The 144,179-nt window shown below is 47.3% G+C and overlaps 1 long non-coding RNA gene across 1 annotated transcript; it reads right to left on the bottom strand.

Annotated features, from left to right (window-relative positions):
• Nucleotides 1-10,580: 10,580 nt before the first annotated feature.
• LOC134988317 (uncharacterized) lies at nt 10,581-88,394 on the bottom strand. Its single transcript, XR_010193809.1, has 4 exons — nt 88,343-88,394; nt 47,779-47,887; nt 37,222-37,330; nt 10,581-12,923 (listed from the first exon to the last, which is right to left on the bottom strand). It is a non-coding gene; the product is annotated as an uncharacterized LOC134988317 (long non-coding RNA).
• Nucleotides 88,395-144,179: the final 55,785 nt, after the last annotated feature.

Genomic DNA, 144,179 nt, shown 5'->3' on the forward strand with positions numbered 1-144,179 from the left:
TCGGTACCACCCCGACCGGGGAGATGACCATGTCATCCACCGGGGGTGACCTAAACGGCCCCTCCATCCTGCCCAACCTGACCTCCTTATCCACTTTCTCCCGCAGCACAGTCGGCAAAGCTCGGGCAGACTGGAGGTTCCTCTGCGCGCGCACGGACACTTCGCTCGCAACAGGCAAGCGAAAACCAAACTTAAAACCGTCTAACAAAAATTTTGCATCCCTTTTATTTGGATACAGATCAAACCACTTGCCCATCGTTTCCAGCTTAACTGGTGTTGGGGCTCTGCCGAGCGGTCCCGCTCGCGGCCTGCTTCGGGTACGCTTGTTTTCCCCGATTTCCCTGTCGACCCCCTTTGAAACAAGAGGAAACTGGGTGGGCTCCTCCACACTGCTGGCAGGAGTGACGAAAACGACACTGCTTGCCAAAGGAACATGCTCCGCTGTTAAAAGCGAAGCATTTCCCTCGTGGGGCAGACCGCCCGCCCACGGCCAATCCGCCTGTCCTGGCAAATCCCCCGTCCGCGCCCGCCCCCTGGGCTGATGACCCTGCGCGACGCCCACCTGCTCCCTGTTTCTGGGGTTCTTCCTCCTGCTGTGATGCCCGGGTCACTTTGAGCCAGACCTCCACGTCCTTGAACCCAAAATCCATGACCCGTAGCCCGTCCTGTTTCTCCCGAAACTCTTGGTCATACCGGCGCCATTCCGAGCCCGAGGATGTGCGCTGCATGTCGTGCACAAGATGCAGGTACCGGATAATATTCATGTGCTCTTCCGGCCTATCCTCCAAATAGTATGCCGCAAAGACCCAGAAACCGGCCAGCCAATTATCAAAAGACCGGAAAACCTCTGTCCCCATGCCCTTCTTAGCGGCCGCTGCTTTGTAATCCTTCTTCATGGCCTTAGTCAAAACGAATAAGTCCACGAAGTCACCCCTACGTATCTTCTTGCGGCAGCTGTCTCGCAGCCCCCGCATAACTGCGGTGTACTCGCAGCGCACTACCCCAGGCAGGTCGCGCCGCTTTTTTGCCCTACGCTCCTCCTCACTAACTCGCTTGCGCCGCTTACGCCTCTTCTGCTGTTTTGCTGCCCGCTTGGCAAATTTTGCCGCCTTCTTCCTTGCCCTAGAAGTGCTGTCTACGTCGGACGCTTGCGACGACAAAGAAGAGGAAGAGGAGGAAGACGAAGAGCTATGCGAACTCGAGCTCGTGGGGGAAATTGATATAGACTGTACCAACTCACCGGATGCCATCGACCTCTCCGACCTGGAATCCTCATCCTCCTCAGCCCAATCAGCGTCCTCCACGAAATCTGCCAAATCCCCTTCTTCTCGGCCCTCTGTGGAAGACAAAGCAGAAGAGGGCCCGGCCCATGCTTGCGGCGCACGCCGGGCCCCCCGTGTGGAATGCGCAGTGAGCGCGCGCCCCTGCTGTTCCCGGTCCGCACCTAGCTCCAGCTCCGCAGCGGCGGCCCCCAGCTCTCGGCAGGCTCGTGCCACCCGCTGCGCCGCTGAGGCCCTCCGCTTGCCAGACCCCTTGCCTCTCGCAGACTGGCCGAAATCCGCCATCGCCCTAGGGGAAGCCACTGCAGCTAACGGCCCCAAAGCCTCTACTACCGTGGCCAGAGCCGACGCAAGGGCCCCGGGAGGATCCCGCGTGCCGCGACCCCCGTCAACGGCGCCCGAAGTACCACCGGTCCTTGGTTGGGCGCGAGCCCGCGCCCGCCGACCGGCCGATGTGCCCCGGGGACCCGCTCTCCACTTCTGATCCTTCGTCCTCTTTCCCCGACGAAGCAGAAGAATCCCCCGGTCCTGGGGAGGACCCGCTGTCGTGCGCAGCGGCCCGTGCCGCGGCCCTGCGGCCGCTGACCCATTCCCTGTCTCCCCTCCACCCGCGGGACCCGCTGCGTCCCGCCTCTGTAGGGCTGGTGTGTGGAGTCAAAGAGACCCGCGGTGCTCCCGCATGCGTTCCCCCGCGCGTCGCACGACCTCCGGTGTGCGCACGCGCATGCTGCTCCCGGTCACCCCGTGCAGTTCCTGCCGTGGCCCTATCCCCTGGCTCCAACTCTCTGCGCCCAGCGCTGCCTACCAGAGGCACACGCTGCACCCCCCTTGCATGCCCCCTCCCCCTGCCTGACTCCGGCATCCGGGGAGTCAGAAGGGGTGTTTGGTGCGTTGGCGGCGCCGCTGCGCGCACACGTGCGCGGCCGGCGCTGCCCGGAGCGAGCGTGGGCGCGCGCGCACCCCGTGCGCGCGTCCCACCTCTTGCCGCCATCGGGCTCCCGGATTGCGTCTCCTCCTCGGCCGCTGCGCGAGGCTCCTGCACAGGCCCCGCGCGGCGACCGCCAGCTCCCCTTCCCGTCCTCTCCCCCCGCCCGGCACTAACATTCGGCCGTGGCAAGGGAGGAGGGCTAGGACCTGAAACCGCCGAGCGCCCCCCGCGGCGCGCACGCGCGCGCCCGCGGGCGCCCGACACGATCCCGGACTCGGCGGCTCGCCCGGCCGGTGTGACCGACTCGGCTCCCGGCGGCGAGCCCGACCGGGCCCTGCTTATGATGCCCGCGTCCCTGTTTGCTGAGGCCCCGAGGGACGGAGCCCCGTCCCCCATGCTGCCCACTGCATCCTCAGGGCCCGCTCGACCGTCTGACCCACGGTACCGAGCCGGGGCCCGTAGAACGCGCTGGGGGCGGGCAGCCATAGCAGCAGGTAATAAGAAGGTGGAGAGGAGTATTACAAGAAGGTGGGGGTAACTTTGTTATTCTGCTTGCAGTGAATGAAAAACAAAATTGTCTGCAATGCAGCACTCACCTAAAAGCAAATCCACCAAGAGAACTAAGATGGCCTCACCTTCCCTATATATATCAAACCCTCCCCCTAAAGAAGGCTGTACTTTCCTAACAGCTAGGTCCACCCCTCCCCAGATGTTTAACTCTTTCCTTTCCTATGCAGTCAATTCTCTCTCCAACTGCTAACAAAAATCCTGCTGCGATCAACTTGGAATTACCCCCAAGAAGTGAGAAATGAGACAAAACTAGTAATGCAGTTCATAGAAGGAGCAAATATGGAAATGGTAAAAACACAGTTGAAGTTGGTGCGCAGGCAGCTGTCCCAAGAAAATTTCCTGAGCATGAAGTAAGCTGATATTCAGGTGATAGGACAATGGCAAGATCAAGCAACGTCTTTCTTGAAAATACCTGGTTGGTGTAAAGCTCACAGAAGGTCACAAGTGATTCACTTAGACACCCCAGGAAATTGGCAGGGGTATTACAACAGCACCCAGCATATTACATATAACACATATACACACATAAAACTACACACACCATAATAATAGAATTCTGCAAATCCTTGAGGAATCATTACTTTCGGTGGGGCCCTATCCCCTACTCATGTCATTCCAGGAACTCCACATAATTTCACCTGTTGAAGTGCAGTTATTAATGAAAAGCTGACCAAAAAAGTCGAAAAAAGAAAAAAATTAAAAACAGAAAGAAGAAAGAAAAAAAAAGATAATCCAATTTAGTCAATTATGTTCCTTAGTAAATTCAGATCTATGCCAGGCTCCATAGCAGCTTGTAACTTTGATAAATAAACTCAATAATCCACAAGGACGACTAGAAAGTAATCATACTTGGAGCGACAAGGTAATCGCAAACAAATTAACTTTTTACTTGTCACGGGGACATGATTTGAAATCATATCTGGCGCATACATTCAGGAGCTTATTATGGGGAAATTGGAAAGTAAGATTTGATAGAGTGTCTTAAGCTAACAACATCAGATAACGGGCTGAGGATATAAAATGCTGAAATAAAACAAATTGAGGCTGTGCCACGGCGCGCCTCTCTGCAAGCGAAGTCAGGGTTTTAAATAATCTCATTCTGCTTCAAGGGAAATAGTACTAAACCTTTCATGACCTCTATTGTATATACTGTGTGACTGTATTGCTAATGAACATGTCCCTTACGCCCGTACGTCACACACAACGCAGGAAACCACATGACTGCAATTATGACCAGGTGTGACCATCAGATATCGTGTGTCCCTGCTACAATGTCTGACTAAGAGGGGGATTCAATTAGTGTGATTTAAAATTAAATAAACCAGGGTCGCACTGGCCCACAGGGGTACAGGGAAACCCCCTGGTTGGCCCCTCTGCCTGATGGCCCACCCTGTCCTCTAGGGATTACTTGAATTATACATTATACATAGGTTACATAATACCGCACAGGACTATGGTGTATTCTTTACAGTGCATTAATCTGGTCATTTATCATGCATGAAATATATTTATGAAGGAGCCCAGACCATACACTCTCTAATGGCTAGCTGAGCATATGTGTTGGCTGGCCACACCCCTAAGCATGGGCCCCTAACATGGCATTCCCCCAGTGGGCCCTTTATGCCCCAGCCCAACCCTAGTTATATTGGTCTTACATAATATGGAATGGAATCGGGATTCGGGCGCTAGGACACCTAGGAGGTCATTCTGACCTGATCGCACGCTAGAATTTTTCGCTGCGCTGCGATCAGGTCACTATTGCGCATGCACCGCAATGTGCAGGCACGTTGTACGGGTACAAAGCGGATTGTTGCTGAGCAATATATTTTATGAAGAATCCATTTGCGCAGCGGATTGCAAGGAGATTGACAGGAAGAGGACGTTTGTGGGTGGCAACTGACCGTTTTCTGGGAGTGTTTGGAAAAACGCAGGCGTGTCCAAGCGTTTGCAGGTCGGGTGTCTGATGTTAATTACGGACAAGAACAGGCTGAAGTGATCGCAGCGGCTGAGTAAGTTCTGAGCTACTCAGAAACTGCACAAAACTTTTTTGTACCGCTCGGCTGCACATGCGATCGCACACTTGCAAAGCGAAAATACACTCCCCTGTGGGCGGCGACTATCTGATCACAGCGCTGCAGAAAATCGATAGCGAGTGATCAACTCGGAATGACCCCCCTAGTTCATTAGTATACTACCCCTAATCCCTAACCCACCATTCCCGCAGCCTGACCCTAACCCCCGCTCCCCCCCCCCCCCCCCCGCCCTCCAGCTGTGTGTGGAGTCCCGGCAGTTGTTCAATCGGGATTCTGCCTTTCAGGGTTTCGGTGCTGTCATTTGGATCCATGTCGGGATCCAGGAATCAGTATTCCGAGCAGTGACGGTATTCCGACCACCAGGATCCCGAACGTCAAGATCCTGGAATCATATCACAATACACTATTCCAACAAAATGAAACATTGAGATGAGCAGATGTGATACATGTAATAGGGACGTCTAATGTCCCCTCACATTCATCACCTATTTATTTGGGCTGAGACGCATTTTAGGAGAGAAATGATAAAGCTGAATTTCTGGAGGGATTCCTAAAGTTATAATAGGTCATCTACAAAAACACAAAATAACATGCACCACACAACGCACAGTGTCGCTCTGCTGTCATCAATAGTCACCGCCGCCGAGGGGGTGGGGGTGGGGTGTCACGAGCAGGGGCGTCACTAAGCTCTGTGACACCTGGTGCAGGGTAAATACCACCATGCATGCTGAAGGGGAACACTGACAAAAAGAGATATGGCCTCTCAGGAAGGGACGAGACCCCGTTTTCATCACTCAGGGGGTCCAGGAGATTCTGGGTTGCTCTCGGAGTGTGGCTGCACTGCCGGTTCCTACACTGTTACAGGAGCTGAGTGCTGCATGCAATGTTACAGGGCAGCACCCGGCTCTTGTCACTGAGGAGGAGCTGGCATTTTGGGGTCACCCATTGGACAGTGACACCCTGGGTTTGTTGGAGGGGCTTGGCAGGGGCCCCAGTCTCCTCTGTCTGTGCGGGGAGGGGTGTGATCATACTGAACGCCACCCACACCCCAGATTTGGGAGTGCTTTATGTGCTCCTTCTACCATTGCTCCATGGTCCTGTTATAATGCTGACATGCCCATTACAGGCGCTTTCGGCGGTGTACAAGGGTCAGCACGGACACTCTGACCGATCTGTGTGTTCCGCCATCTTTCTATCCTAGTCTGCATTTACTTGTTCACCAAATGATGCTACAGAGGCTCTTCTCTGCGATCGGACCATGTGGGCTAGTTTTTCCACACACATCAATAAGGCTTAGGGGCCCATGACCTTTTAGCGGTTCACTGGTTGTCCTTCCGTGGACCACTTTTGGTAGGTACTAACCACTGTATACCGGGAGAACCCCACAAAACCTGTTGTTTTGGAGATCTTCTGACTCAGTCTAGCCATCACAATATGGCCATTGCCAAGGTCGCTCAGATCCTCACGCTTACCCATATTTCCTGCTTCCAACAGGTAAAATTCAAGAACTGAACGTTCCCTTGCTGCTAATATACCCCCCTTGACAGATGACACTGTAACGAGATAATCACTGTTATTCACTTCGCCTGTCAATGGTTCTAATGTTATGGCTGATGGGTGTATATCTCCCTCACAATGGTCCCAACTTCCACACTAAGCAAAACAAATTACAGCTGTAACCAATTTTCCATTAGCATGTAAGCTCTCATGAAGAAGCCATCTCTACCCTTTGTTTTCATGTGTGCATTTATTTTGTCGGCCTTGTATGTCCATATTTTATGTATACCCTGTGTTCCCCACCATGTGGCGCTGTGGAGCATTTTGGTGTCTTCCACATCAACAATACGATAGACTAATTACAACTTAGTTGAATCACATAGTGACACACGTACATATTTTTGGAGCCCAAAATTAAATTTCCAAAATCATTTTCTCTCTCTCTCACTGTTGCGCCTCTTTTTTCTCTCTCCGACACTGTTTCTATCTCTCTCCCTGATGACACTGTGTCTCGCTCTCTCTCTCTCCGTCACTCTCTTTCTGACGCACTCCATCTCTCTCCCTGACACTGTCTCTCTCTTTCCCTGACATTCTCTCCCTCTCTCTCACCCTGACACTATCTCTCTCTCTCTCTCTCCCTCTCTCTGACACTGTCTCTCTATCCCCCTGACGCTGTCTCTTTCCCTCTCTCCCTGACACTGTGTCTTCCTGACACTGTCTATCTCTCCCCCTGACACGTCTCTCTCTCCCCCTGATACTCTCTCTCTCTCTCTCTCTCTCTCTCTCTCTCTCTCTGTATCTCCCTCTTTCTCTCCCTGACACTGTCTTACTCTCTCTTGCTCCCCTCTTTCTCTCTCCCTCCCAGACACTCTCTATCTCTCTCCCATTTCCTTTTGTTCCCCTCACTCTCTTGCCCCTTCCCCTTCTCTCTTTCTGACATCCTCGCTCTCTCCAATACTCTCCCTCTCGCTGACACTGTCTCACTCTCTCCCTCTCTCCCCCTGACACCATCCCTCTCTCCCTGATAATTTCTCTTTCGTTCTCTCTCCATCTGTTTCTTCTTCTTTCTCTCCCTGACACGCTCTTACTCTCTCTTGCTCCGATCTGAAAACACTCTCTCTCACTCCCTCTCGCTCCCCGCTCTCTTGCTCCTCCCCTTCTCTCTCTCTGACACCCACGCTCTCTCCAACACCCTCTCTCTCCCTGATGCTCTCTCTCTTTCCCCTCTCATCCCTTTCTCTTTTTCTCCCAGACACCCTCTCTCTCTTTCTCTCATTCCCTCTTTTTCCATGAACCCCCCCTCTCTCTCCCAGATCCCCCCTCTCTCTCCTTGCTCCTCTCTGTCTCTCTCTCCCCCTTACACCCTTTTTGTCTCTTACTCACATTGTAATGACAACGGGGGGGCTTTCAAGATTTTGCTATGGGGCCCACAAAGTTCTGGTTCGGGCCCCGGCTACAGTGGTATGAGAGAACACAGTGCTAAATATTGTAGCATTAGCAGTGCACGGTTTGGGCACTCTCTGACAAATGTGTTTTTAAAGCCGAGTACAAATTATACATAATGTATGAGAAATGAGTGACAGCTCTTTCAAATAGTCACAAAGGGATAATGAGCCCTGATTGTCTCAGCGTACAGTCTTGACAATGGTGTCAGTATGACAACGCCACATATACTGGTTCCAGGGAAACAATATGTTATTAAAATGTACAACGTCTGCAAATACAGGACGATTAAAGAAAAAGAGGATAATAATTATGCTGCAGATGGTAAGTGGAGCTGGCTCAATGTAGAAGATAAATATCAGGGACCAAAATATATTTACTGTTTCTTCCTAGTATGCAATAATGACCAATAATGCAAACTTTATAATCATGGGCATGTGTTATCACAGACAGCCACTAGATGTCACTCTGCAGCTTAGCCACATGTAGATCTGAAGTGAATTATGGGGGTCATTCCGAGTTGATCGCTAGCTGCATTCGTTCGCTGTGCAGCGATGAGGCAAAAAAATGGCACTTCTGCCCATGCGTATGCGGCGCAATGCGCACGCGTGGCGTACTATTACAACGAACAAAGTAGTTTTACACAGGGTCTAGCGATGCTTTTCAGTCGCACAGGCAGCCGCAGAGTGATTGACAGGAAGAGGGCGTTTCTGGGTGTCAACTGACCGATTTCAGGGAGTGTTAGGAAAAACGCAGGCGTGGCTGGCGAACGCCGGGCGTGTTTGTGACGTCAAATCAGGAACTGAATGGTCTGAAGTGATCGCAAGCGCTGAGTAGGTTTGAAGCTACTCTGAAACTGCACAAAAATATTTTGTAGCCGCACTGCGATCCCTTCGTTCGCACTTCTGCTAAGCTAAAATACACTCCCAGTGGGCGGCGGCATAGCTGCTAAAAACTGCTAGCGAGCGATCAACTCGGAATGATCCCCTATGTGCAGTTGACCCCTTTCTAACATCACAAAAGTTCTGATTATAAAAAAGGAAAAAACTTTCATCAATTGCAAATTAATCTGGTTTTTTTTTACCCTAAATTTTAGCAGCCTATGTAGTGTTTTTGGGGGTTTTGGCCCTCATTCCGAGTTGCTCGCTCTGTATTTTTCATCGCATCGCAGTGAAATTCCGCTTAGTACGCATGCGCAATATTCGCACTGCGACTGCGCCAAGTAATTTTACAATGGAGATAGTATTTTTACTCACGGCTTTTTCATCGCTCCGGCGATCGTAATGTGATTGACAGGAAATGGGTGTTACTGGGCGGAAACAGGCCGTTTTATGGGCGTGCGGGAAAAAACGCTACCGTTTCCGGAAAAAACGCAGGAGTGGCCGGGGAAACGGGGGAGTGTCTGGGCGAACGCTGGGTGTGTTTGTGACGTCAAAACAGGAACGACAAGCACTGAACTGATCGCACAGGCAGAGTAAGTCTGAAGCTACTCTGAAACTGCTAAGTAGTTAGTAATCGCAATATTGCGAATACATCGGTCGCAATTTTAAGAAGCTAAGATTCACTCCCAGTAGGCGGCGGCTTAGCGTGTGTAACTCTGCTAAAATCGCCTTGCGAGCGATCAACTCGGAATGAGGGCCTTTGTGTGGTTTTTATTGACTAGACCACAGGTTCTCAAACTATGTCCTCAGGACCCCACACAGTGTGTGTTTTGCAGGTAACCTAGAAGGTGCACCGGTGTATTAATTACTCACTGACACATTTTAAAAGGCCTACAGGTAATGCTAATTATTTCACTTGTGATTCTGTGAGGAGACCTGCAAAACATGCACTGTGTGGGGTCCTGAGGACCGAGTTTGAGAACCTATGGACTAGACCACAGGTTCTCAAACTTGGTCCTCTGGACCTCACACAGTGCATGTTTTGCAGGTAACCCAGCAGGTGCACAGGTGTATTAATTACTCACAGACACATTTTAAAAGGTCAGCAGGTGGAGTTAATTATTTAAATTGCAATTCTGTGAGGAGACCTGCAAAACATGCACTGTGTGGGGTCCTGAGGACCGAGTTTGAGAACCTATGGACTAGACATAAGGCCATAATGACCATTCATACTGTAGGTGTGTGTTGTCATTTTTGTAGCATGATGATTTTATTCTTTTCATGAGAATGGTAAGAACTCTTGTACTTGAATGTGAATACCTCTAGGACTAGGGATAGACATAGAGGCGATCATTCACTAATTAGCAAATGTATCAATTATCGGTTGTAAATGTATTATAGCGATACACTGCGATTTATGCGTCACGTGCAGGAAACATCTGCAGTATCTCCTGCGCTAGACATTTGTACAGTAAATAACCATTTTACCTAAATAAGGAGGAAACTGCTTTCTGTCTTTTCATACTGGATCATGTGTTTTCTTGGATCTGCGGCTCTTTAAATTTAGAATTATTTAGTTTAGGCAACAGAAAAAATCTAAACACACAACTTGTTCCTGTAGAAGTCCTGAAGTGTAAGATATTCCTCCTGTAATCTGCACGCCACACTTGTCATTCCTCCGTGTAACATTTATTTCTTAGACATTCCACAGTAACTGAGCGATAAGGGTATTTTGTTCCTTCCACACAAGTCTCCCGTATCACTGAGACTTCCTCACATTCTCTGCGTCCGAGGTTCCCGACCTGTGGGATACGTACCCCAAAAGGTGTCACAGATAGACGTAAGGAGAACTTACATCTGTTAAATACAACTACAAAAAAAAACAGTACATTAATAAATAACATAAAGGCCAGAACATATCACAAGAGGTGTCGTTAAACAAACACATTTATATATAAGGAGTGTTTTGGATCCTGGATTGATTTTTAACAAATTAAGTAAGGAATACGTAGCATAAATATACTGTAGTATTTGGTATAAACATCTGATGGTGTATATGTTGAAAGGTTAATAATCCATATTGATTCCTCTCTTAGGGGCCTATTCATCATCACTTAGACACGCAGAAACAACCGTTTTCAGAGTTTGCTTGCGGGAATCACCTTCAAATGGCGCCGGTTCCTGGAGTTGTGCTCCTTCTTCTTCGAAGGTGGTCCAGGGTTCCACTGCGCAGTCACCAGGCGACACCATGTAAAGCAACACTGGTTATATGTCCTGGGGGGCTTATTTATCATAGAATATTGCCTGTATTTTTAGGGGGTACCAACATATCTGTAGTACAGTATTACCCAGATGTATTAACGGGGTACACTGCTTGGATCCCATATTTTAAATCACAAAAGCAGGCACCATAGGGGGACGTCCGTGGAGGCTGTTAAAATGTCAATTTACCAAGCACATTCCAGAGATTGGCCCTAGTATGTGATGCCATCTGGAGATGACGTTAGCCTTGTAGCCTATGGGGTATAGATCACCAACACTAGAGAGAGATCAATAGGACTGGTAATCAGGGGCGTATCGGGATGGAAAACCAGCCTGGGGTGTTTATAGAAGCAGCCCTAATGGGGACGTGGTCTGATGAGGGAGTGGGGTCTGTTGAGGGGGGCAGGATCTTTCCTAATAGTGCCAGATTGGACGCAGTTGAAGCCTTCCTGGAAAAACTCAGGCGTGTCCAAGCATTTGCAGGGCGGGTGTCTGACGTCAATTCCGGACCCGGACAGCCCGATGTGATCGCAGCGGCTGAGTAAGTCCTGGGCTGCGCAGAGACTGCACAAAATCTGTTTGTAGAGCTCTGCTACACATGCGATCGCACACTTGCACAGCTAAAATACACTCTCCCCATAGGCGGCGACTATCCAATCGCAGCAGTGCAAAAAATGCTGCCCAGCGATCAGGTCTGAATTACCCCCCTAGGGCAGCACAAGAGGTATAACATACTATGTAGCCATGGCAGCATCACTGGATGGCAGAGTCGCTGTAGTGCAGAGATGGAATAACAGAATGTATGGAGACAATGTAGTATACTGAGTGTGATGGGCTGCCTGTCATGTGGGTGGTGGGGTCACATGACAACACACAAAACAGGCCCGACAGACACACCAGCCTACCAGGAATCTTCCTGGTGATCCGCATGGCCAATCTGCCCCTGTGATCACTTGTACCCATGGCACAAGCTTCTATTGGAGCCTCTGTCCCTGGATGAGATTTTGTTACATTCCAGTAAACCTTGATGGTCAATGGTTTTTAACTGTTGTGGGAAACCACTTATGGTTGCTCAAGACTGTGGCCGAGCATTTGCATACCCTGCCATCGATGTGCAGCCTTGAACCCATCAATGGTAAAACCATAGACCATCAACAGCAAACCATCGATGGTCAATGGTCTTCTCTACTTCTATCCCCAGTATTGGGCCCCATTGGAGTTCTTGACGGCCCTGCTCGGATAGAGTAAATGTTTAGGTCAGAAGTTCTGTGCTCGAACGGGAAATAATTATTATGTTTTGTGCAGTGAATGGTGACAGAGATTAATCTACTAAAATGGGTTTGTAACATCTTGGGATTTATTTTATTATTTTGTCGCACCATTAGCCCTAAATTTCCCAGTAGCCTATAGCACCCAGCGTTCCAGCAGTACAGAGACCCCTCCCCTGTAATCCAGGTGACACTACAGCGCAGGGGCAGCATGGCTCACAGTGACACAGTGTATGCACAGATCAATCCATCAGGCTTCATGGTACAAAGTTGGTGCCATCATGATCAGAATTCACAAGGCTGCAGGGAAGGCCGGCATGTTATGGCTGAAATTAACTGGGGCCCATTTATCAACGAGTGATAAACCTCGTTGTGAACGACAAAACTGCTTGCGTATGATAAATGGTTTTCCAGCCAATCAGCTCCCAACTGTCATGTGTTTGAAAAAACACCATTTATCATACGCAACGAGTTTTATCCTTCACAATGAGTTTTATCACTCGTTGATAAATGGTCTCCAAGATCAAAGTTACTGACTTTCTGGCTGCCCCCTCAGGTTGTTACAGCTGTGGGAGGTACGGGGGCATGACTCGGCAAAGGGGGGGATGGGTGGGTGTTTGACGCAGCAAGGAAGGTGGAGGTGGAGGTGTGTCAGTGCGATTGCGTCATCGTGGTTAGCGCTGGCAGACTAAAAGCATCAGCCAACTGTGTGCAGCATCGACACTGCGTCTGACTCTGGGCCGAAGTGCAGTAATAGTTATCTGGAAGACATAATATAATTATTAGCATCTGTGCCTTACTGTATATAGATGTTAGTCCTCTCCCTGTTGCACCCCCTATGCTATAAGGCGGGAATAGACACGTTTTACACTCTAACAAAGTTGAAGTATTTTTATATGGTGCTTACTTATAAATAGTATAACTAGCAGACGATACCCATAGCCCCCGTCCCCTGTACACACAACTCTGCCCTCCTATAGACATAACATCCTTCCAATCTGCATCACAGCCCTTCTCTATCCCCTGCTATCTCCACCTCACTACACTATTAACCCTCTATGTTCCCTCTCACTCCTTAAATTCTCACACCCCTGCCAACATCAGCATTGCCCAGTCAGTCACCCACATCCCCTCCTCTCCTTATATTCCACCCGTTCATCATTATCACAATCCTGTCTCACTCATCACGATCATCATCTTGCCCCATCATCTTCCATCACACAGCACAGACACTGCAAGCTGTGAGTCTGTTCCAGATCTGTATGGTAATCCAATGGTGGGTGCACTGTATGTGCAGAGATGATCTCATCTCCTGGCACCGCCTCCACCCCCGCCCACCGAAAGGGGCAAATGTCAGCTCGTACCCGGGAAGGACCCGTTTCCAATTCCTGGGTGGGACCCGGAATTGCGATGTAAAAGCGGTATACTGTAAGTGACCTAGAAAGAGATGGAGCTATGTGTGATCTCGATGCAACATCAAGGAGAGGAGCAATAAAGAAAGAACCAGGCGCCTGACGCTCTGCACATTGAAATTGGTGTTCCGATCATGCTTCTGCCGAACTTGACTCCGCCCCAGTTATGCAACAGAACCGGACTTAACTGCTCTGCAGAGGAACCTAATTGAGGCAGAGATTCTAACGTAATGTGGCGCAGGGGAGACTGCGTTTACACCACTTACAGTATACCCCTTATCCCCAACAGTTTTCCTTTTCACTTGAAGCACCTGCAGTTTCCTGTAAGCGTCTGCTTCCCTATGACGATCAACAAGTTGCAGGGGTGAACGCTCAGGGCTGTAGGCGTGGATCTCAGGACCAGCTGCTTCTCCCATGGGCAGCTTTACGTGCCTGCTCATGAGTTAGTAGCCCCAAGCATCTATATGCAAATATAGGAGGTGATTCAGAGCTGATCACTGCTGTGTATTTTCGCACAGCGGGTGATCGGGATGCAGTCAGTTTACCTCCAATCAAAATCCCGACGTTCAAAATCCCGATACCAATTGACCGATGATCAAAATCCCGACAAAGTCAAAATCCCGACATGGACAAAATACCGACATTTCAAGTACCGACAAGGTCAAAATACCGACATGTAAAATGCCGACAGGTCAAAATACCGACATGAGTTTTTCATGATTTTTTTTCATTGAAACTGACTTGTTCATACTTTACCATCCCAGTGGACCTGGAGGGGGAATATAATAGTGTGCCGAGCGTAGCGAGGCACCGTGCCCGAAGCATGGCGAGCGCAGCAAGCCATGCGAGGGGACGCGGTACACTTTATATGGTGTCTATGTTGATTTATGTCGACATACACACAAAAAACAAGAAACCGGGTGTCGGTATTTTGACCTGTCGGCATTTTACATGTCGGTATTTTGACCTTCTCTGTATTTTAAATGTCAGTATTTTGTCCATGTCGGTATTTTGACCATGTCGGGATTTTGACCATCGGTCAATTGGTGTCGGGATTTTGAACGTCGGGATTTTGATTGGAGGTATTTCATACTGATCCCGGGTGATCAGGTAGTAATTGCGCATGCATATGTATCGCAATGTGCACGCGCATCTGACAAGAGCAAAGGGCATCGCTGGTCAGCGATGGGATGGTGCGAAAAATCCGATCGCACAGGCGTTCGCAAGGTTATTGACAGGAGGAAGCTGTTTGTGGGTGGTAACTGACCATTTATTGGGAGTGCCCGGAAAAACGCAGGCGTGTCCAAATGTTTTCCGGGAAGGGTGTCTGACGTCAGCTCCGGCCCCGATCATCCTCTTCTAATTGCACTGTAGGAGTAAGTCCTGGGCTGCGCAGAGACTGGACAAAGTGGATTTTAGCAGCTCGGTATACACATAGGATCACACACTTCCACGGCGAATTTACACCCTCCCTGGAGGCGGCGACTATCTGAACGCTGGACAGCAAAGTTTGCAGCCCAGCAATCAGGTCTGAATCACCTTGGTTATTTACAAATAAATTTTGCGATCAATGTGTACAATATAAAATATACATCACAATATTAAATGGCACTACTGTCTTTGTAAAATTAGTTCCGCTGATCAATAACAGACATCCACGCAAACGATGCCGCGGGCAAACTCTACAAACATTATGGCTGGCATCATCTACTTATTTTAAACCTTAGTTATATTTTCTCCTTTTCTCTACATAATGTCAGTTACTATTATATTAATAAAGCGTTATTAGAATATGATCTCACGAATGTCAAAGTATGACAATATTATTATTTAGAATTAATCTGCTGTATTAATCACAATGCGGAGCGTCTGCGACGTCTGTCAAGATCGAAGACGCGGCACAAACCATGAATCAACCTGTCAGATTATTCTAAACAATAATATGTCAGACTTTGAAGTTCATCAAATCATGTAAATTGAATCAACATTTGTAGAGAATGTTTCTTTTGAATTACCAACTGCCACATTGTTCCTTGGCAGCAGCCAGGTACCCGGCACGTAACCATGCAGCAGAACATCATACCGGATTGTTCTGCCTATATCGGAGTGATAGCTCTGATGGTAGCGGTCCGTCCATGTGGTCTGCACAATGCCCCGTACAGCTCTCCAGAAGAGCGCACCTGAACAGCGGAACAATGCCGCCAAAGGAGATGAATACCCCCGGGTGTAGTTCTTTCCCAGCAAGTCCTGAGTAAATCCATCCCTCAGAACAATGTATTGAGGATCAGGTTAGATGATCTGGGAAGAGAAGTGGCATCAAGTGTAATATAAATAAGACATTATGCCAAATATTTCTGGCACTGCTATGGTACAGGGCAGATGGCCAAGTAGATATAAAGTGAAGAGGCTGGCATGGCAGAATCAGATGAATCCCTTGCAGCACTCCAGAACGTGCTGGGCAGCCAGTATTCAGGAGCGTACCTAATGGACCAACATCCCTAAAGCTGCCAGATTTTTCCACCCTACTGATCTGTACAGTACACCGATCAGAGCTGGACTGATTAATCTATTCTGCTGATCTGTATAAGACTGATGCTGCCCGCTCTCTACTGATATGTACAGTACACTGACACAGAGCTGGACTAATTCACCCATTCTGCTGATCTGTATAAGACTGATGCTGGCCGCTCTCTACTGATCTGTACAGTACACTGACACAGAGCTGGACTAATTCACCCATTCTGCTGATCTGTATAAGACTGATGCTGGCCGCTCTCTACTGATCTGTACAGTACACTGACACAGAGCTGGACTGATTCACCCATTCTGCTGATCTGTATAAGACTGATGCTGGCCGCTCTCTACTGATCTGTACAGTACACTGACACAGAGCTGGACTGATTCACCCATTCTGCTGATCTGTATAAGACTGATGCTGCCCGCTCTCTACTGATCTGTACAGTACACTGACACAGAGCTGGACTGATTCACTCATTCTGCTGATCTGTATAAGACTGATGCTGCCCGCTCTCTACTGATCTGTACAGTACACTGACACAGAGCTGGACTGATTCACCCATTCTGCTGATCTGTATAAGACTGATGCTGCCTGCTCTCTACTGATCTGTACAATACACTGACACAGAGCTGGACTGATTCACTCATTCTGCTGATCTGTATAAGACTGATGCTGCCCGCTCTCTACTGATCTGTACAGTACACTGACACAGAGCTGGACTGATTCACCCATTCTGCTGATCTGTATAAGACTGATGCTGCCCGCTCTCTACTGATCTGTACAGTACACCGACACAGAGCTGGACTGATTGATTCACTCATTCTGCTGATCTGTATAAGACTGATGCTGCCCGCTCTCTACTGATATGTACAGTACACAGACACAGAGCTGGACTGATTCACTCATTCTGCTGATCTGTATAAGACTGGTGCTGCCCGCTCTCTACTGATCTGTACAGTACACCGACACAGAGCTGGACTGATTCACTCATTCTGCTGATCTGTATAAGACTGATGCTGCCCGCTCTCTACTGATCTGTACAGTACACCGACACAGAGCTGGACTGATTCACCCATTCTGCTGATCTGTATAAGACTGATGCTGCCCGCTCTCTACTGATCTGTACAGTACACAGACACAGAACTGGACTGATTCACCCATTCTGCTGATCTGTATAAGACTGATGCTGGCCGCTCTTTACTGATCTGTACAGTACACTGACACAGTGCTGGACTGATTCATCTATTCTGCTTATCTGTATAAGACTGATGCTGGCCGCTCTGTACTGATCTGTACAGTACACCGACACAGAGCTGGACTGATTCACCCATTCTGCTGATCTGTATAAGATTGATGCTGGCCGCTCTGTACTGATCTGTACAGTACACCGACACAGAACTGGACTGATTCACCCATTCTGCTGATCTGTATAAGACTGATGCTGGCCGCTCTCTACTGATCTGTACAGTACACCGACACAGAACTGGACTGATTCACCCATTCTGCTGATCTGTATAAGACTGATGCTGCCCGCTCTCTACTGATCTGTACAGTACACTGACACAGAGCTGGACTGATTCACCCATTCTGCTGATCTGTATAAGACTGATGCTGCCCGCTCTCTACTGATCTGAACAGTACACCGACACAGAGCTGGACTGATTCACTCATTCTGCTGATCTGTATAAGACTGATGCTGCCCGCTCTCTACTGATCTGTACAGTACACAGACACAGAGCTGGACTGATTCACTCATTCTGCTGATCTGTATAAGACTGATGCTGCCCGCTCTCTACTGATCTGTACAGTACACCGACACAGAGCTGGACTGATTCACTCATTCTGCTGATCTGTATAAGACTGATGCTGCCCGCTCTCTATGGATCTGTACAGTACACAGACACAGAGCTGGACTGATTCACTCATTCTGCTGATCTGTATAAGACTGATGCTGCCTGCTCTCTACTGATCTGTACAGTACACCGACACAGAGCTGGACTGATTCACTCATTCTGCTTATCTGTATAAGACTGATGCTGCCTGCTCTTTACTGATCTGTACAGTACACCGACACAGAGCTGGACTGATTCACTCATTCTGCTGATCTGTATAAGACTGATGCTTCCCGCTCTCTACTGATCTGTACAGTACACCGACACAGAGCTGGACTGATTCACTCATTCTGCTGATCTGTATAAGACTGATGCTTCCCGCTCTCTACTGATCTGTACAGTACACCGACACAGAGCTGGACTGATTCACTCATTCTGCTGATCTGTATAAGACTGATGCTGCCCGCTCTCTACTGATCTGTACAGTACACAGACACAGAGCTGGACTGAATCACCCAGTTTGCTGATCTGTATAAGACTGATGCTGCCCGCTCTCTACTAATCTGTACAGTACACAGACACAGAACTGGACTGATTCACCCATTCTGCTGATCTGTATAAGACTGATGCTGGCCGCTCTCTACTGATCTGTACAGTACACTGACACAGAGCTGGACTGATTCATCTATTCTGCTGATCTGTATAAGACTGATGCTGGCCGCTCTGTACTGATCTGTACAGTACACCGACACAGAGCTGGACTGATTCACCCATTCTGCTGATCTGTATAAGATTGATGCTGGCCGCTCTCTACTGATTTGTACAGTATACCGACACAGAACTGAACTGATTCACCCATTCTGCTGGTCTGTATAAGACTGATGCTGCCCGCTCTCTACTGATCTGTACAGTACACTGACACAGAGCTGGACTGATTCACCCATTCTTCTGATCTGTATAAGACTGATGCTGCCCGCTCTCTACTGGTCTGTACAGTACACAGACACAGAGCTGGACTGATTCACCCATTCTGCTGATCTGTATAAGACTGATGCTGCCCGCTCTCTACTAATCTGTACAGTACACCGACACAGAGCTGGACTGATTCACTCATTCTGCTGATCTGTATAAGACTGATGCTGCCCGCTCTCTTCTGATCTGTACAGTACACTGACACAGAGCTGGACTGATTCACTCATTCTGCTGATCTGTATAAGACTGATGCTGCCCGCTCTCTACTGATCTGTACAGTACACCGACACAGAGCTGGACTGATTCACTCATTCTGCTGATCTGTATAAGACTGATGCTGCCCGCTCTCTACTGATCTGTACAGTACACAGACACAGAGCTGGACTGATTCACTCATTCTGCTGATCTGTATAAGACTGATGCTGCCCGCTCTCTACTGATCTGTACAGTACACCGACACAGAGCTGGACTTATTCACTCATTCTGCTGATCTGTATAAGACTGATGCTGCCTGCTCTCTACTGATCTGTACAATACACTGACACAGAGCTGGACTGATTCACCCATTCTGCTGATCTGTATAAGACTGCTGCTGCCCGCTCTCTACTGATCTGTACAGTACACAGACACAGAGCTGGACTGATACACCCATTCTTCTGATCTGTATAAAACTGATGCTGCCCGCTCTCTACTGATCTATACAGTACACAGACACAGAGCTGGACTGATTCACCCATTCTTCTGATCTGTATAAAACTGATGCTGCCCGCTCTCTACTGATCTGTACAGTACACCAACACAGAGCTGGACTGATTCACTCATTCTGCTTATCTGTATAAGACTGATGCTGCCTGCTCTCTACTGATCTGTACAGTACACCGATCAGAGCTGGACTGATTCACTCATTCTGCTGATCTGTATAAGACTGATGCTGCCTGCTCTTTACTGATCTGTACAGTACACCGACACAGAGCTGGACTGATTCACTCATTCTGCTGATCTGTATAAGACTGATGCTGCCTGCTCTCTACTGATCTGTACAGTACACAGACACAGAGCTGGACTGATTCACCCATTCTGCTGATCTGTATAAGACTGCTGCTGCCCGCTCGCTACTGATCTGTACAGTACACAGACACAGAGCTGGACTGATTCATCTATTCTGCTGATCTGTATAAGACTGATGCTGCCTGCTCTTTACTGATCTGTACAGTACACCGACACAGAGCTGGACTGATTCACTCATTCTGCTGATCTGTATAAGACTGATGCTGCCTGCTCTTTACTGATCTGTACAGTACACAGACACAGAGCTGGACTGATTCATCTATTCTGCTGATCTGTATAAGACTGATGCTGCCTGCTCTTTACTGATCTGTACAATACACCGACACAGAGCTGGACTGATTCACTCATTCTGCTGATCTGTATAAGACTGCTGCTGCCCGCTCTCTACTGATCTGTACAGTACACAGACACAGAGCTGGACTGATTCATCTATTCTGCTGATCTGTATAAGACTGATGCTGCCTGCTCTTTACTGATCTGTACAATACACCGACACAGAGCTGGACTGATTCACTCATTCTGCTGATCTGTATAAGACTGATGCTGCCCGCTCTCTACTGATCTGTACAATACACCGACACAGAGCTGGACTGATTCACTCATTCTGCTGATCTGTATAAGACTGATGCTGCCCGCTCTCTACTGATCTGTACAGTACACAGATACGGAGCTGGACTGATTCACTCATTCTGCTGATCTGTATAAGACTGATGCTGCCCGCTCTCTACTGATCTGTACAGTACACTGACACAGAGCTGGACTGATTCATCTATTCTGCTGATCTGTATAAGACTGATGCTGGCCGCTCTGTACTGATCTGTACAGTACACCGACACAGAGCTGGACTGATTCACCCATTCTGCTGATCTGTATAAGATTGATGCTGGCCTCTCTGTACTGATCTGTACAGTACACCGACACAGAACTGGACTGATTCACCCATTCTGCTGATCTGTATAAGACTGATGCTGGCCGCTCTCTACTGATTTGTACAGTATACCGACACAGAACTGAACTGATTCACCCATTCTGCTGGTCTGTATAAGACTGATGCTGCCCGCTCTCTACTGATCTGTACAGTACACTGACACAGAGCTGGACTGATTCACCCATTCTTCTGATCTGTATAAGACTGATGCTGCCCGCTCTCTACTGGTCTGTACAGTACACAGACACAGAGCTGGACTGATTCACCCATTCTGCTGATCTGTATAAGACTGATGCTGCCCGCTCTCTACTAATCTGTACAGTACACCGACACAGAGCTGGACTGATTCACTCATTCTGCTGATCTGTATAAGACTGATGCTGCCCGCTCTCTTCTGATCTGTACAGTACACTGACACAGAGCTGGACTGATTCACTCATTCTGCTGATCTGTATAAGACTGATGCTGCCCGCTCTCTACTGATCTGTACAGTACACCGACACAGAGCTGGACTGATTCACTCATTCTGCTGATCTGTATAAGACTGATGCTGCCCGCTCTCTACTGATCTGTACAGTACACAGACACAGAGCTGGACTGATTCACTCATTCTGCTGATCTGTATAAGACTGATGCTGCCTGCTCTCTACTGATCTGTACAGTACACCGACACAGAGCTGGACTTATTCACTCATTCTGCTGATCTGTATAAGACTGATGCTGCCTGCTCTCTACTGATCTGTACAATACACTGACACAGAGCTGGACTGATTCACCCATTCTGCTGATCTGTATAAGACTGCTGCTGCCCGCTCTCTACTGATCTGTACAGTACACAGACACAGAGCTGGACTGATACACCCATTCTTCTGATCTGTATAAAACTGATGCTGCCCGCTCTCTACAGTACACAGACACAGAGCTGGACTGATTCACCCATTCTTCTGATCTGTATAAAACTGATGCTGCCCGCTCTCTACTGATCTGTACAGTACACCAACACAGAGCTGAACTGATTCACTCATTCTGCTTATCTGTATAAGACTGATGCTGCCTGCTCTCTACTGATCTGTACAGTACACCGATCAGAGCTGGACTGATTCACTCATTCTGCTGATCTGTATAAGACTGATGCTGCCTGCTCTTTACTGATCTGTACAGTACACCGACACAGAGCTGGACTGATTCACTCATTCTGCTGATCTGTATAAGACTGATGCTGCCTGCTCTTTACTGATCTGTACAATACACTGACACAGAGCTGGACTGATTCACTCATTCTGCTTATCTGTATAAGACTGATGCTGCCTGCTCTCTACTGATCTGTACAGTACACAGACACAGAGCTGGACTGATTCACCCATTCTGCTGATCTGTATAAGACTGCTGCTGCCCGCTCTCTACTGATCTGTACAGTACACAGACACAGAGCTGGACTGATTCATCTATTCTGCTGATCTGTATAAGACTGATGCTGCCTGCTCTTTACTGATCTGTACAGTACACCGACACAGAGCTGGACTGATTCACTCATTCTGCTGATCTGTATAAGACTGATGCTGCCTGCTCTTTACTGATCTGTACAGTACACAGACACAGAGCTGGACTGATTCATCTATTCTGCTGATCTGTATAAGACTGATGCTGCCTGCTCTTTACTGATCTGTACAATACACCGACACAGAGCAGGACTGATTCACTCATTCTGCTGATCTGTATAAGACTGCTGCTGCCCGCTCTCTACTGATCTGTACAGTACACAGACACAGAGCTGGACTGATTCATCTATTCTGCTGATCTGTATAAGACTGATGCTGCCTGCTCTTTACTGATCTGTACAATACACCGACACAGAGCTGGACTAATTCACTCATTCTGCTGATCTGTATAAGACTGATGCTGCCCGCTCTCTACTGATCTGTACAATACACCGACACAGAGCTGGACTGATTCACTCATTCTGCTGATCTGTATAAGACTGATGCTGCCCGCTCTCTACTGATCTGTACAGTACACAGACACGGAGCTGGACTGATTCACTCATTCTGCTGATCTGTATAAGACTGATGTTGCCCGCTCTCTACTGATCTGTACAGTACACCGACACAGAGCTGGACTGATTCACTCATTCTGCTGATCTGTATAAGACTGATGCTGCCCGCTCTCTATGAATCTGTACAGTACACCGACACAGAGCTGGACTGATTCACTCATTCTGCTTATCTGTATAAGACTGATGCTGCCTGCTCTTTACTGATCTGTACAGTACACCGACACAGAGCTGGACTGATTCACTCATTCTGCTGATCTGTATAAGACTGATGCTTCCCGCTCTCTACTGATCTGTACAGTACACTGACACAGAGCTGGACTGATTCACTCATTCTGCTGATCTGTATAAGACTGATGCTGCCCGCTCTCTACTGATCTGTACAGTACACCGACACAGAGCTGGACTGATTCACCCATTCTGCTGATCTGTATAAGACTGATGCTGCCCGCTCTCTACTAATCTGTACAGTACACAGACACAGAACTGGACTGATTCACCCATTCTGCTGATCTGTATAAGACTGATGCTGGCCGATCTCTACTGATCTGTACAGTACACTGACACAGAGCTGGACTGATTCATCTATTCTGCTGATCTGTATAAGACTGATGCTGGCCGCTCTGTACTGATCTGTACAGTACACTGACACAGAGCTGGACTGATTCACCCATTCTGCTGATCTGTATAAGATTGATGCTGGCCTCTCTGTACTGATCTGTACAGTACACCGACACAGAACTGGACTGATTCACCCATTCTGCTGATCTGTATAAGACTGATGCTGGCCGCTCTCTACTGATTTGTACAGTATACCGACACAGAACTGAACTGATTCACCCATTCTGCTGGTCTGTATAAGACTGATGCTGCCCGCTCTCTACTGATCTGTACAGTACACTGACACAGAGCTGGACTGATTCACCCATTCTTCTGATCTGTATAAGACTGAAGCTGCCCGCTCTCTATGGATCTGTACAGTACACCGACACAGAGCTGGACTAATTCACTCATTCTGCTGATCTGTATAAGACTGATGCTGCCCGCTCTCTACTGATCTGTACAGTAAACAAACACAGAGCTGGACTTATTCACTCATTCTGCTGATCTGTATAAGACTGATGCTGCCTGCTCTCTACTGATCTGTACAATACACTGACACAGAGCTGGACTGATTCACCCATTCTGCTGATCTGTATAAGACTGCTGCTGCCCGCTCTCTACTGATCTATACAGTACACAGACACAGAGCTGGACTGATACACCCATTCTTCTGATCTGTATAAAACTGATGCTGCCCGCTCTCTACTGATCTGTACAGTACACCGACACAGAGCTGGACTGATTCACTCATTCTGCTTATCTGTATAAGACTGATGCTGCCTGCTCTTTACTGATCTGTACAATAAACTGACACAGAGCTGGACTGATTCACTCATTCTGCTAATCTGTATAAGACTGATGCTGCCCGATCTCTACTGATCTGTACAGTACACCGACACAGAGCTGGACTGATTCACTCATTCTGCTTATCTGTATAAGACTGATGCTGCCTGCCCTCTACTGATCTGTACAGTACACCGATCAGAGCTGGACTGATTCACTCATTCTGCTGATCTGTATAAGACTGATGCTGCCTGCTCTTTACTGATCTGTACAGTACACCGACACAGAGCTGGACTGATTCACTCATTCTGCTGATCTGTATAAGACTTATGCTGCCTGCTCTTTACTGATCTGTACAATACACTGACACAGAGCTGGACTGATTCACTCATTCTGCTTATCTGTAAAAGACTGATGCTGCCTGCTCTCTACTGATCTGTACAGTACACAGACACAGAGCTGGACTGATACACTCATTCTGCTGATCTGTATAAGACTGATGCTGCCGCTCTCTACTGATCTGTACAGTACACAGACACGGAGCTGGACTGATTCACTCATTCTGCTGATCTGTATAAGACTGATGCTGCCCGCTCTCTACTGATCTGTACAGTACACCGACACAGAGCTGGACTGATTCACTCATTCTGCTGATCTGTATAAGACTGATGCTGCCCGCTCTCTATGAATCTGTACAGTACACCGACACAGAGCTGGACTGATTCACTCATTCTGTTGATCTGTATAAGACAGATGCTGCCTGCTCTCTACTGATCTGTACAGTACACCGACACAGAGCTGGACTGATTCACTCATTCTGCTTATCTGTATAAGACTGATGCTGCCTGCTCTTTACTGATCTGTACAGTACACCGACACCGAGCTGGACTGATTCACTCATTCTGCTGATCTGTATAAGACTGATGCTTCCCGCTCTCTACTGATCTGTACAGTACACCGACACAGAGCTGGACTGATTCACTCATTCTGCTGATCTGTATAAGACTGATGCTGCCCGCTCTCTACTGATCTGTACAGTACACCGACACAGAGCTGGACTGATTCACTCATTCTGCTGATCTGTATAAGACTGATGCTGCCTGCTCTCTACTGATCTGTACAATACACTGACACAGAGCTGAACTGATTCACCCATTCTGCTGATCTGTATAAGACTGCTGCTGCCCGCTCTCTACTGACCTGTACAGTACACCGACACAGAGCTGGACTGATTCACTCATTCTGCTGATCTGTATAAGACTGATGCTGCCCGCTCTCTACTGATCTGTACAGCACACCGACACAGAGCTGGACTGATTCACTCATTCTGCTGATCTGTATAAGACTGATGCTGCCCGCTCTCTACTGATCTGTACAGTACACCGACACAGAGCTGGACTGATTCACCCATTCTGCTGATCTGTATAAGACTGATGCTGCCCGCTCTCTACTAATCTGTACAGTACACAGACACAGAACTGGACAGATTCACCCATTCTGCTGATCTGTATAAGACTGATGCTGGCCGCTCTCTACTGATCTGTACAGTACACTGACACAGAGCTGGACTGATTCATCTATTCTGCTGATCTGTATAAGACTGATGCTGGCCGCTCTGTACTGATCTGTACAGTACACTGACACAGAGCTGGACTGATTCACCCATTCTGCTAATCTGTATAAGATTGATGCTGGCCTCTCTGTACTGATCTGTACAGTACACCGACACAGAACTGGACTGATTCACCCATTCTGCTGATCTGTATAAGACTGATGCTGGCCGCTCTCTACTGATTTGTACAGTATACCGACACAGAACTGAACTGATTCACCCATTCTGCTGGTCTGTATAAGACTGATGCTGCCCGCTCTCTACTGATCTGTACAGTACACTGACACAGAGCTGGACTGATTCACCCATTCTGCTGATCTGTATAAGACTGACGCTGCCCGCTCTCTACTGGTCTGTACAGTACACCGACACAGAGCTGGACTGATTCACCCATTCTGCTGATCTGTATAAGACTGATGCTGCCCGCTCTCTACTAATCTGTACAGTACACAGACACAGAGCTGGACTGATTCACTCATTCTGCTGATCTGTATAAGACTGATAATGCCCGCTCTCTTCTGATCTGTACAGTACACTGACACAGCTGGACTGATTCACTAATTCTGCTGATCTGTATAAGACTGATGCTGCCCGCTCTCTACTGATCTGTACAGTACACAGACACAGAGCTGGACTGATTCACTCATTCTGCTGATCTGTATAAGACTGATGCTGCCCGCTCTCTACTGATCTGTACAGCACACCGACACAGAGCTGGACTGATTCACTCATTCTGCTGATCTGTATAAGACTGATGCTGCCTGCTCTCTACTGATCTGTACAATACACTGACACAGAGCTGGACTGATTCACCCATTCTGCTGATCTGTATAAGACTGCTGCTGCCCGCTCTCTACTGATCTGTACAGTACACCGACACAGAGCTGGACTGATTCACTCATTCTGCTGATCTGTATAAGACTGATGCTGCCCGCTCTCTACTGATCTGTACAGCACACCGACACAGAGCTGGACTGATTCACTCATTCTGCTGATCTGTATAAGACTGATGCTGCCTGCTCTCTACTGATCTGTACAATACACTGACACAGAGCTGGACTGATTCACCCATTCTGCTGATCTGTATAAGACTGCTGCTGCCTGCTCTCTACTGATCTGTACAGTACACAGACACAGAGCTGGACTGATTCACCCATTCTTCTGATCTGTATAAAACTGATGCTGCCCGCTCTCTACTGATCTGTACAGTACACAGACACAGAGCTGGACTGATTCACTCATTCTGCTTATCTGTATAAGACTGATGCTGCCTGCTCTCTACTGATCTGTACAGTACACCGATCAGAGCTGGACTGATTCACTCATTCTGCTGATCTGTATAAGACTGATGCTGCCTGCTCTTTACTGATCTGTACAGTACACCGACACAGAGCTGGACTGATTCACTCATTCTGCTGATCTGTATAAGACTGATGCTGCCTGCTCTTTACTGATCTGTACAATACACTGACACAGAGCTGGACTGATTCACTCATTCTGCTTATCTGTATAAGACTGATGCTGCCTGCTCTCTACTGATCTGTACAGTACACAGACACAGAGCTGGACTGATTCACCCATTCTGCTGATCTGTATAAGACTGCTGCTGCCCGCTCTCTACTGATCTGTACAGTACACAGACACAGAGCTGGACTGATTCACACATTCTGCTGATCTGTATAAGACTGCTGCTGCCCGCTCTCTACTGATCTGTACAGTACACAGACACAGAGCTGGACTGATTCATCTATTCTGCTGATCTGTATAAGACTGATGCTGCCTGCTCTTTACTGATCTGTACAGTACACCGACACAGAGCTGGACTGATTCACTCATTCTGCTGATCTGTATAAGACTGATGCTGCCTGCTCTTTACTGATCTGTACAATACACTGACACAGAGCTGGACTGATTCACTCATTCTGCTGATCTGTATAAGACTGCTGCTGCCCGCTCTCTACTGATCTGTACAGTACACAGACACAGAGCTGGACTGATTCATCTATTCTGCTGATCTGTATGAGACTGATGCTGCCTGCTCTTTACTGATCTGTACAGTACACCGACACAGAGCTGGACTGATTCACTCATTCTGCTGATCTGTATAAGACTGATGCTGCCGCTCTCTACTGATCTGTACAGTACACAGACACGGAGCTGGACTGATTCACTCATTCTGCTGATCTGTATAAGACTGATGCTGCCCGCTCTCTACTGATCTGTACAGTACACCGACACAGAGCTGGACTGATTCACTCATTCTGCTGATCTGTATAAGACTGATGCTGCCCGCTCTCTATGAATCTGTACAGTACACCGACACAGAGCTGGACTGATTCACTCATTCTGCTGATCTGTATAAGACTGATGCTGCCTGCTCTCTACTGATCTGTACAGTACACCGACACAGAGCTGGACTGATTCACTCATTCTGCTTATCTGTATAAGACTGATGCTGCCTGCTCTTTACTGATCTGTACAGTACACCGACACAGAGCTGGACTGATTCACTCATTCTGCTGATCTGTATAAGACTGATGCCTCCCGCTCTCTACTGATCTGTACAGTACACCGACACAGAGCTGGACTGATTCACTCATTCTGCTGATCTGTATAAGACTGATGCTGCCGCTCTCTGCTGATCTGTACAGTACACCGACACAGAGCTGGACTGATTCACCCATTCTGCTGATCTGTATAAGACTGATGCTGCCCGCTCTCTACTAATCTGTACAGTACACCGACACAGAGCTGGACTGATTCACTCATTCTGCTGATCTGTATAAGACTGATGCTGCCCGCTCTCTTCTGATCTGTACAGTACACTGACACAGCTGGACTGATTCACTCATTCTGCTGATCTGTATAAGACTGATGCTGCCCGCTCTCTACTGATCTGTACAGTACACCGACACAGAGCTGGACTGATTCACTGATTCTGCTGATCTGTATAAGACTGATGCTGCCCGCTCTCTACTGATCTGTACAGTACACAGACACAGAGCTGGACTGATTCACTCATTCTGCTGATCTGTATAAGACTGATGCTGCCCGCTCTCTACTGATCTGTACAGCACACCGACACAGAGCTGGACTGATTCACCCATTCTGCTGATCTGTATAAGACTGATGCTGCCCGCTCTCTACTGATCTGTACAGTACACCGACACAGAGCTGGACTTATTCACTCATTCTGCTGATCTGTATAAGACTGATGCTGCCTGCTCTCTACTGATCTGTACAATACACTGACACAGAGCTGGACTGATTCACCCATTCTGCTGATCTGTATAAGACTGATGCTGCCTGCTCTCTACTGATCTGTACAGTACACAGACACAGAGCTGGACTGATTCACCCATTCTTCTGATCTGTATAAAACTGATGCTGCCCGCTCTCTACTGATCTGTACAGTACACCGACACAGAGCTGGACTGATTCACTCATTCTGCTTATCTGTATAAGACTGATGCTGCCTGCTCTCTACTGATCTGTACAGTACACTGATCAGAGCTGGACTGATTCACTCATTCTGCTGATCTGTATAAGACTGATGCTGCCTGCTCTTTACTGATCTGTACAGTACACCGACACAGAGCTGGACTGATTCACTCATTCTGCTGTTCTGTATAAGACTGATGCTGCCTGCTCTTTACTGATCTGTACAATACACTGACACAGAGCTGGACTGATTCACTCATTCTGCTTATCTGTATAAGACTGATGCTGCCTGCTCTCTACTGATCTGTACAGTACACAGACACAGAGCTGGACTGATTCACCCATTCTGCTGATCTGTATAAGACTGCTGCTGCCCGCTCTCTACTGATCTGTACAGTACACAGACACAGAGCTGGACTGATTCATCTATTCTGCTGATCTGTATAAGACTGATGCTGCCTGCTCTTTACTGATCTGTACAGTACACAGACACAGAGCTGGACTGATTCACCCATTCTGCTGATCTGTATAAGACTGCTGCTGCCCGCTCTCTACTGATCTGTACAGTACACAGACACAGAGCTGGACTGATTCATCTATTCTGCTGATCTGTATAAGACTGATGCTGCCTGCTCTTTACTGATCTGTACAGTACACCGACACAGAGCTGGACTGATTCACTCATTCTGCTGATCTGTATAAGACTGATGCTGCCTGCTCTCTACTGATCTGTACAATACACTGACACAGAGCTGAACTGATTCACCCATTCTGCTGATCTGTATAAGACTGCTGCTGCCCGCTCTCTACTGATCTGTACAGTACACCGACACAGAGCTGGACTGATTCACTCATTCTGCTGATCTGTATAAGACTGATGCTGCCCGCTCTCTACTGAGCTGTACAGCACACCGACACAGAGCTGGACTGATTCACTCATTCTGCTGATCTGTATAAGACTGATGCTGCCCGCTCTCTACTGATCTGTACAGTACACCGACACAGAGCTGGACTGATTCACCCATTCTGCTGATCTGTATAAGACTGATGCTGCCCGCTCTCTACTAATCTGTACAGTACACAGACACAGAACTGGACAGATTCACCCATTCTGCTGATCTGTATAAGACTGATGCTGGCCGCTCTCTACTGATCTGTACAGTACACTGACACAGAGCTGGACTGATTCATCTATTCTGCTGATCTGTATAAGACTGATGCTGGCCGCTCTGTACTGATCTGTACAGTACACTGACACAGAGCTGGACTGATTCACCCATTCTGCTAATCTGTATAAGATTGATGCTGGCCTCTCTGTACTGATCTGTACAGTACACCGACACAGAACTGGACTGATTCACCCATTCTGCTGATCTGTATAAGACTGATGCTGGCCGCTCTCTACTGATTTGTACAGTATACCGACACAGAACTGAACTGATTCACCCATTCTGCTGGTCTGTATAAGACTGATGCTGCCCGCTCTCTACTGATCTGTACAGTACACTGACACAGAGCTGGACTGATTCACCCATTCTGCTGATCTGTATAAGACTGACGCTGCCCGCTCTCTACTGGTCTGTACAGTACACCGACACAGAGCTGGACTGATTCACCCATTCTGCTGATCTGTATAAGACTGATGCTGCCCGCTCTCTACTAATCTGTACAGTACACAGACACAGAGCTGGACTGATTCACTCATTCTGCTGATCTGTATAAGACTGATAATGCCCGCTCTCTTCTGATCTGTACAGTACACTGACACAGCTGGACTGATTCACTAATTCTGCTGATCTGTATAAGACTGATGCTGCCCGCTCTCTACTGATCTGTACAGTACACAGACACAGAGCTGGACTGATTCACTCATTCTGCTGATCTGTATAAGACTGATGCTGCCCGCTCTCTACTGATCTGTACAGCACACCGACACAGAGCTGGACTGATTCACTCATTCTGCTGATCTGTATAAGACTGATGCTGCCTGCTCTCTACTGATCTGTACAATACACTGACACAGAGCTGGACTGATTCACCCATTCTGCTGATCTGTATAAGACTGCTGCTGCCCGCTCTCTACTGATCTGTACAGTACACCGACACAGAGCTGGACTGATTCACTCATTCTGCTGATCTGTATAAGACTGATGCTGCCCGCTCTCTACTGATCTGTACAGCACACCGACACAGAGCTGGACTGATTCACTCATTCTGCTGATCTGTATAAGACTGATGCTGCCTGCTCTCTACTGATCTGTACAATACACTGACACAGAGCTGGACTGATTCACCCATTCTGCTGATCTGTATAAGACTGCTGCTGCCTGCTCTCTACTGATCTGTACAGTACACAGACACAGAGCTGGACTGATTCACCCATTCTTCTGATCTGTATAAAACTGATGCTGCCCGCTCTCTACTGATCTGTACAGTACACAGACACAGAGCTGGACTGATTCACTCATTCTGCTTATCTGTATAAGACTGATGCTGCCTGCTCTCTACTGATCTGTACAGTACACCGATCAGAGCTGGACTGATTCACTCATTCTGCTGATCTGTATAAGACTGATGCTGCCTGCTCTCTACTGATCTGTACAGTACACAGACACAGAGCTGGACTGATTCACCCATTCTGCTGATCTGTATAAGACTGCTGCTGCCCGCTCTCTACTGATCTGTACAGTACACAGACACAGAGCTGGACTGATTCACACATTCTGCTGATCTGTATAAGACTGCTGCTGCCCGCTCTCTACTGATCTGTACAGTACACAGACACAGAGCTGGACTGATTCATCTATTCTGCTGATCTGTATAAGACTGATGCTGCCTGCTCTTTACTGATCTGTACAGTACACCGACACAGAGCTGGACTGATTCACTCATTCTGCTGATCTGTATAAGACTGATGCTGCCTGCTCTTTACTGATCTGTACAATACACTGACACAGAGCTGGACTGATTCACTCATTCTGCTTATCTGTATAAGACTGATGCTGCCTGCTCTCTACTGATCTGTACAGTACACAGACACAGAGCTGGACTGATTCACCCATTCTGCTGATCTGTATAAGACTGCTGCTGCCCGCTCTCTACTGATCTGTACAGTACACAGACACAGAGCTGGACTGATTCACACATTCTGCTGATCTGTATAAGACTGCTGCTGCCCGCTCTCTACTGATCTGTACAGTACACAGACACAGAGCTGGACTGATTCATCTATTCTGCTGATCTGTATAAGACTGATGCTGCCTGCTCTTTACTGATCTGTACAGTACACCGACACAGAGCTGGACTGATTCACTCATTCTGCTGATCTGTATAAGACTGATGCTGCCTGCTCTTTACTGATCTGTACAATACACTGACACAGAGCTGGACTGATTCACTCATTCTGCTGATCTGTATAAGACTGCTGCTGCCCGCTCTCTACTGATCTGTACAGTACACAGACACAGAGCTGGACTGATTCATCTATTCTGCTGATCTGTATGAGACTGATGCTGCCTGCTCTTTACTGATCTGTACAGTACACCGACACAGAGCTGGACTGATTCACTCATTCTGCTGATCTGTATAAGACTGATGCTGCCGCTCTCTACTGATCTGTACAGTACACAGACACGGAGCTGGACTGATTCACTCATTCTGCTGATCTGTATAAGACTGATGCTGCCCGCTCTCTACTGATCTGTACAGTACACCGACACAAAGCTGGACTGATTCACTCATTCTGCTGATCTGTATAAGACTGATGCTGCCCGCTCTCTATGAATCTGTACAGTACACCGACACAGAGCTGGACTGATTCACTCATTCTGCTGATCTGTATAAGACTGATGCTGCCTGCTCTCTACTGATCTGTACAGTACACCGACACAGAGCTGGACTGATTCACTCATTCTGCTTATCTGTATAAGACTGATGCTGCCTGCTCTTTACTGATCTGTACAGTACACCGACACAGAGCTGGACTGATTCACTCATTCTGCTGATCTGTATAAGACTGATGCCTCCCGCTCTCTACTGATCTGTACAGTACACCGACACAGAGCTGGACTGATTCACTCATTCTGCTGATCTGTATAAGACTGATGCTGCCGCTCTCTGCTGATCTGTACAGTACACCGACACAGAGCTGGACTGATTCACCCATTCTGCTGATCTGTATAAGACTGATGCTGCCCGCTCTCTACTAATCTGTACAGTACACCGACACAGAGCTGGACTGATTCACTCATTCTGCTGATCTGTATAAGACTGATGCTGCCCGCTCTCTTCTGATCTGTACAGTACACTGACACAGCTGGACTGATTCACTCATTCTGCTGATCTGTATAAGACTGATGCTGCCCGCTCTCTACTGATCTGTACAGTACACCGACACAGAGCTGGACTGATTCACTGATTCTGCTGATCTGTATAAGACTGATGCTGCCCGCTCTCTACTGATCTGTACAGTACACAGACACAGAGCTGGACTGATTCACTCATTCTGCTGATCTGTATAAGACTGATGCTGCCCGCTCTCTACTGATCTGTACAGCACACCGACACAGAGCTGGACTGATTCACCCATTCTGCTGATCTGTATAAGACTGATGCTGCCCGCTCTCTACTGATCTGTACAGTACACCGACACAGAGCTGGACTTATTCACTCATTCTGCTGATCTGTATAAGACTGATGCTGCCTGCTCTCTACTGATCTGTACAATACACTGACACAGAGCTGGACTGATTCACCCATTCTGCTGATCTGTATAAGACTGATGCTGCCTGCTCTCTACTGATCTGTACAGTACACAGACACAGAGCTGGACTGATTCACCCATTCTTCTGATCTGTATAAAACTGATGCTGCCCGCTCTCTACTGATCTGTACAGTACACCGACACAGAGCTGGACTGATTCACTCATTCTGCTTATCTGTATAAGACTGATGCTGCCTGCTCTCTACTGATCTGTACAGTACACTGATCAGAGCTGGACTGATTCACTCATTCTGCTGATCTGTATAAGACTGATGCTGCCTGCTCTTTACTGATCTGTACAGTACACCGACACAGAGCTGGACTGATTCACTCATTCTGCTGATCTGTATAAGACTGATGCTGCCTGCTCTTTACTGATCTGTACAATACACTGACACAGAGCTGGACTGATTCACTCATTCTGCTTATCTGTATAAGACTGATGCTGCCTGCTCTCTACTGATCTGTACAGTACACAGACACAGAGCTGGACTGATTCACCCATTCTGCTGATCTGTATAAGACTGCTGCTGCCCGCTCTCTACTGATCTGTACAGTACACAGACACAGAGCTGGACTGATTCATCTATTCTGCTGATCTGTATAAGACTGATGCTGCCTGCTCTTTACTGATCTGTACAGTACACAGACACAGAGCTGGACTGATTCACCCATTCTGCTGATCTGTATAAGACTGCTGCTGCCCGCTCTCTACTGATCTGTACAGTACACAGACACAGAGCTGGACTGATTCATCTATTCTGCTGATCTGTATAAGACTGATGCTGCCTGCTCTTTACTGATCTGTACAGTACACCGACACAGAGCTGGACTGATTCACTCATTCTGCTGATCTGTATAAGACTGATGCTGCCTGCTCTTTACTGATCTGTACAATACACTGACACAGAGCTGGACTGATTCACTCATTCTGCTTATCTGTATAAGACTGATGCTGCCTGCTCTCTACTGATCTGTACAGTACACTGACACAGAGATAGGGACTGATGCTACCTCCTCCCTGCTGATCTGTACAGTACACTCACACAGTGGGGGGTGGGGGTAATTCAGAGTTGATCGCAGCAGCAAATTTGTTAGCAGTTGGGCAAAACCATGTGCACTGCATGGGGGGGGGTGTCACATATACCATTTGCAGAGAGAGTTAGATTTGGGTGGGTTACTTTGCTTCTGTGCAGGGTAAATACTGGCTGCTTTATTTTTACACTGCAATTTAGATTTCAGTTTGAACACACCTCACCCAAATCTAACTCTCTCTGCACATGTTACATCTGCCCCACCTGCAGTGCACATGGGGGGTAATTCCAAGCTGATCGCAGCAGGATTTTTGTTAGCAATTGGGCAAAACCATGTGCACTGTAGGGGAGGCAGATATAACATGTGCAGAGAGAGTTAGATTTGGGTGGGGTGTGTTCAATCTGCAATCTAATTTGCAGTGTAAAAATAAAGCAGCCAGTATTTACCCTGCACAGAAATAAAATAACCCACCCAAATCTAACTCTTTCTGCACATGTTATATCTGCCACACCTGCAGTGCACATGGTTTTGCCCAATTGCTATCAAAAATCCTGCTGATGGTTTTTCCCAACTGCTAACAAATTTGCTGCTGCGATCAACTCTGAATTAGGCTCAGAGAGAGGGACTGATGCTTCCCTCTCTCTCTGTACAGCAGAGCCGGCCTTAGGCATAGGCAAACTAGGCAATTGCCTAGGGCATTTGATATGCCTAGGGGCATCAGCAGCTTCTGCTGATTAAAATGATATGCAGCATGCCTATATTTTGTATGTAGCATTTCATATGCAGATACAGCCACAGTCTCACACAGTATATAGGCATGCTGTATATCAGTTTAATCAGCAGAAGCTGCTTGTGCATCCTAGCCACATAGCAATGCAAATAAGATGCATTTTCATTAAAAAAAAAGGTGCCCGACGTTAGCATTGATGCAAGATTTGTGAGGACACATCTGTATCCAAGCAGAGGCAGAGGTCACAGTGTTAGTGGCAGTGTGAGTGCTGTGTGCATGTGAGTGGGTTGGTTGTGCAGTAGTGTTTGGAATATGTGTAAGGAGCATTATGTGTGTCATGTAAAAATGCATTAATAATTTGCAACATATGTGTAAAGGGCACTATGTGTATCATTACGTGTATAAGGGCATTAATAATGTGCGGCATATGTGTAACAGGGTACTCCTGTATGTGTGTCATTATGTGTATAGGGGCACTAATAATGTGCAGCAAATGTGTAGGGGGCACTATGTGTGTCATTATGTGTATAAGGGCATTAATAATGTGTGGCATATGTGTAAGGGACATTATGTGTAAAAGGGCATTAATAAAGGTTGTCATAATGTGTAAGGCGCATTATGTTTAGAAGGACATTAATGTGTCTCATATGTGTAAGGGGCAATACTGTGTGGAATTGTGTATAAATGCATTACTAATGTGTGGCATTATGTGTATAAGGTGGCACTACTGTGTTGTCTAATGTGAATAAAGAGCAATAAGGTGTGATGTAATGTGAATAAGGGGCTCTACTGTCAGGAGTAACGTTTATAAGGTAAAGTGATACTACTGTGGGATGTAATATGAATTAAGGACACTATCGCAAGATAAAATGTGAATAAAGTTGCAGTACTGTGTGGCGTAATTGGATTTGGGGTTACTATTGTGTGGCCATGCCCCTTCTCAGCAAGAAGATTCCCCTTTTTGGGCTGTGCGTCAAATGTGCGAGCTGTTCCTATTTAAAATATAGTACAAGGACTGCTATGGGTGAGGGGTGATGGTGCTGGGAAAGAGGTGCAAGGTCAGAGGCAGAACCAGCGGTGGTGCTAGGGGGCACCAGCCAAAATCTTGCCTAGGGCATCATATTGGTTAGGGCCGGCTCTGCTGTACAGTACACAGTGTCTTGTACAGATAAGTAGGAAGTAAGGAGCACTTTGTGATCTGATTTTACAGCTTCCAACAGTAGTCTAGTGTGATCTGAGAGATATACAACTCATTTGTTTTGTGACAAATAGAGCACGCCTGGGCCTGCAGGCCTCCCCATCTGTCTTCCTACCTCATGCGTGGCAACATTCGGTAGTTCTTTGACCTTTGTGGGGTGAGTCAGCTGACTGCTGTGGTCCTGTGTACCTCACAGATACGTTGTGATCACATTTGTCAGTATTCTACACAAAAGAGAAACAAGCAGTGAGATACAACTCATTTATTTATTACAGGGGTTCTCAAACTCGGTCCTCAGGACCCCACACAGTGCATGTTTTGCAGGTAACCCAGCAAGTGCACAGGTGTATTAATTACTCACAGACACATTTTAAAAGATCCACAGGTGGAGCTAATTATTTAATTTGTGATTCTGTGAGGAGACCTGCAAAACATGTACTGTGTGGGGTACTGAGGACCGAGTTTGAGAACCTGTGATTTATTAGATACCTATTGTATACAAATTATATTATTACTTTTCATGTAAATGTTGCTTAGGCAAAAATTTTTCTAGGCTGATGAATAATATGTGCCAAAGGCTGACAAAGATAATGGAAAGTTTAGTTCTCGTTAATTTTATATAGTTTATCTTATACCCTTTTCAGACAGAAAGTAAAATTACCAGGTTAAGAAGTTCTGCCTGGTAATTTGCTGCTAAACATGGGTGATTTTTCTGTGTGAAAGTGTCAACCCAGGTTGAAATTCCCGGGACTTCGACCCAGGAGTTTACCAAGGTTGGAGACTTAGGAATTTCAACCCGGGCTGACCCTTTCACACAGGCAAAATACCCACGTTGATTCGCAAATTACCGTGTAGAAATTTGCTTCCCTGTGTGAAAGTGGGGTCAGGCAGGGACCGGCAAACGACTCAGCACTGAAATGCGGGGTAAAAGCCGGGATTTTCAGACTTTTCTGTCTGAAAAGGGTATAAGTTTTTTTTTTATTTTTTTATTTAATGGGTGATATTCAATTGTTTAGAGCTCCGGCAGCCAGTAGATGGAACCCAAAGGAGCTATACAATTGTTACTCTGTTCGGGTGCAATCTGCTGCAGGCGCCGGCTTTTCAGCTCGCACCCCCTGGGAATCTGAGCGCTTAGGTGGGACTTTTTGCATCGCGCCCATTAGTTTGGTCGGGTTTAGCCACTTACACTTATGGGTGTGCTATGCACGATAAAAAAAGAATAACTGAATTTCGCACCGCGAAGACAGGAGATTAGGTGAGACATAACAATTCAGTGTTGACTTATGAGTCATTTTCTAAAATATATGCTCATTAAAATGTATTTGATGTTGTTTTCCTCCCTTTACAAAAATTATCAGAAATATATGTAATAATATCTTTAGGATTGGATACATGGATCTCACAGATACGAAGCAAGCACTGACGTAAGTCCAAGTGAGATGAGCAACGGAGTGCATTTCCAGAAGGTCAGCTGCTGGACGCGTAAGCCTGGATCTCATGGCAGTACTAAAAACAAGCAGAAAAGGAGATTTATGGTAAGACTTACCATTGTTAAATCTCTTTCTGCGAGGTAAACTGGATTCCGCAGGGAATAACATCGGGGTGTAGAGTTGGATCTTGATCCGAGGCACCAACAGGCTAAAGCTTTGACTGTTCCCAGGATGCACTGCACCGCCTCCTCTATAGCCCCGCCTCCAGGCACTGGGACTCAGTTTTGTTAACCAGTCCAATGCAGTAGCAGGTAAGAGAGAAGGTAGATGTTATTCACATAGACCCACATTCTCTCGACAGAAGGGACTAGCGGCTAATGCCATACAAACCCAAAGAAGCTAAGTGCGTCAGGGTGGGCGCCCTGTGGAATCCAGTGTACCTCGCAGAAAGAAATTTAACAATGGTAAGTCTTACCATAAATCTCCTTTTCTGCAGAGGGGTACACTGGTTTTCCACAGGGAATAACATCGGGGATATCCTATAGCAGTTCCTCAAGGGAGGGGATGCACTGTAGCGGGCACAAGAACCCGGCGTCCAAAGGAAGCATCCTGGGAGGCGGAAGTATCAAAGGCATAGAACCTGATGAACGTGTTCACTGAGGACTACATAGCCGCCTTGCACAATTGTTCTGCAGACGCGCCACGGCGGGCCGCCCAAGAAGGTCCAACAGACCGAGTAGAATGGGCCTTTTGATAGCAGCAGGAGCTGGAAGACCAGCCTGTACATAAGCTTGTGCAATCACCATTCTGATCCATCTGCCCAAAGTTTGCTTATTCGCAGGCCAGCCACGTTTGTGAAAACCGAAAAGGACAAAAAGAGAATCTGACCTCCTGATGGAGGCAGTCCTCTCCACATATATATGGAGAGCCCATACTACATCCAAAGACTGCTCTTTGTAGGACAAACCAGGAGAGATAAAGGCCGGAACCACAATCTCTTGGTTAAGGTGGAACGATGACACCACCTTAGGCAGATAACCAGGGCGAGTTCTAAGAACTGCATGGTCACGGTGAAAAATCAGAAAGGGTGAACGTCAGGACAAAGCGCCTAAGTCCGACACCCTCCTAGCAGAGGCAATAGCCAGCAGAAACACAACCTTAAGGGTAAAACATTTAAGGTCCGCAGACTCCAGAGGTTCAAATGGAGACTCTTGTAGGGCATTCAGAACAACAAACAGATCCCATGGAGCCACAGGAGGGACATAGGGAGGTTGAATCCGTAAAACACCCTGAGTGAAAGTATGAACATCAGGCAAAGATTTTTTTTCTCTGAAACCATACCGACAAGGCAGATATATGAACCTTGAGGGAGGCCAGATGATGGCCCAAGTCCAGGCCTTGTTTCAGAAAAGCCAAGAGTTTGGCAGTGCTGAACTTGTATGCATCATAATTCTTAGCAGCACACCAGGTGAAGTAAGAATTCCAGACCCTATAATAAATCCGAGCCGAAGCTGGTTTACGGGCTTTCAACATAGTTTGAATGACCACCTCAGATAATTCCTTGGCCCTCAGGAGTGAAGCTTCAAGAGCCACGCGGTCAAAGCCAGTCGAGCCAGATCCTGGTAGACACAAGGGCCCTGAACGAGGAGGTCTGGGCATTGCAGAAGTAGATGAGGACGCTCTATCGAGAGACCCTGCAGGTCTGAGAACCAATGCCGTCTGGGCCACACTGCAGCGATTAGAAGTAGTATTCCTCCTTCTTGCTTGAACTTCTGAATTACCCTGGGCAGGAGTGACACTGGAGAAAAGACGTATGGCAGCCGAAAGTTCCATGGAATTGCCAGTGCATCCACGAACGCTGCTTGAGGATCCCTTGTCCTTGCTCCGAAGACTGGAACCTTGTTATTGTGTCGAGACGCCATCAGGTCTACATCTGGTAGGCCACACTTTTCCACTAGGAGTTGAAAGATTTACGGATGAAGACTCCACTCTCCGGCGTGTATGTCCTGACGACTGAGGAAGTCCGCTTCCCAGTTGAGGACCACTGGAATGAACACTACCGATATGGCTGGCAGATGGCGTTCCGCCCATTGAAGAATTTTTGACACTTCCATCATTGCCATGCGGCTTCGAGTGCCGTCTTGATGATTTATGTACGCCACCGTGGTGGCGTTGTCCGACTGTACTTGAACAGGCCTGTTCTGTACCAGAGGCAGGGCAAGTTTCAGAGCATTGAACACCACCCACAATTCCAGAATATTTATCAGGAGGAGAGATTCCTCCCTGGTCCACCGACCCTGTAGAGAGTGTTGCTCCAACACCGAACCCCAACCCCACAGACTGACATCCGTCGTTAGGAGGACACAGTTGGAGATCCGGAAGGGACGACCCCTGCTCAATTGTTGGTCCTGTAGCCACCAGGTCAGTGACAGACGAACCTCCGGAGTCAAGGAGATCATGCGAGATTTTATCCTGTGAGGCAGGCCGTCCCACTTGGAAAGGATTAACCTCTGCAGAGGGCGGGAATGAAATTGAGCGTACTCTACCATGTTGAAAGCCGACACCATGAGGCCTAGTACTTGCATCGCCGAGTGTAGTGACACTCTTGGTCGAGAAAGGAAGTATCTTATCCTGTCCTGAAGCTTTAGGACCTTCTCTGGAGACAAGAACAAATGTTGGTTGTGTGTGTCCAGTAATACCCCCATTTGCACCATGCTCTGAGCAGGGACCAGCGAGGATTTCTTCCAATTAATGAGCCACCCGTGGGCTTGTAGGAATTGGACCGTCAGTTCCAGATGGCGCATGAGAACCTCTGGGGAGTTCACCAGGATCAGCAAGTCATCCAGATACGGCAGGATCCTGATACCTTGACGACGGAGAATGGCCGTCATGACTGCCATAACCTTGGAGAAGATCTGAGGAGCTGTAGTCAGTCCAAAGGGCAAGGCTTGGAATTGATAATGTAGGTTGCCAATAGCAAACCGCAGATACTGCGGATGCGACATGGCAATAGGTATATGTAGGTAAGCATCCTGTATGTCCAGAGATACCATATAATCCTTGGGCTCCAAAGCCAGAACAATTGAGCAAAGTTTTTCCATACGGAATTTGGATACCGTCACAAATTTGTTCAAAGATTTGAGGTTGAGAATGGGCTGGGAGGATCCATTCGGCTTCAGAACTAGGAACAGCGTTGAATAGTACCCCCTGCCTCTCTGAGACCGATGCACCTGCACAATCACTCCTGTGTCCAGAAGGGATTGTACAACCAAATGTAGAGTTTTTGCTTTTAACGGATCCGAAGGGATAACCGTCGAGTAAAACTGGCGAGGGGGACGTTTCTTGAAAGAGATGGTGTATCCGTGAGAGACGACTTCCCGCACCCAGGCGTCTGAAGTGGTCTTTAACCATACCTGGGTGAACTGTAGAAGTCGGCCTCCCACCCTGGGGTCCCCCAGGGGGAGGCCCACCCCATAATGCAGCAGGCTTGTCTGATTTGGAAGCAGGCTGACGGGTGGCCCAAGAACGTTTAGGTTTGGGCTTAGAGGTTTTGGAAGTGTGTGCTTGTCTCGAGTACATCTGACCCTTTGCTTTACCTGGAGGTCAAAAGGAACAAAAGTAGGTACTCTTAGCCTTCGGAGCCGAAGGATTAGTACTTGGGAGACACGCAGTCTTGGCAGACGCCAAGTCAGTCACAATCTTGTTTAGAACTTCCCCAAATAGTATATCTCCCTTAAAAGGGAGCACCTCCAAGGTCTTCTTAGAGTCCAAGTCCACTGACCAGGAGCGTAACCACAGAATCCGGCGAGCCAGGACGGACGTAGTAGACGCTTTGGCCGCCATAACACCTGCATCAGAGGCCGCCTCCTGAATGTAATGGGAGGCTGTGGTAATATATAATAGACATTGTCTGGCATTGTCACAAAAATTCAGAGGTAGCTCTGCCTCAACTGCTTGAACCCAGGCTTCAATACCTATTGCAGCCCAAGAGGCTGCCATAGTGGGTCTATGTACAGCACCTGCAAGAGTGTAAATAGACTTCAAGCAGCCCTCCACACGCTTATCCATCGGTTCCTTCAGAGAGGTGATGGTGGTAACAGGAAGAGTAGATGACACCACAAAACAGGCTACATGCGAGTCCACTGGTGGCGGCATTTCCCACTTGGTACTTAACTCTGCAGAGATAGGATAATGAGCTAGCATCTTTTTAGACAGGGAAAACTACTTTCCGGGAGACTCCCAGGATTCCTGACGTATGTCAATTAAATGGTCAGAATGTGGTAAGACTAATTTAGTAACCTTCTGACGTTTGAACTTATCAGGTTTCTTAGACGTATCAGGAGGGTCAATCTCATCATCAATCTGAAGTATCAGCTTGATAACCTCCACTATGTCAGGAGCATCAACCTGTGTTGCAGATTCCTCATCAGAAGCAACTGCATCAGTGTCTGATGAATCAGTATATACCCCATCTTCGTCGGATGAAGTATCCGAAACATGAGTGGATTGTGAGGAAGAAATGGCCGGCTTAGATGACACTTTGGTCCCAGTAGGGCGAGGGTTAGGCTTTTGTTTAACCAACGACTGATTTAATTGCTGTAACTGAGTTGACAGAGTATCCACCCATGGCGGATTAACTACAGGGACAAAATGTGGCTGTAATGGCACAGTAGGTCCCACAGGGGGGCGTAAGTTGTGTTACAAGCGTAGTCAGCATATTTGAAAAAGCAGCCCAAGGTGGGACTTGGTGTGCCACCGGTGCTGCAGGCTGACTGGGGGATGCAGAACACCCAGAACCTGAACCCTGGCCTCAGCTGAAATATTTTCCTCAGGTAAAACCGCGGCGTCAGCACTGCATAATGCAGGAGCATCTGCGGATTTCCCGCCCTGTGCAGCAGACATAATTGGGAATGTAGCCTTAGGGCGTGACAGTACAATATAGCCAGACAAGTACAATACCTGACAAAGAAAAACCCTGTGTTATGTGACCGTAAATACAGGGCACAAACAGAGGATTTAAGTGGTATGAGGTGACTGAAACACACATAGAAAAATATAAAACAGTATATCCTGTGGAACACTATATAGGATATGAGACCCTGATGCACTTAGCCCCCCCCAGGGTACAGAATATAGTGATAGCAATATGTGTGAGATACACGGAATAGAGACCACACAGCAGCTATAGGCACACACAGTCACATGTACAATGCAGAAATTATCACATGTAACAATAAAACTGCACTGCACTAGTAATACTATATATATATATATATATATATATATATATGGGATGCGGTCAAGATCCCGCCGGACGGAATCCTGGCAGTCGAAATACAGACACCGGAATCCCGACATATTCTCACTCCGTGGGTGTCCACGACACCCATAGAGGGAGAATAAATTAGTGTGCCGTGCGTAGCGAGGCACCGTGCCCGCAGCTTGGTGAGCGCAGCGAGCCCGCAAGGGGCTGCGTTCCGCTCACCACCCCTGTCGGGATTGTGCTGGTCGGGATTCTGGTGTCGGAATTTCGACCGCCGGGATCCCGCCCAGCGGGATTACGTACTGATCCCATATATATATATATATATATATATATACAGATATAACCAGTGCCAGATTAACAATGGGGCGGGTGGAGCTCCAGGCCTCCACATAAAAATAGGCCCATCATCATGGCAGTACAGTATGATGATCACTGGCCACCAGCTGGCCACATGGTCTGCCGTGAAGCATAACTATTAAGATTGTATTTCTATTTTTCTCACAAAAGTATGCAATTTTTCATATTTTACAGACATTGGAGCTGATAGTGTAGGGGGTGTGCATATGCCCATATGGCTCTGGCCACACCCACACAGTACTGATTACACCTCCCATTTCTCACTATAGGTCCTTGAATATTTTCAGCTCCAGGCCCATGTGGCCGTTAATCTGGCCTTGGATATAACAATGCACAGTAAAGACTGGATGTATATCACAGAATACTTGTACTAAATATCCCTGTAGTAATGCACTTGTTCTTAACTAACGCTGTCTAAATGACATGTAGAATACTTAAGTGACTGTAAATGCACAGCGCTGATGAAACAGGCGGCTTTACAGAGGAGACCGTGCCCAGCAGTCCCAGGATCAGACGCTGACAGGGAGTGAGGGAGAGAGAGATGCAGCTCCAGGGCGGGAACACCAGCAGTAGATGGCGCCCGGAGCTGTGGGAGGGGCTACGGCAGACAGCGTCCCATTTATTACACATTACGGCAGACAGCGTCCCATTTTTACACATTACGGCAGACAGCGTCCCCTTATTACACATTACGGCAGACAGCGTCCCATTTTTTGCACATTACGGCAGACAGCGTCCCATTTATTACACATTACGGCAGACAGCGTCCCATTTTTTGCACATTACGGCAGACAGCGTCCCATTTTTTGCACATTTACGGCAGACAGCATCCCATTTTTACACATTACGGCAGACAGCGTCCCCTTATTACACATTACGGCAGACAGCGTCCCATTTTTTGCACATTACCGCAGACAGCGTCCCATTTTTTGCACATTACGGCAGACAGCGTCCCATTTATTACACATTACGGCAGACAGCGTCCCATTTTTACACATTACGGCAGACAGCGTCCCCTTATTACACATTACGGCAGACAGCGTCCCATTTTTTGCACATTACGGCAGACAGCGTCCCATTTTTTGCACATTACGGCAAACAGCATCCCATTTATTACACATTACGACAGACAGCGTCCCATTTTTACACATTACGGCAGACAGCGTCCCCTTATTACACATTACGGCAGACAGCGTCCCATTTTTTGCACATTACGGCAGACAGCATCCCATTTATTACACATTACGGCAGACAGCGTTCCATTTTTTGCACATTACGGCAGACAGCGTCCCATTTATTACACATTACGGCAGACAGTGTCCCGTTTTTACACATTACGGCAGACAGCGTCCCATTTATTACACATTACGACAGACAGCGTCCCATTTTTACACATTACGGCAGACAGCGTCCCCTTATTACACATTACGGCAGACAGTGTCCCATTTTTTGCACATTACGGCAGACAGCATCCCATTTATTACACATTACGGCAGACAGCGTCCCATTTATTACACATTACGGCAGACAGCGTCCCATTTTTTGCACATTACGGCAGACAGCGTCCCATTTATTACACATTACGGCAGTCAGCGTCCCATTTATTACACATTACGGCAGACAGCATCCCATTTTTTACACATTATGGCAAACAGCGTCCCCCTTTTTTACACAATACGGCAGACTAGATAGATAGTCTACTTATACTCATTCTGCTGATCTGTATAAGACTGATGCTGCCCGCTCTCTACTGATCTGTACAGTACACCGACACAGAGCTGGACTGATTCACTCATTCTGCTGATCTGTTTAAGACTGATGCTGCCCGCTCTCTACTGATCTGTACAATACACTGACACAGAGCTGGACTGATTCCCCCATTCTGCTGATCTGTATAAGACTGCTGCTGCCCACTCTCTACTGATCTGTACAGTACACCGACACAGAGCTGGACTGATTCACTCATTCTGCTGATCTGTATAAGACTGATGCTGCCTGCTCTCTACTGATGTGTACAGTACACTGACAAAGAGCTGGACTGATTCACTCATTCTGCTGATCTGTATAAGACTGATGCTTCCTGCTCTCTACTGATCTGCACAGTACACCGACACAGAGCTGGACTGATTCACTCATTCTGCTGATCTGTATAAGACTGATGCTTCCCGCTCTCTACTGATCTGTACAGTACACCGACACAGAGCTGGACTGATTCACTCATTCTGCTGATCTGTATAAGACTGATGCTGCCCGCTCTCTACTGATCTGTACAGTACACTGACACAGAGCTGGACTGATTCACTCATTCTGCTGATCTGTTTAAGACTGATGCTGCCAGCTCTCTACTGATCTGTACAGTACACTGACAAAGAGCTGGACTGATTCACTCATTCTGCTGATCTGTATAAGACTGATGCTGCCCGCTCTCTACTGATCTGTACAGTACACCGACACAGAGCTGGACTGATTCACTCATTCTGCTTATCTGTATATGACTGATGCTGCTAGCTCTCTACTGATCTGTACAGTACACCGACACAGAGCTGGACTGATTCACTCATTCTGCTGATCTGTATAAGACTGATGCTGCCCGCTCTCTACTGATCTGTACAATACACTGACACAGAGCTGGACTGATTCCCCCATTCTGCTGATCTGTATAAGACTGCTGCTGCCCACTCTCTACTGATCTGTACAGTACACCGACACAGAGCTGGACTGATTCACTCATTCTGCTGATCTGTATAAGACTGATGCTGACCGCTCTCTACTGATCTGTACAGTACACCGACACAGAGCTGGACTGATTCACTCATTCTGCTGATCTGTATAAGACTGATGCTGCCCGCTCTCTACTGATCTGTACAGTACACTGACACAGAGCTGGACTGATTCCCCCATTCTGCTGATCTGTATAAGACTGCTGCTGCCCACTCTCTACTGATCTGTACAGTACACCGACACAGAGCTGGACTGATTTACTCATTCTGCTGATCTGTATAAGACTGGTGCTGCCCGCTCTCTACTGATCTGTACAGTACACTGACACAGAGATAGGGACTGATGCTACCTCCTCCCTGCTGATCTGTACAGTACACCCACACAGAGGGGGGTAATTTAGAGTTGATCGCAGCAGCAAATTTGTTATCAGTTGGGCAAAACCATGTGCACTGCATGGGGGGGTGGGGTCACATATACCATTTGCAGAGAGAGTAAGATTTGGGTGGGTTACTTTGTTTCTGTGCAGGGTAAATACTGGCTGCTTTATTTTTACACTGCAATTTAGATTTCAGTTTGAACACACCCCACCCAAATCTAACTCTCTCTGCACATGTTACATCTGCCCCACCTGCAGTGCACATGGTTTTTCCCAACTGCTAACAAATTTGCTGCTGCGATCAACTCTGAATTAGGCTCAGAGAGAGGGACTGATGCTTCCCGCTCTCTCTGTACAGTACACAGTGTCTTGTACAGATAAGTAGGAAGTAAGGAGCACTTTGTGATCTGATTTTACAGCTTCCAACAGTAGTCTAGTGTGATCTGAGAGATACACAACTCATTTGTTTTGTGACAACTAGAGCACGCCTGGGCCTGCAGGCCTCCCCATCTGTCTTCCTACCTCATGCGTGGCAACATTCGGTAGTTCTTTGACCTTTGTGGGGTGAGTCAGCTGACTGCTGTGGTCCTGTGTATCTCACAGATACGTTGTGATCACATTTGTCAGTATTCTACACAAAAGAGAAACAAGCAGTGAGATACAACTCATTTATTTATTACAGGGGTTCTCAAACTCGGTCCTCAGGACCCCACACAGTGCATGTTTTGCAGGTAACCCAGCAAGTGCACAGGTGTATTAATTACTCACAGACACATTTTAAAAGATCCACAGGTGGAGCTAATTATTTCATTTGTGATTCTGTGAGGAGACCTGCAAAACATGCACTGTGTGGGGTCCTGAGGACCGAGTTTGAGAACCTGTGATTTATTAGATACCTATTGTATACAAATTATATTATTACTTTTCATGTATAAGTTGCTTAGGCAATTTTTTTCTAGGCTGATAAATAATATGTGCCAAAGGCTGACAAAGATAATGGAAAGTTTAGTTCTCGTTAATTTTATATCGTTTATCTTATACCCTTTTCAGACAGAAAGTAAAATTACCAGGTTAAGAAGTTCTGCCTGGTAATTTGCTGCTAAACATGGGTGATTTTTCTGTGTGAAAGTGTCAACCCAGGTTGAAATTCCCGGGACTTCGACCCAGGAATTTACCAAGGTTGGAGACTTAGGAATTTCAACCCGGGCTGACCCTTTCACACAGGCAAAATACCCGCGTTGATTCGCAAATTACCGTGTAGAAATTTGCTTCCCTGTGTGAAAGTGGGGTCAGGCAGGGACCGGCAAACGACTCAGCACTGAAATGCGGGGTAAAAGCCGGGATTTTCAGACATTTCTGTCTGAAAAGGGTATAAGTTTTTTTTTTTGTTTTTTTTTATTTAATGGGTGATATTCAATTGTTTAGAGCTCCGGCAGCCAGTAGCTGGAACCCAAAGGAGCTATGCAATTGTTACTCTGTTCGGGTGCAATCTGCTGCAGGCGCCGGCTTTTCAGCTCGCACCCCCTGGGAATCTGAGCGCTCAAGTGGGACTTTTCGCATCACGCCCATTAGTTTGGTCGGGTTTAGCCACTTACACTTATGGGTGTGCTATGCACGATAAAAAAAGAATAACTGAATTTCGCACCGCGAAGACAGGAGATTGGTTGAGACATAACAATTCAGTGTTGACTTATGAGTCATTTTCTAAAATATATGCTCATTAAAATGTATTTGATGTTGTTTTCCTCCCTTTACAAAAATTATTAGAAATATATGTAATAATATCTTTAGGATTGGATACATGGATCTCACAGATACGAAGCGAGCACTGACGTAAGTCCAAGTGAGATGAGCAACGGAGTGCATTTCCAGAAGGTCAGCTGCTGGACAGGTACGCGTAAGCCTGGATCTCATGGCAGTACTAAAAACAAGCAGAAAAGGAGATTTATGGTAAGACTTACCATTGTTAAATCTCTTTCTGCGAGGTACACTGGATGCCGCAGGGAATAACATCGGGTGTAGAGTTGGATCTTGATCCGAGGCACCAACAGGCTAAAGCTTTGACTGTTCCCAGGATGCACTGCACCGCCTCCTCTATAGCCCCGCCTCCAGGCACTGGGGCTCAGTTTTGTTGACCAGTCCAATGCAGTAGCAGGTAAGAGAGAAGGTAGATGTTATTGACATAGACCCACATTCTCTCGACAGAAGGGACTAGCGGCTAATGCCATACAAACCCAAAAAAGCTAAGTGCGTCAGGGTGGGTGCCCTGTGGAATCCAGTGTACCTTGCAGAAAGAGATTTAACAATGGTAAGTCTTACCATAAATCTCCTTTTCTGCAGAGGGGTACACTGGTATTCCACAGGGAATAACATCAGGGATATCCTAAAGCAGTTTCTCAAGGGAGGGGATGCACTGTAGCGGGCACAAGAACCCGGCGTCCAAAAAAAGCATCCTGGGAGGTGGAAGTATCAAAGGCATAGAACCTGATGAACGTGTTCACTGAGGACTACATAGCCGCCTTGCACAATTGTTCTGCAGACGCGCCACGGCAGGCCGCCCAAGAAGGTCCAACAGACCGAGTAGAATGGGCCTTGATAGCAGCAGGAGCTGGAATACCAGCCTGTACATAAGCTTGTGCAATCACCATTCTAATCCATCTGCCCAAAGTTTGCTTATTTGCAGGCCAGCCACGTTTGTGAAAACCAAAAAGGACAAAAAGAGAATCTGACCTCTTGATGGAGGCAGTCCTCTCCACATATATATGGAGAGCCCATACTACATCCAAAGACTGCTCTTTGTAGGACAAACCAGGAGAGATAAAGGCCGTAACCACAATCTCTTGGTTAAGGTGGAATGATGACACCACCTTAGGTAGATAACCAGGGCGAGTTCGAAGAACTGCATGGTCACGGTGAAAAATCAGAAAGGGTGAACGTCAGGACAAAGCGCCTAAGTCCGACACCCTCCTAGCGGAGGCAATAGCCAGCAGAAACACGACCTTAAGGGTAAAACATTTAAGGTCCGCAGACTCCAGAGGTTCAAATGGAGACTCTTGTAGGGCATTCAGAACAACAGACAGATCCCATGGAGCCACAGGAGGGACATAGGGAGGTTGAATCCGTAAAACACCCTGAGTGAAAGTATGAACATCAGGCAGAGAGTTTTTTTCTCTGAAACCATACCGACATGGCAGATATATGAACCTTGAGGGAGGCCAGATGAAGGCCCAAGTCCAGGCCTTGTTGCAGAAAAGCCAAGAGTTTGGCAGTGCTGAACTTGTATGCATCATAATTCTTAGCAGCACACCAGGTGAAGTAAGAATTCCAGACCCTATAATAAATCCGAGCCGAAGCTGGTTTACGGGCTTTCAACATAGTTTGAATGACCACCTCAGAGAATCCCTTGGCCTTCAGGAGTGAAGCTTCAAGAGCCACGCGGTCAAAGCCATTCGAGCCAGGTCCTGGTAGACACAAGGGCCCTGAACGAGGAGGTCTGGGCGTTGCAGAAGTAGACGAGGATGCTCTATCGAGAGACCCTGCAGGTCTGAGAACCAATGCCGTCTGGGCCACGCTGCAGCGATTAGAAGTAGTATTCCTCCTTCTTGCTTGAGCTTCTGAATTACCCTGGGCAGGAGGTACACTGGAGAAAAGACGTATGGCAGCCGAAAGTTCCATGGAATTGCCAGTGCATCCACGAACGCTGCTTGAGGATCCCTTGTCCTTGCTCCGAAGACTGGAACCTTGTGATTGTGTTGAGACGCCATCAGGTCTACGTCTGGTATGCCCCACTTGTCCACTAGGAGTTGAAAGATTTACGGATGAAGACTCCACTCTCCGGCGTGTATGTCCTGATGACTGAGGAAGTCCGCTTCCCAGTTGAGGACCACTGGAATGAACACTGCCGATATGGCTGGCAGATGGCGTTCCGCCCATTGAAGAATTTTTGACACTTCCATCATTGCCATGCGGCTTCGAGTGCCGTCTTGATGATTTATGTACGCCACCGTGGTGGCGTTGTCCGACTGTACTTGAACAGGCCTGTTCTGTACCAGAGGCAGTGCAAGTTTCAGAGCATTGAACACAACCCACAATTCCAGAATATTTATCAGGAGGAGAGATTCCTCCCTGGTCCACCGACCCTGTAGAGAGTGTTGCTCCAACACCGCACCCCAACCCCACAGACTGACATCCGTCGTTAGGAGGACACAGTTGGAGATCCGGAAGGGACGACCCCTGCTCAATTGTTGGTCCTGTAGCCACCAGGTCAGTGACAGACGAACCTCCGGAGTCAAGGAGATCATGCGAGATTTTATCCTGTGAGGCAGGCCGTCCCACTTGGAAAGGATTAACCTCTGCAGAGGGCGGGAATGAAATTGAGCGTACTCTACCATATTGAAAGCCGACACCATGAGGCCTAGTACTTGCATCGCCGAGTGTAGTGACACTCTTGGTCGAGAAAGGAAGTATCTTATCTTGTCCTGAAGCTTCAGGACCTTCTCTGGAGACAAGAACAAATGTTGGTTGTGTGTGTCCAGTAATACCCCCATTTGCACCATGCTCTGAGCAGGGACCAGCGAGGATTTCTTCCAATTAATGAGCCACCCGTGGGCTTGTAGGAATTGGACCGTCCGTTCCAGATGACGCATGAGAACCTCTGGGGAGTTCGCCAGGATCAGCAAGTCATCCAGATACGGTAGGATCCTGATACCTTGATGACGAAGAATGGCCGTCATGACTGCCATAACCTTGGAGAAGATCTGAGGAGCTGTAGTCAGTCCAAAGGGCAAGGCTTGGAATAGATAATGTAGGTTGCCAACAGCAAACCGCAGATACTGCTGATGCGACACGGCAATAGGTATGTGTGGGTAAGCATCCTGTATATTCAGAGATACCATATAATCCTTGGGCTCTAAAGCCAGAACAATTGAGCGAAGTTTTTCCATACGGAATTTGGATACCGTCACAAATTTGTTAAAAGATTTGAGATTGAGAATGGGCCGGGAGGATCCATTCGGCTTCAGAACTAGGAACAGTGTTGAACAGTACCCCCTGCCTCTCTGAGACCGATGCACCTGCACAATCACTCCTGTGTCCAGAAGGGATTGTACAACCAAATGTAGAGTTTTTGCTTTTAACGGATCCAAAGGGATAACCGTCGAGTAAAACTGGCGAGGGGGACGTTTCTTGAAAGAGATGGCGTATTCGTGAGAGATGATTTCCCGTACCCAGGCATCTGAAGTGGTCTTTAACCATACCTGGGTGAACTGTAGAAGTCGGCCTCCCACCCTGGGGGAGGCCCACCCCATCATGCAGCAGGCTTGTCTGATTTGGAAGCAAGCTGACGGGCGGCCCAAGAACGTTTAGGTTTGGGCTTAGAGGTTTTGGAAGTGCGAGCTTGTCTCGGGTATGCCTGACCCTTTGCTTTACCTGGAGGTCAAAAGGAACAAAAGTAGGTACTCTTAGCCTTCGGAGCCGAAGGATTAGTACTTGGGAGACACGCAGTCTTGGCAGATGCCAAGTCAGTCACAATCTTGTTTAGAACTTCCCCAAATAGTATATCTCCCTTAAAAGGGAGGAACCTCCAAGGTCTTCTTAGAGTCCAAGTCCACTGACCAGGAGCGTAACCACAGAATCCGGCGAGCCAGGATGGATGTAGTAGACGCTTTGGCTGCCATAACACCTGCATCAGAGGCCACCTCCTGAATGTAATGGGAGGCTGTGGTAATATATAATAGACATTGTCTGGCATTGTCACAAAAATTCAGAGGTAGCTCTGCCTCAACTGCTTGAACCCGGAGGCTGCCATAGTGGGTCTATGTACAGCACCTGCAAGAGTGTAAATAGACTTCAAGCAGCCCTCCACACGCTTATCCATTGGTTCCTTCAGAGAGGTGACGGTGGTGACAGGCAGAGTAGATGACACCACAAAACAGGCTACATGCGAGTAGAGATGAGCGGGTTCGGTTTCTCTGAATCCGAACCCGCCAGAACTTCATGTTTTTTTTCACGGGTCCGAGCGACTCAGATCTTCCCGCCTTGCTCGGTTAACCCGAGCGCGCCCGAACGTCATCATGACGCTGTCGGATTCTCGCGAGGCTCGGATTCTATCGCGAGACTCGGATTCTATATAAGGAGCCGCGCGTCGCCGCCATTTTCACACGTGCATTGAGATTGATAGGGAGAGGACGTGGCTGGCGTCCTCTCCGTTTAGAATTAGAATAGATTAGAGAGACACTTGATTTACTAATTTTGGGGAGCATTAGGAGTACTCAGTAGTGTACAGTGCAGAGTTTTGCTGATAGTGACCAGTGACCACCACTTTTATTTATAATCCGTTCTCTGCCTGAAAAAAGCGATACACAGCACACAGTGACTCAGTCACATACCATATCTGTGTGCACTGCTCAGGCTCAGGCCAGTGTGCTGCATCATCTATTATCTATATATAATATTATATATATCTGTCTGACTGCTCAGCTCACACAGCTTATAATTGTGGGGGAGACTGGGGAGCACTACTGCAGTGCCAGTTATAGGTTATAGCAGGAGCCAGGAGTACATAATATAATCCGTTCTCTGCCTGAAAAAAGCGATACACAGCACACAGTGACTCAGTCACATACCATATCTGTGTGCACTGCTCAGGCTCAGGCCAGTGTGCTGCATCATCTATTATCTATATATAATATTATATATATCTGTCTGACTGCTCAGCTCACACAGCTTATAATTGTGGGGGAGACTGGGGAGCACTACTGCAGTGCCAGTTATAGGTTATAGCAGGAGCCAGGAGTACATAATATATTATATAGTGAGTGACCACCAGACACACAGTGCAGTTTATTTAATATATCCGTTCTCTGCCTGAAAAAAGCGATACACACAGTGACTCAGTCAGTCACATACCATATCTGTGTGCACTGCTCAGGCTCAGGCCAGTGTGCTGCATCATCTATATATATTATATATCTGTCTGACTGCTCAGCTCACACAGCTTATAATTGTGGGGGAGACTGGGGAGCACTACTGCAGTGCCAGTTATAGGTTATAGCAGGAGCCAGGAGTACATAATATTATATTAAAATTAAACAGTGCACACTTTTGCTGCAGGAGTGCCACTGCCAGTGTGACTAGTGACCAGTGACCTGACCACCAGTATATAATATTAGTAGTATACTATCTCTTTATCAACCAGTCTATATTAGCAGCAGACACAGTACAGTGCGGTAGTTCACGGCTGTGGCTACCTCTGTGTCGGCACTCGGCAGCCCGTCCATAATTGTATATACCACCTAACCGTGGTTTTTTTTTCTTTCTTTATACATACATACTAGTTACGAGTATACTATCTCTTTATCAACCAGTCTATATATTAGCAGCAGACACAGTACAGTGTGGTAGTTCACGGCTGTGGCTACCTCTGTGTCGGCACTCGGCAGCCCGTCCATAATTGTATATACCACCTAACCGTGGTTTTTTTTTCTTTCTTTATACATACATACTAGTTACGAGTATACTATCTCTTTATCAACCAGTCTATATATTAGCAGCAGACACAGTACAGTGCGGTAGTTCACGGCTGTGGCTACCTCTGTGTCGGCACTCGGCAGCCCGTCCATAATTGTATATACCACCTAACCGTGGTTTTTTTTTCTTTCTTTATACATACATACTAGTTACGAGTATACTATCTCTTTATCAACCAGTCTATATATTAGCAGCAGACACAGTACAGTGCGGTAGTTCACGGCTGTGGCTACCTCTGTGTCGGCACTCGGCAGCCCGTCCATAATTGTATATACCACCTAACCGTGGTTTTTTTTTTCTTTCTTTATACATACATACTAGTTACGAGTATACTATCTCTTTATCAACCAGTCTATATATTAGCAGCAGACACAGTACAGTGCGGTAGTTCACGGCTGTGGCTACCTCTGTGTCGGCACTCGGCAGCCCGTCCATAATTGTATACTAGTATCCAATCCATCCATCTCCATTGTTTACCTGAGGTGCCTTTTAGTTGTGCCTATTAAAATATGGAGAACAAAAATGTTGAGGTTCCAAAATTAGGGAAAGATCAAGATCCACTTCCACCTCGTGCTGAAGCTGCTGCCACTAGTCATGGCCGAGACGATGAAATGCCAGCAACGTCGTCTGCCAAGGCCGATGCCCAATGGCATAGTACAGAGCATGTCAAAACCAAAACACCAAATATCAGTAAAAAAAGGACTCCAAAACCTAAAATAAAATTGTCGGTGGAGAAGCGTAAACTTGCCAATATGCCATTTACCACACGGAGTGGCAAGGAACGGCTGAGGCCCTGGCCTATGTTCATGGCTAGTGGTTCAGCTTCACATGAGGATGGAAGCACTCAGCCTCTCGCTAGAAAACTGAAAAGACTCAAGCTGGCAAAAGGCAAAGCACCGCAAAGAACTGTGCGTTCTTTGAAATCCCAAATCCACAAGGAGAGTCCAATTGTGTCGGTTGCGATGCCTGACCTTCCCAACACTGGACGTGAAGAGCATGCGCCTTCCACCATTTGCACGCCCCCTGCAAGTGCTGGAAGGAGCACCCGCAGTCCAGTTCCTGATAGTCAGATTGAAGATGTCAGTGTTGAAGTACACCAGGATGAGGAGGATATGGGTGTTGCTGGCGCTGGGGAGGAAATTGACCAGGAGGATTCTGATGGTGAGGTGGTTTGTTTAAGTCAGGCACCCGGGGAGACACCTGTTGTCCGTGGGAGGAATATGGCCGTTGACATGCCAGGTGAAAATACCAAAAAAATCAGCTCTTCGGTGTGGAGGTATTTCACCAGAAATGCGGACAACAGGTGTCAAGCCGTGTGTTCCCTTTGTCAAGCTGTAATAAGTAGGGGTAAGGACGTTAACCACCTCGGAACATCCTCCCTTATACGTCACCTGCAGCGCATTCATAATAAGTCAGTGACAAGTTCAAAAACTTTGGGTGACAGCGGAAGCAGTCCACTGACCAGTAAATCCCTTCCTCTTGTAACCAAGCTCACGCAAACCACCCCACCAACTCCCTCAGTGTCAATTTCCTCCTTCCCCAGGAATGCCAATAGTCCTGCAGGCCATGTCACTGGCAATTCTGACGAGTCCTCTCCTGCCTGGGATTCCTCCGATGCATCCTTGCGTGTAACGCCTACTGCTGCTGGCGCTGCTGTTGTTGCCGCTGGGAGTCGATGGTCATCCCAGAGGGGAAGTCGTAAGCCCACTTGTACTACTTCCAGTAAGCAATTGACTGTTCAACAGTCCTTTGCGAGGAAGATGAAATATCACAGCAGTCATCCTACTGCAAAGCGGATAACTGAGGCCTTGGCATCCTGGGTGGTGAGAAACGTGGTTCCGGTATCCATCATTACTGCAGAGCCAACTAGAGACTTGTTGGAGGTACTGTGTCCCCGGTACCAAATACCATCTAGGTTCCATTTCTCTAGGCAGGCGATACCGAAAATGTACACAGACCTCAGAAAAAGAGTCACCAGTGTCCTAAAAAATGCAGCTGTACCCAATGTCCACTTAACCACGGACATGTGGACAAGTGGAGCAGGGCAGGGTCAGGACTAGATGACTGTGACAGCCCACTGGGTAGATGTATGGACTCCCGCCGCAAGAACAGCAGCGGCGGCACCAGTAGCAGCATCTCGCAAACGCCAACTCTTTCCTAGGCAGGCTACGCTTTGTATCACCGCTTTCCAGAATACGCACACAGCTGAAAACCTCTTACGGCAACTGAGGAAGATCATCGCGGAATGGCTTACCCCAATTGGACTCTCCTGTGGATTTGTGGCATCGGACAACGCCAGCAATATTGTGTGTGCATTAAATCTGGGCCAATTCCAGCACGTCCCATGTTTTGCACATACCTTGAATTTGGTGGTGCAGAATTTTTTAAAAAACGACAGGGGCGTGCAAGAGATGCTGTCGGTGGCCAGAAGAATTGCGGGACACTTTCGGCGTACAGGCACCACGTACAGAAAACTGGAGCACCACCAAAAACTACTGAACCTGCCCTGCCATCATCTGAAGCAAGAAGTGGTAACGAGGTGGAATTCAACCCTCTATATGCTTCAGAGGTTGGAGGAGCAGCAAAAGGCCATTCAAGCCTATACAATTGAGCACGATATAGTAGGTGGAATGCACCTGTCTCAAGTGCAGTGGAGAATGATTTCAACGTTGTGCAAGGTTCTGATGCCCTTTGAACTTGCCACACGTGAAGTCAGTTCAGACACTGCCAGCCTGAGTCAGGTCATTCCCCTCATCAGGCTTTTGCAGAAGAAGCTGGAGGCATTGAAGGAGGAGCTAACACGGAGCGATTCCGCTAGGCATGTGGGACTTGTGGATGCAGCCCTTAATTCGCTTAACAAGGATTCACGGGTGGTCAATCTGTTGAAATCAGAGCACTACATTTTGGCCACCGTGCTCGATCCTAGATTTAAAGCCTACCTTGGATCTCTCTTTCCGGCAGACACAGGTCTGCTGGGGTTGAAAGACCTGCTGGTGACAAAATTGTCAAGTCAAGCGGAACGCGACCTGTCAACATCTCCTCCTTCACATTCTCCCGCAACTGGGGGTGCGAGGAAAAGGCTCAGAATTCCGAGCCCACCCGCTGGCGGTGATGCAGGGCAGTCTGGAGCGACTGCTGATGCTGACATCTGGTCCGGACTGAAGGACCTGACAACGATTACGGACATGTCGTCTACTGTCACTGCATATGATTCTCTCAACATTGATAGAATGGTGGAGGATTATATGAGTGACCGCATCCAAGCAGGCACGTCACACAGTCCGTACTTATACTGGCAGGAAAAAGAGGCAATTTGGAGGCCCTTGCACAAACTGGCTTTATTCTACCTAAGTTGCCCTCCCACAAGTGTGTACTCCGAAAGAGTGTTTAGTGCCGCCGCTCACCTTGTCAGCAATCGGCGTACGAGGTTACATCCAGAAAATGTGGAGAAGATGATGTTCATTAAAATGAATTATAATCAATTCCTCCGCGGAGACATTGACCAGCAGCAATTGCCTCCACAAAGTACACAGGGAGCTGAGATGGTGGATTCCAGTGGGGACGAATTGATAATCTGTGAGGAGGGGGATGTACACGGTGATATATCGGAGGGTGAAGATGAGGTGGACATCTTGCCTCTGTAGAGCCAGTTTGTGCAAGGAGAGATTAATTGCTTCTTTTTTGGGGGGGGTCCAAACCAACCCGTCATTTCAGTCACAGTCGTGTGGCAGACCCTGTCACTGAAATGATGGGTTGGTTAAAGTGTGCATGTCCTGTTTTGTTTATACAACATAAGGGTGGGTGGGAGGGCCCAAGGACAATTCCATCTTGCACCTCTTTTTTCTTTTCTTTTTCTTTGCATCATGTGCTGATTGGGGAGGGTTTTTTGGAAGGGACATCCTGCGTGACACTGCAGTGCCACTCCTAGATGGGCCCGGTGTTTGTGTCGGCCACTAGGGTCGCTAATCTTACTCACACAGTCAGCTACCTCATTGCGCCTCTTTTTTTCTTTGCGTCATGTGCTGTTTGGGGAGGGTTTTTTGGAAGGGACATCCTGCGTGACACTGCAGTGCCACTCCTAGATGGGCCCGGTGTTTGTGTCGGCCACTAGGGTCGCTAATCTTACTCACACAGTCAGCTACCTCATTGCGCCTCTTTTTTTCTTTGCGTCATGTGCTGTTTGGGGAGGGTTTTTTGGAAGGGACATCCTGCGTGACACTGCAGTGCCACTCCTAGATGGGCCCGGTGTTTGTGTCGGCCACTAGGGTCGCTAATCTTACTCACACAGCTACCTCATTGCGCCTCTTTTTTTCTTTGCGTCATGTGCTGTTTGGGGAGGGTTTTTTGGAAGGGACATCCTGCGTGACACTGCAGTGCCACTCCTAGATGGGCCCGGTGTTTGTGTCGGCCACTAGGGTCGCTAATCTTACTCACACAGTCAGCTACCTCATTGCGCCTCTTTTTTTCTTTGCGTCATGTGCTGTTTGGGGAGGGTTTTTTGGAAGGGACATCCTGCGTGACACTGCAGTGCCACTCCTAGATGGGCCCGGTGTTTGTGTCGGCCACTAGGGTCGCTAATCTTACTCACACAGTCAGCTACCTCATTGCGCCTCTTTTTTTCTTTGCGTCATGTGCTGTTTGGGGAGGGTTTTTTGGAAGGGACATCCTGCGTGACACTGCAGTGCCACTCCTAGATGGGCCCGGTGTTTGTGTCGGCCACTAGGGTCGCTAATCTTACTTACACAGTCAGCTACCTCATTGCGCCTCTTTTTTTCTTTGCGTCATGTGCTGTTTGGGGAGGGTTTTTTGGAAGGGCCATCCTGCGTGACACTGCAGTGCCACTCCTAGATGGGCCCGGTGTTTGTGTCGGCCACTAGGGTCGCTAATCTTACTCACACAGCTACCTCATTGCGCCTCTTTTTTTCTTTGCGTCATGTGCTGTTTGGGGAGGGTTTTTTGGAAGGGCCATCCTGCGTGACACTGCAGTGCCACTCCTAGATGGGCCCGGTGTTTGTGTCGGCCACTAGGGTCGCTAATCTTACTCACACAGCTACCTCATTGCGCCTCTTTTTTTCTTTGCGTCATGTGCTGTTTGGGGAGGGTTTTTTGGAAGGGACATCCTGCGTGACACTGCAGTGCCACTCCTAGATGGGCCCGGTGTTTGTGTCGGCCACTAGGGTCGCTTATCTTACTCACACAGCGACCTCGGTGCAAATTTTAGGACTAAAAATAATATTGTGAGGTGTGAGGTATTCAGAATAGACTGAAAATGAGTGTAAATTATGGTTTTTGAGGTTAATAATACTTTGGGATCAAAATGACCCCCAAATTCTATGATTTAAGCTGTTTTTTAGTGTTTTTGGAAAAAAACACCCGAATCCAAAACACACCCGAATCCGACAAAAAAAATTTGGTGAGGTTTTGCCAAAACGCGTTCGAACCCAAAACACGGCCGCGGAACCGAACCCAAAACCAAAACACAAAACCCGAAAAATTTCAGGCGCTCATCTCTACATGCGAGTCCACTGGTGGCGGCGTTTCCCACTTGGTACTTAACTCTGCAGAGATAGGATAACGAGCTAGCATCTTTTTAGACAGGGAAAACTTCTTTCCGGGAGACTCCCAGGATTCCTGCCGTATGTCAATTAAATGGTCAGAATGTGGTAAGACTAATTTAGTAACCTTCTGACGTTTGAACTTATCAGGTTTCTTAGACGTATCAGGAGGGTCAATCTCATCATCAATCTGAAGAATCAGCTTGATAACCTCCACTATGTCAGGAGCATCAACCTGTGTTGCAGATTCCTCATCAGAAGCAACTGCATCAGTGTCTGATGAATCAGTGTATACCCCATCTTCGTCGGATGAAGTATCCAAAACATGAGTGGATTGTGAGGAAGAAATGGCCGGCTTAGATGACCCTTTGGCTAGTGATGTGCACCGGACATTTTTCGGGTTTTGTGTTTTGGTTTTGGATTCGGTTCCGCGGCCGTGTTTTGGATTCGGACGCGTTTTGGCAAAACCTCCCTGAAAATTTTTTGTCGGATTCGGGCGTGTTTTGGATTCGGGTGTTTTTTTACAAAAAAAACTCAAAAACAGCTTAAATCATAGAATTTGGGGGTCATTTTGATCCCATAGTATTATTAACCTCAATAACCATAATTTCCACTCATTTCCAGTCTATTCTGAACACCTCACACCTCACAATATTATTTTTAGTCCTAAAATTTGCACCGAGGTCGCTAGATGACTAAGCTAAGCAAACCAAGTGGCCGACACAAACACCTGGCCCATCTAGGAGCGGCACTGCAGTGTCAGACAGGATGGCACTTCAAAAAAATAGTCCCCAAACAGCACATGATGCAAAGAAAAAAAGAGGCGCAATGAGGTAGCTGTATGACTAAGCTAAGCGACCCAAGTGACCGACACAAACACCTGGCCCATCTAGGAGTGGCACTGCAGTGACAGACAGGATGGCACTTCAAAAAAATAGTCCCCAAACAGCACATGATGCAAAGAAAAAAAGAGGCGCAATGAGGTAGCTGTGTTACTAAGCTAAGCGACCCAAGTGGCCGACACAAACACCTGGCCCATCTAGGAGTGGCACTGCAGTGTCAGACAGGATGGCACTTCAAAAAAATAGTCCCCCAAACAGCACATGATGCAAAGAAAAAAAGAGGCGCAATGAGGTAGCTGTGTGACTAAGCTAAGCGACCCAAGTGGCCGACACAAACACCTGGCCCATCTAGGAGTGGCACTGCAGTGTCAGACAGGATGGCACTTCAAAAAAATAGTCCCCAAACAGCACATGATGCAAAGAAAAAAAGAGGTGCAATGAGGTAACTGTGTGACTAAGCTAAGCAACCCAAGTGGCCGACACAAACACCTGGCCCATCTAGGAGTGGCACTGCAGTTTTCTAGCGAGAGGATGAGTGCTTCCATCCTCATGTGAAGCTGAACCACTAGCCATGAACATAGGCCAGGGCCTCAGCCGTTCCTTGCCACTCCGTGTCGTAAATGGCATATTGGCAAGTTTACGCTTCTCCTCAGACGCTTTTAATTTTGATTTTAGGTTAATTTTACTGAACTTTTGTTTTTTGGATTTTACATGCTCTCTACTATGACATTGGGCATCGGCCTTGGCAGACGACGTTGATGGCATTTCATCGTCTCAGCCATGACTAGTGGCAGCAGCTTCAGCACGAGGTGGAAGTGGATCTTGATCTTTCCCTATTTTACCCTCCACATTTTTGTTCTCCATTTTTTAATGTGTGGAATTATATGCCAGTATCAATAGCAATGGCCTACTACTATATATACTGCGCACAACTGAAGTGCACCACAGGTATGGATGGATAGTATACTTGACGACACAGAGGTAGGTAGAGCAGTGGCCTTCTGTACCGTACTGCTATATATTATATACTGGTGGTCAGCAAACTGTGCAAAACTGAAATGCACCACAGGTATGGATGGATAGTATACTTTACGACACAGAGGTAGGTAGAGCAGTGGCCTTCTGTACCGTACTTCTATATATTATATACTGGTGGTCAGCAAAATTATGCACTGTACTCCTACTATATACTACAATGCAGCACAGATATGGAGCGTTTTTCAGGCAGAGAACGTATAATACTGGTGGTCACTGGTCAGCAAAACTCTGCACTGTACTCCTCCTATATAATACTGCTGGTCCCCAGTCCCCACAATAAAGCAGTGTGAGCACAGATATATGCAGCACACTGAGCACAGATATGGAGCGTTTTTCAGGCAGAGAACGTATAATACTGGTGGTCACTGGTCACTGGTCAGCAAAACTCTGCACTGTACTCCTCCTATATAATACTGGTGGTCCCCAGTCCCCACAATAAAGCAATGTGAGCACAGATATATGCAGCACACTGAGCACAGATATGGAGCGTTTTTCAGGCAGAGAACGTATAATACTGGTGGTCACTGGTCAGCAAAACTCTGCACTGTACTCCTCCTATATAATACTGCTGGTCCCCAGTCCCCACAATAGCAGTGAGCACAGATATTTGCAGCCCCCTGAACAAAACTGAGAGGACGCCAGCCACGTCCTCTCACTATCATTTCCAATGCACGAGTAAAAAATGGCGGCGACACGCGGCTCCTTATATAGAATCCGAATCTCGCGAGAATCCGACAGCGGGATGATGACGTTCGGGCGCGCTCGGGTTAACCGAGCAAGGCGGGAAGATTCGAATCTGCCTCGGAACCGTGTAAAATGGGTGAAGTTCGGGGGGGTTCGGATTCCGAGGAACCGAACCCGCTCATCACTACCTTTGGTCCCAGTAGGGCGAGGGTTAGGCTTTTGTTTAACCAAGGACTGATTTAATTGCTGTAACTGAGTTGACAGAGTATCAACCCATGGCGGATTAACTACAGGGACAAAATGTGGCTGTAATGGCACAGTAGGTCCCACAGGGGGGCGTAAGTTGTGTTACAAGCGTAGTCAGCATATTTGAAAAAGCAGCCCAAGGTGGGACTTGGTGTGCCACCGGTGCTGCAGGCTGACTGGGGGATGCAGAACACCCAGAACCTGAACCCTGGCCTCAGCTGAAATATTTTCCTCAGGTAAAACCGCCGCGTCAGCACTGCATAATGCAGGAGCATCTGCGGATTTCCCGCCCTGTGCAGCAGACATAATTGTGAATGTAGCCTTAGGGTGTGACAGTACAATATAGCCAGACAAGCACAATACCTGACAAAGAAAAACCCTGTGTTATGTGACCGTAAATACAGGGCACAAACAGAGGATTTAAGTGGTATGTGGTGACTGAAACACACATAGAAAAATATAAAACAGTATATCCTGTGGAACACTATATAGGATATGAGACCCTGATGCACTTAGCCCCCCCAGGGTACAGAATATAGTGATAGCAATATGTGTGAGATACACGGAATAGAGACCACACAGCACAGTCACATGTACAATGCAGAAATTATCACATGTAACAATAAAACTGCACTGCACTAGTAATACTATATAAATATATATATATATACAATGCATCTACCACATCTGTGGAGGGTGCACTCGCGCCAAAAATTAGTCCATAAGACTTGATCGCAGTTCAATTACTTTAATAAAGATCAGAAGTAATGCCGTTTAAAGTCGACGTTTCGGTCCAATTCTGGGCCTTTCTCAAGACCGGCAAAATCATAGTTTCTTAACTGCAGACAAGTCAATCATAACGGATCATAGTCAAATCCATGCAAATTCCAATATTCACAAACCTCTAGAGTTAAAGTGTTGATAAAACATGATGCAGCTGTCCTGACATCTAGTCATGCCATATGGAGTTGGTCAAAGGGCCGGTGCTACACGGGCGCCAAACAGCTGCATCATGGGATCCCATATATGGGATGCGGTCAAGATCCCGCCGGACGGAATCCCGGCGGTCGAAATACCGACACCGGAATCCCGACATATTCTCACTCCGTGGGTGTCCACGACACCCATAGAGGGAGAATAAATTAGTGTGCCGTGCGTAGCGAGGCACCGTGCCCGCAGCGTGGTGAGCGCAGCGAGCCCGCAAGGGGCTGCGTTCCGCTCGCCACCCCTGTCGGGATTGTGCTGGTCGGGATTCCGGTGTCGGAATTTCGACCGTCGGGATCCCGCCCAGCGGGATTACGTACTGATCCCATATATATATATATATATATATATATATATACAGATATAACCAGGGCCAGATTAACAATGGGGTGGGTGGAGCTCCAGGCCTCCACATAAAAATAGGCCCATCATCATGGCAGTACAGTATGATGATCATTGGCTACCAGCTGGCCACATGGTCTGCCGTGAAGCATAACTATTAAGATTGTATTTCTATTTTTCTCACAAAAGTATGCAATTTTTCATATTTTTACAGACATTGGAGCTGATAGTGTAGGGGGTGTGCATTAGAGATGTGCACTTGAAATTTTTCGGGTTTTGTGTTTTGGTTTTGGGTTCGGTTCCGCGGCCGTGTTTTGGGTTCGACCGCGTTTTGGCAAAACCTCACCGAATTTTTTTTGTCGGATTCGGGTGTGTTTTGGATTCGGGTGTTTTTTTCAAAAAACCCTAAAAAACAGCTTAAATCATAGAATTTGGGGGTCATTTTGATCCCAAAGTATTATTAACCTCAATAACCATTATTTCCACTCATTTTCAGTCTATTCTGAATACCTCACACCTCACAATATTATTTTTAGTCCTAAAATTTGCACCGAGGTCGCTGGATGACTAAGCTAAGCGACCCTAGTGGCCGACACAAACACCGGGCCCATCTAGGAGTGGCACTGCAGTGTCACGCAGGATGGCCCTTCCAAAAAACACTCCCCAAACAGCACATGACGCAAAGAAAAAAAGAGGCGCAATGAGGTAGCTGTGTGAGTAAGATAAGCGACCCTAGTGGCCGACACAAACACCGGGCCCATCTAGGAGTGGCACTGCAGTGTCACGCAGGATGGCCCTTCCAAAAAACACTCCCCAAACAGCACATGACGCAAAGAAAAAAAGAGGCGCAATGAGGTAGTTGTGTGAATAAGATAAGCGACCCTAGTGGCCGACACAAACACCGGGCCCATCTAGGAGTGGCACTGCAGTGTCACGCAGGATGGCCCTTCCAAAAAACACTCCCCAAACAGCACATGACGCAAAGAAAAAAAGAGGCGCAATGAGGTAGCTGTGTGAGTAAGATAAGCGACCCTAGTGGCCGACACAAACACCGGGCCCATCTAGGAGTGGCACTGCAGTGTCACGCAGGATGGCCCTTCCAAAAAACCCTCCCCAAACAGCACATGACGCAAAGAAAAAAAGAGGCGCAATGAGGTAGCTGTGTGAGTAAGATAAGCGACCCTAGTGGCCGACACAAACACCGGGCCCATCTAGGAGTGGCACTGCAGTGTCACGCAGGATGGCCCTTCCAAAAAACACTCCCCAAACAGCACAAGACGCAAAGAAAAATTAAAGAAAAAAGAGGTGCAAGATGGAATTGTCCTTGGGCCCTCCCACCCACCCTTATGTTGTATAAACAGGACATGCACACTTTAACCAACCCATCATTTCAGTGACAGGGTCTGCCACACGACTGTGACTGAAATGACGGGTTGGTTTGGACCCCCACCAAAAAAGAAGCAATTAATCTCTCCTTGCACAAACTGGCTCTACAGAGGCAAGATGTCCACCTCATCATCATCCTCCGATATATCACCGTGTACATCCCCCTCCTCACAGATTATCAATTCGTCCCCACTGGAATCCACCATCTCAGCTCCCTGTGTACTTTGTGGAGGCAATTGCTGCTGGTCAATGTCTCCACGGAGGAATTGATTATAATTCATTTTAATGAACATCATCTTCTCCACATTTTCTGGAAGTAACCTCGTACGCCGATTGCTGACAAGGTGAGCGGCGGCACTAAACACTCTTTCGGAGTACACACTTGTGGGAGGGCAACTTAGGTAGAATAAAGCCAGTTTGTGCAAGGGCCTCCAAATTGCTTCTTTTTCCTGCCAGTATAAGTACGGACTGTGTGACGTGCCTACTTGGATGCGGTCACTCATATAATCCTCCACCATTCTTTCAATGGGGAGAGAATCATATGCAGTGACAGTAGACGACATGTCCGTAATCGTTGACAGGTCCTTCAGTCCGGACCAGATGTCAGCATCAGCAGTCGCTCCAGACTGCCCTGCATCACCGCCAGCGGGTGGGCTCGGAATTCTGAGCCTTTTCCTCGCACCCCCAGTTGCGGGAGAATGTGAAGGAGGAGATGTTGACAGGTCGCGTTCCGCTTGACTTGACAATTTTCTCACCAGCAGGTCTTTGAACCCCAGCAGACTTGTGTCTGCCGGAAAGAGAGATCCAAGGTAGGTTTTAAATCTAGGATCGAGCACGGTGGCCAAAATGTAGAGCTCTGATTTCAACAGATTGACCACCCGTGAATCCTTGTTAAGCGAATTAAGGGCTCCATCCACAAGTCCCACATGCCTAGCGGAATCGCTCCGTCTTAGCTCCTCCTTCAATGTCTCCAGCTTCTTCTGCAAAAGCCTGAGGAGGGGAATGACCTGACTCAGGCTGGCAGTGTCTGAACTGACTTCACGTGTGGCAAGTTCAAAGGGCAGCAGAACCTTGCACAACGTTGAAATCATTCTCCACTGCGCTTGAGACAGGTGCATTCCACCTCCTATATCGTGCTGAATTGTATAGGCTTGAATGGCCTTTTGCTGCTCCTCCAACCTCTGAAGCATATATAGGGTTGAATTCCACCTCGTTACCACTTCTTGCTTCAGATGATGGCAGGGCAGGTTCAGGCGTTTTTGGTGTTGCTCCAGTCTTCTGTACGTGGTGCCTGTACGCCGAAAGTGTCCCGCAATTCTTCTGGCCACCGACAGCATCTCTTGCACGCCCCTGTCGTTTTTTAAAAAATTCTGCACCACCAAATTCAAGGTATGTGCAAAACATGGGACGTGCTGGAATTTGCCCAGATTTAATGCGCACACAATATTGCTGGCGTTGTCCGATGCCACAAATCCACAGGAGAGTCCAATTGGGGTAAGCCATTCCGCGATGATCTTCCTCAGTTGCCGTAAGAGGTTTTCAGCTGTGTGCGTATTCTGGAAACCGGTGATACAAAGCGTAGCCTGCCTAGGAAAGAGTTGGCGTTTGCGAGATGCTGCTACTGGTGCCGCCGCTGCTGTTCTTGCGGCGGGAGTCCATACATCTACCCAGTGGGCTGTCACAGTCATATAGTCCTGACCCTGCCCTGCTCCACTTGTCCACATGTCCGTGGTTAAGTGGACATTGGGTACAGCTGCATTTTTTAGGACACTGGTGACTCTTTTTCTGAGGTCTGTGTACATTTTCGGTATCGCCTGCCTAGAGAAATGGAACCTAGATGGTATTTGGTACCGGGGACACAGTACCTCCAACAAGTCTGCAGTAATGATGGATACCGGAACCACGTTTCTCACCACCCAGGATGCCAAGGCCTCAGTTATCCGCTTTGCAGCAGGATGACTGCTGTGATATTTCATCTTCCTCGCAAAGGACTGTTGGACAGTCAATTGCTTGGTGGAAGTAGTAAAAGTGGGCTTACGAGTACGACTTCCCCTCTGGGATGACCATCGACTCCCAGCAGCAACAACAGCAGCGCCAGCAGCAGTAGGCGTTACACGCAAGGATGCATCGGAAGATTCCCAGGCAGGAGAGGACTCGTCAGAATTGCCAGTGACATGGCCTGCAGGACTATTGGCATTCCTGGGGAAGGAGGAAATTGACACTGAGGAAGTTGGTGGGGTGGTTTGCGTGAGCTTGGTTACAAGAGGAAGGGATTTACTGGTCAGTGGACTGCTTCCGCTGTCGCCCAAAGTTTTTGAATTTGTCACTGACTTATTATGAATGCGCTGCAGGTGACGTATAAGGGAGGATGTTCCGAGGTGGTTAACGTCCTTACCCCTACTTATTACAGCTTGACAAAGGCAACACACGGCTTGACAAATGTTGTCCGCATTTCTGTTGAAATACTTCCACACCGAAGAGCTGATTTTTTTGGTATTTTCACCAGGCATGTCAACGGCCATATTCCTCCCACGGACAACAGGTGTCTCCCCGGGTGCCTGACTTAAACAAACCACCTCACCATCAGAATCCTCCTTGTCAATTTCCTCCCCAGCGCCAGCAACACCCATATCCTCCTCATCCTGGTGTACTTCAACACTGACATCTTCAATCTGACTATCAGGAACTGGACTGCGGGTGCTCCTTCCAGCACTTGCAGGGGGCGTGCAAATGGTGGAAGGCGCATGCTCTTCACGTCCAGTGTTGGGAAGGTCAGGCATCGCAACCGACACAATTGGACTCTCCTTGTGGATTTGGGATTTCGAAGAACGCACAGTTCTTTGCGGTGCTTTTGCCAGCTTGAGTCTTTTCATTTTTCTAGCAAGAAACTGAGTGCTTCCATCCTCATGTGAAGCTGAACCACTAGCCATGAACATAGGCCAGGGCCTCAGCCGTTCCTTGCCACTCCGTGTGGTAAATGGCATATTGGCAAGTTTACGCTTCTCCTCCGACAATTTTATTTTAGATTTTGGAGTCCTTTTTTTACTGATATTTGGTGTTTTGGATTTTACATGCTCTGTACTATGACATTGGGCATCGGCCTTGGCAGACGACGTTGCTGGCATGTCATCGTCTCGGCCATGACTAGTGGCAGCAGCTTCAGCACGAGGTGGAAGTGGATCTTGATCTTTCCCTAATTTTGGAACCTCAACATTTTTGTTCTCCATATTTTAATAGGCACAACTAAAAGGCCCCTCAGGTAAACAATGGAGATGGATGGATACTAGTATACTTATGGATGGACGAGCGACTGCCGACACAGAGGTAGCTACAGCCGTGGACTACCGTACTGTGTCTGCTGCTAATATAGACTGGATGATAATGAGATGAAATCAATATATATATAATATCACTAGTACTGCAGCCGGACAGGTATATAATATATATTTATTATGTAATGACTGATGACGGACCTGCTGGACACTGTCAGCTCAGCAGCACCGCAGATAGCTACAGTAAGCTACTATAGTAGTATGTATAAAGAAGAAAGAAAAAAAAAACCACGGGTAGGTGGTATACAATTATGGATGGACCAGCGACTGCCGACACAGAGGTAGCTACAGCCGTGGACTACCGTACTGTGTCTGCTGCTAATATAGACTGGATGATAATGAGATGAAATCAATATATATATATATAATATCACTAGTACTGCAGCCGGACAGGTATATAATATATATTTATTATGTAATGACTGATGACGGACCTGCTGGACACTGTCAGCTCAGCAGCACCGCAGACTGCTACAGTAAGCTACTATAGTAGTATGTATAAAGAAGAAAGAAAGAAAAAAAACCACGGGTAGGTGGTATACAATTATGGATGGACCAGCGACTGCCGACACAGAGGTAGCTACAGCCGTGGACTACCGTACTGTGTCTGCTGCTAATATAGACTGGATGATAATGAGATGAAATCAATATATATATATATATAATATCACTAGTACTGCAGCCGGACAGGTATATAATATATATTTATTATGTAATGACTGATGACGGACCTGCTGGACACTGTCAGCTCAGCAGCACCGCAGACTGCTACAGTAAGCTACTATAGTAGTATGTATAAAGAAGAAAGAAAAAAAAAAAACACGGGTAGGTGGTATACAATTATGGATGGACCAGCGACTGCCGACACAGAGGTAGCTACAGCCGTGGACTACCGTACTGTGTCTGCTGCTAATATAGACTGGATGATAATGAGATGAAATCAATATATATATATATAATATCACTAGTACTGCAGCCGGACAGGTATATAATATATATTTATTATGTAATGACTGATGACGGACCTGCTGGACACTGTCAGCTCAGCAGCACCGCAGACTGCTACAGTAAGCTACTATAGTAGTATGTATAAAGAAGAAAGAAAAGAAAAAAAAACACGGGTAGGTGGTATACAATTATGGATGGACTAGCGACTGCCGACACAGAGGTAGCTACAGCCGTGGACTACCGTACTGTGTCTGCTGCTAATATAGACTGGATGATAATGAGATGAAATCAATATATATATATATATATATAATATCACACTAGTACTGCAGCCGGACAGGTAGATATATTTATTATGTAATGACTGATGACGGACCTGCTGGACACTGTCAGCTCAGCAGCACCGCAGACTGCTACAGTAAGCTACTATAGTAGTATGTATAAAGAAGAAAGAAAAAAAAAAACCACGGGTAGGTGGTATACAATTATGGATGGACCAGCGACTGCCGACACAGAGGTAGCTACAGCCGTGGACTACCGTACTGTGTCTGCTGCTAATATAGACTGGATGATAATGAGATGAAATCAATATATATATATATAATATCACACTAGTACTGCAGCCGGACAGGTAGATATATTTATTATGTAATGACTGATGACGGACCTGCTGGACACTGTCAGCTCAGCAGCACCGCAGACTGCTACAGTAAGCTACTATAGTAGTATGTATAAAGAAGAAAGAAAAAAAAAACCACGGGTAGGTGGTATACAATTATGGATGGACCAGCGACTGCCGACACAGAGGTAGCTACAGCCGTGGACTACCGTACTGTGTCTGCTGCTAATATAGACTGGATGATAATGAGATGAAATCAATATATATATATATATATAATATCACTAGTACTGCAGCCGGACAGGTATATAATATATATTTATTATGTAATGACTGATGACGGACCTGCTGGACACTGTCAGCTCAGCAGCACCGCAGACTGCTACAGTAAGCTACTATAGTAGTATGTATAAAGAAGAAAGAAAGAAAAAAAACCACGGGTAGGTGGTATACAATTATGGATGGACCAGCGACTGCCGACACAGAGGTAGCTACAGCCGTGGACTACCGTACTGTGTCTGCTGCTAATATAGACTGGATGATAATGAGATGAAATCAATATATATATATATATAATATCACTAGTACTGCAGCCGGACAGGTATATAATATATATTTATTATGTAATGACTGATGACGGACCTGCTGGACACTGTCAGCTCAGCAGCACCGCAGACTGCTACAGTAAGCTACTATAGTAGTATGTATAAAGAAGAAAGAAAAAAAAAAAACACGGGTAGGTGGTATACAATTATGGATGGACCAGCGACTGCCGACACAGAGGTAGCTACAGCCGTGGACTACCGTACTGTGTCTGCTGCTAATATAGACTGGATGATAATGAGATGAAATCAATATATATATATATAATATCACTAGTACTGCAGCCGGACAGGTATATAATATATATTTATTATGTAATGACTGATGACGGACCTGCTGGACACTGTCAGCTCAGCAGCACCGCAGACTGCTACAGTAAGCTACTATAGTAGTATGTATAAAGAAGAAAGAAAAGAAAAAAAAACACGGGTAGGTGGTATACAATTATGGATGGACTAGCGACTGCCGACACAGAGGTAGCTACAGCCGTGGACTACCGTACTGTGTCTGCTGCTAATATAGACTGGATGATAATGAGATGAAATCAATATATATATATATATATAATATCACACTAGTACTGCAGCCGGACAGGTAGATATATTTATTATGTAATGACTGATGACGGACCTGCTGGACACTGTCAGCTCAGCAGCACCGCAGACTGCTACAGTAAGCTACTATAGTAGTATGTATAAAGAAGAAAGAAAAAAAAAAACCACGGGTAGGTGGTATACAATTATGGATGGACCAGCGACTGCCGACACAGAGGTAGCTACAGCCGTGGACTACCGTACTGTGTCTGCTGCTAATATAGACTGGATGATAATGAGATGAAATCAATATATATATATATAATATCACACTAGTACTGCAGCCGGACAGGTAGATATATTTATTATGTAATGACTGATGACGGACCTGCTGGACACTGTCAGCTCAGCAGCACCGCAGACTGCTACAGTAAGCTACTATAGTAGTATGTATAAAGAAGAAAGAAAAAAAAAAACCACGGGTAGGTGGTATACAATTATGGATGGACCAGCGACTGCCGACACAGAGGTAGCTACAGCCGTGGACTACCGTACTGTGTCTGCTGCTAATATAGACTGGATGATAATGAGATGAAATCAATATATATATATATATATAATATCACTAGTACTGCAGCCGGACAGGTATATAATATATATTTATTATGTAATGACTGATGACGGACCTGCTGGACACTGTCAGCTCAGCAGCACCGCAGACTGCTACAGTAAGCTACTATAGTAGTATGTATAAAGAAGAAGAAAGAAAAAAAAAAACGGGTAGGTGGTATACAATATTATATATATATTATATACAATTATATATATATATTATATGTATTAAACTGGTGGTGATTATTAAACTGGTGGTCAGGTCACTGGTCACACTATCAGCAACTTGCAAGTAGTACTCCTAAGCAGACAATCACAATATATATTATACTGGTGGTCAGTGTGGTCACAATGGCAGTGTGGCACTCTGGCAGCAAGTCCTGCTCTCAGACTCTAACTGCTCCCCAATGTCAGTGTCTCCCCCACAAGTCAGATATACATTATACAGTCACACTATCTATCACTTCAGCAAGTAGTAGTACTCCTCCTAATGCTCCCCAAAATTACTACTGTGTCTCTCTCTACTCTAGTCTCACTCTCTTCTCTATAAACGGAGAGGACGCCAGCCACGTCCTCTCCCTATGAATCTCAATGCACGTGTGAAAATGGCTCCTTATATAGAATCCGAGTCTCGCGATAGAATCCGAGCCTCGCGAGAATCCGACAGCGGGATGATGACGTTCGGGCGCGCTCGGGTTAACCGAGCAAGGCGGGAAGATCCGAGTCGCTCGGCCCCGTGTAAAAAGAACTGAAGTTCGGGCGGGTTCGGATTCCGAGGAACCGAACCCGCTCATCTCTAGTGTGCATATGCCCATCTGGCTCTGGCCACACCCACACAGTACTGATTATACCTCCCATTTCTCACTATAGGCCCTTGAATATTTTCAGCTCCAGGCCCATGTGGCCGTTAATCTGGCCTTGGATATAACAATGCACAGTAAAGACTGGATGTATATCACAGAATACTTGTACTAAATATCCCTGTAGTTATGCACTTGTTCTTAACTAACGCTGTCTAAATGACATGTAGAATACTTAAGTGACTGTAAATGCACAGCGCTGATGAAACAGGTGGCTTTACAGAGGAGACCGTGCCCAGCAGTCCCAGGATCAGACGCTGACAGGGAGTGAGGGAGAGAGAGATGCAGCTCCAGGGCGGAAACACCAGCAGTAGATGGCGCCCGGAGCTGGGGGAGGGGCTACAGGTCAGCGCCTTATCCCCCTGCTGGACTTCACCGCCGGTTACTATGGAGCCTATAGCAAACGGATTTTAGTAAATCCGACCTGTGCTCCTTGCCCTGGTGGATATAGTGGGGTCCCTGCATGGCCACAGTGTCCATGCCAGCGGCGCAGTCCATCTCCTGGGAACGCGACCGGATCGTGATTTTGGTGGGTCCCACCTGGGGGACCCTCTTACCTCCTCCCTGAAGTGTGGCCATGCGATCCAGGAGAGCAGCGGCGGTATGTGTGCCTTATGGGAACTGGAGCGCCTCCACTGCAAGTACCCGGCAACCAGGGCACGGGAGTATACAGCGCCGCTGGGGGAGGTGATGGAGCCGCATCACGATATGTCAGTATGACATATAGCATCTAGTGCCTGTGCTGCGGCAAATGAAGTCTTCTTTCTTCTCAGAAAAGCTCTTATTAGGGCTGCCTAGAGCATCCCTCCCTGTTAGCTACCATCTTACAAACTGAGCTCCAGTGCCTGGAGGTGGGGATATAGAGGAGGTAGTGCAGTGCATCCTGGGAACAGTCAAAGCTTTAGCCTGCTGGTGCCTCGGATCATGAACCAACTCTACACCCCGATGTTATTCCCTGTGGAATACCAGTGTACCCCGCTGCAGAAACTATAATTTCCACATTGTTTTTAGTAACTATTATTATTACATTTTATTTATATGGCACCACAAGCGCCGTATAAATAAAATGTAAAGAACTGTGTGAAGAACTGTGTACAATTGGCATTTTTGACCACAGGATTTCCCCTGCAGTAACTGTGAGCCCCAACGATAATTGCCAGTGAAGATGCTTGTTGCCTTAGTGATGGAAAGTTAGAAGTCAGTAGTTAGGATTACTGAAACATATTGTCTTTATTCTTCTTCTGATCACATTATAGAATGGAATGCACAGCGTCTGATTTGATTTTCCTGATTCCAATTATTTTATGTTAATTTTGTGATTTGAATTGTTTCTCCTCTTGATTGTAATTCTTCATCGTGATTCTAATAACTTGCCTTTTGCAAATTGGATGATTTCTGTTGTGTAACTGTAAAGAAATTGCATTATCCTGTTTTCTTGTATGACAAAGTCTTCATTTAGTAACTTATCACACAAGCAGCCTTCCTAAAACAATCAATCATCCTAAACCCAACGTACTACTAGGGACAGGCAGCCATTGGAAGAGATAGACAGTAATGAGCGAGAGGAGATGTGGGTATAGACAGTTGCTGAGTAGGAGAGAGCTGTAACTGAAGTGCAAGAGAAGAGGGCTGAGAGAACAGGACATAAGAGGGCCCTGCTCCAAGGAGCTTACAATCTAGGGGGAGGAGGGAGACAGGCAGTTGACATGAGGCACGAGCAAGAGGCAGGTAGTAAGCGAGGCAGAGATGGCCAAGGCATGAGCAGGGGTTTCCGAGAGCGGCTTGGAGACTAGGTTATGTGCAGTAGTGGCTCTTGCCACAGGCAAGCAGGCTTTTTGCCTGGGGCGCCGCTACCCTGAGGGCGCCGCCGCCACGGTGGCAAGAGCCGCTACTAATCTACCCTCACTCCCTCCCCGCTCCCCGGCTGCAGGCGCTACTAAAGGGGGCACTACTAATGGGGGCAATACTACAGGGGACACATACTGGGGACACTACAAATGGGGCCACTACTACAGGGGGCACAGCTACTGGGGGGCAGATCTACAGGGGGCACATTCTGGGGCAATGCTACAGGGGGAATAGCAACTGGTGGTCACAGCTACTGGGGGCACTGCTACAGGGGGCACAACTACAGGGGGAACAGCTACTGGGGGCAAATTAACTGGGGGCACAACTACGCACAACTACTGGGCACAGCTACTGGGGGCAAATCTACAGGGGGCACAAGTACAGGGGGCACAACTACTAGGGGCACAGCTACTGAGGGCAAATCTACAGGGGGGCACAAGTACAGGGGGCACAGCTATTGGGGGCAAATCTACAGGGGGCACAAGTACAGGTGGCACAACTACTGGGGGCAAATCTACAGGGGGGCACAAGTACAGGGGGTACAACTACTGGGGACACAACTACAGCGGGCACATACTGGGGGCACTGCTACAGGGTGCAAAACAACTGGGGGCACAGCTACTGGGGGCACTACTATAAGGGGCACCAGGGGCGGAACTCCCAGAGGCAACGGAGTCGGTTGCCGCCGGGCTCCAACCCTGAAGGGGGCATCTGACTCCATAGGCATTTGCACGGGGTCACCAGGCTTACCCTAAAGTACAGAGCCGCCAGTGGTGCAAGTGTCCATGGCCAGGGGAATCAGGAGCCGCCGCTGCGGTAGCTGGACATGTGATCGCGTTGAGCAGTCTTCAAGGGAGCTGTGACGCTGTCAATAAAGCCGCTGCTGCCTGCCGGAAGTTTAAGAGAGTGGGGAGGGCGATGCTGCATATCTGGACATAGCACTGTGCTGTGCATTGCTCTGCCAGTCCGGGTGCCGCTCTCTGGGACTACATACTGGGACACCACAGCAAGGTTTTCTGGAAGTCCTGGACATCATCCCAGCTCAGTAGGGTTATTGCAAGTTCAGATCTTGGCACACACTCTGTATCAGGCTCCTACATTTGTTCTCCATATGTGTGGTGGCTGATAGTTATTTGGCTGGTCTGTACGAGTCAGCACACTTGTGTCAGGCACTGTGTATTTCATTATTTTCATATACTGTACTGTAGTTGCATTTTAATTTTATATATATATATATATATACATACACACACACACACACACACACACACACACATATATATATATAATTATTTTTTTTCCTTCTTCACTTATCCTGTATACATATTACATCTGACGCATTAGTGCTTCTTTCCTTTATTTTAAATATACATAGTCCTGGTATCTGCTGTATTTTCTGAAGGACCACTGGACTAGTATTGTTTATTGCATATAGTTAAGCTATATCCATATAGGTTAATGTACCTAGTCCTTCTGTCCCCACATCATAATGTCATGAATTACACATGTTTTGTTAGCTTTTTTAGTCCAAATCTCACCCTAACCCTCCCAGTGCCTAACCCTAACCATCCCCTACCATAGCCTAACCGTAACCGTCGCCCGGTCTCTAACTCCAATTGTCCCCTCTTGTAGCCTAACACTAACCATCCCCCTGGTGCCAAACCCTAACTGTCACCTAACATAGCCTAAAACTCTACCCATCCCCCAAGTGCCTAACCTTATGGCACATGCTTGCCCTGTTTCAGTATAATGTGTATGATATCCCAGCTGTCGGGATGCCAGCAGTCAAAATACCGACTGCTGCATCCCAATGCTGGGAATCCTGACAGGTTTGTGCAAAGGTCACTAATCCCTAAGCCCCTAACCCTCCTAACCCTAAACCTCCCTCCCCACAGCCTAAACCTAACCCTCCTTCCCCCCCCCCACCCGCAGCCTAACCCTCACCGGTGGTGCCTAACACGAAGTCCCTGTTCCCATAGCCTAAACCTAACCCCCCTCCCCGCAGTCTAACCCTCCAATCCCTGTAGCCTAACCCTAACCATACCCCTGCAGTCTAATCCTAAACACCCCCCTTCCCCCTCCCGCACCTAGGCTTATCTCTCCAGCAGCTAGCACTTCCTCGTTCGGGATCCTAGCATTCGGAATGCTGGCGCCGGGATTGTGATCTATGTCAGGATCCTAGCGTTGGTATTCTGAACAATATCGGAATTCCGGCGTCGGTACTCCGAAAGCCGGGATTCCAAATGCTGGGATCCTGACCACATCCCATTTCTGTGTGCAGTGTTATATTCCTGTGGGGCCCTGTGTGCTGTATTATGTTCGCGTGGGGAATTGTGCTGTATTATTTTTCTATCATTGCTGATGTGTTATTTTTGCTATCTGTGCCAATGGGTGTGTTTTTTACCTACAGTGGGGACAGTAATATTGTGTAGGGTATACAGGGGTCTGTAATGTAGTGCAGAGAACAATGGAGTCAGTAATGTAGTTTAGGGTGCAGAGGGGTCAGTAATTTAGTGTAGGATATAAATGGGTCAATAGTTTAGTGTAGGGTATAGCTGGGTCAGTGATGTAGTGACGGGTATGGAGGGGTCAGTAATGTAGTGTAGGGTATAGAGGGGTCAGTGATGTAGTGTAGGGTATAGAAGGGTCGGTGATGTAGTGTATAGAGGGGTCAGTGATTTTGTGTAGGGTATAGAGGGGTCAGTGATGTAGTGTAGGGTATAGAGGGGTCAGTGATGTAGTGTAGGGTATAGAGTGGTCAGTGATGTAGTGTAGGGTATAGAGGAGTCAGTGATGTAGTGTAGGATATAGAGGGGTCAGTGATGTAGTGTAGGGTATAGAGTGGTCAGTGATGTAGTGAAGGCTATAGAGGGGTCAGGGATGTAGTGTAGGGTATAGAGGAGTCAGTGATGTAGTGTAGGGTATAGAGGGGTCAGTGATGTAGTGTGGGGTATAGAGGGGTCAGTGATGTAGTGTGGGGTATAGAGGGGTCAGTGATGAAGTGTGGGGTATAGAGGGGTCAGTGATGTAGTGTGGGGTATAGAGGGGTCAGTGATGTAGTGTAGGGTATAGAGTGGTCAGTGATGTAGTGTAGGGTATACAGGGGTCAGTGATGTAGTGTAGGGTATAGAGTGGTCAGTGATGTAGTGTAGTGTATAGAGGGGTCAGTGATATAGTGGCGGGTATAGAGAGGTCAGTGATGTAGTATGGGGTATAGAGGGGTCTGCAATGTAGGGCAGGGTATGGAAGGGTCAGTGATATAGTGACGGGTATAGAAGGGTCAGTGATTTAGTGTAGGATATAAAAGGAGTCAGTTAAAATACTAATAATTTTTTGTAAGCAGGGGGGACACAACATTTATATTGCCTCCGGGCAACTGAGATGAACTTACGTCACTGAGGGGCACTGCTACTGGGTGCACAGCTACAAGTGCCACAACTACAGGGGGCACTACCAGAGGGGGCACTGCTACAGGGGGAACAGCTACTGGGGGGGGGGAATGAACTAGGGGCACAGCTGCTGGGGGCACAGCTGCAGCGGGGCACAAGTACAGGGGGATTACTGTGGGCACGCCCCTTCCCTATGAAGAAGCCACGCCCCTTCACTACGAAGAAGCCACGCCCCTGTTTCGGGGGGCGTGCACCAGTTGTATTTTACATGGAAGGGGGGGGGGGGGGACGCCACAGGAAACTTTCGCCTTGGGCGCCACAAGGTCTGGAACCGGCCCTGGTTATGCGGCGGGTATGCTTTGATGAACAGGTGGCTTCCATATTGTGTGCCATGCGGCTATGCGCTTGCAGGAACTGAGGCCACGCATGTGCAGTGAATAAATTCAATGCCTATGCATAATATAAGGTTTATTCTTACAAATTAATTATATTAATAACACATGAATCTTCCACATTTCTCACTATCTACAAGACACACGCCGCTGCCCTCCTTGTATGCTGGATCCACATTGAGAGGTAGTGGAACTCACAACCCTCCCCAAGGCGCTAAGGTCACAGAGTTATTGCGTGCGGTGTAGGCATGAGCGGCAAAAAGAGGCGTGGTCACAAAATAGTAATAATGCCCACAGCAGTAGCGCCCCTTATACAATACCCACAGTAGTAGTGCTCCTTATGCAATGTCCACTGTACTGGACATAGAGCCCATAGTAGTGGTGCCCCTTATGCAATGCCCCCAGAAGTACTGCCCCTTATGTCCCCAAGAGTGATGCCCCTTATGAAGTGCCCCCTTTACAATGCCCTCATTAGTGGTGCCCCAGTAGTAATGCCCTTAATGGTAATGCCCCTGTGTAGTATGGCCCCCAGTAGTAATGTTGCCTGTAGTAATGCCCCCAGTCGTTTAGCCCCATGTAGTTTAGCCCCCAGTGGTAATACCCCCACTGGTAATGCCCCTGCAGTTATGACCCCAGTAGTTTAGCCCCCAGTTGTTTTGCCCCCATGTAGTTTGTCGTTAGTAATGTCCCCAGTAGTTTGCCCACTTGTAGTTTAGCAATGCCCCCAGTAGTTTAGACCCCCTGTAGTAATGACCCCAAGTAGTAATGCCCCTGTAGTTATGCCCATAGTAGTAATGCCCTCCTGTATTTTGCCCCCAGTAGTAATGCCCTCCTGTAGTTTGTCCCCAGTAGTAATGCCCCCAGTAGTAAGCCCGTTAGTAATGCCCCCATGTAGTTTGCCCCCTTGTAGTTTAGCCCCCACTAGTAATGCACCCAAGTAGTAATGCCCCCAAGTAATGCCCTCAAGTAGTTTAACCCCTGTAGTTATGACCCCAGTAGTTTAGCCCCCCTGTAGTTATGCCCCCAGTAGTCTAGCCCCCCTGTAGTTTGCCCCCAAGTAGTAATGCACCTATAATTATGCCCCCAGTAGTAATGTCCCTGCAGTTTGCCCCCGTTAGTAATATTCCCCCAGTAGCTTGTTCCTTGTAGTTTGCCCACAGTAGTTTGCCCCCAGCAGTAAAGCCCCCCCGTAGTAATTCCCTCCCAGTAGTAATGCCCCCAGTAGTTTTCTCCTTGTAGTAAAGCCCCCCCCCCCCCCCCCGCCCCCAGTAGTTTGCCCACAATTAGTAATGCGCCCCCCTTCCCCCCAGTAGATGCGCCTCTACACATAGGGAGGGAAAAAACAAAAAAAACACCATACTCACCATGCCCTGCTCCCGCTTCCAGACCGCAGCAGTCCTTCCGGCGCCCGCTCCCCAGCACTATGGGAGAGACGTCATGACATCTCTCCCATAGCGCACACTGACAGAGCCGGAAGCCGGAGCTCAGTAGTGAGCTCCTGCCTTCGGATGCCCGCTGTGAAGAGAGAGCTGGGCGCCCGCTGGTAACACAATCTCAGTGGGCGCCCAGCATCTTTCAGCGGTGCCGGCACACATCGGGTGAGGTGAGCCGGAGGAAGCGGAACTGCGTTCCGTCTCCAAGTGGAACTGACGGAACGCAGTTCCACCCCGTTCCGGCTCACTTTAACCCCTGGTTGCACACTAATGATTGTATTACCAGCCACTGTCACTGCCCTCATAGAGGACAGAGCTATGTAGCGTCTGCCAGCACACCCTACAGCAGGGGTGGGGAACCTGCGGCCCTCCAGCTGTTGTTGAACTACACATCCCAGCATGCCCTGAAACAGTTTTAGCATGGCCAAATAGCAAAACTGTAGCAGGGCATGCTGGTATGTGTAGTTCAACAACAGCTGGAGGGCCAAAGGTACCCCACCCCTGCCCTACAGCTAGATTCCAGTACCCGGCTGAGTTACACCTGTACCCGGCTGAGTTACACCTGTACCTGGCTGAGATACACCTGTACCCGGCTGAGTTACACCTGCACCCGGCTGAGTTACACCTGCACCCGGCTGAGTTACACCTGTACCTGTCTGAGTTACACCTGTACCTGGCTGAGATACACCTGTACCCGGCTGAGTTACACCTATACCCGGCTGAGTTACACCTGTACCCGGCTGAGTTACACCTGTACCTGGCTGAGTTACACCAGTACCCGGCTGAGTTACACCTATACCCAGCTGAGTTACACCTGTATCTGGCTGAAATACACCGGTACCCGGCTGAGTTACACCAGCACCCGTTGAGTTACACCTGTACCCGGCTAAGTTACACCTGTACCTGGCTGAGTTACACCTGTACCCGGCTAAGTTACACCTGTACCTGGCTGAGTTACACCAGTACCTGGCTGAGTTACACCAGTACCCAACTGAGTTACACCAGTACCCGGCTGAGTTACACCTATACCCAGCTGAGTTACACCCATGGGCGGATCCAGAAAAAAATGACAGGGGGGGCACCATGACTTGGGGGGTACTTTGTGCGCCAAAGGCAAGCACGCTCCTGGGAAAGTGGGTGTGGCCCACAATAATAAGCGTGGCTTCAAAGGGAATGCTGTATCCATGAGCTAGTGGGTGACAGGAATGGTAGACACGGAGACACAGTGGGTGACAGGGAAAAGTTGACATGGAGAGGGAGAGGGTGATGCTTTGAAGAGGGTAACAGGAGAGAGAGGCGGATGTCGAGATAGTGATGCAGGGGAAAGGCAGTGTGTGAAAGGAGAGGGTGACAGGGAGAGGAAGTGGATGATGAGAGGGAGAAGGTGACGGCAGAGGCAGTAGGAGACAGGGAAAGGTATTGGGTGACATTAAAAGGGTGACAGGGAGAGACAATGGATGACACCAGATAGAGGTTGATGGGGAGAGGCAGTGGATGATATATAGGGGGGCACTGGGCTGAATGGGAAAATAAGATTTTACTCACCGGTAAATCTATTTCTCGTAGTCCGTAGTGAATGCTGGGGACTCCGTAAGGACCATGGGGAATAGCGGCTCCGCAGGAGACTGGGCACAGCTAAGAAAGAATTAGGACTACCTGGTGTGCACTGGCTCCTCCCACTATGACCCTCCTCCAGACCTCAGTTAGGATACTGTGCCCGGAAGAGCTGACACAATAAGGAAAGGATTTTGAATCCCGGGTAAGACTCATACCAGCCACACCAATCACACCGTATAACTCGTGATACTATATCCAGTTAACAGTATGAACATAACAGAGCCTCTCAACAGATGGCTCAACAATAACCCTTTTAGTTAACAATAACTATATACAAGTATTGCAGACAGTCCACACTTGGGACGGGCGCCCAGCATCCGCTACGGACTAAGAGAAATAGATTTACCGGTGAGTAAAATCTTATTTTCTCTAACGTCCTAGTGGATGCTGGGGACTCTGTAAGGACCATGGGGATTATACCAAAGCTCCCAAACGGGCGGGAGAGTGCGGATGACTCTGCAGCACCGAATGAGAGAACTCAAGGTCCTCCTCAGCCAGGGTATCAAATTTGTAGAATTTAGCAAACGTGTTTGCCCCTGACCAAGTAGCAGCTCGGCAAAGTTGTAAAGCCGAGACCCCTCGGGCAGCCGCCCAAGAACAGCCCACTTTCCTCGTGGAATGGGCTTTTACAGATTTAGGCTGTGGCAGGCCAGCCACAGAATGCGCAAGCTGAATTGTGCTACAAATCCAGCGAGCAATAGTCTGCTTTGAAGCAGGAGCACCCATCTTGTTTGGTGCATACAGGATAAATAGCGAGTCAGTCTTCCTGACTCCAGCCGTCCTGGAAACATACATTTTCAAGGCCCTGACTACGTCCAGAAACTTGGAGTCCTCCAAGTGCCTAGCAGCTGCAGGCACCACGATAGGTTGGTTCAAGTGAAAAGCTGATACCACCTTAGGAAGAAATTGGGGACGAGTCCTCAATTCTGCCCTATCCATATGGAAAATCAAATAGGGGCTTTTACATGACAAAGCCGCCAATTCTGACACCCGCCTTGCCGAAGCCAAGGCCAAAAGCATGACCACTTTCCACGTGAGATATTTTAAATCCACGGTTTTGAGTGGCTCAAACCAATGTGACTTTAGGAAACCCAACACCACGTTGAGGTCCCACGGTGCCACTGGGGGCACAAAAGGAGGCCGAATATGCAGCACTCCCTTGACAAATGTCTGGCAGTGAAGCCAGTTCTTTTTGGAAGAAAATCGACAGAGCCGAAATCTGGACCTTAATGGAACCCAATTTTAGGCCCATAGTCACCCCTGACTGTAGGAAGTGCAGAAATCGACCTAACTGGAATTCCTCCGTTGGGGCCTTCCTGGCCTCACACCACGCAACATATTTTCGCCATATGCCGTGATAATGTTGTACGGTTACATCTTTCCTAGCTTTAATAAGCGTAGGAATGACTTCCTCCGGAATACCCTTTTTTTTTAGGATCCGGCGTTCAACCGCCATGCCGTCAAACGCAGCCGCGGTAAGTCTTGGAACAGACAGGGCCCCTGCAGCAGCAGGTCCTGTCTGAGCGGCAGAGGCCATGGGTCCTCTGAGATCATTTCTTGAAGTTCCGGGTACCAAGCTCTTCTTGGCCAATCCGGAACAATGAGTATAGTTCTTACGCCTCTTCTCCTTATTATCCTCAGTACCTTGGGTATGAGAGGAAGAGGAGGGAACACATAAACCGACCGGTACACCCACGGTGTCACTAGAGCGTCCACAGCTATCGCCTGAGGGTCTCTTGACCTGGCGCAATATTTTTCCAGTTTTTTGTTTAAGCGGGACGCCATCATGTCCACCTGTGGCCTTTCCCAACGGTTTACAATCAGTTGGAAGACTTCTGGATGAAGTCTCCACTCTCCCGGGTGGAGGTCGTGCCTGCTGAGGAAGTCTGCTTCCCAGTTGTCTACTCCCGGAATGAACACTGCTGACAGTGCTAACACGTGATTTTCCGCCCAACGGAGAATCCTTGTGGCTTCTGCCATCGCCGCCCTGCTTCTTGTGCCGCCCTGTCGATTTACATGGGCGACCGCCGTGATGTTGTCTGACTGGATCAGAACCGGCCGGTTTTGAAGCAGGGGCTGTGCTTGACTTAGGGCATTGTAAATGGCCCTCAGTTCCATAACATTTATGTGTAGGGAAGTCTCCTGACTCGACCAAAGTCCTTGGAAGTTTCTTCCCTGAGTGACTGCCCCCCAGCCCCGAAGGCTGGCATCCGTGGTCACCAGGACCCAGTCCTGTATGCCGAATCTGCGGCCCTCTCTGAGATGAGCACTCTGCAGCCACCACAGCAGAGACACCCTGGTCCTTGGAGACAGGGTTATCAACCGATGCATTTGAAGATGCGATCCGGACCATTGGTCCAACAGGTCCCACTGAAAAGTTCTGGCATGGAACCTGCCGAATGGAATCGCTTCGTAGGAAGCTATCATCTTTCCCAGGACTCGCGTGCAATGATGCACCGACACCTGTTTTGGTTTCAGGAGGCCTCTCACTAGAGACGACAGCTCCTCGGCTTTCTCCTCTGGGAGAAACACTTTTATCTGGACCGTGTCCAGAATCATCCCTAGGAACAGTATACGTGTCGCCGGAACCAGCTGAGACTTTGGAATATTCAGAATCCAACCGTGCTGGTGTAGCATCTCCTGAGATAATGCTACGCCGACCAACAACTGCTCTCTGGACCTCGCCCTTATCAGGAGATCGTCCAAGTATGGGACAATTAAAACTTTTCCCGAAGGAGTATCATCATTTCGGCCATTACTTTGGTAAATACCCTCGGTGCCGTGGACAGGCCGAACGGCAACGTCTGGAATTGGTAATGACAATCCTGTACCACAAATCTGAGGTACTCCTGGTGAGGATGGTAAATGGGGACATGCAGGTAAGCATCCTTGATGTCCAGAGATACCATGTAATCTCCCTCTTCCAGGCTTGCAATAACCGCCCTGAGCGATTCCATCTTGAACTTGAATTTTTTCAAATATGTGTTCAAGGATTTCAAATTTAAAATGGGTCTCACCGAACCGCCCAGCATCATGCGGCGGACTTAGCAGAAGAAGCTGGGGAGGACTTTTGTTCCTGGGAAGTGGCTGTATGCTGCAGCCTTTTTCCCCTACCTCTGCCTCTGGGCAGAAAGGACGCGCCTCTACCCCGTCTGCTCTTTTGGGGGCGAAAGGACTGCACCTGATAATACGGTGCTCTCTTTGGTTGTGAGGGGACATGTGGCAAAAATGCCGACTTCCCAGCTGTTGCTATGGAAACTAAGTCTGAAAGACCATCCCCGAATAACTCCTCACCCTTATAAGGCAAAACTTCCATGTGCCTTTTGGAATCTGCATCCCCTGTCCACTGCTGGGTCCATAACCCTCTCCTGGCACAAATGGACAGTGCACTTATTTTTGATGCCAGCCGGCAAATATCCCTCTGTGCATCTCTTATGTAAAAGACAGCGTCTTTAATATGCTCTACGTTTAGCAATATAGTGTCCCTGTCTAGGGTGTCAATGTTCTCTGACAGGGAGTCTGACCACGCAGCTGCCGCACTGCACATCCATGCTGAGGCAATAGCTGGTCTCAGTATAATACCAGTGTGTGTATATATATAGCTTTTTGGAGAGCCTCCTGCTTTCTGTCAGCAGGTTCCTTTAGGGCGGCCGTATCTTGGGACGGCAGTGCCACCTTTTTTGATAAGCACGTAAGTGCTTTATCCACCTTAGGGGGTGTTTCCCAACGTGACCTATCCTCTGGCGGGAAAGGGTACGCCATTAGTAATTTTTTTGAAATTACAAATTTTTTATCAGGGGAAGCCCACGCTAGTTCACACACGTCATTTAATTCTTCAGAAGGGGGAAAAACTACTGGTAGTTTTTTCTCCCCAAACATAATACCCTTTTTTGTGGTACCTGGGGTCACCTCAGAAATGTGTAAAACATTTTTCATTGCCTCAATCATATAACGAGTGGCCCTATTGGACATTACATTAGTCTCTTCGTCGTCGACACTAGTATCAGTATCCGTGTCGACATCTGTGTCTGTCACCTGAGGTAGCGGGCGTTTTAGAGCCCCTGATGACTTTTGAGACGTCTGGGCAGGCACGGGCTGAGAAGCCGGCTGTCCCACATTTGGCATGTCGTCAAATTTTTTATGTAAGGAGTCGACACTTTCGCGTAATTCCTTCCACAAGTCCATCCACTCCGGTGTCTGTCCCGCAGGGGGTGACAACACATTTATAGGCACCTGCTCCTCCTCCACATAAGTCTCCTCATCAAACATGTCGACACAGCCGTACCGACACACCGCACACACACAGGGAATGCTCTGACAGAAGACAGGACCCCACAAAGCCCTTTGGGGAGACAGAGAGAGAGTATGCCAGCACACACCAGAGCGCTATATAATACAGGGATTAACTAAATTATATCCCCTATAGCTGCTATATATGTATTTTGCACCTAAATTTAGTGCCCCCCCTCTCTTTTTTACCCTTTTCTGTAGTGTAGACTGCAGGGGAGAGTCAGGGAGCTTCCTTCCAGCGGAACTGTGAGGGAAAAATGGCGCCAGTGTGCAGTGGGAGATAGCTCCGCCCCTTTTTCGCGGACTTTTCTCCCGCTTTTTTATGGATTCTGGCAGGGGTATTTATCACATATATAGCCTCTGGGGCTATATATTGTGATATATTTGCCAGCCAAGGTGTATTTATTGCTTCTCAGGGCGCCCCCCCCAGCGCCCTGCACCCTCAGTGACCGGAGTGTGAAGTGTGTATGAGGAGCAATGGCGCACAGCTGCAGTGCTGTGCGCTACCTTGGTGAAGACTGATGTCTTCTGCCGCCGATTTTCAGGATTCTTCTTGCTTCTGGCTCTGTAAGGGGGCCGGCGGCGCGGCTCCGGGAACGAACACCAATGGCCGGTTCCATGCGGTCGATCCCTCTGGAGCTAATGGTGTCCAGTAGCCTAAGAAGCCCAAGCTACCACCAGTTAGGTAGGTTCGCTTCTTCTCCCCTTAGTCCCTCGCTGCAGTGAGTCTGTTGCCAGCAGATCTCACTGTAAAATAAAAAACCTAACATATACTTTCTTTCTAGGAGCTCAGGAGAGCCCCTAGTGTGCATCCAGCTCGGCCGGGCACAGGATTCTAACTGAAGTCTGGAGGAGGGTCATAGTGGGAGGAGCCAGTGCACACCAGGTAGTCCTAATTCTTTCTTAGCTGTGCCCAGTCTCCTGCGGAGCCGCTATTCCCCATGGTCCTTACGGAGTCCCCAGCATCCACTAGGACGTTAGAGAAATAGGCACTGACATGGTGGGAAGGGGTGGCACTATGTTGGAGAAGGGGGTACACTGGGCTTAATAAGGGAGGGAATACCCAGGGCTGGTAGGGTGGGAGACATTCGGATGGGAGGGGGGCCAGTGAGATGGTGGGGGACGCTAGGCAGGATGGGAAGGGGGCAGGGGGATCCCTGTGACTGAACTGGCTGGTAGGTTCTAGGTGGGTTGGCAATGACATCGATGGGCGCAGTGGGCTGGTGAGGGGCACACAAAGAATTACCCCTACCCACTGATATACCACCCCTGTACCCCCACACTAACACTGTTGATGGCCCCCTGCTATGGAAACTGTTCCCTGGTACTGGCATTGAGAAGAGTGGACGGAAGGTACCAGGGGTAGGATGGGGAGCGGACCTTTACCTGATGTCAGATATGGAGATCTGGCTGCAGCAGGGCCGGTGCTAGGGTGTTCGGCGCCCCCCTGCAAACTATAAATGTGCGCCCTCCCATAATCCTTTGGCGCGCGCCGGGAAAAGGGGTGTGGTCTCACAAGTAAGGGGCATGGCAACACAATAGTACCCCCATTTAAATTTACGCCAAAATGTAGCACAATCTTATTTATCTTATACGTAATGCCCCACCCGTAGTAGTAGCGTCCTTATGCATAATGCCCCCCCCCAGTAGTATTAGCGTCCTTATACATAATGCCTCCCCAGTAGTAGTAGTGTCCTTATACGTAATGCCTCCCCCAGTAGTAGTAGTGTCCTTATACGTAGTGCACTCCAAGTAGTAGTAGCGTCCTTATACATAATGCCCCTTCCAGTAGTAGTAGCATCCTTATACGTAATGGCCCCCCCAGTAGTAGTAGCGTCATTATATGTAATGCCCTCCCTGTAGTTGCGTCCTTACACGTAATGCACCCCCCCAGTAGTAGCGTCCATAAAACGTGTGCGCACACACACAATTCACACACATAGACACACACATACACACCCACCATATACACACACACACACATTTCTCTGTCACCCACCACTTACCTAAGCCACTGTCTCCCTCAGTACAGCACTGCAGCCGCCTGGTCCGTGTAGCTCCGCCCCTTCTGTCCCGTTTAGCTCCGCCCATTCCGGTCCGTGTAGCTCCGCCCCCTCCTTTGATATGTACCGAGCCACTGACACACAGGTGAGGGAAGGGGGGAGTGGGCTTTTCATGCTGCCAGCGCCGCACAGCAGCTGGCAGCAGCACGGGTGTCAGGACGGCACTCAGCAGCAGGACGCGGACCGGACAGAGGGGGACTTCAGTGCAGTCTAGCAACAGGACTGCACCATCTCCCCCCGTACTGCAGGGGCCGCCGCCGCGGAGATTGGAGCGTCCCATTTTCCCTTACAGTGTCGTGCACTATCAATTTAAAAAAAAAATCTTCTAAACGACAGGGGGGGCACGTGCCTTGGTGCCCCCCCCTGGATCCGCCACTGGTTACACCTGTACCCGGCTGAGTTACACCAGTACCCGGCTGAGTTACACCTATACCCAGCTGAGTTACACCTGTATCTGGCTGAAATACACCTGTACCTGGCTGAGTTACACCTGTACCCGGCTGAGTTACACCGGTACCCGGCTAAGTTACACCTGTACCCGGCTGAGTTACACCTATACCTGGCTGAGTTACACCTGCACCCGGCTGAGTTATACCTGTACCCGGCTGAGTTACACCTATACCTGGCTGAGTTACACCTGCACCCGGCTGAGTTACACCTGTACCCAAAATATACATACAGTATAAGATTCTCAATTACTGTGCATAAATTGGATGAGCAGCAACAATTAATATAAAAGGAACATACTGTAGTTTCTCTTTTGCTCTGTAGCTGTGCAGTCATTCAGAATCCACAAATAGACAGATTTCTCCAATATTAATCAATCTGTAGCTCATGAAAATTAGTCTCTCATTTAGGAGGATTTAATGCACTAGGTGTGCTGAAACATGCACTACTTTGTAACATTTCTTGGTCCTGGCCAGGACAACATAAATGTTAGGACGTGCGGTGAGCTAAATGGCTCAGGAGGCACTGGCTAGCACCAGAGACAGATTTACATGCAATATATGAGCCAAAGGGTACATCTGGGCATTATACACAGGTGCAGCATTATAAACTCCTGGAAATCTGGTGAGTTTTGATTAGAGATGTGTGGGAAGGATACACAGGTGAGGCACTGCCTCCCCTGCCATAGACTTTTTATTCCAGAGTTTTGGCTATAAAAATTATTAGAATAATGCAAAGAAGATATTTCAAACATATTCTTTGTATTTTACATATACTTTATACAGTCAAACCTCTGGCACAAACGTTAGTATGACAGGAAAGGCTCTGCCTCACCTGCCTCACCCCACCGCACGTCACAAACAGTTCCTGGGTAGCAACCCACTCACTTAACCACTGGAGTGGTCTCGATGTCTCTGCATCCCTTGTGGGTTCCCGTTTTTTGGCGGCACTTGGAGAGACAGCCGTTCAGGGATATTATCCTCCTTGTAGTTTATTGAGACAATGCCGGCTTGTGCAACGTGCAGTGGGGGCTTCTGACGTGTTTCTCCGCCTCCTCTAGGGGTCAGCGGCTTCCTCAGAATTTACCCCTTAGGGGTCAGCGACTTCCTCAGCACTGTTCAAAGGGGCCAAACCCAGGAAAGCTCTGGGCCCTGATGGAGTGTCACCATCTACCCTAAGAGCATGTGTGGGTCAGCTTGCCCCCATATTCACCAAGATCTTAAACAAACCGCTGGAGCTACAGAAAGTCTCTTTCTGCCTCAAAAAGTCCACTATCTTCCGGTCCCCAAGAAACCCTCTATCACAAACCTGAACGACTACAGGCCGATAGCACTGATGTCTGTGGTCATGAAAACGTCTTTACTTCTAAAACCCGCACTTTAGTAAATATACCCCTTAGCATCCCACTTAATACACACATGCACAATGGAGAGTATCGCTGCAGCGTTAGGGATCACAAGGACAGCTGACTTTTCGGATCTACCACTGCAACTCGGGGCGAGTCGGATACTTAATTATCAGGGAGGGGGCGTGAATAGGCCCCTTACTGTGACTGTGTAAAATATGTTTATTATACCCTCTGCAATGCACAGATGGATTAGACTTGCATTGCACAATACATCAGTATAATGCGTTCAGCAGATAGAAATCTGTCACCGCCACGTCTTCATCTCTACATCAGGCCCAATATGTTTGGCGACCATTTCTAGAAAAGGAAAGTACACTTATAAACGGCGCTAGGACGTGTCATAGGGACAGACGGGGTGTAACGCGGGATAACGGGGGCACCTGGAAATGGACAAGAGGTTAATACTGATAGTATTATCTGCAGCGAGGGACAGGGCAGATTCTCTTCAGGGCCAGAGGGAGGGGACAGGGAAGGGGAGAGGGGTTATTTATAAACCTCTACCGCTGCCCACCCAATGCCTTGCTGCTTGTTTGTTTCCTGCTGAACAATACAGTCTGAAAGAATTGCTTGGGAGGTTGCCAGGAATAGTTGAGGCTGGAGCACAGCACAGGCTCCGGAGAGGTCACAGCCGTGGACAGGCTGGGGAGAGGTAGATAACACCCCATTATTAAAGGGATAGTCCCTGAGTGGGACCAGAATGACCTCTAGAGGTCAGACAGCGTGCTTCTAGGTGAAGGGGCTTAAGGTGAAAGCAGCGACTGACAGCACACAGAGCAGGGTACAGCTGATGTGCGGTCTCAGCTCTCTCCTCTGCGCTCTTCCCTGTGTGACCTCATATCCACATCATATCAGTAACATACTCGTGTAGATGGAAACAGAGACACGTAACTCCTGATCCTCGGCACACGCTATAGTATATGATACAGACACAGAACATTCAGCGCAGTAATAACAGTAGTATATTATTATTATAATGGCGATATATTCTGCGGCGCTGCACAAGACAGAGTGCTTCACGCTGGAGAACCGACCTACTTCGGTGGAGCTTACAATCTAATTTCCCTACTGCAATTTTATATATGCTGGACTTTCCACCAGTAACTATTGGTGGGGTCTCTCCCATAGGAGCCATTTTCAATGCACCATGTAGAATATTTGCTGATAGAGTCCCCATTTTTCTTGGCCCAATGACATCAGGGACTTTCATTCCCTGGGGGGATGGCGACGGCCTCCATTTCTCCAAACAGAGCCGGGTCACCGCCGTTTAGCGGGAGGGAAGAGGACAGAGATCTCTGTGCTTGTAAGGAGATTTCCCGGCCCCTGCAACGGGCGGCTTGTGCAGCACCATGGGTGACGCAAGCCACCCGATGGGGAGTGAGATATCCGATGCTGTGTCCTAGGTGGGATCAGTAGTGCAGCAGGAGGCGTGTGCTTGTAATAGACCCCTCCTCCTGCATCACCATACAGCGATATCACTGCTGCTTCCAGGAAAGGATAGCAACTCCAACCACAGCTGAATCAGGCCCAGGGTAAAGCTCAAATGCACATGGGTCCCAGGTCAAAGTGGGCCCGCACTGCGAACACTCCACTCCAGAGCAAGGGCACCTGGGTAATGTCCTGGTGAAGTCAATGGAAATACTGAGTGTTCCTAGTGTAAGTGTAATACTGTGTGTTCCTAGTGTAAGGTGTAAGTGTAATACTGTGTGTTCCTAGTGTAAGGTGTAATACTGTGTGTTCCTAGTGTAAGGTATAATACTGTGTGTTTCTAGTGTAAGTGTAAGGTATAATACTGTGTGTTCCTAGTGTTAGTGTAAGGTGTAATACTGTGTGTTCCTAGTGTAAGTGTAAGGTATAATACTGTTTGTTCCTAGTGTAAGTGTAATACTGTGTGTTCCTAGTGTAAGTGTAATACTGTGTGTTCCTAGTGTAAGTGTAAGGTGTAATACTGAGTGTTCCTAGTGTAAGTGTAAGGTGTAATACTGAGTGTTCCTAGTGTAAGTGTAAGGTGTAATACTGTGTGTTCCTAGTGTAAGTTGTAATACTGTGTGTTCCTAGTGTAAGTGTAAGGTGTAATACTGTGTGTTCCTAGTGTAAGTGTAAGGTGTAATACTGTGTGTTCCTAGTGTAAGGTGTAATACTGTGTGTTCCTAGTGTAAGGTGTAATACTGTGTGTTCCTAGTGTAAGTGTAATACTTTGTGTTCCTAGTGTAAGTGTAAGGTGTAATACTGTGTGTTCCTAGTGTAAGTGTAATACTGTGTGTTCCTAGTGTAAGTGTAAGGTGTAATACTGTGTGTTCCTAGTGTAAGGAGTAATACTGTGTGTTCCTAGTGTAAGGTGTAATACTGTGTGTTCCTAGTGTAAGTGTAATGTAATACTGTGTTCCTAGTGTAAGGTATAATACTGGGTGTTCCTAGTGTAAGTGTAATGTAATACTGTGTGTTCCTAGTGTTAGTGTAAGGTGTAATACTGTGTGTTCCTAGTGTAAGTGTAATACTGTGTGTTCCTAGTGTAAGTGTAATACTGTGTGTTCCTAGTGTAAGGTATAATACTGTGTGTTCCTAGTGTAAGTGTAAGTGTAATACTGTGTGTTCCTAGTGTAAGTGTAATACTGTGTGTTCCTAGTGTAAGGTGTAATACTGTGTGTTCCTAGTGTAAGTGTAATACTGTGTGTTCCTAGTGTAAGGTGTAATACTGTGTGTTCCTAGTTTAAGTGAAATACTGTGTGTTCCTAGTGTAAGTGTAAGGTGTAATACTGTGTGTTCCTAGTGTAAGTGTAATACTGTGTGTTCCCAGTGTAAGTGTAAGGTGTAAAACTGTGTGTTCCTAGTGTAAGTGTAAGGTGTAATACTGTGTGTTCCTAGTGTAAGGTGTAATACTGTGTGTTGCTAGTGTAAGTGTAAGGTGCAATACTGTGTGTTCCTAGTGTAAGTGTAAGGTGTAATACTGTGTGTTCCTAGTGTAAGTGTAATACTGAGTGTTCCTAGTGTAAGGTGTAATACTGTGTGTTCCTAGTGTAAGTGTAATACTGTGTGTTCCTAGTGTAAGTGTAATACTGTGTGTTCCTAGTGTAAGTGTAAGGTGTAATACTGTGTGTTCCTAGTGTAAGTGTAAGGTGTAATACTGAGTGTTCCTAGTGTAAGTGTAATACTGTGTGTTCCTAGTGTAAGGTGTAATACTGTGTGTTCCTAGTGTAAGGGTAAGGTGTAATACTGTGTGTTCCTAGTGTAAGTGTAATACTGTGTGTTCCTAGTGTAAGTGTAAGGTGTAATACTGTGTGTTCCTAGTGTAAGGTGTAATACTGTGTGTTCCTAGTGTAAGGTGTAATACTGTGTGTTCCTAGTGTAAGTGTAATGTAATACTGTGTTCCTAGTGTAAGGTATAATACTGGGTGTTCCTAGTGTAAGTGTAATGTAATACTGTGTGTTCCTAGTGTTAGTGTAAGGTGTAATACTGTGTGTTCCTAGTGTAAGTGTAATACTGTGTGTTCCTAGTGTAAGTGTAATACTGTGTGTTCCTAGTGTAAGGTATAATACTGTGTGTTCCTAGTGTAAGTGTAAGTGTAATACTGTGTGTTCCTAGTGTAAGTGTAATACTGTGTGTTCCTAGTGTAAGGTGTAATACTGTGTGTTCCTAGTGTAAGTGTAATACTGTGTGTTCCTAGTGTAAGGTGTAATACTGTGTGTTCCTAGTGTAAGTGTAATACTGTGTGTTCCTAGTGTAAGTGTAAGGTGTAATACTGAGTGTTCCTAGTGTAAGTGTAAGGTGTAATACTGTGTGTTCCTAGTGTAAGTGTAAGGTGTAATACTGAGTGTTCCTAGTGTAAGTGTAATACTGTGTGTTCCTAGTGTAAGGTGTAATACTGTGTGTTCCTAGTGTAAGGGTAAGGTGTAATACTGTGTGTTCCTAGTGTAAGGTGTAATACTGTGTGTTCCTAGTGTAAGTGTAATACTGTGTGTTCCTAGTGTAAGTGTAAGGGTTAATACTGTGTGTTCCTAGTGTAAGGTGTAATACTGTGTGTTCCTAGTGTAAGGTGTAATACTGTGTGTTCCTAGTGTAAGTGTAATGTAATACTGTGTTCCTAGTGTAAGGTATAGTACTGGGTGTTCCTAGTGTAAGTGTAATGTAATACTGTGTGTTCCTAGTGTTAGTGTAAGGTGTAATACTGTGTGTTCCTAGTGTAAGTGTAATACTGTGTGTTCCTAGTGTAAGTGTAATACTGTGTGTTCCTAGTGTAAGGTATAATACTGTGTGTTCCTAGTGTAAGTGTAAGTGTAATACTGTGTGTTCCTAGTGTAAGTGTAATACTGTGTGTTCCTAGTGTAAGGTGTAATACTGTGTGTTCCTAGTGTAAGTGTAATACTGTGTGTTCCTAGTGTAAGTGTAAGGTGTAATACTGTGTGTTCCTAGTGTAAGTGTAATACTGTGTGTTCCCAGTGTAAGTGTAAGGTGTAAAACTGTGTGTTCCTAGTGTAAGTGTAAGGTGTAATACTGTGTGTTCCTAGTGTAAGGTGCAATACTGTGTGTTGCTAGTGTAAGTGTAAGGTGCAATACTGTGTGTTCCTAGTGTAAGTGTAAGGTGTAATACTGTGTGTTCCTAGTGTAAGTGTAATACTGAGTGTTCCTAGTGTAAGGTGTAATACTGTGTGTTCCTAGTGTAAGTGTAATACTGTGTGTTCCTAGTGTAAGTGTAAGGTGTAATACTGTGTGTTCCTAGTGTAAGTGTAATACTGTGTGTTCCTAGTGTAAGTGTAAGGTGTAATACTGTGTGTTCCTAGTGTAAGTGTAAGGTGTAATACTGAGTGTTCCTAGTGTAAGTGTAATACTGTGTGTTCCTAGTGTAAGGTGTAATACTGTGTGTTCCTAGTGTAAGGGTAAGGTGTAATACTGTGTGTTCCTAGTGTAAGTGTAATACTGTGTGTTCCTAGTGTAAGTGTAAGGTGTAATACTGTGTGTTCCTAGTGTAAGGTGTAATACTGTGTGTTCCTAGTGTAAGGTGTAATACTGTGTGTTCCTAGTGTAAGTGTAATGTAATACTGTGTTCCTAGTGTAAGGTATAATACTGGGTGTTCCTAGTGTAAGTGTAATGTAATACTGTGTGTTCCTATTGTTAGTGTAAGGTGTAATACTGTGTGTTCCTAGTGTAAGTGTAATACTGTGTGTTCCTAGTGTAAGTGTAATACTGTGTGTTCCTAGTGTAAGGTATAATACTGTGTGTTCCTAGTGTAAGTGTAATACTGTGTGTTCCTAGTGTAAGTGTAATACTGTGTGTTCCTAGTGTAAGGTGTAATACTGTGTGTTCCTAGTGTAAGTGTAATACTGTGTGTTCCTAGTGTAAGGTGTAATACTGTGTGTTCCTAGTGTAAGTGTAATACTGTGTGTTCCCAGTGTAAGTGTAAGGTGTAAAACTGTGTGTTCCTAGTGTAAGTGTAAGGTGTAATACTGTGTGTTCCTAGTGTAAGGTGTAATACTGTGTGTTGCTAGTGTAAGTGTAAGGTGCAATACTGTGTGTTCCTAGTGTAAGTGTAAGGTGTAATACTGTGTGTTCCTAGTGTAAGTGTAATACTGAGTGTTCCTAGTGTAAGGTGTAATACTGTGTGTTCCTAGTGTAAGTGTAATACTGTGTGTTCCTAGTGTAAGTGTAAGGTGTAATACTGTGTGTTCCTAGTGTAAGTGTAATACTGTGTGTTCCTAGTGTAAGTGTAATACTGTGTGTTCCTAGTGTAAGTGTAAGGTGTAATACTGTGTGTTCCTAGTGTAAGTGTAAGGTGTAATACTGTGTTCCTAGTGTAAGTGTAAGGTGTAATACTGTGTTCCTAGTGTAAGTGTAAGGTGTAATACTGTGTGTTCCTAGTGTAAGTGTAAGGTGTAATACTGTGTTCCTAGTGTAAGTGTAAGGTGTAATACTGTGTGTTCCTAGTGTAAGTGTAAGGTGTAATACTGTGTTCCTAGTGTAAGTGTAAGGTGTAATACTGTGTGTTCCTAGTGTAAGTGTAAGGTGTAATACTGTGTGTTCCTAGTGTAAGTGTAAGTGTAATACTGTGTGTTCCTAGTGTAAGGTATAATACTGTGTGTTCCTAGTGTAAGTGTAATACTGTGTGTTCCTAGTGTAAGGTGTAATACTGTGTGTTCCTAGTGTAAGTGTAATACTGTGTGTTCCTAGTGTAAGGTGTAATACTGTGTGTTCCTAGTGTAAGTGTAATACTGTGTGTTCCTAGTGTAAGGTGTAATACTGTGTGTTCCTAGTGTAAGGTGTAATGCTATGTGTTCCTAGTGTAAGTGTAAGGTGTAATACTGTGTGTTCCTAGTGTAAGGTGTAATACTGTGTGTTCCTAGTGTAAGTGTAAGGTGTAATACTGTGTGTTCCTAGTGTAAGTGTAATACTGTGTGTTCCCAGTGTAAGGTGTAATACTGTGTGTTCCCAGTGTAAGTGTAATACTGTGTGTTCCCAGTGTAAGGTTTAATACTGTGTGTTCCTAGTGTAAGTGTAAGGTGTAATACTGTGTGTTCCTAGTGTAAGTGTAATACTGTGTGTTCCCAGTGTAAGGTTTAATACTGTGTGTTCCTAGTGTAAGTGTAAGGTGTAATACTGTGTGTTCCCAGTGTAAGGTTTAATACTGTGTGTTCCTAGTGTAAGTGTAAGGTGTAATACTATGTGTTCCTAGCGTAAGTGTAAGGTGTAATACTGTGTGTTCCTAGTGTAAGTGTAATACTGTGTGTTCCTAGTGTAAGGTGTAATACTGTGTGTTCCTAGTGTAAGTGTAATACTGTGTGTTCCTAGTGTAAGTGTAATACTGTGTGTTCCTAGTATAAGGTGTAATACTGTGTGTTCCTAGTGTAAGTGTAATACTGTGTGTTCCTAGTGTAAGGTGTAATACTGTGTGTTTCTAGTGTAAGTGTAATACTGTGTGTTCTCAGTGTAAAGTTTAATACTGTTTGTTCCTAGTGTAAGTGTAAGGTTTAATACTGTGTGTTCCTAGTGTAAGTGTAAGGTGTAATACTATGTGTTCCTAGTGTAAAGTATAATACTGTGTGTTCCTAGTGTAAGTGTAATACTGTGTGTTCCTAGTGTAAGGTGTAATACTGTGTGTTCCTAGTGTAAGTGTAATACTGTGTGTTCCTAGTGTAAGGTGTAATACTGTGTGTTCCTAGTGTAAGTGTAATACTGTGTGTTCCCAGTGTAAGGTTTAATACTGTGTGTTCCTAGTGTAAGTGTAAGGTGTAATACTGTGTGTTCCTAGTGTAAGTGTAAGGTGTAATACTATGTGTTCCTAGTGTAAGTGTAAGGTATAATACTGTGTGTTCACAGTGTAAGTGTAAGGTGTAATATTGTGTGTTCCTAGTGTAAGTGTAATACTGTGTGTTCCCAGTGTAAGTGTAAGGTGTAATACTGTGTGTTCCTAGTGTAAGGTGTAATACTGTGTGTTCCTAGTGTAACTGTAATACTGTATGTTCCTAGTGTACGGTGTAATACTGTGTGTTCCAAGTGTAAGGTGTAATACTGTGTGTTCCTAGTGTAACTGTAATACTGTATGTTCCTAGTTTAAGGTGTAATACTGTGTGTTCCTAGTGTAAGTGTATGGTGTAATACTGTGTTCTTAGTGTAAGGTGTAATACTGTGTGTTCCTAGTGTAAGTGTAAGGTGTAATACTGTGTGTTCCTAGTGTAAGTGTAATACTGTGTGTTCCTAGTGTAAGGTGTAATACTGTGTGTTCCTAGTGTAAGGTGTAATACTGTGTGTTCCTAGTGTAAGTGTAAGGTGTAATACTGTGTGTTCCTAGTGTAAGTGTAAGGTGTAATACTGTGTGTTCCTAGTGTAAGGTATAATACTGTGTGTTCCTAGTGTAAGTGTAAGGTGTAATAATGTGTGTTCCTAGTGTAACTGTAATACTGTGTGTTCCTAGTGTAAGTGTAAGGTGTAATAATGTGTGTTCCTAGTGTACGTGTAAGGTGTAATACTGTGTGTCCCGTGTGTAAGTGTAAGGTGTAATAATGTGTGTTCCTAGTGTAAGTGTAAGGTGTAATACTGTGTGTTCACAGTGTAAGTGTAAGGTGTAATACTGTGTGTTCCTAGTGTAAGTGTAATCCTGTGTATTCCTAGTGTAAGTGTAAAGTGTAATACTGTGTGTTCCTAGTGTAAGTGTAAGGTGTAATACTGTGTGTTCCTAGTGTAAGGTATAATACTGTGTGTTTCTAGTGTAAGTGTAAGGTGTAATACTGTGTGTTCCAAGTGTAAGTGTAAGGTGTAATACTGTGTGTTCCTAGTGTAAGGTATAATACTGTGCTTGCTAGTGTAAGTGTAAGGTGTAATAATGGGGGTCATTCCGAGTCGTTCGCTCGTTAGTTTTTTTCGCAACGGATCGATTAGTCGCAAATTGCGCATGCGCAATGTTCGCAGTGCGCCTGCGCCAAGTAAATTTGCAGAAATGTTTGGTATTTTACTCACGGCCTAACGAAGAATTTTCTTCGTTCTGGTGATCGGAGTGTGATTGACAGGAAGTGGGTGTTTCTGGGCGGAAACTGGCCGTTTTATGGGTGTGTGCGAAAAAACGCTGGCGTTTCTGGGAAAAACGCGGGAGTGTCTGAAGAAACGGGGGAGTGTCTGGGCGAACGCTGGGTGTGTTTGTGACGTCAAACCAGGAACGAAACTGACTGAACTGATCGCAGTGTAGGAGTAAGTCTCGAGCTACTCAGAAACTGCTATGAAATGTCTATCCGCAATTCTGCTAATCTTTCGTTCGCAATTCTGCTATGCTAAGATACACTCCCAGAGGGCGGCGGTTTAGCGTGTGCAATGCTGCTAAAAGCAGCTAGCGAGCGAACAACTCGGAATGAGGGCCCTTGTGTGTTCCTAGTGTAAGGTGTAATACTGTGTGTTCCTAGTGTAAGTGTAACACTGTGTGTTCCCAGTGTAAGTGTAAGGTGTAATACTGTGTGTTCCTAGGCCCTCATTCCGAGTTGTTCGCTCGTTCTTTTTCATCGCATCGCAGTGAAAATCCGCTTAGTACGCATGCGCAAAGTTCGCACTGCGACTGCGCCAAGTAACTTTACTATGAAGAAAGTATTTTTACTCACGGCTTTTTCTTCGCTCCGGCGATCGTAATGTAATTGACAGGAAATGGGTGTTACTGGGCGGAAACACGGCGTTTCAGGGGCGTGTGGCTGAAAACGCTACCGTTTCCGGAAAAAACGCAGGAGTGGCCGGGGAAACGGTGGGAGTGCCTGGGCGAACGCTGGGTGTGTTTGTGACGTCAACCAGGAACGACAAGCACTGAAATGATCGCACAGGCAGAGTAAGTCTGGAGCTACTCTGAAACTGCTAAGTAGTTAGTAATCGCAATATTGCGAATACATCGGTCGCAATTTTAAGAAGCTAAGATTCACTCCCAGTAGGCGGCGGCTTAGCGTGTGTAACTCTGCTAAATTCGCCTTGCGACCGATCAACTCGGAATGAGGGCCCTAGTGTAAGTGTAATACTGTGTGTTCCCAGTGTAAGTGCAAGGTGTAATATTGTGTGTTCCTAGTGTAAGGTGTAATACTGTGTGTTCCTAGTGTAAGTGTAAGGTGTAATACTGTGTGTTCCTAGTGTAAGGTGTAATACTGTATGTTCACAGTGTAAGTGTAATGTGTAATACTGTGTGTTCCTAGTGTAAGTGTAATACTGTGTGTTCCTAGTGTAAGTGTAAAGTGTAATACTGTGTGTTCCTAGTGTAAGTGTAAGGTGTTATACTGTGTGTTCCTAGTGTAAGTGTAAAGTGTAATACTGTGTGTTCCAAGTGTAAGTGTAAGGTGTAATACTGTGTGTTCACAGTGTAAGTGTAAGGTGTAATACTGTGTGTTCCTAGTGTAAGGTATAATACTGTGTGTTGCTAGAGTAAGTGTAAGGTGTAATACTGTGTGTTCCTAGTGTAAGTGTAAAGTGTAATACTGTGTGTTCCAAGTGTAAGTGTAAGGTGTAATACTGTGTGTTCACAGTGTAAGTGTAAGGTGTAATACTGTGTGTTCCTAGTGTAAGGTATATACTGTGTGTTGCTAGTGTAAGTGTAAGGTGTAATACTGTGTGTTCCTAGTGTAAGTATAAGGTGTAATACTGTGTGTTCCTAGTGTAAGGTATAATACTGTGTGTTGCTAGTGTAAGTGTAAGGTGTAATACTGTGTGTTCCTAGTGTAAGGTATAATACTGTGTGTTCCTAGTGTAAGGTGTAATATTGTGTGTTCCTAGTGTAAGGTGTAATACTGTGTGTTCCTAGTGTAAGTGTAATACTGTGTGTTCCCAGTGTAAGGTGTAATATTGTGTGTTCCTAGTGTAAGTGTAATACTGTGTGTTCCTAGTGTAAGTGTAAGGTGTAATACTGTGTGTTCCTAGTGTAAGTGTAAAGTGTAATACTGTGTTTTCCAAGTGTAAGGTGTAATACTGTGTGTTCACAGTGTAAGGTGTAATACTGTGTGTTCCTAGTGTAAGGTGTAATACTGTGTGTTCCTAGTGTAAGTGTAAGGTGTAATAGTGTGTGTTCCTAGTGTAACTGTAATACTGTGTGTTCCTAGTGTAAGTGTAAGGTGTAATACTGTGTGTTCCTAGTGTAAGTGTAAGGTGTAATACTGTATGTTCCAAGTGTAAGTGTGAGGTGTAATACTGTGTGTTCCAAGTGTAAGTGTAAGGTGTAATACTGTGTGTTCCAAGTGTAAGGTGTAATATTGTGTGTTCCTAGTGTAAGTGTAAGGTGTAATACTGTGTGTTCACAGTGTAAGTGTAAGGTGTAATACTGTGTGTTCCTATTGTAAGTGTAATACTGTGTGTTCCTAGTGTAAGTGTAAGGTGTAATACTGTGTGTTCCTAGTGTAAGTGTAAAGTGTAATACTGTGTTTTCCAAGTGTAAGGTGTAATACTGTGTGTTCACAGTGTAAGTGTAAGGTGTAATACTGTGTGTTCCTAGTGTAAGGTATAATACTGTGTGTTCCTAGTGTAAGTGTAAGGTGTAATACTGTGTGTTCCAAGTGTAAGTGTAAAGTGTAATACTGTGTGTTCCAAGTGTAAGTGTAAGGTGTAATACTGTGTGTTCACAGTGTAAGTGTAAGGTGTAATACTGTGTTTTCCAAGTGTAAGGTGTAATACTGTGTGTTTCTAGTGAAAGTGTAAGGTGTAATACTGTGTGTTCCAAGTGTAAGTGTAAGGTGTAATACTGTGTGTTCCAAGTGTAAGGTGTAATACTGTGTGTTCCAAGTGTAAGTGTAAGGTGTAATACTGTGTGTTCCAAGTGTAAGGTGTAATACTGTGTGTTCCTAGTGTAAGTGTAAGGTGTAATACTGTGTGTTCCTAGTGTAAGTGTAAAGTGTAATACTGTGTGTTCCAAGTATAAGTGTAAGGTGTAATACTGTGGGGTAAATTTACTAAGATTCGTATTTTCCCGTTTCAGGTCAAAGTTCAATCACGAATGACATCGAAAGTGTAAAACTGCAACTTTTTGAATTTGTTACGATGGATTTACTAAGCTGTCGTATTCGGGTTTTTCTTTTCTTCCGATGTCGATGTCATTCGTGTTTTTTTTGTGTTTTTTACGGCAGTGATTAGCAAAACACTGCCGACTTTTTTACAATTAATCTCGGCCGGATCTGTGTGATCCGTGCTGGGGTTCTATATTTTTTTTTTTTTTAATTAAACACTGTAAAATTTTTAAAAAAAAATTGCGTGGGGTCCCCCCTCCTAAGCATAACCAGCCTCGGGCTCTTTGAGCCGATCCTGGTTGCCGAAATATGGGAAAAAAAATGACAGGGTTTCCCCCATATTTAAGCAACCAGCATCGGGCTCTGCGCCTGGTCCTGGTCCCAAAAATACGGGGGACAAAAAGAGTAGGGGTCCCCCGTATTTTTAAAACCAGCACCGGGCTCCACTAGCTGGACAGATAATGCCACAGCCGGGGGTCACTTTTATATAGTGCCCTGCGGCCGTGGCATCAAAAATCCAACTAGTCACTCCTGGCCGGGGTACCCTGGGGGAGTGGGGACCCCTTCAATCAAGGGGTCCCCCCCCCCCAGCCACCCAAGGGCCAGGGGTGAAGCCCGAGGCTGTCCCCCCCCATCCAATGGGCTGCGGATGGGGAGGCTGATAGCCTTTGTTGTAAAAGAAAAGATATTGTTTTTAGTAGCAGTACTACAAGGCCCAGCAAGCCTCCCCCGCATGCTGGTACTTGGAGAACCACAAGTACCAGCATGCGACGGAAAAACGGGCCCGCTGGTACCTGTAGTACTACTACTAAAAAAATACCCAAAAAAAGACAAGACACACACACCGTGAAAGTATAATTTTATTACATACATACACACATACATACATACTTACCTTAAGTTCCCACGCAGGTCGGTCCTCTTCTCCAGTAGAATCCAAGGGGTACCTGTTGAAGAAATTATACTCACGAGATCCAGGGGTCCAGGCTCCTCGGGAAATCCAGGGGTAATCCACGTACTTGAAAAAAATAACAAAACGGTGTCCCGACCACGAACTGAAAGGGGACCCATGTTTGCACATGGGTCACCTTTCCACGAATGCCAGAAACCCACTTTGACTTCTGTCTAAGTGGGTTTCTTCAGCCAATCAGGGAGCGCCACGTTGTAGCACTCTCCTGATCAGCTGTGTGCTCCTGTCCTCACTGACAGGCAGCACACGGCAGTGTTACAATGTAGCGCCTATGCGCTACATTGTAACCAATGATGGGAACTTTCTGCCCTGCGGTTGACCTAAAGTGACAGCATTCTGCTATGCTAAGATACACTCCCAGAGGGCGGCGGTTTAGCGTGTGCAATGCTGCTAAAAGCAGCTAGCGAGCGAACAACTCGTAATGAGGGCCCTTGTGTGTTCCTAGTGTAAGGTGTAATACTGTGTGTTCCTAGTGTAAGTGTAATACTGTGTGTTCCAAGTGTAAGTGTAAGGTGTAATACTGTGTGTTCCAAGTGTAAGGTGTAATACTGTGTGTTCCTAGTGTAAGTGTAAGGTGTAATACTGTGTGTTCCTAGTGTAAGTGTAAAGTGTAATACTGTGTGTTCCAAGTATAAGTGTAAGGTGTAATACTGTGTGTTCACAGTGTAAGTGTAAGGTGTAATACTGTGTGTTCCTAGTATAAGGTATAATACTGTGTGTTGCTAGTGTAAGTATAAGGTGTAATACTGTGTGATCCTAGTGTAAGTATAAGGTGTAATACTGTGTGTTCCTAGTGTAAGGTATAATACTGTGTGTTGCTAGTGTAAGTGTAAGGTGTAATACTGTGTGTTCCTAGTGTAAGGTATAATACTGTGTGTTCCTAGTGTAAGTGTAAGGTGTAATATTGTGTGTTCCTAGTGTAAGGTGTAATACTGTGTGTTCCTAGTGTAAGTGTAATAGTGTGTGCTCCCAGTGTAAGGTGTAATATTGTGTGTTCCTAGTGTAAGTGTAATACTGTGTGTTCCTAGTGTAAGTGTAAGGTGTAATATTGTGTGTTCCTAGTGTAAGGTGTAATACTGTGTGTTCCTAGTGTAAGTGTAATAGTGTGTGCTCCCAATGTAAGGTGTAATATTGTGTGTTCCTAGTGTAAGTGTAATACTGTGTGTTCCTAGTGTAAGTGTAAGGTGTAATACTGTGTGTTCCTAGTGTAAGGTATAATACTGTGTGTTGCTAGTGTAAGTGTAAGGTGTAATACTGTGTGTTCCTAGTGTAAGTGTAAGGTGTAATACTGTGTGTTCCTAGTGTAAGGTATAATACTGTGTTTGCTAGTGTAAGTGTAAGGTGTAATAATGGGGGTCATTCCGAGTCGTTCGCTCGTTAGTTTTTTTCGCAACGGATCGATTAGTCGCAAACTGCGCATGCGCAATGTTCGCAGTGCGCCTGCGCCAAGTAAATTTGCAGAAAAGTTTGGTATTTTACTCACGGCCTAACGAAGAATTTTCTTCGTTCTGGTGATCGGAGTGTGATTGACAGGAAGTGGCTGTTTCTGGGCGGAAACTGGCCGTTTTATGGGTGTGTGCGAAAAAACGCTGGCGTTTCTGGGAAAAACGCGGGAGTGTCTGAAGAAACGGGGGAGTGTCTGGGCGAACGCTGGGTGTGTTTGTGACGTCAAACCAGGAACGAAACTGACTGAACTGATCGCAGTGTAGGAGTAAGTCTCGAGCTACTCAGAAAATGCTATGAAATGTCTATCCGCAATTCTGCTAATCTTTCGTTCGCAATTCTGCTATGCTAAGATACACTCCCAGAGGGCGGCGGTTTAGCGCGTGCAATGCTGCTAAAAGCAGCTAGCGAGCGAACAACTCGTAATGAGGGCCCTTGTGTGTTCCTAGTGTAAGGTGTAATACTGTGTGTTCCTAGTGTAAGTGTAATACTGTGTGTTCCCAGTGTAAGTGTAAGGTGTAATACTGTGTGTTCCTAGTGTAAGTGTAATACTGTGTGTTCCCAGTGTAAGTGCAAGGTGTAATATTGTGTGTTCCTAGTGTAAGGTGTAATACTGTGTGTTCCTAGTGTAAGTGTAAGGTGTAATACTGTGTGTTCCTAGTGTAAGTGTAATACTGTGTGTTCCTAGTGTAAGTGTAAAGTGTAATACTGTGTGTTCCTAGTGTAAGTGTAAGGTGTAATGCTGTGTGTTCCTAGTGTAAGTGTAAAGTGTAATACTGTGTGTTCCTAGTGTAAGGTATAATACTGTGTGTTGCTAGTGTAAGTGTAAGGTGTAATACTGTGTGTTCCTAGTGTAAGTGTAAAGTGTAATACTGTGTGTTCCAACTGTAAGTGTAAGGTGTAATACTGTGTGTTCACAGTGTAAGTGTAAGGTGTAATACTGTGTGTTCCTAGTGTAAGGTGTAATACTGTGTGTTGCTAGTGTAAGTGTAAGGTGTAATACTGTGTGTTCCTAGTGTAAGTATAAGGTGTAATACTGTGTGTTCCTAGTGTAAGGTATAATACTGTGTGTTGCTAGTGTAAGTGTAAGGTGTAATACTGTGTGTTCCTAGTGTAAGGTATAATACTGTGTGTTCCTAGTGTAAGTGTAAGGTGTAATATTGTGTGTTCCTAGTGTAAGGTGTAATACTGTGTGTTCCTAGTGTAAGTGTAATACTGTGTGTTCCCAGTGTAAGGTGTAATATTGTGTGTTCCTAGTGTAAGTGTAATACTGTGTGTTCCTAGTGTAAGTGTAAGGTGTAATACTGTGTGTTCCTAGTGTAAGGTGTAATACTGTGTGTTCCTAGTGTAAGTGTAATACTGTGTGTTCCCAGTGTAAGTGTAAGGTGTAATATTGTGTGTTCCTAGTGTAAGGTGTAATACTGTGTGTTCCTAGTGTAAGTGTAAGGTGTAATACTGTGTGTTCCTAGTGTAACTGTAATACTGTGTGCTCCAAGTGTAAGGTGTAATACTGTGTGTTCCTAGTGTAAGTGTAAGGTGTAATACTGTGTGTTCCAAGTGTAAGTGTAAGGTGTAATACTGTGTGTTCCAAGTGTAAGTGTAAGGTGTAATACTGTGTGTTCCAAGTGTAAGGTGTAATACTGTGTGTTCCTAGTGTAAGTGTAAGGTGTAATACTGTGTGTTCCAAGTGTAAGTGTAAAGTGTAATACTGTGTGTTCCAAGTGTAAGTGTAAGGTGTAATACTGTGTGTTCACAGTGTAAGTGTAAGGTGTAATACTGTGTTTTCCAAGTGTAAGGTGTAATACTGTGTGTTCCTAGTGTAAGTGTAAGGTGTAATACTGTGTGTTCCAAGTGTAAGTGTAAGGTGTAATACTGTGTGTTCCTAGTGTAAGTGTAAGGTGTAATACTGTGTGTTCCAAGTGTAAGTGTAAAGTGTAATACTGTGTGTTCCAAGTGTAAGTGTAAGGTGTAATACTGTGTGTTCACAGTGTAAGTGTAAGGTGTAATACTGTGTTTTCCAAGTGTAAGGTGTAATACTGTGTGTTCCTAGTGTAAGTGTAAGGTGTAATACTGTGTGTTCCAAGTGTAAGTGTAAGGTGTAATACTGTGTGTTCCAAGTGTAAGTGTAAGGTGTAATACTGTGTGTTCCAAGTGTAAGGTGTAAAACTATGTGTTCCTAGTGTAACTGTAAGGTGTAATACTGTGTGTTTCTAGTGTAAGTGTAAGGTGTAATACTGTGTGTTCCTAGTGTAAGTGTAAAGTGTAATACTGTGTGTTCCAAGTGTAAGTGTAAGGTGTAATACTGTGTGTTCACAGTGTAAGTGTAAGGTGTAATACTGTGTGTTCCTAGTGTAAGGTATAATACTGTGTGTTGCTAGTGTAAGTGTAAGGTGTAATACTGTGTGTTCCTAGTGTAAGTATAAGGTGTAATACTGTGTGTTCCTAGTGTAAGGTATAATACTGTGTGTTGCTAGTTTAAGTGTAAGGTGTAATACTGTGTGTTCCTAGTGTAAGGTATAATACTGTGTGTTCCTAGTGTAAGTGTAAGGTGTAATATTGTGTGTTCCTAGTGTAAGGTGTAATACTGTGTGTTCCTAGTGTAAGTGTAATACTGTGTGCTCCCAGTGTAAGGTGTAATATTGTGTGTTCCTAGTGTAAGTGTAATACTGTGTGTTCCTAGTGTAAGTGTGATACTGTGTGTTCCTAGTGTAAGTGTAAGGTGTAATACTGTGTTCCTAGTGTAAGTGTAAAGTGTAATACTGTGTGTTCCCAGTGTAAGGTGTAATACTGTGTTCCTAGTGTAAGTGTAAGTGAAATACTGTGTGTTCCTAGTGTAAGGTGTAATACTGTGTGTTCCTAGTGTAAGTGTAATACTGTGTGTTCCCAGTGTAAGTGTAAGGTGTAATATTGTGTGTTCCTAGTGTAAGGTGTAATATTGTGTGTTCCTAGTGTAAGTGTAAGGTGTAATACTGTGTGTTCCTAGTGTAACTGTAATACTGTGTGTTCCTAGTGTAAGTGTAAGGTGTAATATTGTGTGTTCCAAGTGTAAGGTGTAATACTGTGTGTTCCTAGTGTAAGTGTAAGGTGTAATACTGTGTGTTCCAAGTGTAAGTGTAAGGTGTAATACTGTGTGTTCCAAGTGTAAGGTGTAATACTGTGTGTTCCAAGTGTAAGGTGTAATACTGTGTGTTCCTAGTGTAAGGTGTAATACTGTGTGTTCCAAGTGTAAGTATAAGGTGTAATACTGTGTGTTCCTAGTGTAAGTGTAATACTGTGTGTTCCTAGTGTAAGTGTAAGGTGTAATACTGTGTGTTCCTAGTGTAAGGTGTAATACTGTGTGTTTCTAGTGTAAGTGTGAGGTGTAATACTGTGTCTTCCTAGTGTAAGTGTAAGGTGTAATACTATGTGTTCCCAGTGTAAGTGTATGGTGTAATACTGTGTGTTCCTAGTGTAAGTGTGATACTGTGTGTTCCTAGTGTAAGTGTAAGGTGTAATACTGTGTTCCTAGTGTAAGTGTAATACTGTGTGTTCCTAGTGTAAGTGTAAGGTGTAATACTGTGTGTTCCAAGTGTAAGGTGTAATACTGTTTGTTCCTAATGTAAGTGTAAGGTGTAATACTGTGTGTTCCAAGTGTAAGTGTAAGGTGTAATACTGTGTGTTCCAAGTGTAAGAAGTGTAAGTGTAAGGTGTAATACTGTGTTCCTAGTGTAAGTGTAAAGTGTAATACTGTGTGTTCCTAGTGTAAGTGTAAGGTGTAATACTGTGTGTTCCAAGTGTAAGGTGTAATACTGTGTGTTCCTAATGTAAGTGTAAGGTGTAATACTGTGTGTTCCAAGTGTAAGTATAAGGTGTAATACTGTGTGTTCCAAGTGTAAGAAGTGTAAGTGTGAGGTGTAATCAGGGCTGTTTCTAGCCAATTTGGCTCCCAGTGCAAGATTTAAAAATGCCCCCCCCCCCCCCCCCCCATTGACATTAAAAAAAAATACGCCCCCCCGGCAAGGGTGTGTGGCCTCATTAAAATGGGCGTGGCCTCATCTGATCTCATCAACACGGCCACCTCAGGAAAAAAATAAAGTCCCCATTTTACACAGTACGGCGGGCAAGAGTCCCCATTTTACACATTGCGGCAGGCTTGTGTCCCCATTTTACACAGTACGGCAGGCACGTGTCCCCATTTTATACATTGCGTCAGGGACGTATCCCCATTTTACACATTGTGGCAGGCAAGAGTCCCCATTTTACACAGTACAGCAGGCAATAGTCCCCATTTTACACAATACGGCAGGCACATGCGCCCATTTTACACATTGCGGCAGGCACGTGTCCCCATTTTACATAGTATTGCAGGCACGTGTCCCCATTTTACACAGTATTGCAGGCAAGAGTCCCCATTTTACATAGTATTGCAGGCAAGTGTCCCCATTTTACATAGTATTGCAGGCAAGAGTCCCCATTTTACACAGTATTGCAGGCAAGTGTCCCCATTTTACACAGTATTGCAGGCAAGTGTCCCCATTTTACATAGTATTGCAGGCAAGTGTCCCCATTTTACATAGTATTGCAGGCAAGTGTCCCCATTTTACATAGTATTGCAGGCAAGAGTCCCCATTTTACATAGTATTGCAGGCAAGTGTCCCCATTTTACATAGTATTGCAGGCAAGTGTCCCCATTTTACATAGTATTGCAGGCAAGAGTCCCCATTTTACATAGTATTGCAGGCTAGAGTCCCCATTTTACATAGTATTGCAGGCAAGTGTCCCCATTTTACATAGTATTGCAGGCAAGAGTCCCCATTTTACATAGTATTGCAGGCAAGTGTCCCCATTTTACAAAGTATTGCAGGCTAGAGTCCCCATTTTACACAGTATTGCAGGCAAGAATCCCCATTTTACACAGTATTTCAGGCAAGTGTCCCCATTTTACATAGTATTGCAGGCAAGTGTCCCCATTTTACATAGTATTGCAGGCAAGAGTCCCCATTTTACACAGTATTGCAGGCAAGTGTCCCCATTTTACATAGTATTGTAGGCAAGTGTCCCCATTTTACATAGTATTGCAGGCAAGAGTCCCCATTTTACATAGTATTGCAGGCAAGTGTCCCCATTTTACATAGTATTGCAGGCAAGTGTCCCCATTTTACATAGTATTGCAGGCAAGAGTCCCCATTTTACACAGTATTGCAGGCAAGAGTCCCCATTTTACATAGTATTTAGTATTGCAGGCAAGTGTCCCCATTTTACATAGTATTGCAGGCAAGAGTCCCAATTTTATACAGTACGGCAGGCAAGTGTCAAGTGGGGGGAGAGGAAGGGAGGGGGGGGGAGAGAGAGAGAGAAACTACTTACATACAGTATGAAGTGTCTCTTCCCGCTCTTCGGCCCGCACCGGCCGCCTCCTTCTTCCAGCTGGCTCCCCCTACTCTTGTCATCGGTACTCCTGTTCGGGGGGCGGAGTTTCGCGGAATGACGCGATTGTGTTGTGACGTCACGATGCAACCGCGTCATTCTGCGAAACTCCGCCCCCCGAACAGGAGTACTCGGGAAGGGGGAGGAGGGGGAAAAGGACCTGCAAAGTGCTGCGGCGGGCGCCCCGTGCGGTTGCACGGCTCGCCCGCCGCTAGAAACGGCACTGGGTGTAATACTGTGTGTTCCTAGTGTAAGTGTAATACTGTGTGTTCCTAGTGTAAGTGTAAGGTGTAATACTGTGTGTTCCTAGTGTAGGGTGTAATACTGTGTGTTCCTAGTGTAAGGTGTAATACTGTGTGTTCCTAGTGTAAGTGTAAGGCGTAATACTGTGTGTTCCTAGTGTAAGTGTAAGGTGTAATACTGTGTGTTCCCAGTGTAAGTGTAAGGTGTAATAATGTGTGTTCCAAGTGTAAGGTTTAATACTGTGTGTTCCTAGTGTAAGTGTAAGGTGTAATACTGTGTGTTCCTAGTGTAAGTGTAAGGTGTAATACTGTGTGTTCCCAGTGTAAGTTGTAATACTGTGTGTTCCTAGTGTAAGTTGTAATACTGTGTGTTCCTAGTGTAAGTGTAAGGTGTAATACTGTGTGTTCCTAGTGTAAGTTGTAATACTGTGTGTTCCCAGTGTAAGTGTAAGGTGTAATACTGTGTGTTCCTAGTGTAAGTGTAATACTGTGTGTTCCCAGTGTAAGTGTAAGGTGTAATACTGTGTGTTCCTAGTGTAAGTGTAATACTGTGTGTTCCCAGTGTAAGTGTAAGGTGTAATACTGTGTGTTCCTAGTGTAAGTGTAAGTTGTAATACTGTGTGTTCCCAGTGTAAGTGTAAGGTGTAATACTGTGTTCCTAGTGTAAGTGTAATACTGTGTGTTCCTAGTGTAAGTGTAAGGTGTAATACTGTGTGTTCCCAGTGTAAGTGTAAGGTGTAATACTGTGTGTTCCTAGTGTAAGTGTAAAATGTAATACTGTGTGTTCCTAGTGTAAGTGTAAGGTATAATACTGTGTGTTCCTAGTGTAAGTGTAAGGTGTAATACTGTGTGTTCCCAGTGTAAGTGTAAGGTGTAATACTGTGTGTTCCTAGTGTAAGTGTAAGTTGTAATACTGTGTGTTCCCAGTGTAAGGTGTAATACTGTGTTCCTAGTGTAAGTGAAATACTGTGTGTTCCTAGTGTAAGTGTAATACTGTGTGTTCCTAGTGTAAGTGTAAGTGTAATACTGTGTGTTCCTAGTGTAAGTGTAAGGTGTAATACTGTGTGTTCCCAGTGTAAGTGTAAGGTGTAATACTGTGTTCCTAGTATAAGTGTAAGTGTAACACTCGTTCTGATGATGGTATACGTTCTCACAGAAATGTAGTGGTATTGGTATCGATACTCTAGATCAGGGCTGGCCAAACCGGTCCTCGAGATCTACCAACAGTTCATGTTTTCCAGGTCTCCTGGAGATCTGTAGAATTGTCAGTTAGGAATGAATGCAGCACATCTTAATTAGCAATGACTACACCTGTGCACCAGCTAGGTGGCCTGGAAAATGTGAACTGTTGGTAGATCTCGAGGACCGGTTTGGCCAGCCCTGCTCTAGATTCACACTGTCGTACCTCTTGGTAGGATCCTCCGATTCTCACGGTGAGATGAGATTTAAAAAATACGCTGCCAACATGAGAAGAGGAGTCCGGAACAAAAACAAACTCTTCCCTTTATTTATGACAATACAATGTAAATATACTATTCCGTATGGTTTACCTTAGCTCACATAAATAGTACAATCAAGCATTTCAAAGTTTTCATTAGAGCAACAATTGCTTATAGAGAATAACAGTAAGTTTTATTTTACAGCCAAAGACGATCTCTGCAGGACTTTGCCCTAGACAGGAAAAATTTTTAAATTATGGCCTACACAAGGATCAACAAAGTATAACCCAAGTAGCTTCAATTACTGTCGGTATCTTTCATACGTCCCACAATAAAATCTCCTTTATTGTGCCCGCTGGATATGGTCTTAAGCCGGACTAAGGCCAGTTGGCACAATTAATATTTCACATGCGAACTGGAAAACAATATTACCTGAAATCACAGAAAAATACACTTGTATTGATACCATTTGCTATAACAAATACTGTAACGCTCTCTGAGTCACTTGTACTGCGCAGTTGGTTTATTTTAAATGGCCATTACATTGGTGCACATGAAGTCTCTGTTCCTGTATGTGATACCCAGCGCTAACTCCTAGCAGACTGTGCAGGGTAGTCCGGAATAAGTCCTTGGAGAAATTCCTCTACTAAATCTAAACAATTTGAACACTGGATTTCGCCAATACTGACCAATATCGATCAGGTTCAGACAAGACGGAGCCTGAGCTGAGATTCTTAGTGGCCGAACTCTAACCTGAGGCGGATGGTAGGAAACTGTCCCTTAACTGATGGATAAGCTGCTGAGTATCTCCTTTCACTAGCAGAGGTGGGGCAAAGCTAGCCCCCTAACTGAAGATTGGGTGCACCAAGCTACGATGTTAAACACTGCGGACTTTATAGTTTATAGCTGGTCCTTATGGCTCATAAAGCGGAGTAGGTTTATTTATATATATTCCTCCTGAATAATTTCCAATTTCTGTCTGACGCAGGAGAGAATGGAGTGGGTAAGTGCTGGAGGGTTGCTACAGTCTATTCTGCGCTCCTACAGGATATCTAGCTGTATACTGCAATGGCCGGATGAGGAAAAGCCTGTTCGGACCATGAAACTTAATAAAAGAATTATTGTTTCTGTAGGGGCATGCGTGTGTTCATAAGCTTAAACAACTGTATCCTGCTGCTTTTACTGTGTGCGGCCAGGTGCTCTGGTAGTCACTTTTACCTGTTCTCCTCCTACCTGCGTGGGTCTATCTTATGAGCCAGCTCCGGATCCGCCTCTTGTTCAGCCTCCGGACCGCCTCCTCTGTACTGCAGCCCCGTGGAAGCTCCGCCCGCCGCTGTCACTCCAGGCCGGGCCTCTGTTCCGCCTCCCGGCTGGGCCGCGCCTCTGCTCCGCCTCCCGGCTGGGCCGCGCCTCTGTTCCGCCTCCCGGCTGGCTCCTTCGGGTAGTTCCGCTGGCTGCTTCTGTTTCCTCTATCCTGCACGTTGTCTGCCGGGGGATGCGGTAGGCTCTCACTCAGCGCCCTTCTAGTGAAAACGAAGGCACCGGAGCTGCGCCGTCCTGCTTCTCTCCTGGTGGGGACCTCCCGGGGTAAGTGCGCAGTTTCTCCTCAACCGACTTTTTCGCTCACCTCCCTCGCTCCTCACTCTCCTCCAGCACGTGGGGAGCCCCCCTGGACCCAGAATAACGGCTCAGTCTCTGGGGCCACGCGCCCCCTTCACTCCTAGTCCATCAACTGCCCCATTTACCCTCTATGAGGGATCACATTAGTACTACCAGTCTTTTTTCCCTCTGTGAGGGCAACATTAATTATATTTTAATAAAATTGAGGCTAATAGGGTTTCTCTACAATGAACCCCATACAACTTTAATATTAATTGCTAAAACAGTTACCCTACACCTCTGTCTATATATCCCAATACCAGGGTACTACATGCCTCCCGGCTAAAAGTATGCGTGTCCTCACGCAAGGTTACCACCAAACAAAAGTTCCAACCAAGAGTTCTCATTTTTGGCATAACAATCAAGAATAATATAACAGACTTACAATAACTTGTTACATACATTTCCCCTGACTTATATTTTAAATGTAACAGTTATCGGTACATATTAAAGTTTCTCAATCGCGATACCTTAGAGGTAATATGCCTCTAGTATTGCGTTTCGATCTCCTATTCACAGGGGTAAGTACCTCACGCTCGGCCGGAACGTTCTCAATACAAGTGGAATCGTTACATTCAATGGATTTTTTCACTATGGGTTCCGTGGCCACTCTTTCTACTGAATCGAGTGGAACGGTGCCGCCCATGAACAACAGGAGCTCTATGGGATCATGTAATGGAATATCCACGGAGGTTCCCTGTCCTTCTATCAAAGCTGAGTCTTCTCCCGTTCTCGAGACTTCTACAGAGCAGGGTTTTAATTGATCTCGGGATACAACTCTGACGGGTCTTTCTTGACCACGACGGATCTGATAGGTATAGATAGTTTCATCTGGAACATTAACCACAACGTATGGAACATCCTCCCACATGGCATCAAGTTTGCTAGAGCGATGATTCTTTTTCACCCAGACCTTGTCACCTTCATGTAACGGAAGGGGCCGAGCATTTGCATTATAAGCTCTTCCCTGCCGTAGGTGGGCTACTTCCATCCTCTGCTTCACAATCCGTCTAGCTGTCTCAATTCGCTGCTGGTGTTCCCGTACCCAATCAACCCGGGGGTCTACTGGGTCGATCACAACGGGGTTCAATTCCAAGTCTTTAGGCAGCTTGCCCTGCCTGCCGAACATTAGGTAGTAGGGCGTGAACCCGGTAGAACAGTGTTCGGTGTTATTATATAAGTAAGTAAGTTCAGGAAGGAGGGCAGGCCACTGGGTACGCTTCTCCGCAGACAGACTCCGAAGCATTCCAATGATGGTTCGGTTTGCTCTTTCACATAACCCATTCCCCTGTGGGTGATAGGCCGTTGTCCTTACTTTTAGGCAGCCGTATAGAGAGCACAGTTCATGAAACAGCTGTGATTCAAAGGCTGGGCCTTGGTCGGTCAGGATTCGGTCAGGGTATCCATAGGGTCTTGCAAAATGTTTCAAGAAGAGCTCGGCTGTAGTTTTTGCGGTTAAGTCCCTTGTAGGAACGATGACAAGGAACTTGCTGTAATGATCCGTCATGGTTAGCGCGTACTGATATCCCATATTGCTGGATTCTAATTTTATGTGATCTAGGGCAACGATCTCCAAGGGGCATCGGCTTGTAATGGAATGCAGGAGATTTTTTTGGCTGCTGTCTGGATACCTTTTGAGATTGCAAGGTATGCAGTCACGGCACCACTTTTCTATGTCCTCCCTCATCCCGACCCAGAAGTATCTTTTCCGTAACACTGTCTCGGTCTTTTGTGTTCCAAAATGTCCAGACTTATCATGATAGGCCTCAAGCAGAAGGGTGGCATGCTGTCTTGGTACTACTATTTGCATAATGGTTTGATGGGTGCCGGGGTCAATGCTGATACGTAATATAAGGCCTTGCTTTACACGGATGCGGTCTCGGTGCCTCAGCAGCTTGACAAGTTCTGGATCGGCTTCAGTTCGCTGTGCCTTGTTCAGGAAGTGTTTTTGCTGAATAAAATCTATGAGCTTGTTCAAAACTGAGCTCTCTGTCTGAATTTGTTTCCAATCCACTGTGGGTAAAACAGGATGAGGACATTCCGGTTGTATGGGGATTTTAGCATAGACTGGTTCAGAAATCACAACCCTTCCATTGTTCCAGGGCGGGAAGACCGGGGTCTCTACCTCCTCAGCATGGTCTTTTTCCTCTTCCGGAAGATCGTTGATAGGTAAACGGGATAATGCATCTGCATTTCCATTTGCTTTTCCACTCCAGTAAGCTACTGTGTATTGAAAGTTGGCCAAGCGGGATACCCAACGTTGCTCGAGTGCCCCCAATCGAGCAGTGGAAAGATGAGCTAAAGGGTTATTGTCGGTCATAATAACAAATGGGGTAGCGGCCAGGTAATTTTTGAACTTCTCAGTGATGGCCCAAATGAGAGCAAGTAATTCTAACTTAAATGTACTGTAATTCTCGCTGTTTCGCTCTGTCTTACGTAGGCCTCGACTGGCATAAGCTATGACCCGTTCCCGGCCATCCTGTACCTGTGATAGTACAGCACCTAACCCATGGTGACTTGCATCAGTGTAAACTTGGAAAGGTTTTTCGTAATCTGGATAAGCAAGTAAGGGAGCAGCTACCATAGAGGCCTTAAGTAATTCAAATGAACGTTGCTGATCTTCACCCCAGGTGATGGAAGATGAACTCCTCCTCTCCTGCCCAGTCTTTCCACGCAGTAATTCCTGCAGCGGAGCTGCCATCCTAGCAAAACCTTCCACAAACCGTCTGTAATAGCCAACGAAACCCAGGAAGCTCCGTATATCCTTCACTGTCCTGGGCAGGGGCCACTCCTGTACAGCACGTATCTTCTCCGGGTCTGGCTTTACACCCTCAGCGCTGACAATATGTCCCAAGTACTGAACCTCAGGCTTGAGTAGGTGACACTTGGCTGGTTTCAGCTTCAGCCCTGTTTTGATCAGCTGCCTGAACACTTCCCCTAGATGCTTAAGATGTTCTTCATAACTTTTTGAGAAGATTATAACGTCATCTAAGTATAGCAAGACCATCTCAAAGTTATGATGTCCTAAACAGTGTTCCATTACACGTTGAAAAGTAGCTGGTGCGTTGCAAAGTCCAAAAGGCATTCTATTAAATTCAAACAAGCCCATTGGAGTGGTAAAGGCAGTTTTTTCCTTGTCCCCTGGTGCCATGGGGATCTGCCAATACCCACTGGTGAGGTCTAGAGTGGAAAAGTAGGCCGCCGTCTTCAAGGCTGTCAACGACTCCTCTATTCTTGGTAGCGGATAGGCATCCTTGTGGGTTACAGCATTTACTTTGCGATAATCTATGCAAAACCGAAGACTTCCATCCTTTTTCTTGACTATAACTACAGGGGCAGCCCACGGGCTATAACTCTCACGAATGACACCAGCGGCCTTCATATCTGAAATCATTTTCCGCACGGGTTGATACATTGCGGGTGGTAAGGGTCGATGTCGCTCCTTGATAGGAGGATTAGTTCCCGTGTGAATGTAATGATACATGCCTTCAGCCTTTCCGAAGTCAGAGGGATTCTGACTAAAAGCCGCTGCATACTTTTGGACCACATGTAGCACCCCTTTTCGTTGCTCGTCAGGTGTGTTCAAATCCCCGATCTGGATCTCAGTCCACCAGGACGCCTCACCCTCAGTAACAAATGAACTCTCAGTTATTGTTCTTTGATGAACAGATGATACACCCTCCTCCAATGCATCCTGGAAGTTGACTTGAGACAATCTTGCCACCGGACAGTGTCTAAAGAGTCGGATAGGGTAATGGTGAGGGTTCATAAGGCGTACGGGTACCCTCCCTTGCTTCACCTTCGCCAGGGTCCTAGCTACGGCAAATGGCTGTGGTCCGTCAAGGTCACAAGATTCTATCAAGGCATCATAGTCTTGGCCACCGGGACCAATCCTAGCTTTGCACCAGACTATGTGCTCCGAGTTGGGCATCAACAGTATGGGCCGTCGGTCAGCAATACGCGCTTTCCCAATCTCACCCCTTTCATTAGCGAATGTCTTCTGACCCTCTAATAACCGCATGGTATGTTGCAGCGTATTTCGCTCCCATGGGGCAGCTGTCTTCATTTCAGTGCGAAGGGCTTCCACTAACCCATCGGGACAGTTTCTGAGGACATTCATTCCAAGGATAACTGGTGGTAGGAAATCATTGGATACAGTCATCACTAGACATCCTTGTTTGTTTAAGCTTGCTCGGCCAACTTCCATGTCTGCTTCCCAATAGCCACGGTAGGTGATAGGCTGTCCATTGCTGGCTAGTAGATGCAGCCATGTAGTCGGTGGAGATACTATTGTTTGTTCACTCCAATGTTGACGAAATTCATTAAGCCGGATTGTCGAGACTTGAGATCCTGTATCCAGGAGAGCAGCCATCTCCACGCCATTTATACGAATTTGCAGGCGAGGACACTCACCGACATATCTCGGCCACCACTCCTGCGACGTCGGACCTATTGGTACATCTCCTCCCGAGGGTCGGTCCCCTGCCTCGGGGTCTCCTCGTTTAAAGTTGCATTGGGGCAATTTCTCTCAATGTGACCGCTTTGTCCACATCCTCTGCATATTGGCCGTCCTTGGGCATCGAATTGATCAGTAGGACGCCTCCCTGTTCCCCTTGGTAGATCCCAGCGAGATCGGTTTCTTCCTCCCCGATCTTGTCGCCATTCCCTACGTTGACTGACACCTTGACTTTGACTTAACTCTTCTAATTTCTGACCCATTCGGGATAGGTTCAATGTAAGCTCCGTAAGTTTAGAATTTAAGATCCCGATTGAATCCTGATTGGATAGAGTTTGTGCCTGTTGGGTAACTACCTTAGACAATGCGGCTTCTGCTTTTGGGTACAATGTAATTCCCTTCACCTCTTCCGCTTCCTCTTGCTCGGCTAACCCCTCATAGTCATGATCCTCGCAGGAATTTAATCCAAGAATTTGTTAAATTTCCTCTTTGAACTCTGAAAAAGAACACTTCGGTTGTTGCCGCCGCCACAATCTCATTTGGGACTGAATGTTTTCCTCTCGTGCTCCCTCGATGAAGAGGTTGATTAACGTTTCCTCCGCCTGCTGTATTTCGCGGGGGTCCAAAGCTTGAACTGCTCTCATTGCTTCTTGCAATCCCAAAGCAAAATCCCGTAGTGTTTCACCAGCTCTTTGCTTTCTAGCATACAGTTGACTTTTTAAATTAGAAACTGTTTTTAAGGCGAAGATGCGCCCCAATTTTTCCAGGACACCTTCTGCTGTCTCCTTTTCTTCCTCCGTCCATGCTTCTGTCTCCCTCAGCGCAGAACCTTTTAACTGTCCCAATATGATCTCTACCTTCTGTACCTCGCTCAGCGGGTACAACCTGAACATGGAACGCATCTTATTCCTAAACTCCTTAAGCTGGCTGGTTCCTGGGGTATGCCTATCTCCCGAATAGGTAGGAAGCCATGAAGCGCCAAAGTAATATGGCATCGTAATGGGCGATGTTATCCCTTGGTTCTGCACTGCCGGAGATTGACCAGGTGATGCGGGTAGTCTTCTCCGGGTAGATGTTGATGCCGGAGTCTGGTGTTCCTGTGGTTCCGACATTCTATCCTGTTCGTGGACGCCAATTTTTATGTAACACTCGTTCTGATGATGGTATACGTTCTCACAGAAATGTAGTGGTATTGGTATCGATACTCTAGATTCACACTGTCGTACCTCTTGGTAGGATCCTCCGATTCTCACGGTGAGATGAGATTTAAAAAATACGCTGCCAAGCCCAACATGAGAAGAGGAGTCCGGAACAAAAACAAACTCTTCCCTTTATTTATGACAATACAATGTAAATATACTATTCCGTATGGTTTACCTTAGCTCACATAAATAGTACAATCAAGCATTTCAAAGTTTTCATTAGAGCAACAATTGCTTAAAGAGAATAACAGTAAGTTTTATTTTACAGCCAAAGACAATCTCTGCAGGACTTTGCCCTAGACAGGAAAAATGTTTAAATTATGGCCTACACAAGGATCAACAAAGTATAACCCAAGTAGCTTCAATTACTGTCGGTATCTTTCATACGTCCCACAATAAAATCTCCTTTATTGTGCCCGCTGGATATGGTCTTAAGCCGGACTAAGGCCAGTTGGCACAATTAATATTTCACATGCGAACCTGAAAACAATATTACCTGAAATCACAGAAAAATACACTTGTATTGATACCATTTGCTATAACAAATACTGTAACGCTCTCTGAGTCACTTGTACTGCGCAGTTGGTTTATTTTAAATGGCCATTACGTTGGTGCACATGAAGTCTCTGTTCCTGTATGTGATACCCAGCGCTAACTCCTAGCAGACTGTGCAGGGTAGTCCGAAATAAGTCCTTGGAGAAATTCCTCTACTAAATCTAAACAATTTGAACACTGGATTTCGCCAATACTGACCAATATCGATCAGGTTCAGACAAGACGGAGCCTGAGCTGAGATTCTTAGTGGCCGAACTCTAACCTGAGGCGGATGGTAGGAAACTGTCCCTTAACTGATGGATAAGCTGCTGAGTATCTCCTTTCACTAGCAGAGGTGGGGCAAAGCTAGCCCCCTAACTGAAGATTGGGTGCACCAAGCTACGATGTTAAACACTGCGGACTTTATAGTTTATAGCTGGTCCTTATGGCTCATAAAGTGGAGTAGGTTTATTTATATATATTCCTCCTGAATAATTTCCAATTTCTGTCTGACGCAGGAGAGAATGGAGTGGGTAAGTGCTGGAGGGTTGCTACAGTCTATTCTGCGCTCCTACAGGATATCTAGCTGTATACTGCAATGGCCGGATGAGGAAAAGCCTGTTCGGACCATGAAACTTAATAAAAGAATTATTGTTTCTGTAGGGGCATGCGTGTGTTCATAAGCTTAAACAACTGTATCCTGCTGCTTTTACTGTGTGCGGCCAGGTGCTCTGGTAGTCACTTTTACCTGTTCTCCTCCTACCTGCGTGGGTCTATCTTAAGACGTGCCCCTTATGAGCCAGCTCCGGATCCGCCTCTTGTTCAGCCTCCGGACCGCCTCCTCTGTACTGCAGCCCCGTGGAAGCTCCGCCCGCCGCTGTCACTCCAGGCCGGGCCTCTGTTCCGCCTCCCGGCTGGGCCGCGCCTCTGCTTCGCCTCCCGGCTGGGCCGCGCCTCTGTTCCGCCTCCCGGCTGGCTCCTTCGGGTAGTTCCGCTGGCTGCTTTTGTTTCCTCTATCCTGCACGTTGTCTGCCGGGGGATGCGGTAGGCTCTCACTCAGCGCCCTTCTAGTGAAAACGAAGGTACCGGAGCTGCGCCGTCCTGCTTCTCTCCTGGTGGGGACCTCCCGGGGTAAGTGCGCAGTTTCTCCTCAACCGACTTTTTCGCTCACCTCCCTCGCTCCTCACTCTCCTCCAGCACGTGGGGAGCCCCCCTGGACCCAGAATAACGGCTCAGTCTCTGGGGCCACGCGCCCCCTTCACTCCTAGTCCATCAACTGCCCCATTTACCCTCTATGAGGGATCACATTAGTACTACCAGTCTTTTTTCCCTCTGTGAGGGCAACATTAATTATATTTTAATAAAATTGAGGCTAATAGGGTTTCTCTACAATGAACCCCATACAACTTTAATATTAATTGCTAAAACAGTTACCCTACACCTCTGTCTATATATCCCAATACCAGGGTACTACATAAGTGTAATACTGTGTGTTCCTAGTGTAAGTGTAAGGTGTAATACTGTGTGTTCCCAGTGTAAGTGTAAGGTGTAATACTGTGTGTTCCTAGTGTAAGTGTAATACTGTGTGTTCCTAGTGTAAGTGTAAGGTGTAATACTGTGTGTTCCCAGTGTAAGTGTAAGGTGTAATACTGGGTGTTCCTAGTGTAAGTGTAAAGTGTAATACTGTGTGTTCCTAGTGTAAGTGTAAGGTATAATACTGTGTGTTCCTAGTGTAAGTGTAAGGTGTAGTACTGTGTGTTCCCAGTGTAAGTGTAAGGTGTAATACTGTGTGTTCCCAGTGAAAGTATAAGGTGTAATACTGTGTGTTCCCAGTGTAAGTGTAAGGTGTAATAATGTGTGTTCCCAGTGTAAGTATAAGGTGTAATACTGTGTGTTCCCAGTGTAAGTATAATACTGTGTGTTCCTAGTGTAAGTGTAAGGTGTAATACTGTGTGTTCTTAGTGTAAGTGTAAGGTGTAATACTGTGTGTTCCCAATGTAAGTGTACGGTGTAATAATGTGTGTTCCCAGTGTAAGTATAAGGTGTAATACTGTGTGTTCCCAGTGTAAGTGTAATACTGTGTGTTCCTAGTGTAAGTGTAAGGTGTAATACTGTGTGTTCCCAGTGTAAGTGTAAGGTGTAATACTGTGTGTTCCTAGTGTAAGTGTAAGGTGTAATACTGTGTGTTCCCAATGTAAGTGTAAGGTGTAATACTGTGTTCCTAGTGTAAGTGTAAGGTGTAATACTGTGTTCCTAGTGTAAGTGTAAGGTGTAATACTGTGTGTTCCTAGTGTAAGTGTAAGGTGTAATACTGTGTGTTCCTAGTGTAAGTGTAAAGTGTATTACTGTGTGTTCCCAGTGTAAGGTGTATTACTGTGTGTTCCTAGTGTAAGTGTAAGGTGTAATACTGTGTTCCTAGTGTAAGTGTAAGGTGTAATACTGTGTTCCTAGTGTAAGTGTAAGGTGTAATACTGTGTGTTCCTAGTGTAAGTGTAAGGTGTAATACTGTGTGTTCCCAATGTAAATGTAAGGTGTAATACTGTATGTTCCCAATGTAAATGTAAGGTGTAATACTGTGTGTTCCCAATGTAAGTGTAAGGTGTAATACTGTGTGTTCCCAATGTAAGTGTAAGGTGTAATACTGTGTTCCTAGTGTAAGTGTAAGGTGTAATACTGTGTGTTCCCAATGTAAGTGTAAGGTGTAATACTGTGTGTTCCCAATGTAAGTGTAAGGTGTAATACTGTGTTCCTAGTGTAAGTGTAAGGTGTAATACTGTGTTCCTAGTGTAAGTGTAAGGTGTAATACAGTGTGTTCCTAGTGTAAGTGTAAGGTGTAATACTGTGTGTTCCTAGTGTAAGTGTAATACTGTGTGTTCCTAGTGTAAGTGTAAGGTGTAATACTGTGTGTTCCTAGTGTAAGTGTAAGGTGTAAAACTGTGTGTTCCTAGTGTAAGTGTAAGGTGTAATACTGTGTGTTCCTAGTGTAAGTGTAAGGTGTAATACTGTGTGTTCCTAGTGTAAGTGTAAGGTGTAATACTGTGTGTTCCTAGTGTAAGTGTAAGGTGTAATACTGTGTTCCTAGTGTAAGTGTAAGGTGTAATACTGTGTGTTCCTAGTGTAAGTGTAAGGTGTAATACTGTGTTCCTAGTGTAAGTGTAAGGTGTAATACTGTGTGTTCCTAGTGTAAGTGTAAGGTGTATTACTGTGTGTTCCCAGTGTAAGGTGTATTACTGTGTGTTCCTAGTGTAAGTGTAAGGTGTAATACTGTGTTCCTAGTGTAAGTGTAAGGTGTAATACTGTGTTCCTAGTGTAAGTGTAAGGTGTAATACTGTGTGTTCCTAGTGTAAGTGTAAGGTGTAATACTGTGTGTTCCCAGTGTAAGTGTAAGGTGTATTACTGTGTGTTCCTAGTGTAAGTGTAAGGTGTAATACTGTGTGTTCCCAATGTAAATGTAAGGTGTAATACTGTGTGTTCCTAGTGTAAGGTGTAATACTGTGTGTTCCTAGTGTAAGTGTAAGGTGTAATACTGTGTGTTCCCAGTGTAAGTGTAAGGTGTATTACTGTGTGTTCCTAGTGTAAGTGTAAGGTGTAATACTGTGTGTTCCCAGTGTGAATGTAAGGTGTAATACTGTGTGTTCCTAGTGTAAGGTGTAATACTGTGTGTTCCCAGTGTAATTTATCATTAGTATTTATTTCTGCTCTGTAACATGTTATGTTTAGATAAGCTGAAGGCTGCATAAGCCTGAGGCCATATAAGCGATCAACTTTTTGTGATTGGTTGTTTAAATGACTAAGCAGTTGCTAGGCAGATCAGTTTTCCCGGTTGGTTTTTTCCTATTGGATTAGAAGGTTGTGCATCAAGATGAAGAGGAGGGTCTTAGGTTAGTATATAGGTGGTGGCCATTTTGCTAGACTTCCTCTTGCCATTCATTTTATGGCCCAGGAAGGATAAGTATATCATTACTTATATAATCTGCTTATTCTTTGTTGTTGTTCATTGTTTATTCATTTGCTGTGCATTTTACCCCTTTTGCTCCCCCCTTTATTGCTGCTGATTTGCTTGTTAGGTTCCAGGGTATTTGCAGCTGTGTCTTCCCCCCCTCCTAGCATGCCGCGGCCTAGGCGTTCTGCCCCTCCCCCTCGACGCCTCGTGGAGGCTGGGGGCACCCCCCGCTCGCGTTCCCCTGGTTCTGGGCCCCGGAGACTTAACTATGCTGCTGACAGGCGGCGGGGGCGGGCCGTGACGGCCCGCTGCCCGGCCAGCCGGAGGCAGGCGGCCAGCGGGCGCTCTGCACATGGCGCCGGGACGCGCGGCCCGGCCGGGCCGCAGTCGCCGGCGTCCCCAGCAGCACGATCCATGGCGCCGCATGCATCTCTCAGCGCGCTGATCAGCGCCGGGCCTCTCCTGCCTTCCCCGCCGGCGGCTAGCTGCGGCAGCTCGGGCGCCCACGTGATTCCGGGCGGCCGCGGCCGGGCTCCAGGCGGAGAGGGGGGGGGGCGGTGCACATGTGGGGGAGATGAGACAGGGTCAGCGGGGAGACGTCCCCGCTGTCCCTAGTACTGCGCAGGACACAATTACACCCCTGTCGGTTGGGGGGCTTATGGCGCCCATATATTTAATTGGGGATGGGGGGCTGGCTGACACTGGTGCGGCTGGGGCGGGGGACGTAGCAGTGACTGCCGCTGCGCCCGCTCCGGCTTCAGCGACAGGGCAAGACTTCGCGGGGGTGACTCCGGCATCGGGGGCCTGCTTCGTGGGCCCCTGGTCGTCAGTCGCTCCGCCACCCGAGGCTTCATCCCCATTTGTCGGGTTTCAAACCCCTCCCCCCGTGTTGCCAGGGGCATGGCAAGTGGCGTCAACACAGGCGTCCGTCGCGGCGTCTTTCCAGGCCTCCGGCCCTGCTCCTGCGTTCGCAGCCTAGCAAAGCTTCACGGGGAGCCAGCCCTTCCCCGGGGGGTTTCCGTGGCCGCTAGCGCCGGCGTTCTCCTTAGCTGCCAGCTTGCCCTCCATGGGCCTCACAGTGGCGTCCGGTCCACAATTTTCCCCGCACATGGCCGTCGCGGGCGCCGGCGTACAGACCACTTAGTCGGTCGGCGGCCCCCGAGTCACGGTGCCACCCCCTGCCCTTGCGGGCTTGCAATCGGGGCAGGTATTGGCCGGGGGGAGTCAGGTAGCGCGGGGTTGGCCGCCATTCCCGGCACACCCTCATTTCCTTCCGATGTCCTACGGATGGGCGGGGGCGGACGGCTACACGCCGCCTACGGCGTGGCAACCTTCTTACCCCGTGGGTTTCAGTGCCGGGGGCGGGGCTGCCTTCACGCAGTCAGTCGGGTACTCCTCGGTTGGGGGTCCTCCCCTGCAGCTCCCCGCCGGCACTTCACCGCGGAGCGGCTGGGCCGGGCCCCCTCCCCCGCAGTTTCAACCCATTGTTAGTGATGTTTTGGTCTCCTCTTCGCCTGTTGTCCCCTCTGTTTCTCACTCACAGGTTCCGGCCAGTTCAGGGGCTACGCCCGGCAGGAGGCGAGGGTCGCGGACGACCGCAGCATCGACCAGGGAGGTGCAGCCATCAGCGGAGGCGGGTGCAGCGGACGACGCGGTTCCGGGTCCTTCTAACACCGGTGAGCTAAACCTTCCTTTGCACATTACAACATGTAGTTCCTCATCTTCCAGCAGCGTGTCGTCAGGTTCTCCGCGGCGCCCGCGGAAATTAGCTAGACTCATCGCGCGGCGAATGGCGAAGGAGGCGCATAGAGTAGCCGCTCCGGCGCCGGCGGTCCCTCCTGATCCCCCCCGTTATGGGGAGATGGTACACTGCGCCAACACTGCAGTCACACGGGGGGTTCGCAAGCGCATGCGGGAAAAAATCCGGAAGGGGAAGTACGTAGACGTATTCACCCTCACGGAGGAAATGCGGCAAGGCTTTGACGCAGCCAAGAAGCCGGGTGGTATTGGGGAAAATGCGTTTCGCAATTTTCACCAGTGGCTGCGTGGTTTTTTGGTTTTCACGGCTTGCTACACGGAATCGCGTCCCTCGGAGTATGCCAACTTGGTTAAATATTTGTTTTTAGTACACGATATGTACTTAAAATCCAAGGGTTCCGCGTGGCGGGATTACGACGAGAAGTTTCGTCGCAATCAGGATGGCAACCCCATCCTGCCCGCGGGTTTTAAGGATGTTGAGGTGTGGTTGGAGGTCACACAGCAGGTCAAACCCACCCCGGACGTCACGGCCAAGAAGCCCGGGGCGGCCGGGGCGACGGGTTCCCGATTGACGGGAAAAGGCAAGTGCTTTGCCTACAACGACGGCAAGTGCGTCAAAGGAGCGAGTTGTCGTTTTCGCTACTCATGTAAGCTGTGCCGGCCAAGGATTGCACCTCGGCGACAGGCGGTAAGCCCACCGCTTCCGCCGAGGCCGGGGGAATTGGCAAGTAAGGCTTTCTCCCCGATTCTAGTTCCCGAGTTGCAGCGCTGGCTTAGCTTGTACCCCGATGAGGCGGCGGCATCGTTTCTCTTGGAGGGTTTTCGGCGCGGTTTTCATTTGCCCATTTCGGATTCGGTGCAGGTGGTGGCGCGCCGGAATTTGAGATCGGCTCGCGAATTCCCGCAGGAAGTCCGGCGGAAAGTTGACGGGGAGATTGGTCTGGGGCGCATGGCAGGGCCCTACGCCTTTCCCCCGCTGCCCTCCTTGTGCATTTCCCCAGTAGGGGTAGTGCCCAAGAAGGCCGTGGGCAAGTTTCGTTTGATACAGCACTTGTCGCACCCTCCGGGATTGTCGGTCAACGACGCTATTCCGGAGGCCAAGTGCAGGGTGCGATATCAGTCGTTTGACGACGCGCTGCGCTTGGTGCGGGATTGTGGTCCGGGGAGTCTGTTGGCGAAATTGGACGTGGAGTCGGCCTTTCGTCTACTCCCGCTACACCCAGATTCCCTGCGGTTCCTGGGTTTCAAAATAGGGGGCGAATTTTACGTGGATCGGTGTCTCCCCATGGGTTGCTCTGTCTCCTGCGCCTACTTTGAGTGCTTTAGCACATTTTTGCACTGGTGCGTCCAGACCGCCTCCGGACAACTGGGGGTGGCTCACTACCTGGACGACTTTCTCTTTGTTGGGCCCGGGGACAGTTCGGTCTGTGGGGACATTCTCTCGGTGGCCAGGTCGTTATTCTGCGCTTTAGGGGTGCCGGTTGCGCAAGATAAGTGCGAGGGCCCTTGCACTTGTCTTAGCTATTTAGGTATCGAAATTGACACGGTAGGGGGTTGCTGTCGCTTGCCCGAGGATAAGGTGCGGAAGCTATTGGGTTTAATTACAGACTGTTTAGGCAAACGCAGGGTTCGCCTTAAGCAGGTGCAGTCCTTGCTTGGTTCTCTCAATTTTGCGTGTCGGATTATCCCCATGGGTAGGATTTTCTGTCGCAAACTCGAGCGGGCCACGGCGGGGACGGTACGGCAGAATCACTCAGTGTACCTTTCCCGCGAGATCAGAGATGATTTGCGGATTTGGGTCTCTTTCCTGGTGTCCTTCAACAGGGAAGTTTTGTGGCCCGCTCCTTGTTGTTCTAGTAAGCAGCTGCAATTGTTCACGGATGCTTCAGGCAGTCGAGGGTTTGGCGCGTTCTTCGCTGGCGCATGGTGCGCTGCGGATTGGCCGGCATCTTGGGTAACGCGCGGGTTTACCAAGAACCTTCTGTTGCTGGAATTGTTCCCGATCATAGTGGCGCTTGAGTTATGGGCCGGACGGTTCGCAAATAGGGACATCTTGTTTCTTTGCGACAACTTGGGGGTAGTACATGCGATTAATAATCAGCGTTCCTCCTCACCGCAGGCACTGAGACTGCTAAGGCATTTAGTGTTGGTTTGTTTGCAGCGCAATATTAATTTTAGGGCTCGCCACGTTCCTGGAGTTGACAATGGAATTGCGGATGCATTGTCCCGGTTCCAATTTGACAAATTCAGGACGTTGGTTCCGGGAGCGGAGGCGGAGGGGTTACAGTGCCCACCTTCTGTCTGGCAGATGGTCGAATCGGGTTAACTGCTTTAGCCAGGTGTGCTCTGGCTCCCTCCACTCTACGAGCGTATGATGCAGCATGGCGGGATTGGTCGGCCTTTCAGAGTAGGTACGGGGTAGCAGGTGAGTCCTCGGCCGACGCCCTGTTGACCTTTGTTTGGGAACATTACCAAAACGGTAGGTCAAAAGCGGCCATGGCTACTGCCCTTGCGGGCATCGCCTTTCACTCGCGGCTCCACGGGATGACGGACCCCACGGGGTCGTTTGTCCTTTCCAGAGCGCTGAAAGGTTGGGCTAGGTTGCACCCGGCGCCTGCGGATTCACGTAGGCCTATAACATTGCAGCTGCTAGCAGAATTGCTGCGTGTGCTACCTCGGATTGCGTCCTCGGAATTTGAGGTGGCATTGTTTAGTTGTGCGTATGCCCTGAACTTTTTCGGGGCTTTCCGGGTTAGCGAGTTAGTGGCGGGCAGCAAGGCGTCCCGGGAATCAGGTCTGCTCTACGAGAATGTGCGCTTGCAGGAGGGCCTGTTGCTCTGTAGGATTGTGCGATCCAAGACAGATCAAACAGGTCGGGGTCGCTGGTTGTCCTTGGAGGCTCAGGAGGAACCGGGCGTTTGCCCGCTGCGGTTGACGCAAGAGTATGTGCGGTTAAGACCTCTGGGGGGCAACCAGTTGCTGGTGCACACGCAGTCTGACCCTCTGACAAAGTTTCAGTTTGCGTCTGTGTTCAAGAAATGTTTGACGGCGCTGGGCTTGCAGGAGGCGGACTTCGGTACTCATTCCTTTCGGATTGGGGCGGCTACCCATGCGGCGGCTGCTGGTTCATCACCTGCGGCTATTCGGGAGTTGGGTCGCTGGAAGTCGGCCTCCTATAAGTCCTATGTCCGTATAGATAAGTTATAAGTGCGCCTGTTGCGCTAACCCAAAAACGTGTTTACTCGTCGGTTTTTGAACGCTTACCGTTCAGGAATCGAGGGTGTGAAGTGAATTTTTTAAATTTTTCCTCCGAGGGGGCCTAATTTCAATTGGCTGTTCTATCAAGGTCCACGGGAGGTTTTTTGAGTTTTCTCCTTCACTTGGGTTTAATTTTGTTACGTTGTGTTTAAGTTATGGATTATGTGCATAATCTGACGTTAGGATATTTTCTTTTACAGCTGTCATCAATTTTGGAGACCACATATGGATGGTTGGTCATTCCTATATTTTTTGGGCGGAAAAACATCCCATGGCATCTAGGGCGACTGAGATTTTTGGGTCCAGGCAATTGAGATGGTTAGGTGTTAGGGGTATGTTATGGGGTGATCTGTTGCGCGTCCTTTTTTCTCAGGAGCGCCGCTGGTGTCGCCCCAGTTGTATTATCATTCATTTGGGTGGTAATGATCTAGGCCGAGTTAAAGGCATAGACTTGATTTTGTCGATAAAGGCGGATGTGGTGGCGATACGTTGTCACTGGCCGGGGGTCTGCATCGTCTGGTCGGAAATGGTGCCCCGTTTCCATTGGCGTGGTGCGGTGCGTTTCTCGGCGCTGGAGAAAGCACGCAAAAAAGTGAATTCTACGGTGTCTCTTTTTGTCAGTGCCATAGGCGGAGTGGCATTCAAGCATCCTCTGCTGGTGCTGCGGAACAGGCAGTTCTACAGAGACGATGGGGTTCACCTTTCTCCGGAAGGAGTGCAGTTTTTTCTGGAGGATATTTTTGGTCTTTTTCGGTAGAGCTAGTTAGTTTCTGGTTTGGTTAATGTTGTGGTTGCGGATGGCGGTGGCGGTTTGGTAAACCGTGGTGGCGGGAAGTCGCTGCCAACCAGCTGTCACACAGGCATAAGTGGTCATTGTGGGGCTCCCTCTTTAGAAGGACGGCAGGTGTGTCCTTTTCTTGCGGTTGGACATTTAGACGTTCCCCTGCTGGAACCGAACGTTTGCCAGAGAGAGAGGGGTAAGGCCAGCACAATGCGGGTTATGCGGGAAGGAGGCGGGGTATGTGTACTCCCCTCCTTGGTTTGGTGGTTTTTCATCTAGGTGACTGGTGCTGGTGTTTGGCAGCGATTTTCTGTTTGCCATCCTCCAAACTAAAGTTAAATATATATTCAAATCAATTCTAATTCGGCCTCAATTATTAGTTTAAAGAGTTGGTCAGCGATTAATAAACATCGTCTGACCTTTAACTCCAGCTACTGTGTCCGTGTCTTTATTTCAGTGTGTGGTGTGGTTTTATTTAGTGATAAGCTAGCTTAAAGAAAAGGTTTATGTAATCACAATAAAGTTATGAGCGGCTTATAAACCTCACACGTCAGATGCATCCACGCGCCACTGAAGCACACTTATCTTATAAAATAAAGACACAACAACTGTAATTGGCGTGAAAGGGGTCAGCTTTTATTTTCTGACTGAGAGGGAGGCCTATTAAATTCTAAAACTAAAATGCAGACTTCCCTCTTTAACTAAGGTGGCGGGGAGAAGAACGGTTAAACATGATAAAACGTAACATGGGTGATCAACATTATAATACATTAGAAACAAGCAATAAAAAACATGTGTGAGGAGCCTTCTGCCCCAGATGTTCCGGGATCGGCCTCCTGCCTTAATCCCAGACATCGAAAATCAAAAATCCCAGGGGTCGACCTTCTGCCACTACCCCTGCCCACCAACAGTTGTAGGGACGGAGGTACGCTCCGCCCCTACGGGGTAAAAATTGGGCCACCGGCCCCGCCATCCACATATGTTTATATCTATCATATGGACCCACCTGGTAAAGTGATGCCCATAAATTAATTATAAAACTATAAAATTTACCTAAAAGTACACCCAAACTTACTAACATTGAACTCATAATTAAAATTAAGTAACCGTTCAGAAACCGGCCACCAAAAGCCGACATAATGAACCCAACTGTAGAACAAAACCAAGTCCCCAGGGTGGGAGGGCGGGTCACGAGAAGAACTGGAAAGAGGCAGGAAGTCCTAGGTCAGCAGCCTATATGTATGACAGGCCAGCCACTATCCACGATCCAGCCAATCAGGCTCCTGGACGTTCTCCCTACGTTCCTCCCACCACAAAACATTAACCCCTTCCAAGCCAAGGTGATGCATTGAGAGGAGCTCCGCAAGCCCAGACGGGGTGTTTATGCTGCTCGGTCACATTATATGCCCGACGCAGTCTTAAACCTCACACGTCAGATGAATCCATGCGCCACTCAAGCACACTTATCTTATAAAATAAAGACACAACAAATGTAATTGGCGTGAAAGGGGTCAGCTTTTATTTTCTGACTGAGAGGGAGGCCTATTAAATACTAAAACTAAAATGCAGATTTCCCTCTCTAACTAAGGTGGCGGGGAGAAGAACGGTTAAACATGATAAAACGTAACATGGGTGATCAACATTATAATACAGATAAACAAGCAATAAAAAACATATGTGTGAGGGAGCCTTCTGCCCCGGATGTTCCAGGATCGGCCTCCTGCCTCCATCCCAGACATCGAAAATCAAAAATCCAAGGACAGGGGTCGACTTTCTGCCACTACCCCTGCCCACCAACAGTTGTAGGGACGGAGGTACGCTCTGCCCCTACGGGGTAAAAATTGGGCCACCGGCCCCGCCATCCACATATGTTTATATCTATCATATGGACACACCTGGTAAAGTGATGCCCGTAAATTAATTCTAAAACTATAAAATTTACCTAAAAATACACCCGAACTTATTAACATTGAACTCATATTTAAAATTAAGTAACTGGTCAGAAACCGGCCAACTGCCAGGTTACCAACCTGTCACCGCCACCGAACTCAAAACCCACACAACGAAACAAAGCAGAAAACTAACTAAAGAGACCTAACCCAACTCAACTAAAGAAAGCAGAACACTAACTAATGCGACGAAAACCAACTCGACTAAACAAAAGAGAAACCTAGCTAAAGGGACCTAAGGACCTGAATAATGTCCTCCAAGAAGATCAGCATGCCCGCCGGCAACAAATGCACCCTGTCAGACCAGTACTGCGTCGAATCACGGAAGGAAATTCCACCGTGCGTCACGACCAGACCGCCACCGAATTGACCCGCCTCCGAACCAGGTCAATCGCCCCGGGGTTAAAGGCTCCGCGCCAAGAACGCCGAGGGACGATGTCTGACCAGAGGATCAGGCAAAACGGCCAGTCTGCCATAAGTTCCAACAGTTGACGTCTGATCGCGAGGCGAATGTTGAGCCCAGTGCGGCGCACCAGATCATTGCCACCCAGAAGCAAGACCAGAAACAGCGGATACCCGAATCGGCCAACTGCCGACCTAAGCCAATCCCGCAGGCCGTCCCAGCAGAGGCCTCTACGCCCCAACCAGCGCACAGCCTGCAGCTCCGGAAACCGGATTGTGTCGCAAGCCAGAGCCGTGTTGACAGCCAGTAGACGTAGGAATGGCCGACAAACCATATAAAGTGCAGATCTAACTGCCGTCCTGCAAAAGAAGGGTGTGACGAAGGTTAATAAACGAAAGAAAGTTAGTATGAGTAAATGGGTAACCTAACTGCGGGGGGGGGGGGTTTGGGCCGCCCAATTTGACTTGAGGCAAAAATGCAAAACTTCGTTAGCCGGCAAAAGCCGTAATTAAAACCAATGATAAAACAAAAATTCCTCAAGGCCCCCGCAATCACAAAGTGCAACTGCGACAAGCGGCTAGTCCTCAAATGGGCGCACTGGGAGGAAAAGGCCTAATATAGCGTCTGAATGAAACAGACCTCCACCTACCCAGTGCCCGGACTTCGACTTCGGACCAACCCGCCGCAGCGGCTGCTGAAGCAGCGCCGATACGGAAAGAGTGAGTCCCATAGTCGGTCAGAGATAGACCCAGGTATAAAATACAACGCCCCAAAACTGACCGGAATTGATATCTGGTCAACGGGGAACCGTTACTATGGACGAGCCACCCGGTGGGCGTTGGAGGCCGTATGGACAAATAAGTCTGGGCGGCGGCAACTGGACAAATGCCCCGCACACGAGCCCGTCCCATTCAAACCCACTGCCCCCTGCTGACTACGTCAGTCTTGAAGCGCTGAATCCTACACCACAAACCATCAGGGCGTACGACGACATGGGCCGCCAGCATGGGCGATGCAGAAAACGGACACCAGCTCACCCACCCTGAACGCATCATGGAAGGCCATCGTAAAGGCCGCCATGAAGAGGCGAACCTCGTATCCCGAAGAGCAAATACTCCGTAGGGATCCCAAAATCCACCTCAGCAAAGACCCAGTGATCGGCTGGCGATTATCCGGGCGGGGCGGGATCGCCCGAGCCCAACCTTTCAACACCCGCCAGAGGAAAAAGGACTTCGGAAAATCCACTTCCCCCCGAAGCTGCAGAAAGTATGATATACCCGCCAGAACCCTACCAACAGACGCCCGTGAAATCCCGTTGGTGTACAAAACCCAGATGTATTCTAAGAGTAAGTCGTGAGAGGTCTTACCACTCTGGCCTCTCTCCAGGAGGAAGCGACTCCACCGCTCCCAGGCGGCCCGATAGGCCGCAAAAGTTGCAGGGGCCAACGACCTGTGGGCTAAATCCTCCAATCCGGGCGGATAACCTGCCACACATAAGCAGGACATGATTCCCCTTGGATGTGCGCTGCAGAAGCCAAGCGCCTAAACTGCTGCCAGTCGCCACGAGAAAGGGCATCAGAAAGATAGAACAACCCATAGGGAGGCACCGATCGATGTAATAGCCATCATCCAGCTTAAAACCCATAAACCGAAAGGCGGAAGGGTGCAGCGGGAGGAGACGAAACGCTGACTGGATGTCCAATGTACACATAACTGCCTCCGGACCAAACGACCGGATGGTGTCTATGGCCAAATCAAAGGATAGGTAAACAACCCTACACTGATCATAAGGGATAGCATCATTAACCGATGACCCCAGAGGACAGGAAAGATGTTGGATGAGCGGAAAATTGTCCCGCGGTTTTTTTGGGCACTATGCCTACGGGGGACAAGACCAAGTCTGGCAAGGGGGGGTTCCTGGAAAGGGCCTATCATTCTCCCTAACGACACCTCAGCCTCCACCTTCTGCCGGAGCACGTCCGGAAACTCCCGACCCGAACGCAGGTTCGTACCTGCCCCGGGACCCACCCGTCCATGTATCAGCAAGGGGAAGACCGACGCGAAACCCGAGTGTAAGAATTGGGCATCCACCGGCCGCGGGTACCGTCGCAGCCAGGTAATGAGCGCCCGAAGTCTAATTGGGGTGGTGGCTGTGGCCAACGCCGGTGGCCGCGAGAGCGTGACTCCGCCGGGTCTGCGGGCCGGAAGTACCCCCGGTCCCCAGACTGAGGCAGTCCTTAATCCCGTGGCCTCCGCCACATCTGATGCAGGAGTGACGAAAACGACACGCCCCCCCAAAGTCGCATTGGGCATTATTGAAAGCGAAGCATTTTCCATGCCCCGCGCGCCCTGAACTGCCGCGAAAGCCGGCAGAATGAGAGGCAGGTCGTTTTGCCTTCCTCAGTGCCGGCCGAACCCTGGGTCAGTTCCGAGCACAATTCCACATCTTTCTTATCGAAGTTATAAATCTGCCGCCCGTGTTGTTTGCGCCGAAAACCTCATCGTAACGTCGCCAAGCCGACCCTTTGTACTTATGGTACAGCACGTGTATGAGGAATTGATATCGCACAATGTTCATGTGTTCGTCCGGGCGCGTCTCTAGGTAACACGCCGCGAAGATCAACATGCATCGTACCCAATTCGGGTAGGAGCGCAAAGCGCCCTCGCTGCCCTGCCCCTTTTTCTTAGCTGAAAGCAAGGCTTTTCGGTCGTCACTAGTAAGAGCAAAAATATTGACATACTGGCCCTTACGGATCCGGTCCCGGACCCGGGGCCTGAGCCCACGTTGCACAGCCGTATTGGCGCAGTGCACGGTGTCCGACTCCACCGATACTTGCGAGGTCACATTATATGCCCTACGCAGTCTTTCCCTTTGCTGCGGAGGATGAGTGGGACTTGTCACCCTCATATACATCAAGGCTGCAGATGGCAAGTGGTTCCAGTGTATCAGTTTATAGACAGACGGTGTCTAGATCAGGCATTTCCAACCTCAGTCTTCGAGGCACACTGACAGTGCAGGTTTTAGTGATATACAGGCTTCAGCATACAGTAGACAGTTACCTACAGAGATGGGGGAACCTGCATGGAATGAGAAAGATCTCCCGCCATCTTCGCTTCCAATAATTACGGGTCACCTACATTAGAATTAGGGGAGTCCCCTCTAACAAATGATGTGGCCCCTTAGTACTTGTTGGCTTGTTGAGACCTGTGACCACAATATCACCCAGCATAGGCAAATGCAGGGGGGACTTCCAGTTGCCCAGAAACCCCCTACCTCTTGGCAAGTGGCTCAAATTATGACAACAATATCAATGGTATATAATAGGATTACTAGAGCTGCTGCCACATCATGCAGTGTAAGGGACAGAGCGGAGCTGCTGCACATGCCCAGAGGTAGAAGCTTCTTCTACCAAGTTTGCTGTGTGTGTGGATCTAAGTCCTCAATCAGTGCTCTGAACCAGAGAGCAGCTACCAAGAAGAAGAGACAGGAGCCTTACCATCATGTGGGAGAATGTGTGCTTAGAAAGTGCAGTACTGGTTCTATTATGTTTGTGTATTTATTTATTATTGGATGTTTAACCTTTTCCTGACCACTTACCTTATTTACAGTATATTAGTTAAATATGTTTGCTACAGTCTATATAGACCATTCATAGTGCTAATTATTAATACTGTATTCCGTACACTGGGGGTGATTCAGACCTGATCGCTGGGCTGCTAATGTTGCTGTCCTGCGATCGGATAGTCGCCGACTAAGGGGGAGTGGATATTCGCTGCCCAAGGGGTAATGGGAATTCGCCATGCAAGTGTGGGATCGCATGCGGCCAGCTGCAAATCCGTTTGCACCTCATTCAGTGTGTGCAGTGTGTGCGCAGCCGAGGACTTACTCCTCCAGTGCTAAAAGTACTTCCTGATCGAGTCAGGAGCTGACGTCACCCTCCATGAAAATGCTTGGCCACGCCTGCGTTTTTCCGGACACTCCCAATAAACGGTCAGTTACCACCCACAAACGGCCTCTTCTTGTCAATCATCTTGCGAACGCCCGTGCGAATGAAATTTTCGCACCATCCTGTCGCTGACCGGCGATGCCCATTGTTGTTGGCCGATGCGCGTGCTCATTGCGGTGCATACACATGCGCAGTTATTACCTGATCACCCACTGTGCGAAAATGCACAGCAGAGATCAGGTCTGAATCGGGCCCACTACCCAGTGTATAAAAAGAATAATTTTACATTAATGTACAGGGTCATTATTAGGTTCTTCTACCCCTCCCCCAGACTCCGCACTTGCTCCAATGTTCCGCAGAGTGGGAGATTGTGGAAGGCATTTGGAAACCCCCCTCTAGAAATCCTGCGTTTACCACTGCACAGGGCTACGGAAATTTTTTTGTTTTCTATAGATGGTAGACACATCGCCCTGTGACCCCCTTACTGGTCGCACATAAATGTTATTGCACCTATTGTCTGGTCATCATACAATTGGCGGGATGTACTATGCATCGCATTCACCATACAATACATCCCGCCACTAATTAGGTACATAGTCTACATACAGGTGTTAATAAGTCAGTATGTACCTAGAAATGCGATTAGAATAGCAAAGGGCAGCTCTCCCGGTTTAGGGCATTACCCACTGGGGCCAAGTTCCGGAATGTGTCACATTCTGGAGATGGGTACATATGGGATTGTGGGCAAAACTCCGTAAATGGCGTTTTCAAAGTTTTGACCCCATTTCCGGCCTTAGTACATTCCACCCAATGACTTAAACAGTACACAAAAACAAAACTTCCGCACATCGGACAAGGTAGGGAATCTTAAGCACATATCCCCCCCCATATTGCATCAGATTAAAAAAAAAAAAGGCATCCGCTCACGGAGATCGTTATGTATACAGAATGATTATGAAAGTAGTATTTATGCTGTTTGTTTAACCCTTTATTTGGCAAGCATTTAAAATAGTGTTCATAGGGGGTCATTCCGAGTTGATCGTAGCTGTGCTACTCTTAGCACAGCTACGATCGTTAACTCAGACATGTGGGGGGACGTCCAGCACAGGGCTAGTCCGCCCCGCACGTCAGTGCCGCCCCCCCCCCCCCCCCCCCCGCACACATACAAAAGCATCGCACAGAGGCGATGCCTTTGTATTTGAGGAGTAACTCCCGGCCAGCGCAGCTTCTGCGGCTGGCCGGGAGTTGTTCATCGCTCCCGCTGGCCGCAGTGGCTGCATGAGACGTCACGCAGCCGCCACGGCCCGCCCCCCTAACGGTCCGGCCACGCCTGCTTTGGCCGGACCGCTCCCCCTAAACGCGTTCAGCCCCCTCCCGCCTAGCGACCACTTCTGTCTCAGAGGCGATCGCTAGGTAACGAAAGCTGCCATGCGCCAGCGCACTGCGGCACCGGTGCATGCGCAGTTCCAACCCGATCGCTGCGCTGCGATTAACTGCAGCGAGCGACCGGGTCGGAATGACCCCCTTATTGCCCTAGACAAGCATTGCAAAGTAAAAGGTTAAAATGGAAAAAAAATCATGTTTGTTTTTTTGTTCACTTTCCTGAAACTTCAATTTAAACAAACAAACAGATAAAAAGTTTTCTGGAATAAAATGAAAAACAAAAAAACAAAAAGCAAAGTAGAATTTGTGTGGGCACCACATGGATGTTGGAAGAAGCGCAAATGCCAAAAAATGGCCTCAGCCCGGGGTGAGAAAAAGCTCAGCAGCAAAGGGGTTAATAAAAGCACCATCGTTTCTCTGTCTCCAGTAACGCAAATCTTCCATTTGAAAAGTTGGTTTGTTCTTGGCCCTTTTTTTTCCCCACATTATTTTAGTATCACCTGAATGTATTAAAGGGCATTTGGAGCAGTTTTCATAAAAAACTGCTCCAAGGTGGTCATTCCGAGTTGTTCACTCGTTGCCGATTTTCGCAACGCAGCGATTAAGTATTTTAGCACAAAACTTAGTAGATTTACTCACGTCCGAACGAAGATTTTTCATCGTTGAAGTGATCGGAGTGTGATTGACAGGAAGTGGGTGTTTCTGGGTGGAAACTGACCGCTTTCAGGGAGTGTGCGGAAAAACGCAGGCGTGCCAGGATAAAATGCGGGAGTGTCTGGAGAAACGGGGGAGTGGCTGGCCGAACGCACGGCGTGTTTGTGACGTCAAACCAGGAACTAAACGGGCTGAGCTGATCGCAGTGTAGGAGTAAGTCTGGAGCTACTCAGAAACTGCTAAGAATTTTTTATTCACAATTCTGCTAGTCTTTCGTTCGCTATTCTGCTAAGCAAAGATACACTCCCAGAGGGCGTCTGCCTAGCGTGTGCAATGCTGCTAAAATCTGCTAGCGAGCGAACAACTCGGAATGAGGGCCCAAACCCTTTAATTGTCATTTTATTTTAGTAAGCCGCATCGCATTCCCCATACTTATAATGGGAAACGTAATGTGGACAAATTTCCTTACAAAAAAATATATATAAAAAAAAAAATACTGCAGTGTGCCCGGTAATAATTTTGCCAGCTCAGTGTAAAAAAAAAAAGTAACCCCCCCCCCCCCACTATATACTCATCAGTCCCAGGTTCTCCATATGCTGCGCTGTGACCCCAGTGCAGTAAAGTGATGCTGCAAACTTTAGAGCATCAGAGGTCACAGCGCAGAAGAAGGACACGGCGCCCAGCAGCGCTCATCGGAGCAGCGCTCATCGGCTACTAGAACTGGTAAGTATGAATCCGGGGGACAGCGGGTGCTTTACCCTGTGCGGGGATAGTCGCGATGGGGGGGACCTGGTGGCGGCGGTTGTCACGGGTGGCTGCGCATGCGCAGCAGGCATCGGGTATTTTTTACAAAAAATACCCTGATGATGCTGTGAAGAAGCATTGCAGGGACAGAGCTTGACCGCAAGCTCTGTCCCTGCATGTGATAATTGATAAATCCATGCAATGTACTCAATTATCACAGTGCAAGTTTGGTCGAGTTTATCACCTGTCATCCACATCCTGGATGTGGATGGTGATAAATAGACTTCTAAACCATTACATCCTGCACTATATATATATGATATATTCTTTACAATGTGCTTGTATGTATGTGCGTTTGTGTATGGGGGGGGGGGGGGGGGGTAGCAGTAGCGGATCTTGCCACGGGCAAGCAGGACTTTTGCCCGGGGCGCCGCCTTCCGGAGGGCGCCGCACCATGGCAAGATCCGCTGCTGCTGTGGTGCCCCCCGCTGCCCGCTGTGAAGGGAAACTAGATGCTACGCGTCTAGTTTCCCTTCTTGGGCTGCCCGCTGTGAAGGGAAACTAGACGCTACGCGTCTAGTTTCCCTTCCTGGAGAGGACCTTAACTGTAATGATGTGCGGTGCGCGTTGACGTCATCGCGCACCGCACAGCAAAGGTCCTCTCCACGAAGGGAACTAGACGCTTAGCGTCTAGCTTTCCTTCGTGGAGAGGACCTTTGCTGTGCGGTGCGCGATGATGTCATCGCGCACCGCACATCCTACTACAGTACAGGGGGCGTAACTGACACGCCCCCTGTATGAAGCCACGCCCCCTAATGCTGCCCGGGGTGCAAGAAGCCCCGGAACCGGCCCTGGGTGAAGGGGGGGGGGGGGGGTATATATTAATCCTTTTTATAATTATTTTTTAGAAATTGAACTGAAAGTCCAGACTGTCAATTCACTATTTTCCTGTCCATGAGTGATTGTGGAATAGTGATTGCTGCATGGGCCACTAAGCTTTGTGGTTATATATGTGTCCTGTGGGTGCGTCTGAGATTACTTTGATCCGTGGCTGGTTGGGGGGGCTTTACAGTGAATAAGGGTTAGAGCCTGTGTTATACCAGATGCAAATTAGATGGAAATACGGAAACACACAAAAAAATAACCATTTGAATTGTAGTGCAGCCCAATGAAGGTTGCCCAGTCTGCCACGGATCCATCACACTAACAGACACGGGACTGACGGGGACACGTTAGTGCTCTGATTATTCACGCATCAATGGGCCAGGACCGGCCAGCACAGAATTTGCGAATTGTGACAAAATTTATCGCAATTGGCACTTTTAATTGTGAAAAAAAAGTCTCCAAAAAATTCACATCACAGTTTTTAAGTTTTTCCTCTGCGCAAAAGCCCTGTCCTGGCAAATAAGGGCCAGCTTCCCGTCTGCTGTCAGCTCAGAACTAAAAACCCAACTCTGGTTTTGGATTGCATGTAATCAGGTGAAAATATTTATATATTTTATCTGGTTTTATCTATTTCTATCAATATGTTTTTCATCAATGTTAATCAGTTTTCATCGGTTTTAAAGTAATCCAAAACCCAAACCAAAAACCGAATCCAAATTCCAAACCAAAACACTTGAGGATGGTTTTGCCAAAAGCAAAATGCGATTATGAATTAGAACCAAACCCAAAACACGTGGGTCTGCGCACATTTCTATTTTTTAGTAATATTTTTTACCCGAACTGGATGACTGGGACGCGTGTAGTTGTAGGGTACTGATCAGTGACGGGCGGTGGGGTGAGGCAGGTGAGGCAGAGCCTTTTCTGTCATATTAACGTTTGTGCCAGAGTTTTGACTGTATAAAGTATATGAAAAATATCAATAATATATTAGAAATGTCTTCTTTGCATTATTCTAATAATTTTTATAGCCAAAACTATGGAGTAAAAAGTCTATGGCAGGTGATGCAGTGCCTTACCTCCTAATCTTATCCGCACATCTCTGATCAAAACTTACCAGATTTCCAGGAGTTTATACTGCTACACCTGTATATAATGCCCTCATGTATCCTTTGGCTCATATATTGCATTTAAATCTGGCTCTGGTGCTAGCCAGTGCCTCCAGAGCTATGTCCCTGACTGATATGGTGTTGGGCACAAAATCCCAGAAGTCACAATCCCAACAGTCAGGATGCCAACAAACCTCCCGGCGGATCCTGGTAAGTTTTTTAACCCTAACTTTATCCCTAACTCACCACTCCCGCAGCCTAACCCCAACTGTCCACCCTCACAGACTAGCCCTAATCACCCCCCGCAGCCTAACATTAAACGTCCCCTTCCAGAGCCTAACCCCAACTGTCCACCCTCACAGACTAGCCCTAATCACCCCCCGCAGCCTAACATTAAACGTCCCCTTCCAGAGCCTAACCCCAACTGTCCCCCCTCACAGACTAGCCCTAATCACCCCCCCGCAGCCTAACATTAAACGTCCCCTTCCAGAGCCTAACCCCAACTGTCCCCCCTCACAGACTAGACCTAATCGTCCCCGCAGCCTAACATTAACCGTCCCTTTCCAGAGCCTAACCCCAACTGTTCCCCCTCACAGACTAGCCCTAATCGTCCCCGCAGCCTAACCCTAACCGTCCCCTTCCAGAGCCCAACCCCAACTGTCCCCCTCACAGACTAGCCCTAATCGCCCCCGCATCCTAACCCTAACCGTCCCCTTCCAGAGCCCAACCCCAACTGTCCCCTCACACACTAGCCCTAATCAACCCCCCGCAGCCTAACATTAACCGTCCCCTTCCAGAGCCTAACCCCAACTGTCCCCCCTCTTAGACTAGCCTTCATCGTCCCCGCAGCCTAACCATAACCGTCCCCTTCCAGAGCCTAACCCTAACTGTCCCCCTCACAGACTAGCCCTAATCGTCCCCGCAGCCTAACATTAACCGTCCCCTTCCAGAGCCTAACCCCAACTGACCCCCCTCACAGAATAGCCCTAATCACCCCCCGCAGCCTAACATTAATCGTCCCCTTCCAGAGCCTAACCCCAACTGTCCCCCCTCACAGACTAGCCCTAATCGACCCTGCAGCCTAACCCTAACCGTCCCCTTCCAGAGCCTAACCCCAACTGTCCCCTCTCACAGACTACCCCTAATCGCCCCCTGCAGCCTAACCCTAACCGTCCCCTTCCAGAGCCCAACCCCAACCGTTCCCCCCTCACAGACTAGCCCTAATCACCCCCCCACAGCCTAACCCTAACCGTCCCCTTCCAGAGCCCAACCCCAACTGTCCCCAGTCACAGACTAGCCCTAATCGTCCACGCAGCCTAACCCTAACCATCCCGTTCCAGGGCCTAACCCCAACTGTCCCCCTCACAGATTAGCTCTAATCACCGCCCGTAGTCTAACATTAACTGTCCCCTTCCAGAGCCTAACCCCAACTGTTCCCCCTCACAGACTAGCCCTAATCGTCCCTGCAGCCTAGCCCTAACCGTCCCCTTCCAGAGACTAACCCCAACTGTCCCCTCTCACAGACTAGGCCTAATCATCCCCCGCAGCCTAACCCTAACCGTCTCCTTCCAGAGACCAACCCCAACTGTCCCCCTCACAGACTAGCCCTAATCGTTCCCGCATCCTAACCCTAACCGTCCCCTTCCAGAGCCCAACCCCAACTGTCCCCTCACAGACTAGCCCTAATCGTCCCCGCAGCGTAACCCTAACCGTCCCTTTCCAGAGCCTAACCCCAACTGTCCCCCTCACAGATTAGCCCTAATCCTCCCCCCGCCGCCTAACATTAACCGTCCCCTTCCAGAGCCTAACCCCAACTGTCCCCCCCCCTCACAGACCAGCCCTAATCGTTCCCGCATCTTAACCCTAACCGTCCCCTTCCAGAGCCCAACCCCAACTGTCCCCTCTCACAGACTATCCCTAATCGTCCCCGCAGCGTAACCCTAACCGTCCCTTTCCAGAGCCCAACCCCAACTGTCCCCCTCACAGATTAGCCCTAATCCTCCCCCCGCAGCCTAACATTAACCGTCCCCTTCCAGAGCCTAACCCCAACTGTCCCCCCTCACAGATTAGCCCTAATCATCCCTGCAATAAGAAAATAATTCCTCTCTGGGCGCCGCAAATGAGCTGCACAGGAAAGTACTAAATAGAACACCAATCTATACAACCTTGTAGAAAAAGAAAAAAGTACGATCTCACTTTTGCGCTCAATGTCCAGAAAATTCAGTTTTGCCACAGTGGACCGATGTAGTTCATTCAATATGAAAAATAAAAAAATACAACATAGTATAATACTGCATTGAGACCAGATCTTTCACCACTGTGTAATACAGGGAATGGAAATGTGGATATAGTCCCAAAACTGGAAAGTTCAAGCTTCCACCTCTTTTTCAAGGCACCCAACGTGATATGCAGGATTTATGGTGATGGACGCTTACATGTAAGCTTACTTCTGTAAGACGTGATGAAAACTCATAAAGGTTTCTTTTGTTGGCCTTGCGATCACTTCATATAGGTAGATGGACCCCAATATCCCTCGTAACAAATCAAAGCCAGAGATACAATCCAATTAGGACAAGGACACTCTTTATTAGAGTACAAACAAAAGAGTGAACAGAAAAAAACCATACCATGTGGGAAAAGGCAGGATGATGTTAATAGCCAATAGCAATGGGTCCGGATACCAATAGCTATTTATCCCCCACTATGGATAGTCAAATCTGTCACCCACAACAACACACTGTGTCGACGCGTTTCGACGCTATGCAGCGTCTTTTTCAAGATTCACAGTGTGTAATCACCCTGAAGTGCAGCGTGTCCTGTCTGTTCAGGTAGAGAACCCTGAACAGACAGGACACGCTGCACTTCAGGGTGATTACACACTGTGAATCTTGAAAAAGACGCTGCATAGCGTCGAAACGCGTCGACACAGTGTGTTGTTGTGGGTGACAGATTTGACTATCCATAGTGGGGGATAAATAGCTATTGGTATCCGGACCCATTGCTATTGGCTATTAACATCATCCTGCCTTTTCCCACATGGTATGGTTTTTTTCTGTTCACTCTTTTGTTTGTACTCTAATAAAGAGTGTCCTTGTCCTAATTGGATTGTATCTCTGGCTTTGATTTGTTACGAGGGATATTGGGGTCCATCTACCTATATGAAGTGATCGCAAGGCCAACAAAAGAAACCTTTATGAGTTTTCATCACGTCTTACAGAAGTAAGCTTACATGTAAGCGTCCATCACCATAAATCCTGCATATCACGTTAAGTGCCTTGAAAAAGAGGTGGAAGCTTGAACTTTCCAGTTTTGGGACTATATCCACATTTCCATTCCCTGTATTACACAGTGGTGAAAGATCTGGTCTCAATGCAGTATTATACTATGTTGCATTTTTTTCTTTTTCATATTGAATGATCTAATCATCCCTGCAGCCTAACCCTAACCAACCCCTTCCAGAGCCCAACCCCAACTGTTCCCCCCCTCATAGACTAGCCCTAATTGTCCACGCAGCCTAACTCTAACCATCCCCTTCTTGGGCCTAACCCCAACTGTTCCCCCTCATAGACTACCCTTAATCGCCCCCCGCAGCCTAACCCTAACTGTACCCTTCCAGAGCCCAACCCCAACTGTCCCCTTCACAGACTAGCCCTAATCGTCCCTGCATCCTAACCCTAACCGTCCCCTTCCAGAGCACAACCCCAACTGTCCCCTCACAGACTAGCCCTAATCGTTCCCGCATCCAAACCCTAACCGTCCCCTTCCAGAGCCCAACGCCAACTGTCCCCCTCACAGACTAGCCATAATCGTCCCCGCATCCTAACCCTAACCGTCCCCTTCCAGAGCCTAACCCCAACTGTCCCCTCACAGACTAGCCCTAATCAACCCCCCCCCCCCGCAGCCTAACCCTAACCGTCCCCTTCCAGAGCCCAACCCCAACTGTTCCCCCCTCACAGACTAGCCCTAATCACCCCCCCCCCCGCAGCCTAACCCTAACCGTCCCCTTCCAGAGCCCAACCCCAACTGTCCCCCTCATAGACTAGCCCTAATCGTCCACGCAGCCTAACCCTAACCATCCCGTTCCAGAGCCTAACCCCAACTGTCCCCCCTCACAGATTAGCACTAATCACCCCCGCAGCCTAACATTAATTTTCAGAGCCTAACCCCAACTGTCCCCCTCACAGACTAGCCCTAATCGTCCCTGCATCCTAACCCTAACCGTCCCCTTCCAGAGCACAACCCCAACTGTCCCCCTCACAGACTAGCCCTAATCGTCCCCGCAGCCTAACATTAACCGTCCCCTTCCAGAGCCTAACCCCAACT

This window comes from Pseudophryne corroboree, chromosome 2 (genome assembly GCF_028390025.1).
Source record: "Pseudophryne corroboree isolate aPseCor3 chromosome 2, aPseCor3.hap2, whole genome shotgun sequence".
Classification (NCBI taxonomy): domain Eukaryota; kingdom Metazoa; phylum Chordata; class Amphibia; order Anura; family Myobatrachidae; genus Pseudophryne; species Pseudophryne corroboree.